Source organism: Platichthys flesus, chromosome 21 (genome assembly GCF_949316205.1).
Source record: "Platichthys flesus chromosome 21, fPlaFle2.1, whole genome shotgun sequence".
Taxonomy (NCBI): domain Eukaryota; kingdom Metazoa; phylum Chordata; class Actinopteri; order Pleuronectiformes; family Pleuronectidae; genus Platichthys; species Platichthys flesus.
Genome location: NC_084965.1, coordinates 12,333,602 through 12,449,154, shown reverse-complemented (window position 1 = coordinate 12,449,154; position 115,553 = coordinate 12,333,602). Strand labels below are relative to the sequence as shown.

At 43.3% G+C, this 115,553-nt stretch overlaps 4 protein-coding genes across 7 annotated transcripts; 1 reads left to right on the top strand and 3 right to left on the bottom strand.

The window, feature by feature from the left end:
- Positions 1 to 22,093: 22,093 nt before the first annotated feature.
- Positions 22,094 to 26,223, bottom strand: prdm14 (PR domain containing 14). Its single transcript, XM_062379013.1, has 8 exons — positions 25,572 to 26,223; positions 25,293 to 25,346; positions 25,044 to 25,204; positions 24,695 to 24,953; positions 24,405 to 24,607; positions 23,848 to 23,949; positions 22,651 to 22,870; positions 22,094 to 22,263 (listed from the first exon to the last, which is right to left on the bottom strand). The coding sequence occupies exons 1-8, from the start codon at positions 26,221 to 26,223 to the stop codon at positions 22,094 to 22,096; spliced, it is 1,821 nt and encodes a 606-aa protein (XP_062234997.1).
- A 2,021-nt stretch (positions 26,224 to 28,244) lies between these two features.
- On the bottom strand, positions 28,245 to 82,003 carry ncoa2 (nuclear receptor coactivator 2). 4 transcript variants are annotated; one of them, XM_062379110.1, is made up of 22 exons: positions 81,631 to 82,003; positions 66,941 to 67,023; positions 58,312 to 58,419; positions 57,200 to 57,372; positions 53,884 to 53,987; positions 50,882 to 51,059; positions 49,174 to 49,362; positions 47,328 to 47,429; positions 45,981 to 46,121; positions 45,661 to 45,808; positions 43,841 to 45,185; positions 38,319 to 38,520; positions 37,961 to 38,161; positions 37,000 to 37,206; positions 36,537 to 36,666; positions 36,246 to 36,420; positions 35,901 to 36,155; positions 35,204 to 35,281; positions 34,547 to 35,018; positions 33,601 to 33,778; positions 33,302 to 33,506; positions 28,245 to 31,682 (listed from the first exon to the last, which is right to left on the bottom strand). In XM_062379110.1, exons 3-22 carry the CDS (start codon positions 58,398 to 58,400, stop codon positions 31,671 to 31,673), a joined length of 4,584 nt encoding a protein of 1,527 aa, XP_062235094.1. In that variant the 5' UTR covers positions 58,401 to 58,419; positions 66,941 to 67,023; positions 81,631 to 82,003; the 3' UTR covers positions 28,245 to 31,670. The 4 variants fall into 4 exon arrangements, with proteins under 4 accessions (XP_062235094.1, XP_062235093.1, XP_062235096.1 ...); XM_062379109.1 differs by lacking the exon at positions 81,631 to 82,003 and adding an exon at positions 81,355 to 81,541; XM_062379112.1 differs by lacking the exon at positions 81,631 to 82,003 and adding an exon at positions 81,355 to 81,541 and having other exon boundaries at positions 34,787 to 35,018.
- Positions 82,004 to 83,285: 1,282 nt separating this feature from the next.
- Positions 83,286 to 90,066, bottom strand: tram1 (translocation associated membrane protein 1). Its single transcript, XM_062379384.1, has 11 exons — positions 89,757 to 90,066; positions 88,124 to 88,187; positions 86,936 to 87,057; positions 86,730 to 86,846; positions 86,573 to 86,631; positions 86,373 to 86,457; positions 86,084 to 86,154; positions 85,846 to 85,950; positions 85,618 to 85,761; positions 85,014 to 85,165; positions 83,286 to 84,409 (listed from the first exon to the last, which is right to left on the bottom strand). Exons 1-11 carry the CDS (start codon positions 89,877 to 89,879, stop codon positions 84,339 to 84,341), a joined length of 1,113 nt encoding a protein of 370 aa, XP_062235368.1. The 5' UTR covers positions 89,880 to 90,066; the 3' UTR covers positions 83,286 to 84,338.
- A 412-nt stretch (positions 90,067 to 90,478) lies between these two features.
- xkr9 (XK, Kell blood group complex subunit-related family, member 9) lies at positions 90,479 to 93,863 on the top strand. Its single transcript, XM_062379062.1, has 4 exons — positions 90,479 to 91,109; positions 91,725 to 92,155; positions 92,501 to 92,715; positions 92,796 to 93,863. Exons 2-4 carry the CDS (start codon positions 91,839 to 91,841, stop codon positions 93,416 to 93,418), a joined length of 1,155 nt encoding a protein of 384 aa, XP_062235046.1. The 5' UTR covers positions 90,479 to 91,109; positions 91,725 to 91,838; the 3' UTR covers positions 93,419 to 93,863.
- The last annotated feature ends 21,690 nt before the right edge of the window (positions 93,864 to 115,553 follow it).

Here is a 115,553-nt window from a genome sequence, read left to right as displayed (position 1 = left end):
GTGACACATACACAAGCAATGCTGAACCTTAAACTATGTCATCGTCCATGTGTTAAGCATAAACACAATTCTGCAGCTCTCTTTGTTTGTACTGTAGATGTTTATGTCAAGCACGATTATGATTATGCAACATTTTCTATATATTTATCGTCCACAGCAGCAGCCACATGCCATGAATTTGTGGGAGACCGGCAAGTTACACTGTTGGCCCGGAGCCATTCAGTTAGCCCATGACCTTTCTCAAGAGAGAGCGAGGGAGAGAGTGTGGAGACTTCACAACTCACAAGAGCAGCCTTTTCCAAAGGTTAATATGTTCATGTCTCCTCAGAAATAGTTTCAGGGGAGCGCGGTGCAAGTTCAGAGGAATTTGTCTTGGATGCCGTGCAGCCGTCAGAGGAACAAAAACGCGTCTGTGTTTGGTGCAGAACACTAACAGAAAGCTTCCCATGTGAAACGGGGTGAAGTAGAACAATAGAGGCCGGAGAAGCACGTCTGCTACAAAGCTTTCCTTCATGTCAAAAGGTTCCCACACACATTGTCGGTTGTTATTGTTATTGTTTACGGATCTCAGACGCTCAGCAATAAAATTCAGAGCATCTTACTAGAAAATGAAACGGCTTATTAATGGTCAGAAATAAAACCTATTTATTGTCACACACACATTGATAAATCCCCACTGAACTGGCAGACAGTGATGTTACAGTGTAATAGTCCCAGTAGAATAAACTGGGATCATTTAAATATGAGGTGTTGAGTTATTACATAAAGAAACTCTAATGGAACTGTAATTCAATAACAGCATTATTGGATTTATCTTTTATGACCTGATGGAGCAGTGCACTGAACCAAGCGCTAATTCCGTTAAGAAGAACGATACAACACCGCCCTCTGGTTAAGAAGAACGATACAACGCCGCCCTCTGGTTAAGAAGAACGACACAACACCGCCCTCTGGTGGATACATATTTACAATGAAGCCAGGACCTGCAGCAGGATTGTAATGTCCACATCTGGCCCATAGGTGACGCTGTGTGCTAAGGATTCTCAGCATCGCACAGAGGTTTGAGTGCCTCGTGTACAGGTTGATGTAATAAGACATTAAACATTTCTCCACCTATATGTGTGCATCATATCATCCCAAGCAAAGACGAGATCTACGTATAGAATAGAAGGATTGATATATCACTTCTGTTATATTACTTTTTGTCTATTTTCCGAAGGATCACCGTTTGTTTTTTTTTAAACCTGCTTTACAAGCTGTGGGAACGGAGCTGGACTGATGTGACTCCAGACAAAAGATGCTACTGAGAAGCATCATGGAAATATCTTTGCCTCTGCTGCATGGATTGTGTCCGATCTGTTCTTATAACATCTGACAAGTTTCTATGTTTTGTGAAAAAGTGTAACAACACACACAGACACACACAAAGACTGCGAAAAATGTATTTGTTCTTACTATGTCTTCATATTGAGTGGTCCAATCCTTAGTTTATTAGTGAAGCCTTCATAATTTTATTAGTACAGTTTTTATTTATTCTGCATATTAATCATCATCATCATCATCATCAACATCATCATCATCATCATCATCATCATCATCATCATCATCATCATCATCATCATCATCATCATCATCATCATCATCATCATCATCAACATCATGTTTTAAACAAAACTTTGAACGGTCCAAGGATATTTATTCATCTGTGGGACTATATATAATCCAACATCTGATTAAAGTCAGTATGTCACTGATGTTAGCTTTTTCATTCTTTTATTACAATTATCAGAGGCGGCTCCTGGTACGTCCCCTCATAGGCAAAATGCAGAGAGGGCAGCACAAGAGATTGATTTATCATGACGTGACACATGCATCCAGTGCATGACAAAAATAAACAAATATATGCAATGTAAATAAAACACAATATAAAAAGCCTATAGACTAAGTAGCAGGGGAAATGAGCTTTTAATAAATTAATTGATAAGTCGTGTACCAACTGTAGGCAAGCCAGCATCTAAAACATCCTCCTGGATGGCTCCCTGTGTGAACAGTCAGGTGGCGGCTTGCACAGAATTTGCGCTTCCGCCTCAGGTGTTTCCCTGACGTACACACTGCGGTGATGGACTGCGGTTAGAGTCAAAGATGAATCAAAAACAGATTAAATTATCAGGTGCACAATTCAGAAAGCACCACAAAGTAGAGGAGGAGAAAAAAGAACAATATAGAGGTAAGAATCAGCCCGATTGAGGACATCATTTATGTTTATTTTTGTCGACATGATATGAAATGCTATCAGTACAGCTGATTTCAGACAGTTTTTATATTTTTTATTATATATTTCAAATGTTTTATATAGCTTAAAATTTTGTCTGCCTGTGTGTGCATCTGTGTACAGTCCAAAAGTTCTTGGGGATGCATGACAGTTTGCGTGTGTATGTTGGGGGGGGGCGCCAATTTGAAATCTCGCCTAGGGCGCCAACATTGCCAGGACCGGCCCTGACAATTACCAGAATCACTCTTTGCCGTGTCTGGTAAAAGCGCTTCCTGTCAGCTGATAAGCGATGACATCATCATCATCTTCTTCAGCCTGGTCTGACACCTCCCGTGGCCTTGAGTCTGCCCCCCCCCCCTGCTCCATCCCACACTATTCCTGTTAACCATCCCACCTTTATTGACCTTACAGGAATCACTAATGAAACACTGTCTGTATCTCAGTGTCTGTTAAGGGAACCAAACTTACACAGATATGCGTGTTCGTAAATATACAGTGCACTCCCACCCCCCCACCCCCCCTACACACAGCAGCACGTAGCCTTGGCTATCGCGTCCACCAAGCAACATACGGGAAAAGACAATAATGGCAGACGCTGAGGTGTGTGCATGTGTAACTGGAAGTCAGGGGCAATGAATTCCAGGACCTCTCAAAATATGGGATACTTCATCTGAAAAATAATCCAAACTCCTGACTGGGCTCTTCACCTGGAGACCCCTTGACTCGTTGCTATTTGAGCATCAGTGAAGAGACGCAAAGGAAACGACCCGGTTGTCTGTGACTGTTGCGCGGCTTAATCAGCTAATGGCTTTACAGCAGCACTCAACAGATATAAGAGGACTCTATGCTTAAACTATAACCCTCCGTGGATCTGTTTTACCACACTCTGCTTCCGGGAAAAGGCTCCCTTTTAAATTAGTCATCCTCTCTTGGTCGGTATTCTTCTCCCTGGGCTTGTAGGCAGGACCCCTCCCCAAAATTAGTTTACCCATTCAGGAGGGACTTGCATCCGGAAACTTTGCAACCCAGAGAGCGACTGATGCATATCAATAAGACGAGCAGGTCAGGACAGAAGGGTGGTGTAGTAATTGTGTTAAAAAGTGCAAGGCTCCCCCCCCCAAATAAAGACCCCTAGTATAAGCCTGCAGAGGCCCCCTCACTGTGCAGAGCAATCCCAGCAGATTGGGGCCCATGCTTATGCAAAAGTCCTCTCCCCCCCTCACCTCTGAAAGCCTGACTGGAGGGCCAGGTCACCCAATGAGTGGATCTACACAGGTTACTCCATGACAAAGACCCGCTGAGTGTCTCTTTCCTAATAAATCACGGGGACAATAACAAATATGTGGCTTGCTATGAAAAGAGCACAACAGCTCCTTTTCCCTGATGGGATCTTTAACACTGATAACACACAGCTTCGATTAGCAAGAACAACCCGGGAATTCCTCCCTGCTGAGGGGGGAGCTGGAGAACATGGGACTGGTTCTCATTCAATCTGATCATTTGCTCCAACACTGCTTATTCCTGGATCAAGAAAAGTTCAAGTATTTGTTAAAGTTATTAAATATTTCTTAAAAGCAAAACAGTGGCACTTACTTCTTGTGATTTTCTAGTATGTTAATGAGAGTATTCATTCACAAAAAAACGGAAAAGTCACTTTAATTCAATGCATATAATCAAAATAAATTTAAATGAGTGTGTGTGTGTGTGTTTGTGTGTTTGTGTGTGTGTGTGCCTGCGTGCACGGAGATGTTATTACACGCAACTCTAATTTTCAATCACATCATTACTGTGAGCTGCTTCCCGATCAATGTTGCACTGAGCGGTGGATCAGTGGTAGCTCATCCGCACAGTCATTCACAATTAATGTGTAACTACTAAGTGAACTGATGCAACTTTGTAAAACTGGTGCATCAGACGCATAGACGTTAAGTGTCAGTGTCTCTCCAGATATGAGAAGGTATTTTTTTATTAGTCCCACAACAGGGAAGTGTGCTGTGATGTAGCATCAAACGGACAGTCAATGATCAGTTAAGTTATAAATAGGTAAAGATGCAGTATAAATACACAAATATAAATAGCACAGAAATGATATATTCAATGTAAACAGAATATACAGTAACAACTGCAAAACATGCAAGAAGTACTCTGGACACATGCTGGGCTGCTGCTATGAAATGGAAAAAGCTGCAGACCCTGAGTTTACTGTAAACATTAGGCTGTTTCAAGCCCACCTCAATTCCACTAACACATATGGAAATGGGCCGTACCTTCAGGGCTTTGTCCTCTTCCAAGAGCATCCACACAGCCCTCACAATGTTAAAGGAGGGACTGGCAAACATTTCATATTCATGGGACACAATTACCTCCATATGAATGGAATAATTGCTCTTTAGGGGCTTAAGCTACCAAGTGAAGTATGTGTGTATTTTTCGGGCCCCGGGGCCACAGTGATCCCCATCAACCGCCTGAAGCAGAGGGTCTTTCAAATGTTAGAGGGACGGAGGGTGTCAGGGCTGTGCCGGCAGCAGCGTGCAACATATGTAGGTCCCAGTATGATTTACAGGGTGCGGATGTGTGTGAATGTTCTGTGCATATAGCTGATCAGATAGTTTATCTGATTGCTTAACAGCTGAAAAGAAATGCAAAACTTTTTTACCACCTATTGTTTGTTTTTATTTTGAAAAGGAAGCAAAGTTGCCAGAGATAGCAATTAAAGAAGTTGATGCCCCCTCAGTGACCGACCACAAACAAGACACAGATACTCTTCAGATGGAAAACTTGGAAAAAGGTTTTAATCAGCAGGACTAATGCGTCATTGTTGTTTTGTTTCTGTTGTTATGGGAAAGAAAATATGTTTCTTTAAATACTGTCACATCAGATCATGACAACTGCAGCACAATTCTGGACCTAAATACAGTTATTGAGAAGGAACTAATTGTGATTTATTCATTGAATCAATGAGTTGTGGTGACTGTGACCTCTTGTCCCCTGAACTGGTTGCGTTATATCTAAAGGGAAATCCCGTCCTATTGTTGCCATACCACCCCAACACACACAGACACACACACACACACACACACACACACACACACACAGCTTCAGAAGCCAGAGGCACTTGAGAATGTGCCTCCTTAACCCCTGAAGAGGATCCTTCTGCCCAGCTCATCCCACTAATTACCTTCTAGCCATACTGTAAATGGGCCACTCCTGTTAATCAGCCTAAGCTGGGAGGAAAAGGCCGGATAGAGGAGCAGACAGAGGGAGGCCTGGGATGGATGGGGGGGGGGGGGGGGGGTTTGAAAGGATATAGGGGCTTTTCAATGAAACTGATTAGCCGGGGGCCAAAAGCCTCAGGTTGACAACTTGTAAAGTTTTGATGGCATCATCCGGATGGATACGCTGATTTAAGATCAATATCCACCTGGACAGCTGATTAGCTTCCACTCTTAAGTGTGTTTCCGCCTGCGGAGGTGGCCTGAAGACTACGGGTGTGAAGAAGAAGCGGGTTAGGGAGTTTGAACAGCAATGGAGAGTGAGGTTTGTTATACGGAAAACATTTGTGAGGTAAAGTATGCTGGAAAAGGAGAAAAAGGTATTTGAAGACGCATGGTATGTGTAATGTTTAAGCAACAACCTTTAATTCAAAATAACACAACTGTGTATTTGGGAGGCCTGAAGTGCACATGGTTTAGAGCGAAGGTTCCCAAACCAAAGGTCATGACACTGTGGAGGGGTCGTGAGTGAGAGGGTTGTGAGATGATATGATGATATGATTTCCAGAAACCAACGTTTAAAAAGTACTTGTTAAATTTGAAATCAAACCATAGAAATAACCATCATAGTCAATTACGGCAGATTGAGAGAGCATCATTTGCAGCCAGTCAGTTCACAGCATCATAGGAAACAAAGCACAGGGAGGAGATCTCATCACATCAGCAGCTGAAAGTCTTTGCAACAAAACCATGACAGACAGACCCTTTTTATCTGGGGGTACTTTATTCGCTGTAATGACCCCCCCACCCACACCCTCACCCAAAGCGATAATAACAAAAAAAAAGAGGAAACACAAAAGCTGCAAGTTCCTTGTTCTTCTTCCCTCTTCTACACCATCACCACACACACACACACACACACACACACACACACACACACACACACACACACACACACACACACACACACACACACACACACATCCTCCTTACAGTAATCAGGTTCTTGAGACACAGCTGCTAATAGAGCAATGCCTTCTGCCCCTGACCCACACGTCAGAACACACACTCACACACACACACACATACATACACACACACACACACACACACACACACACACACACACACGCACACACGCACAATGCAGCAGTGTTTGCACTGTAATTACTGCAACACTGTCTTTGTCTTGACCATAATCCGTGGAATCCATTGTCGGTCATACGTGCCTGCTCCTTCATTATAACCAGCACACCACCCTCCTGCTTCTCCCCCCCCCCCCTTCCCCCCCACACACAAGAGAAGTGTGCTGCGCGCCTCAAAGGGCCTTAAAAAAAGAGGCACAATTAGCCTTGTGGCAGTAAGCTCCCGCGTGGGCCAGGAAGCATGCCACACAAAGGGGCAAACTTTTATACGACACTTTAGTGCAAACACTGGAGTGTGCTGCCTCGTGCCTCGCTGTTTAGGGCCCGCGCCCCTCTCATCGCAGGCCTTTGTGGCGGAGAAACAAGTGGCCATTCATTTCATTTATTAGTTACCCATTAATTGTCGCCATTGAGTCCGCGAGGGAGGTTGTGTTAAACAGGGTGGATGAAAAAAAAAAGAAATAATCAGGGGGCTGAGCCTTTAATTGAATCCCATCATGGCTCTGTCAATGATTAGATGAGGATCAATACAGCGAAGGGGCAACTGTTGTGTGAGATGGGGCGAGCAGCCAGGGATTCCTACTGTAACCCGCTCCGATGGAAACCTGCAGAGCACCCAGCCCATAAAGTGAGAGAGGTCGGGTTTGCACTCTTCCTCTTGTAAAACCCTTCTGGTGATCTTTCCACACTTCCTGCCCTGCCCTTGTTTGTGCTGCTAATCTGTGTCGGATCACTTCAACAGGTCTCCACTCTCCGCCCTGCAGGACCCACATTAAAGATCGGCAGGCTTAAACAAACCCTCCGTGGTTGTTTCCCTATCGATCAGCTGATCTGACTATCAGATAAGCTAACAGATCTATGAGGGACTTGTGTTGTAATTGAGTTGCTCTCTGGGAGTGTGTATATGTGTGTGTGTGTGTGTGCGTGCCTCTCATGTGTGCATGTTTAGGATTATCAGCTCCCTTCAGCCACACAGAGTTGCTTTTTCTTTTCAAAGTGTCTTTCACGTTGGTGACCCAGAAGGGAGATGGGCTCCCTGTGCTAATTATGAGTTGTAAAGCAGGTTGTGATTGCGGTTGTTGGTTTGAGTCCCAGAGGAGGACCAGCATTCAGTGTCTCCACTGCGCTGTGTGATTAGAGAGACTGGGAGAGGGGAGGAGGCTTCAGTTCGGATTGAGATGTCGGACAAATTAATACAAAGGCAGAGACAGATGCAAGTAAATCCCTTCATGTGTATGTAAAACTGTCATTCCATTGTATTTGACTACATTCAAGGTAGTTTTATTTATCAAGCACGTTTTAGGCAAAGAGGCAGACACATACTAAGTAACACAGTGACAAAGTTTAAAAATTGAATGTATTAGTGAGACTTTTGTTTTCTTTTTTCATTGAGTTGCACAAGACCAAAGTAACTGCAAAAGTAAGCACCTGGCTAAACTTCTACTGTTTAGCAGCAGAAAATCTACAACAACAACAAAAGAATAGTGTAAAGATGACCATTCCTAAAACTTTAACTTTAATTGAAAAACTGACAAAATGTTTAAGAGTTAAAAATATAATAAAAGTCGGGAAAAGTTAATAGTTTGAACAAGTAACCTACTTGTTTAGGTAAGGTCTTAAAATGTAATATATTGTACATGTCTGAGAATGCCATGACTGTTTGTTCCATTTTATATTCGTATGATTGTCACATGTTATAACATAAATATGAAAACTCAATACAAATTGTAGAATTAAAAAAGAATATAAGAAATAAGAAACTATGTATTTTACTGCCACATTAATACAGTTTTTTTGGCAAAAGTGTTTAATAAAACACACTGACATGAACGTGATTAATGTGTATTGAGTTCAGAGGGGATACTAAAAAAGTAGGAGTGTAATAAACAGTATTTATGTGTGTGTAGGGGTATGTGTGTGTACCAGGCATGTGTGTGTGTGTGTGTGTGTGTGTGTGTGTGTGTGTGTGTGTGTGTGTGCGTGTGTGTGTGCGTGTGAGGGATGTTTCCTCTGTGGCCTTCCATGCTTCCGTGGTCACCTGTGATCCTAATGTTAACTGTCAGCTCCCTCACCACAGAGGCCATACTGGCGACATATACCGTCTAACTACCACATACACACACACACACACGTGCACACAATCATACTCACACACACACACACACAAGGCAGTTGCATCCAGCAGGAGATGGGATTCAGGACAACAACAGTCACAGTTAATGGACATTCAGTCTGGGAGTTGCCTTCATTAAGTGCGTGTGTGTGTATGTGTGTGTGTGTGTGTGTGTGTGTGTGTGTGTTTAACATGAGTTGGAGGAACAGTCTAATGGTCAGGTTTAAGGCTAATAGGCCACAGGGGGATACAAGCACCTGAGTAAGACCTGCAGCTTCCATATTGTTATAACCTCACTAATGTATAAACACATGGACTGTACAGTGGAGGCTGCACAAAAAAAGGAATAAAGAGACAAGGAAGCAGGAGACTTTTTCTGTTGGTCAGCTGAAGAGGAGAGGAAGTATAATATTCTCATTCAAAGCATCAGTCCCCATGCACATATGTAATTTAAAATAGTTAAATAAATCATTCTATGCATATACTGGCTGTGAAGTGAAGATTTGAATGTGAATTCTGCTAATGAGACCATAACCTCGGCCAAGGAAGTTACGGTTTCACTGCGGTTTGTCTGTTTGTTTGTTTGGATCATGTAAAAACTACTGAATGGATCTTTGACAAAACTTGGTGGAAGGATGGGACATGGTACATTGTGGGGTACTTTTTATTTGGTCGCATTCCTTATACTGGAATGGTTTCCTATGAAAAGAGGAATCATCACAAACAATAACAAATGTTTAAAGGTTCCTACATTATGTGTGATTAACTACATTGGTGACACAAACCTGAACCTGTCCTTTAAAACACCTTCCAAAGCAGGATGCCTATCACGAGTGACCCTGACCTCACGGAGCAGCTCCAGTATAACATCCCTCACACACTGTTACCTTTGTGGCAACAGCAAGGACCCACAGCCCCAGCCTCTAAATCAGGGCCTGCAGCACATCAAGAGTCCCCCCCCGGCCTTTCTCCTCCTTGGCTCCAGACACGACTGATGGCTTCTGTTTTTCCGAGAGGTTTCATCATCGCTCACGGCCAGCCGCTGTAAATCTGACAGGCATCCACCACTTGCCTAGAAAACCAAATGAGCTCACCCTTTGGGGCCTCGCTCTGCTACTGTGCTGGGATATCGAGGGTGATGAAGACTATGATCATTGGAGTGTGTCCCCAGGAGGGAGGAGTGTGCTGCTCTCCGTCCCTCGGTCCACAGCGGGATGAATCGTCTGTCCTCGGGTCACTGTTTGGATCACCTGGCTGATTGTATTTCAGCCACTGATTAACTAAGGCCAGATTAATGTGAGGGCTATATATGGCAAAAGGGCGAAAGAGTAACGACTCCACACTGTGTCCTTTGCAAAGATGGTGCCTTACAAATGGAGCACTAAAGTTCCCTATCTCTTTCCTCTCCTCTCCCCTCGTCTCCACGTTCCCTCTTCCTTTAATTACTGTGTTCATGCTTGACGGGCACTGATGACTTGATTAAGCCGGCTGCGTGCAGTTCCAGTCTCTACCCTGCTGATGAATGAGTCTAAAGCTTATTAACTTACTCATTCCGATCAATAAGGCGCTGGGCCCGAACACTGCAAGGACAGAGGGGGAGACCGGGAGAGAGCGGCCCCGCTCCGTGCTCGGCAGCTGGGATGGAGTCGGCGAACACATGACCGGCGTGTGTAACCAATCCCGCTGCTCTGTGGAGAGAGGAGGAGGAGGAGGAGGAGGAGGAGGAGGACAGGTGGATTGATTTTCAGGATTACTTTCAGTCGCAGAGGCTTTGGAGCTTTCCAGCCCTGACTTTCATGATGAGCGATTGTTGCTTTGGAAAAGTTGTGATTCCTTGGGTTTGAAATGATCAGAGACAATACAGGACATGACAGCAGTTAAATAAAAACAAAGGACTGCATTCATTTGAAGAAATGATAAAGTGTTGGTTATCAATCCATCCTTTTATGCAAACCTTAAGTTGAGGTTTCGGCAAAGTGTATCTCTAATTATGGCAGAAAAAACTGTTCTCACCTCTCTCTACTTGATGGAAGCTAAAAAACCCAAATATTGAGTAAGAGGAAGGAATGAGGCGGTTTGTGTCACAGAGATTAGAGAAAACCTTCAGTTGAAAACAAGAAAGCAAATTACTCCCAAGAAAAGTTCAGGATTTTACCCAAACAAAAAATACAGATGATAAAAAACTCAAATCATCCTATGTTCACTATAAAGGATTAAGAATACATTTAATTCATTGTGGACAACTCAGCTGACCCACGACCAAATGTGGATTAAGTGTCCAAAATCTCAGGCTTATTCAAATCTGTATCGTAGCATCCTCCACTTGTGATTGGATGGATGTTGATTCCTGGTCTGAGCGGTGACTTAGTGATGCTCAAACCATGAGCCTTCATTCCTTATTCTCTGGTGTTCTCTAAATCTTAGTCTCCACCAATTTATTGAATCTCAGCAGGCCCTCACACTGCACCCAGGAGGCCGAAGCAGATCCAAACCTTATTCCCCTGAGGAGCTTTCTGCTCCACCAGGCCCTTTAGAATGAAGACCCTCATCAATGGAGCTAATGTGAGCTCCAATGGAAGCAGTCAGCGCACGTGTCACCTACTGTATACACTTGTGAGAGAGATATCCTTTGAACGTGAGCTGTTAATCCATGGAACAGGATTCTCGCGGGCTTTCAATGGGCTGAGAGGAAAGGTTTTTGATTCATTTTTCACGTTGGTAGAAGAAGTTGCAGAGAAAAAGCAGACCCCCCCCCCCCACACACACACACACACACACACACACATCCCCCTCTGTTAGATAAGTTGCGCCCTCATGTCTGAGAAACATCTCTGGTTTTGTCAGGACCCTTAATGAGCAGGACTTTGTAATGTAAGCCTTAAACTGTTAGCAGGCCGGCTAGGCTAAACAAGACTGGGTCGCCTGTATTGACCTCTGTGTCTCCCCCTGTACTCGCTGCTGTGTTGGAGAGTGTGAGCAGGAAGGGTCTTCTGGGAAGAGCCTCTTTAAGATAATGTGTGCACCATTACTGTGACTGCAGGTCGGCTCCATTTCAGAGACATTGATCTGCTGCTGGAGCGTTCAGAGTGGAGGGGCAGCAGAGCTGATCTGGAACCTGAGAGAAAGAGCAGAGGTGGATGTGAAAATGTCGACTCGGGGGTTACGGATTTTGCTTGTTTGTCTGTTTTCTGTGAGTCCTTGTCAGTTTACTTTTAAGTCTATAAACTCAAAGTGAATCAAATAAGAAGAAAAAATATCTGCACCCCCGTTCACTTCCTTTCTGTGCGAATAAGAAGGGGGTCTAATTTAATATTCGCTTCCTGTGGTGAAGCAAATCGACAACATGGCTGCATGCGGAGTTTAACTCTGTCCGGACTCAACCAATAGCAACACCTTTTGTGGGGTTCATCCCCACTTTGTCATTATGCGTGTTACATCCTGCCCACATTCAGCCTATGATGATGATGATACATGATTATTTTAAGCCAATCTTTAGGCTGAATGTGCACATGTGGAACTGTGTCCTGAAATAAAAATGACAGTTGAACAGTTGAACAGACACTGGCTCAATGTGAACATGAATTCATGAATTATTATCTGATAACTTATCTCCCGGTGCTAAAGAAGAGGATCCAATAAAAATTTGATAGGTTCTTTCCTGGCCGAATCTGCATCTTCTCTCCAGGTTTCATTGTGATTCATTCAGCTGTTCTTACATAATCCTGCCAAATAAACATTTCTGTTGCATGCACTTTGGACGTCCCTTCAACCTCAGTGGTTGTTATGATGAAGTGTGGTAAAAGATATAGATATAAGGCATAAATGGGTTTTTGCTGCTTTTAGAATGGATGTTGATAAGAATTGCGTCTTTATAGAATAATGTGTTTTTTTTAATCGATAAAGCAGCCAGGGTGGAGTTTAGAACCGGAATCCAGCCACTCCACCGGCACCATGTCCGCACCAGAAAATAGATCCTAAAGTGAGTAAAATTCTTGCCGAGCTTTGCAGTTTTCCTCTGATGAATGTACATTATCAGAGATATAGACTGACTCCACTATCCTGACTGTGAGCCATCCTCTGTGACTTCTATTACCTTAGTCAATAAGAGCACTGTCAATAATGTAGTCTGGGATGTATAGTTTGTATTAAGTAAAGCTTTGTGATTTTTCTTTTTAAGTATCGAACAAAACAAACTAAGGTTTATTTAATAAACAGTATTTATTTAATATTTTATGAATAAAATAATGACGATGCTGTGATAACGACTGACGACAAAATGCAGCAATGATTGCCACCACTAATTAATTGTCCTGTTGTTACCAGATGAATCAATGACCATCAGAAGATTGTCTGCGGCCGAGATGAATCTCATGTGTTGGAGATTGTTAAAAAAAGCATAAACAAATCAATGGAGTTGCACTTTATAGGCCTGGATATGGCTTAGATATCCGTTCTGCTTGATGGTGGAGTGTGTGTGTGGGGCCGATGGTCCGCCCGGTAACCAGAGCCGTAACACAAGCCCATTTAGCATATGGCATTTTTACCACGGAGAGGTAAACACAGTGGGGAGGCCAGAAGAGTAGTAAAACACACTGCTCAGACCAGATCTCCCTGTGGACCCACACAGGGTGGACACACACAGAGGACACAGTGTCCAGATCTAATGACAAGCTGAGGTCATTCAGCGCCACACAGGAAGCTCTTCTTTTGCATCTTTTCCTTTTATTTGATTTCTGTCTTCTGACTCTCGCGATGTCCCATCATGCATCTGAACTCACTTTTACCCAGCTCGCTCATGCACAGACCGACCCAGTACCCAATTCCAGCCTTTTTTCAGGGCGGCGGGGCGGAGGGGTCAAAGGGCATTTAAAACTGTCACAACACTAACTGATGTTGATATCAGCTGTTAAACTTTAAACCCTAATGGGGCCTTTTTTCTTTTTAAAGTGACAATCTTAACAGATCAATGCAGACTTCCGTGGGAGTCACATTTCAAAATCTGTCAATGACCACACGCAGGGACACAGAATGACAAAGTCTGAACTGCCCCAAAAGAACACCAGCACAACCAGCAACCTGCAGCTGCCTTACAGAGGACTTACTCCACCAAACTGCTGAACGGACGTAAAGAGGACCAGTGGCGGCAGGGTGATAAGAAGTTAGATGCCGGGAAGCAGCACTAAGGTGGTGCTAGGCTATGGAGAGAAGCTATAAAGGCCTGTTAGGGTACATTAGGTGGAGGAGAGGGTCATAAGGCTTCATGAATGTTTCAGCAGGACGGGGGGGGGGCGTTTGTCTTCCAGCTCTACTGTCAAAAAGCAATCATGACTCAGAGCTGCAAGGGGGTGGGTGGGTGGGTGACTTTGGCTCCGGGGCGGGGGGGGGGGGCCAAGACACTCTATTTCCCTGTGGCACGCGTGGACAGAAAATGCACCGCGGAACACACACACTGCACGACGCACCACACACACTCTTAGCTGCGGTAGTGCACTGAGTGCCCAACTCATCCTTCACCGTCTCCATCACTGTCAGCCCACGGCCTGTTGAATCATTGCCCCCCCGTCTCTCGGATGAGCAGGTTTAAGACCTTCCAGCCTCACGCGCGCTAATGTTTGGCACCGCCGCGGAGCATCAGGTGCTTAAACAGTCATCGAAGCCTCAAGGTGGCTGCTAAACGTCCACACCCCGGGGCCTGTCAGGCTCCTCTCCCCTTTGACCCCGCAGACCTCTGGGAGCTGCCACGGGTCAGGGCCAATTGTCCCGTGAACAACAGAAGTGTGGTTGTGTTCATAACAGAGACTACATGAGCTTGAGTGGTGAACTGATTTTGTAAAAGGCAGAGGAAGGAAAGAGAAAGAGAATATTTACCCTGGAGTCAGTGTCAGATCCTCTGATGCGTCTCGTTGCAGGCTAGTTCCAGTCGGATTAATGAACACCACATGTGAATTTGCATGATCTCGCTCCCACGACAAAGTCAAACTCAATTTGAACCCCGTCCAAACAGTGCAGCTGCCTCATCCTGGTTCAATTGAGAGGAGCTAACCAAGACATTTGAATGCACACACCTCTGTTGGACAGTGTGTCTCATCCTGCTCAGGGGAGGATGCAGGGGAGTCACGCACAAACTAAAAAGGTATAATACAACCAGAAACCTATTAAACAAGATGACAAGGTAGTGATGGAAAACACAATAGGCAGAGCTGCAATAGTGTGTAAATGCAATTATACAAGTTAACCATATATTCACTTATCTGGGCAGGGAGAATTCCCATACTTACTGAAATATAGCTGGTGCACACCTTGCAGACTTGAGGCTCATACAGGTTTGTATATTAATATGGAGATTTGTTCCCTGATGTCAGTCCCTTAGGGCAGTATGACATGAGATCCCTGTTATATCTGCCCAGAGCTTGAGGAGAAGCAGAATGAAAAACACAGGGAACAAATGACGCATGTCCTGATGTTCCATAACCTGCCAGTGCCAACAATATGATGATGGATATGAAACAATTACACCAATGATAGGAAGGAGATGGAAAGACAAGAATCCCCACAAGGGGGGACTGGCAAGAAGATTTCCAGAAACTTTCCCAGAGGAACTGATATTTGTCATGTGCAGCCTCTTCAGAAAATGTTAGGGAGATGTCCAAACTCCCCAACCTCCCACATGACACCACAGGTCAGGTAGGAGGCAACTTAGGAACAAAAAGAACAACAGGCCACAACTCCAGGTTTGAACAGATAACGGCATTAACACGCCACCCAGTTATTCATCCTTTACAGCCGCGCACACTCAAAAAATCCCTTCAGCTGTGGCACCAGTGTTACGATGATTAGAGAGGGCGAGGCGAGGTAGAGGAGGTGATGAGACCAGGAGAGGACTAACCAGCTGATAAAGCCGTTGTCCTCCCTTGTCTCTGTGCCGCTATCTTTGGTAAATGTGACTGACAGCTATTGATGAGTGTGTAGCTGATCCCTCCCCCCCTTCTGTCCATCACTTCACGTGGGTGTGAGTGTGTGTGTGTGTGTGCGCAAACCCCTTGTTGTGCATGTGCAGATTGGTTTTTGTGTGCATTTCATGTCATGCATACACAATTCAGCCCCATGCACGTGAGAGTGTGGAGTTGACAGCTTGGTTTGCAGGGGTTATAATATTCTGTGCTGCCCACTCTTTGTACTTGCTCCCGTGATGGCCCAGGGGGAATCAATCATGGGCTGTCCTGAGCGGCCGGTGACAGCACATTGAGAAGAGGTGAGGACAAGAGTGCTCATTAGCTAATCCACTTCAAGAGGTTTCAAATCACCCACTTCCTTCGCTCGCTCCTGCTTTTCACTCGCAAACACACAATACACGGGTTAAAAAAAATCTGTTTTCCATCATACACTGTCCTCCATCATGCGCCGCTCGCCTCCCCCTCTCAGACAGTAACAGAGAAGAGGGCAAACATCGCCACAGTGACAGGGTCGATGGCTGCCATACACCAGCGCTGCCTTCTAAGTGTTCATCTGAATGGACAGCTTAGTTCGGATTAGTTGGACTAACAGCAAACATCTTTGGAGGCAGGGAGGTCACCTCGCCCGAGCATGGATGCGCATGTGGTTGGAGTACAGTGTCCATATGTTGTAAATCCCTCAGGGACAACGCACGCTGTCCTTCTTCTTTTTAAGCCAGGACAGAGTAAATATTCTGGTGCTTTTCAAATCCCAGTCCTTGTATCGGAAAACCTTCAGCTCCTTGGAGAAAGTTGTACCACTTGGATCTGAGAAATGTAAAGATTCGCTGTAATGGGCCAAACTGTAATGTCAATGGGTTCAGGCAGCAGGAGAAGCAGTGTGTGTCTTTCCTGTGGTCAACAGTGTCCCAGCCACATGAGGTCCCACTGTCCTAAAGTATCAGTTTAATACGTCCCCGTGCCTTTCGACACCTCCGCCCCACCGAGAGGAACATTCGCCTGAGAATAGAGCCCGGCACAACAGGGGCAGGCCGAGCAACATGAGGCAACTGTCACATGGGAATTACACGCTCGCATTCTATCAGAGCCTCACACAATGCAGCGGAAAGAGGAAAACCAGGCCGTCGGGTCGGTTCATGGAGAAAAGCTCTGGGGCTGGAGAGGGAGCGAGAAACAATGCAGAGGCAGAAGTGTGTGTTACAGATAGAGAGAGAAAGAGAGAGAGAGAGAGAGAGAGAGAGAGAGAGAGAGAGAGAGAGTGAGGGATGGATGGAGGAAGGCAGGGGGTTCTGTAACAGTAGGCCCTCTCCTCACTACCCTATCGGCGGCTTCATCACCCACAGGAATAACAGTTGGGTACACACAATGGCCTTGCGCATAAAGACACCCAAATAACACCCTGGGAACCATTGTAAAGCGCAACGCACGGTGAGAAGAAGCCGACGACACTTTCTAACATCACGCATGACAATGACACATGTCAAGATACAAGCATCTTTACCCTTTTCACCGGAACTGCATATGAATCGGCCTGAGTGAAGAACTCTGCAGTCTATCAGGGTGAAATAGTTCAAACAGATACTGGAGATGGATGGATAGATGATGGATAGATAGATTGATAGATAGATAGATAGATAGATAGATAGATAGATAGATAGATAGATAGATAGATAGATAGATAGATAGATAGATAGATAGATAGATAGATAGATAGATAGACAGATAAATAGATAGATAGATAGATAGATAGATAGATAGATAGATAGATAGATAGATAGATAGATAGATAGATAGATAGATAGATAGATAGATAGATAGATAGATAGATAGACAGATAGAAAGATGTTTTAGGAGTTGATGTGGGATATGGAGGTGTTGAATAGATGGACAATGGATGGATGGATGGATAGACAGATAGATAGACAGATAGAAAGATAGATGTTTAAGGGGTTGATGGGGGATATTGAGGTGTGTGTTTAAGGGATGGGGGGGGGGGGGGTGGAGGCCAAAATATGCTGCCCCTCGGGACCACAGTGGAACCTCACACCAGCCCCCAACAGAAAAGGATAAGGCCATCTGCCCTCCTCGAGCATCAATCCCACCTAGAAGACACACACACTCACACACACACACACACACACACACACACACTGAGTGCTGGGCAGCAATATGTGGAGGCTTTACGGACAGTGTTTGCCTTTCATCTGGCCGGCAGCATGCAGGCCGCTGAGCCTCTGTGTGTGTGTGTGTGTGTGTGTGTGTGTGTGTGTGTGTGTGTGTGTGTGTGTCTCCTGCTGTACTGTCCACCGTCCCAGTGGAAATCACCGGCCGATAACAGCAGCTCAAACCTGAGGCTTGAATGGCAGAACACAAGCTGATCCGCCTCATCTCTCAACTGAACGAACAGGAGAGGGGGGGGGGGGGGGGGGGGGGGGGAGTTAAAGTTCAGAGGATCCACTGAAACTAAATCACTCAACTGAGATGTTTCTGCAGACGTCGCACAGATTTACTGACAGAAACACACAGGAAAACTAAATGTAGTTAGCAATAATAAGTTGTCTGAGTACTTTAATGGAGCAGTGCAGATATGAATGAGTCAAAGGAGCAGGGGACAGCAGAGTTTTACATGTAGAAATATGAGATCACTGCTTTAATATCCTGTTCATGCAAAGATACGAATGAAAAAAATTGTTCTGACGAGAATGTCCCTCAAAATCCATGGAGAACTAGAATGTCCCTCAGTAGATCTCAAACTTCTGCCAGTCCCCTTCAATTCAATCTAGCTGCATCAAAACTTCACTTCACTCAGTCCTCTAGATTGTATTTGCACCAACGTTTTCTGGGTTCTCTCCGGACTCACATCCTTCAATTAAGTTTTGTCATAATTGTGCAGTAGTTTTTGTGTAATCCTGCTACCAAACAAACTAAAGTGGCACTGACTAATGTGCATTCCTCCGCCAAGGCCAAACAGTCCCTAATGAAATCAGATTTAAATTCACTACATCTACAGCTTTTATTTTAAAGTGCACCAAATTGCACAAACTCATAAATATCAGTCCCCTGCACGGCTGTTTTTTTTCATCAAGATCCATGAATTATTATCTGAGAAATTGAGGAAAATGTTGAAAAACGCCCACAATGTGAAAGAAAGCATCCTTCCTCAAAGTTCAGTGTTAATTCCTGTAGTATAGTTTTGCCAACAAACAAACATGTTATTTGGCTGTTTTCATAATTCTTGAAGAGATAAAAAGTTGATTCTTTGAATTGTTTCTTGTGTAATGAAAGGAAACGGGTGTGGATCCAATCTCTGCACTCAGGTCAACTGAGTTAGAAAGCCACAAAGAGATGTGTGTGTGTGTGTTTGAGGGTATATACAGATACAGAGAGAGGAGAGGCCATCAGGACTAATGGAGAGAGATTATGGAGAGTCTTTATGTACAAAAACCAAAAAGTGAGAAGTTTGAAAATTCTCCTTCATCATCACTGAGTTTCATGTGGTCTGAAGCAGACAGAGGCTCCGATCGACAAAGAGCTGCTGTGGTCATCGTTTATGAGGCAACTCAGCTCAGCCCCCCCCCACACACACACGCACGCACACATGCATGCAACACTGCCCTGGATAGCTATTAAGCAATCAATAGAAGAGTAGAGTATTTTACCCCTCAGCTCAGAAGAGAAGAGAAGAGAAGAGAAGAGAAGAGAAGAGAAGAGAAGAGAAGAGAAGAGAAGAGAAGAGAAGAGAAGAGAAGAGAAGAGAAGAGAAGAGAAGAGAAGAGAAGAGAAAAGAAGAGAAAAGAAAAGAAGAGAAGGAAAGGAAAGGAAAGGAAAGGAAAGGAAAGGAATAGAAAGGAACGTTAAGGGAAGGAAAGGAAAGGAAGAGAAAGAAGATCTCTTTTATAAAGAAGGTTCAGTGGCTTAAAATGTCACAATGTCCCTGCAGCAGCAATAAATATATATATATACATTTTTATATATAAATATACTCTTTATATCACAAAACCTTGTGTCTTAACATATAAATCAGACACTGGATTAAGTTTAAGGTCGAGTTTATGAGCTGGGGTCCTGGTCAAACATTGTTTTGAGTTATGGCCGCCTGCTTCAGCCTCGCAGGGAGTTAACCTCTGCCAAGCTGAGTCATAAAACTGCAGCGCTCCTATCATTAATATCACATTAATACAGAGATTCATCTGATGGATCGTCCTCCAGAGGCGCTGTTAACTTGGCGGGAGGTTAAGTGTGAAATCAATCTGTATAAACAAGCCACATACAAATTATGCCATGCTAGAGAGAGAGAGAGAGAGAGAGAGAGAGAGAGAGCGAGAGGGTCTTAAATCAGCCAATCACAGAGTCGCCAGTAAAATCAGTCTTGTAGCACCGCTCGCTAACTATCTCACTATTTCGGCTCTGGCAGCTCATTCTCCTCTTTCTCTCCTACTGTCTGTCTCTTTTTGTCTTTGTTCCCGGTGCCATCCCTCTCCACCCCTCCGCTCCTGCAGGGGCACAAAGGGGCGTATCCTCGCCATTCACCGCAGGCCCCATCATGGAGGCTGAGGGGCTGTTTACGAGGGAGGGGCAGGCCCAATGGAGGTTGATCCACACTTGTTCAAGCCTCCATATTTAGGCTATTTGAGGGGAGAGGGAGGCTGTTAGACATTCAGTAAGGAGGTGACCCCTGACCCCGAAGCCTGTCGTCCATCCGTTACAGAAAACAAGCAGGAGAGGCGGCGTGATGACTTTACGGCTCCTCTCCCTGCAGAATGAAAACCTTAAGGCTGAGCTTCAGTACAGAAATCAGTCAGGCCGCCAAAAAACACTCTTATCTTTGATGCATTATGGGAAAAATCCTCATGACCTTTATATCTAGGGCCCTTGCAGCAACAGACTACTTGGATCGCTCTGATGGTTATTTTTTTTAGTTATCTTCGCTGTGCTTCTCTGCTCCCGCTGCTTGAATGTGTGTTTTAGCGCCTGAGCTCGGTCGCTGTGTTGTAATATGCGTCTCCGTGTCCCCATCGTGACGTATGGTGACCCACAGGTTAAAGGTGACATAACAGAGCATTGAACACAAAGGCTGGACACTGTGTCGTCTGTCAGACCCCATGCTGCCGCCACCACCGCAGAGCCAATTGGTGCTTTCCTCAAATTAACGCTGACACACTGATAGACTTATATAGGTAGCCATGTTTCTTTGTTGATTATGTATCAATGGATCTATCTCTGAATCTATCTATTCATGTATGGATCTATCTATCTGTGGATCTATCTATCTATCTGGAGAAGAGCATGTGGTCCAGTTGGTGAAAGTGTGAGGGCAGATGTCAGTCATGGGGAGCTTCTTTGTCACTGGAGCAATAGACCACCTCACTGCCGCACTCCATTGTCATTCATTGGCTCCACTGGGGTTTGTTCATTTTTTTTTTACTGTGAGCATGCAGCCTGTGATCCATCACATGGTTAAAACACAGCCGACAAACAGAGGGGACATGTGCACAGACTGTTGCACTGATGGGACTATATGGTGCACAAGTGAAGAGTGGACAACAAGACGCACAAATGCAACACAATGCAACTGGGCAATTGTTCCAACTGTGCGAACACAGGTGCATGATTTAAGTAATTTAACAACTTTATATTCTCTTTAGTTAGGTAGCTGGTGCACCCACAACTAAATCTATAATGTATGATGTAAAGTAATTTAAATGATTTACTTAAACCGTCTGCAAAATTAAGATTTTCTTGTTCAATCTAAAATAAAAATCATTGTTTTTTTATATTCAGGTTTTTTTTTGTTTGGCATTTATTCGTTCTCTGTGATTTTAAAGGCAATTTAGAAATAAACCAGAAACAACAATCTCATTTCCATGCTCAGATTTTATTTCATTTATTCATGAAAAAGCGAACGCTCAAAAGGAACAAAGACATTTTGCTTTCTGAAGCCTTTCATTACAGTAAAAAATAGGGTTTTTTTTATAAATTAAGACAGGATATAACATTTATTTCTATACACAAATGGGCTCAAACCCACATTCATACAAAATAGCTTTGCTAGCAAATAATAATAACAATAATAATGATAACAATTATAATTAACGTTGTATTTGTTTTTGCAGGAATCACACTGAGTTCACAAAAGCATTGCAGAGTGAAAGCTTTAAGCCACAAAAAGATACACAACATATTTTAACATATAAATACATTTTAAATTATGATCTATTTAGATGAACATTTTATTTTGTCTTCAGCAGCATTTAAAGAAGACGTTATGAGGTCCCACCTTATTGTAGAACTATGTATTTATTTCCCCACCATGCTCCTGTATAGATGTTGTAATAGTCATATATCACAGTGGATTAGAGAGGTGGTCATTGTGGGTTTATAGTTAAAATGAGAACAGACTAGTTCCAGGGCCGGTATTCCTGATTTAAAACGGTTAAACCAGTGTAAGGGAAGTTTTGTCCGGCTTTGGTGTGAGCTGTTGGGGTGTCCTTCCCCGGGATGACGGCGTCCTCCTGGACTCCACTGCCCGGAGTGGACGGAAGGACTGTGGTGTCCAACATCTGTCTGTCTGCGGAGAAACAACCACATCAATAAACAATAAATTCAAAGATGGAATATTACGGCTTATAATATTTATTTTGTAATCGAAAATAACTTTATTTAAATAACTTGTACAAAGAAATAAACAGAAGATCCTAGAACCGGTGCTTTAAAACGATATTTGTTTAAGGTATTACGATTTTCAAAAATGAAATTCCCCCATTAAGGGTAATACATTTATTATCTTATTATGGGATAGTAAAGAACGATTTCATTTTGACTACATATTTTCGATAAATAATTTCGGTTTCAATAAACAAAATGAAAAAGACAGAAAGGGTCAAATAAAAATAAAAGAAGGAACACTAAGGTAAACAGGTAAATCAGTTTATAATAAAAATAAAGAATGTCTTACTCTTGTGAGTTTTGATGTGGTTTTTGAGCTCCAGGTCCTCCTGGAACGAGGCCCCGCACAGGTCGCAGGGGAACGGCTTGTCCCTGGCGTGGGTCCGCCGGACGTGGCTGTCGTGGGCGGCGTGCGAGGCGAAGGCCTTCCCGCAGTGCTTGCATTTGAAGGGCCGCTCTCCGGAGTGCTGGCGGATGTGAGTGCGCAGAATACTGGAGGCAGTGAAGGCCTGGAACACAGGGATTAGAAATACAAATAAATATAGACATATATTTAGCATGTTTATATTTTTTTGTTTTCAAAAGTTTAGTTTGGATAAATATGGCAGGACACAGGAAATAATTTGATTCTGAGGTTAATCCAAACATCTGTATTTTTATTTCGGTTTATTTTCTCTCATTAAAGCTGCTTAATAACAAATGTCACTTTATCAACGAAATCATGTCAAGATTTTTATTCAGTCATTACATTTGTATTGTTTTTTAAGCCTCCTGGTCAGGCCTCGTGCGGCCTCGGGTCTCGCGGCGCAGTGTGTAAAGGAGAAAGAGGATTAAGTGAAACAAAAGGTTTCTCCTGTGCGTAAAACAGAGGCAGGACACCCAGAACAAAGAACTGGGAACTTGGTGCTCATCGCAGGGGCCGTAAATAAAAAGTGTTATGTGCGCAGACAAAGGCGTGGGTGTACATCTGGCCATAATTAGCATGTAAGTGTGTCCGCGGAGCGTGCCCGTGGTGAGACAACAATGACGAGGGGCGCGCGTCAAATGCGGCTTGAAACGAGGTGAAGCGCTAAATGGAGTCGCAACACTGCGGCTTTTAAAACACAGAAAAGGTGCGTGGACGAGGGGAAGCGAGGAGGAGCAGCGGAAGTGACTGGAGACACTTCCAGAAACTGAGGACTGAAACACAATATAAGACTTAAAAACTTTTATTGGAAAGTCAATGAGAATGATGCTGAAGGTTTCTCCTCATTTTACGTGATTTTATTTATTGTTATTTACGTTTATTTAAGATATGACGATTAAAACAATACAACAATCTCAAATTCAAATTTTAGGCCTAATATCTGACTATAAACGGTGTCAACTTAGTCACCAGTTTATGATAATTGTAGTATTAATAACTACATATTTTATATAATATAAACTTATATATTATACATTTGCTTTTAATAGATTAAAAATAAATACGGAAATAGCTTCTTACCTTATTACAATAGACACACTTGTACGGCCTTTCTCCAGAGTGCACACGCATGTGTTTGTTGAGGCTGGACGACTGGGAGAAACTCTTTCCACACACTGAACACTGTGGGTCAGACGAGAAAGTGTTATTTATTCATTTCAAATCATTACCGTCATACTTTCACATCTTTTAATATTCCTATATACTGACCAAAAATCACTCACATTTTAGTGCAGGCTTCAAAACCAAATTGAAATATTTTTTGGAAGGCTCACACAGAGAAAATAAAAGATTCTGAATTTCACATATCGCATATCACAGGGCTGCATTGACATTGAAATAAACTGCAAAGTACAACGTCTCAGTCCATTTTGGACTTTCTTTGGAAAGATACAAATTTGTTGATTTTTTTTATTTTATTTGTTTTATAAATCGTTTTGTCCACGTGGTTTCTTCGTGATTCTTAAGGCAGAATGTCAAACACCAGTGTTTCCCCTTCAGAATAAGACCTTAAATAAAGAGTATCCTGCGGGGAGCTTTCCTTTCAGCACCACGCACACGCATTTTTGACCTCGTACCTTGTGAGGCCTGTGTTTCTCGTGCACGTGTAAGATGTGGATCCTCAGTCTGTCCCTCTTCTCGAAGGATCTGGTGCACAGGTGACAGGGGAACTTCCGGTCGCCCTGGTCCACGCAGCGTGTGTACTTGAGGTGCTTGTCTCTGTAGTACTTGTAGGCGAACACTTTCCCGCACCTGTCGCACTTGAAGCCCTCTCCGTTATCTGGAGAAGAGGACACACAGCATGTTTAACATCCACAACGTTATGAGAGGGGATACATAAGCAGCAGATGCCGGGTTCGGGTCTTACCTTCGGCGGGGGGTCCCTCCATGGATCCCTTCAGGGTGAGAGGGATGCCCAGGAACTGCATGTAGCAGTCTCCATACCACACCAGCAGCTCCTGTCCCGGCCTCACCTCCTTGCAGGCCTCGTAGAAGATCTGACCCTGCACCTGCATCGCGATCAGGTTCTGCTCCTCCGGGAACCGGGCGCACTTCACCAGGGACATCCAGTTCCCGGAGCCTGCTCTGCCGTCCACGAAATGACTCAACCTGCCGTTCTCGAACACCTGGACACAGTCGCACCATTAGATCAGACTGGAAATGGGAATAATACTTATAGGAGCAGGTTCTTTGTGGAGGATGAAGTCAACACACACCTCCCACATCAGGGTGTTGTCGTCGTATGTCTTGATCTCGCTGGTGTTGACGAGTTTTCCCTGGAAAGGTCCGAACCGGGTCCCCTTGGCGATGCTGCTCTTGTCCGTGAAGACCCCACAGTGGGACACGTTTTCCCACGCAGCCTGGAGGACCGTTAACCCTGCAGGACATGAGACAGGACAGCGTGAGACAGACATCTTCAACAGGACGACATGCAACCGAGAGAGAAAGGAGATGTGGGTTCGTACCTTCTGGAAGTTCAAGTGTCTGTTTGTCCAGCGGGAGGATGTGAGACTCAGAAACTGAAGATGGAGAAATGAGGGAATTAGATTAATATGGGAATTAAAAAGATGATTCTGATTAACCAAAAGATGTACATGTATTTTTTTGACATTTCTCCTACAACAAACGAAACGTTCTACTACTTCTACCTCAAACAGGCCACACTGTGCACTTTCTATATATTTTTATTATAAACTAAATGAACCCCCAATCATGTTATTTCTATATGAGCTTCTTGTTCTCACCTGAGTTTTCCAACAGAGCCACTCCAGATAGAGCGTGACCCATGCGCTCCTGGCTGCCAGAATAACCATAAAGCACCATAAACAAGTCATCCTGGCTGAAATTATAAGATGTGCGCGTCTTTGGAGGCGCCAAGTCCGCGCCCCGGTACCGGAGCAAAGCCTCCTTGGGGTGTGATGTGTTCAGGGAGGAAGAGGAGGCCGAGGAAGACCTGTCACTGGACGGGTTGTTGAAGTCCGAGGACAGCGGGCCGGCGGCGTGCTCCGTCACCACCGCGGCCATCTCCTCGGGCTTTGCGCACAGAGGGTGTCCGGAGGGCAGCATCTGGCTCAGGTAGGGGATCCCGGAGCCGCTCAGCATGTGTTCGTGCAGCAGCGAGACGTGGTGGCCGCCCTGGCCGCCAAGGAACGCCGGCACCCCGGCTTGCAGGTCGAGCGGCACGGATGCCTGGGTGTCCGACACCAGGCGGCCGAGCTGTTTGAGCGGGTGATGCAGGAGGCCGTGCGTCGGGTGCGGGAAGAAGTCCATGTAGTGAGGCGGGGGGCCGGGGAGCGGAGCGTGGTAGAAGCCCCGAGCCGGGGGGGCCTTGAGCATGCCGGCGTGGAAGCGCTTCTCCTTCAGCACGACGGGGATGGTGGAGAGGGACACCGACATGGGAGCACCGAGGTGCCGGGGAGAAGGCGGCTGATCCTTCAGTGGATGAAGGGAGAGACGGAGGAGAGCACAGGGGGAGGGAAGGGAGAGAGGGTGAGTTATAAATGTTTAATGTAAGAAAACTAAAAAAGGAAACTTGACATCACCAGAAGAGGTCGACCACACCTGGATTGATTCTTTTAATTCTAGCGAGCTCTTATTTCAGCACTTCAACAAACCCAGCTCCCTAATCAACAGAGATAAGAGAATAAAACACTTCCATTTGCTAATTAGAATGAAAATATCCCAGAAAACTACAAATCCCAAAAGGAAACCGAGATACAAAAGTACCAGTAAGAGATTAACAGGCTATGACCTGACAAATGAGACTATTAATACGGTTATGACAATTACATTTTTTTCATTTATCTACAATTAACCCAGATAAAGGGGGGATAACCAACCCTTCAAAACAAAAGCACAGATTCACATGAGGATACACTGACTAACACACATGAATTGCCAGATAAGTAAAAGCAGCCTACAGTGAAATTGAACAGCCGATTTTGCAATATTTCCAGCTGAGAGGACCCACAACAGCAGAAACACACACACACACACACACCAAATGAACATGCAGAGTCTGTGGGTGTGCATGTTTTTTTTTAAGGAACCGTTTACCAATCAGCCAGTAAATAGAGGCACAAACCAGGGTCATGACACCAATTACAGGAGCAGCCAGCCCGAGCAGAGGTCAACATTAATGAAGCCGTTGATGGACCATACAATTACACTACAGTCATTACACAGAAGACACTGGCAGGGCAGCAAAATATAGGATTATTATTATTATATCAATTAAATAACTAAAAATAAACTTAGAGATGTACAAATAATTTATATAATAGCCTATACATTGAAGAATGAGCCCCAGTAACAAACATTGTAATTTCTTCTGTACATAAACAACAGACGGTTGTGCAGGGATTTAAAAATCAGGAAAGTCCTCTTACCTTTATCAAAATAAAGAAATCAGTTCACAGTGGAATCCTCTCCTCTGTCATGTCCTCAGGCTTCACTTTCAGAAAAAAACCTCCAGATAAACAAATCTTCCACTTCTGCCAACTTCAGAATGTGAGAGCTGCTGCAGGACCCTCTCTCTCTCTCTCTGTGTGTGTGTGTGTTTTGTGTGTGTCTGTGGTCATCTGAGGGCATCTGTACTGTATACAGTCAGGTCCTGCACGGGAGGCACCTCCTCCTTCCTATTGGTCAGCCCGACCTCATGTATCTCAATGACCCCCCCCAACCACCACAGGGATAAGCCCACATCTTCTCAGGGACAACCCATTCCAACCCATTATCTTTAGAGCACCCCCCAGTGCAAGTTGTTATGAGTTGGATGTGGGGAATTCATGAGTTCAAATTAGACTAGAAATTTTAGTCAGAAAACACATTATAGGAGCTTTCTCACTTAATCACATAACATTATTAGCTGTTTGGCACCGATTTGCAGGAGTTATGTTTAAATTGATTGGCTGTAGTTTGAATGCATATTTATATAATGGCTCCTGCATAAGCCAAGATATAAAGCTTAAAACTAAATGCTGCTCCACATTGAAAAATAAGCTTTAGCCCTTCGGTTATTCATTTCTTTAGAAACGTAATTGGTATTTCAAATAATTTATAATAGATTTTTTATAATGACTCCAAAATTAAAAGTTGATAAAAACAATTCCTGAAGAAATTTGTTGCAATTTTTTTGTGATTTCCATAGATAGTCATTTTATTCAGTTCTAATTTTTAATCTACATTTTACTTTAATATATGGAGATTATTTAATAGCTCTTCTTTCTATAAAACATAAAAGAGTTGACCATGAAACAAATGCATTTTCTAGTAGTTTCTAACAATTTTAGTCAATATAAAGTTAAAAGTATGGCTTATTATATTGTTATGTGTTGGAAAACACTGAGGGTGGATGGATGGAGGCCTTCGATGGTGTTTCCCTTCACTTTCATCTCTGGGAAATAAGAGTCACTTGATTAAATATTGCAATAACAGAATTCTTTATTTACAAGGCAAATAGCATCAGCGAAGCCATATTAGTTCACAACTTGCATAACTGTGGTTTTAACTTCTCTTGTATATCTAATTTTGCATAAAACGCTCACACACTAGGGGTACGAAGGTGGATGCGGGTGTACAGTGTGATTCCTGTGAACGATGCAGAAAAAGAAAAATATCCCAGGGGGGAAAACACAGCAGTAAGCATTCTTCAGTAAAGTCCATATAGTATATTACATATTGCTTCAATATCCCTATGTTTTATCTTCTCCATACAAACAGTGCGGAGGGAGGGAAGGAGCGAGGGAGGAGGGGGCAGAAATGAAATCAACAGAGTCTTCAACCCAAAGCCGAACAGAGAGCGATGATGAGGGACATTTCAACCTAGAGAATGATGCACCCATTCAATATTGTACACAGTCATTATACAAATTTATACAGACAGCGGTGTAATGTACAAGAACAAAAACGGACGAAATCTAAGGCATTATGCTAGGGTTCTTAGCATTTCAAGGTTGCATCTTAGCTCTAAGAAATTTGCAGACAATACAAAAGGGCATTTAAAGTTCTTCAAAACCATAAGTTAAAAGAGAGAAACAAAGTATTTTCGTTTAGTGGGTCCAAGCCTGGATATTGGTAAAGGGGCAAAAAATCATCTCTTTGCACCCGTCCTCATTATAAATGCTAAAAAATGCATTGCTACCACATGGCTTTTAAGTTTTCAAAATCTCGACAATCTTTGGAAATTTGCAAAGGGCTCTGAATCATTCTTTTAAAATGGCTCAAAAAGGCTTGTTCTGCACGACTGTATTTTACAATCAAAACAGCTTTTGTCAAAGAAGCGTGATCTCCTGTGGGCCTGCGGCGAAAAAACACCTGCGTGACATCAGCGGCGAGGACGGACAGGACACGAAAGCAGACGTCCTCCGTCCCAAAGTTGACTTGCTACAGCTTCAAATTTCACAAAGAACGCTTTCAGAAAGAATATGCAACGATGGGCGACTTCCTGTGTAAATGCTGAGAGATTCATGGTGTGACTGCTCAACACCTGCGTTGTCAACATGTTGACAAGGAACACCGTCAGTCACATCCATAGGCCGCTAATGACAATACATTCAGAATGATTCTTCGTCGTGTTTTATGCGGCAATAACATTTTACATTAGACCCTGTTAAGTGACATCATCGTGTGTGTTTGTCGTTTGGGCCTCTGTCAGAGCGCGAGCCGACAGGTCGTCTCTCGCTGTGGAAATAAAAGCTGGTAGAATTCGGAAAATCCAATTGAGGTGGCTGAGGATTTTTTTGGCTTTGCTCCATGTCTGTCCTGGGTTTAATATAGTCGATATAAAAAAGGTTTGTCTCTTTGAGGAAAAATGTACGTTTTGAGGTTAGAGAAGATGACTCGCTTCAGATCTAGTGAAGGTCAAACCAAACCCCTACTGGGGCCACAAAAATAGCATGTCATTACTGAACACTTTACAGTTAGACTAACCGCCTGAGGTCATAAAATATGGCTAAGTGTCTGTCAGAGCAGGTCTCGTGAACCGTGCAGTCTTAACTCTGACCTCTGCTATAGACGAATGGCTGGAGGCAGAGAGAGCAGGTGTCATCATGGGGGCGGTGGATCACGGACATGCCTCTCTCTCTCTCTCTCTCTGGGCCCCCCCGAGCCAGTGCTGCATAATCTAATAGGAACGCTGTGTGTGGATGTAGACTTTCTTGGTACAAACTGCAATAAAAAAAACGTTGTTTAATACTGCATCCAAACATGGAGCAAAAGTGTGTCCGTTTTTTCTGCTTCTTCTTCATCTTCTTCTTCAGGAAACTGTACAAAAATTACAAAAACAAAAACACAAAAAAAAAAAAAAATAACCAAGAGATTCTCAAGTAAACGTTATTGCTTGTTTACATCACACCAGAACAGTTTGCACCTAGCAGCTTGTATGAAGCAGTTTCACTCCAGACAACATAGAAAGCACACTTCTGTTATTTTATTTTTTTGAGTTATCGTATGGCTGTGTTGAATTTGTCCTGTATTTTTCTTTTTTTACTTCCTTTTTGTGTTCTATGCTAAAGGCAGAGAAGCAAGCGATAATCTGTACACTGTATACACAGCACACCCCCGTATAACCCGTCCCTACTTCCCACCCTCTCCCCTGTCTGCATCGTACCAGCACTTCAGAGCGTGAAGGCTCCCACTCCACTTCCAAAAAACAACAGAGGACACAAAAAACAAAAATTCAGGAATAAAAATAAAACAAAATCTTGCTCTGCTTCAAGAGGCAGTTGTGACCGGACAGGAGGAACACGAATCCATAAGGAATAAAATAAATAGGAAAGAAAATGTCTTACTTATTGGTATGTACAATCTCTGTAATTCATTTTTAAACCATAATTGACTTTGACATCTTCTTCTGAAACTACAGGACCAAAGCATAATCCATGACTCAGGTTAAAAGAAGAATCTGATCAGAAAGAATACAACCATTACTGTTAAAATTATATAAAAAAAAGTGCCTGGTTCACACTTTTAGAAATATCTTTTCTCATTGCTACTAGGATAAAGAATCATCTACAATAATTAAAATGAATCTATACAGAAAAATAAAACTTAATTTAATACACTATAGAAACCTCTGGACTAAATTAGTCTAATCATACAAATCACAATTCCACTCAAACCATTATTCTGCAGTGTTTTTCAAGATCAGTTTTTTCAACCATATCTTCAATCTACATCTTATTTCTCACAGGAAAAAAAACAAAAAAAAATAAAAATCATAGTAATAAAATAAAGAACAGCAAAAAGGCAAAACCGGCTAAGTGTTCGAGCTCCATCCATAATTCTGAACATAACTCGGAGTCTTTGCTGCCATTTTGGAACTATGTGGAAATGTCACAAATGTGTGAGAGAAGAAAAGAATAGAAAAGAAAAAAATCAGTGTATGTCGTTTTTGAGATGAGATTGTAAATGGCCGCTGTCCACTGAGAGGAATACATTCATCAGAACGAGGGATCTCACCCACTGCTGCCCCCTAAAGTCAGTGTCCCCCACCAGGAGGCCTACAGTAAGTCACACTACGGTGAATGAAGCCGGACAGGCAGACAGACTGGCTCCTCCAGGAGGGTGAGGCGTGTTGGGACAAGGATCCACGATCCTTCACCCCAAGCCCTCTCCGCGCTCCTGCGTCTGTTCGGGGCCGGGCTCCTCTGTGGGGCTGCTGAGGCGGCCCAGCCGGGACACACAGCAAAAATTTTGGCTGGGGGAGACGGGGTCGGGGAACGGCCTGGCTGGTTCAAGGGACGGTCGGTTGGTTTTACATGTTTGTACAATTTTTCAAAAGGGGCCGACGCTCTCCTTGCACCAGCTGATCACTGAGGTTCAGGTTGAGAACTCCATGAGGGTCAACAGTACTTCTGCAGAGAGAGAGGAGACACGTTATTACCTTTTTTTAAACTGTCTGAACAAAACTCAGCAGTTACACTCGTTACTAGAGCTAGAAGATATGATCACACCTGTTTTTATCGTTTTAACACGGGATCCCTGTTTGTTTTAAGAGAGATTTAAATTTTTCATTGATTTCATGGACTTCATGGCCTGGCCCCAGGTTATATCTGATCTTTTCTTTTCCTCTATACCTCTGTGCAGCTGGTGATATTCAGGCAAGGTCTTGCTGCCACTTCCTGAAACTAGGCTAAAAGTGTGTGCCATCAGGGCCCCAGGGCTGTGGAATGAATTGCCTGAGGAAATAACGGTGCATGAGATGTGTCTTATTTTAAGTCTCAGCTAAAATCAGACTTTTTGCGAGAGGCGCATTTCTGGGGGGTCAGGTTATTATTGTTCATGTATCTCTATTATTATTATTATAATGTACTTCTTTCATATTTTAAACCGTTTGTTTCCTTCTTGTGCAGCACTGTGTGTTTGGTTTTGAAAAGTTCTCTATAATTATATTGTTTTTAATATTGTTATTATAATTATTGAGTCCCAACTCAACTGCGCACGTAATTCTTAACAGGAGTATAAACATTGAGAACCCATCTTAGAACATCAAGTCTTAAACAAGTCAGTAAATCACGGAAGCACTAATGGCTGAATGGTAAATAATTGAAAAAATCTAAGTGCCAATATATTTTCTATAATCCTGGAAGGGGGATAAATCAAGTGACAGATATACTGGTATGTTACAACTGTCTGAAGTGCAGACAATCAAACAGCAGCACCTTGGTTAAATATTCATAGCCCTTTATTGGGCTTAAAAGCATCACGGAGAACAGCAGTGCATTCCACATACTGAGCTTCCAACACCATGGAGACAAGGGAGGAGAGTTCACATTAAATGATTGAAAATCTCAAGAATATCAACGCAGATAAAGTCAAAGAGTTAAATGTTTAGAGCTTCTCAGTGTGCATCATCTCGCTTTATCTACTTTTGTGCAGCTTGTGTGAGTGTGAAGAGAAAGATCACAGATTTGGCCTGAGTCATGTCGATGACCACAAGTTTTCTGTTTGAGGCAAATCAGCTGATGTAACCACAGTCCAGACTTTGAACATCGCACGGTAACGTCCACCTCGTCTAAATTGTCTGGCCCTAAAGTGCCCGCTGCTAATTACATCATTGTCCTCTAAGTTCAAGTCAAGCCCCAGAACTCTGGCTCGAGGAGTTACGTAAACTACCGAGTAAATTATTCACTAGCACAGTTGTTCAATAAGTGTACCCAAACACTTAGGGTCTTACGATAAGACAAACACATACGTGTGCAGCCGCAAGTGGGCAGACGGAAAGATGGAGCTTTTAGTTTTTCCTGGTCCCCTGATTACTGTGTAAAACTGTGAGGAGTAAAGGGATATCCTGAGGATATTATCCTGCTGTGTAAAAACCTCTAATTGGTCAGGCCATTGTTTATAATGGCGCACGGCTGAAATTTTTATTTCTCTAAAACTAAAGTTTGGTTAATGAATTTTTCTTCCAGGTCTCAAAAGATTTAAAGCTTTTAAAAGATTTATCTGTCAGGACTGGCCCGGCAGTATTTACCTGTTCTTGCCCAATGGAGGGCAAACTGGGTGAGGGACCTGAGGCCATGGACGTGACGCTCATCTGTCCGGCCATCTGGCCCATGCTGCTCGTTGCCATGTTGTTGGCCATGGAGACATTGTTGAGGTTCAAACCGTTGCCATTGTACATGTTGCTGTTACTCTGCTGGGTGAACTGTGGAGATGCCTGCTGCTGTGAGAACATACTGGAGAGAGGGGAAGAGGATAACAGATGTATAAGCGGACAGGGGAGCTCAAACGTTTCAAATATAGAGAGAGGGAATCTCAAGCCACATTTACCTGTTCCCTCCCATGTTACCCTGTGGCCAGCCGTTCATGTCAGGAGACCCCTGGAAAGCAGCATTTCCTTGTCCCTGCTGCATCATGGGGGACTGCGTGTGGGCCATGCGAGGAGAAAGCAGCTGGCTCTGTGGCGTGCCGGGGCCCCCGAAGCCTCCGTCTGCTTGTTGGCTCATACCTGTGGTACAGCAAAAAAGGTCAACCACACAGGACCTGCTTAGACTCGACTTCTAAGGGATGTACTGAGAGTAGATCTCGTCGTCATAGTCAAAATTCACTTTGACCGGAAATAGCAGAGGATGAGCAAATGGGATGTAAGCATGAAGGTCGCATTAGGGATTGACAGGCAGTTAATACTTTCTACATGCATGTATGGAAGGAGCGAAAGGACAAGCAAATACGAAGGAAGGGATCAAGGAGGAGGTTAAGGAGAGAAGTGGAAAGAGAGAGCATCTTTGAGCTGAGGTTTTTACTCTGTATGAACCTCTGGGCCAGAATCAGACTTTAGAGTGGAGGATAAATCAAACATGTCATTACACAAATCAGATGACGAGATCAGACTGACAGGCACAGGCCAGGTTGTTGTTCTGCCTGAGTCAGCTGCCAGTGCTCTGATCAGTGTGTTGGTGCCCTCTGGTGGAGAAAGAGTGTATAGGCAGGACACCATTTTGGACAGTGCACAGAATGATGAGATAATGAGATTGAAGAAAGAACTTACTCATAACTGCTCATTAGTTATAAGAGTAAAATAAACAGTATGATTTGGATCATTCATTAACGGCTGATTAACGCAGTCACCAGTGCGTAATATTACAAATCAGATGATTGCCCCAATTAAAAAGCATGTGATGCTGTGCGTCACGTAAAGACACAACAATGGTACACACACAAACACACTGAGGTGGTCAGGTAAAGTGGGTGTTAGGCTGGGTTGTCGAGGCAGTACCTGAGTTGGGAAACTGAAAGGCACTGTGCTGCATTTGGGGGCTGAGTACGGCCCCGTACTGTCCGCCCATCATGCTTGTGTTTCCCATCATCATCTGGGAGGAGGAGGAGGTGGAGGAAGAGGAGGAGGTGCCATGCATGTGGAGCTGGGGGTTGGGGGGGAGAGAGGGCAGGCTGGGAGAGAGAGGGGAGGAAAAGGGACTGGTAGAAGGAGGTGGCGAGGCCAGGCCTGTACTGGTACCGTAGCTGGGCGGGTAGGGGAACTGCTGGGGGTTGGCCTGGGGAATCCGGGGATTACTCATTCCTCCGGCAGCCATGTTGGGAGGCAAGTTGAGGCCCGGCCCCCTCATGGCCATGCTCCTTTGCTGCTGGACCTGCTGGGCCTGTTGGACCTGCTGCTGCTGCCTCTGTCGCAGGTGATTACTCAGCAACTCCCGCTGACGCTGCGCCAGCATCTGAGCATTGATGGTCCCCTGGAAGTGAGAGTGGAAGGAGGAGTATGAATATACAGGAAAATTATAACAGCAGTACATTAGGTTTATCTTAAGTCTGTGTCCAAATCATTAAAAAAAATGAAATTCCAAACTTAAATTTACTGTGAGTCAACAATAAACACCACATACAGTTGCAGAAACATGTCTGTGCAGTGGTGACGTACCTGGTTTGGAGCACTGACTCTGAGAGGTAAGTTCACATTTGACACACTACTCATCTGAGTCATTATGGGCTGACGGTTCTACAGGGAGACAAAGGAAGAGGTAAAAAATACACCAACGTCCTATAATGAATTGAAATTGATTCCCTTTCCCTGATTTCGTCACATTATATTTTTACTTTTCAAGTCCAGCTTATATATAGTCAAAGGACACCAACAAATACACGATTCAAACAGATTTGAATGATAGTACAGATGATTTAACAATTATTAGATAAATTAATCCAAATCATATATAAATATATTCAGTGGCAGAATTTTACTGCAACAGAAATATTATTCAAGTAATTACATTAACAAGTGGCAAAATATCCCAAATGTTTATTGTGCAGACAGAAGATCTGCCAAAATGTCAAACTCAGGGATAAATACACACAACTCCTGCTTGTTAAATCACACAGCTGCTGATCAAACAGTGTGGTTACGACACAAAGTGTGAACAATCGATGGTCAGAAACCCTTCCAGCAGTGTCAGGACAGTCTGGATCAGGAGTGGGGAAACTCAGCTTAATGTGGGCCATGAGATAATTAATAAATACAAATCTCATGATACAAGGATCGAATCACTGTCTTTACCAACCATGCACAGCACAGGTGAGGAGTTGTTGTAGTAAGTTGTTTTGGCTGGATACAAGCGTACCTGCTGTGACTGTAGCCGGTGCTGAAGCTGCAGCCTTAATGTGTTGGGTTGGCTAGGGACCCCCGTGGGCCTTAGTCCTGGGCGCGTCTGCATCCTCATCATGGGATAACTCGGCCTTGGACCCATCTGACCAGACATGGGGTGGAAGCCTGGTTCTTGCAAGGGAGCACCAGGGTAGCCCCTTTGAGCCATGTGGGATGGTGGTGGACCAAATTGCTGGTTGTACATGGGGGGCTCCGGCTCAAGGGATTGGTTCTGGAACAGGCAGGCACAGATGAAAAACATTGCAAAGCCATGATAGGTGAATCAAAAATAAACCAACAAAACTGTGACTGATGGTGTCACCTGTTCTACCAGAGTAGGGATCCCCAGGGCACGGTCGAGCTCCTCCAAGCCATCAAAATCTTTAAGTGCCGTGTAGAGTTGGGACATCAGGGCCCCCTCGTCAACTCCACTGCCCTCACCAGAGCTGAGCCCCGTACTGCACAGCAAGTCATCCTGGGGCGCCGAGTGCACCGGCCTGCCGGAGAGGAATCAGAGAAGTTTAAATTAATGACTGAAACACTTTCGCCCGGGATAAACATGATCAGCATAGAGAGATTGGTCTGAATCATTAATCAATTTGCAAGTTAGTACCTGTTCTGGTTAACAAACGCTGTCTGGTCGATGGGCATCATGCTGTCCGGCCATGGGGCGGTCTGATTGGGTGGAGCTTGTTGCTGGGTGAAATGGTGGCTGACCATACCAATTTCCATTTCAGGTTGGGCTGAACAGGGAAACATACAAAAAGACAGTTTACCTCCAGCAGTAGAAGGTTAGTAATAGCAAAGCTGGAAAAAAAAACTTTTCTACAATCCAAGAACAGGACATATGCAAGTGCTTGGTTTTCTATTGTATCGCATGTAATATTATGGTGAACCACAAGGTGGCAGCAGTATAAATTCAGATAGGAAGTTAATTTGTATGCACAAGTGTTGAGGTCCCCCCTGCACCACAGGTGCTGCAAGTGCTGACACATATTACCCCCCCATCTAAAAACGACTGTATCCTAAATAATGTATTTGAAAAAATAATAGTAATAACTAAACCGTCCTCTCACCGTTGGCAATCATCGCAGACTGGAGCATCTGCCGCGGCCCTGGTTGGCTGTTGGGCCTCATGGGTACACCGTTTGGCCCCATCCGGCCCTGCATGGCTCCTGGCTGCCCAGGCCCGGAGGCTCCCAGAGGAGGGGCAGAGGCTGAACCCACCCAGCCCTCCTGCTGCTGCTGAATGCCCGGTCGTGGACCACCGGGAGCCAGGAGTCCTGGAGCACAGAGGGAGACAAGAAACACAGAGGGAGGCCTCAGAACAGAGCTCACTGGATGTTCTCCTTTACCATGATGCAATGGGGCAATATGTAAGAATAAGCCACCCGTGTGGTGGCATGGGGATGTTTGAGGACTGTGAATATGAGGGAGAGACTTTGTGCCAGTGCGGCTGACTGACTGTTTCCTGTCACAGGAAGTGAGTCAATATGTCTTTACATGACTTATCATAGGCTGAGAGTGACAGACACAGGGGGGAAGAGCTTCTTCCTCAGCATTTGGAAAGCAGCTACATGTGTTCATGCAAATAATCCAACTGTGCTTCATTTACAATAATCACTGAGAGACTGAAGGAGTTAAAAATGTAAATTTGACAGTGAGGGAAACCTGGAAAAGGCCCATTAAGCCCTTTTCCTTAGCGTGTGTTATAATCACTTGATACAAGCGTTCCACCCATTATAGCATGATGTCATTGTAAATTTTCTTTTGTGTATGAAGTCTGTTAATCTATACAAGTCAGACTATGTCCTGGGAGCTGAATGACACAACATGTGAGACGGCTAAAGAAGTTGTTAATTTATATTTAAGTTAAACAACCAGATAAGAGGAGGTATCACTGATAGAACAGAAACTGGTTTAAACCTTATCTTTTTTCCTATTAAATCAAGGCATACTAAGCAACAATGACAGCAACATATTCAGTGTGAATAACATCATGAACCGTCAACACCAAGGCCCGACTCTAACGCCTACCTGTGTTCACCATACCGGCCTGGTTAGCCATCATGCTGTGATTTCCCACCATACTTTGCTGCTGTTGCTGCTGCATAAGGGTGTATGGACTTGTGGCCCTTATGGGATACTGTAACGAGGGCTGCTGGGGGGACATTTCCAGAGACACACTCCTCACAGGCAGACCCCTGGTTGGCTGGCCTGGTCGGACACCCCCGAAGTCTGAAGACAGGAACACATGGGTTTTTAGCCAATCGCACTTTGTGGAGTTGTACTTACAAAATGTAATATTTAAAACATTATGATTGTATGATTGAAGAATTTTGTTTTAATAGAGAAACATTTGGGCAAATTTTCCAAGTCCAAGTGTGAGACTCACTAGTTGGTGCCATGCCAGGGCCGATGCCCCGGTGCTGCTGCTGCTGTGCCACCATGGCGGGATTGTTCTCGGACATTTGCAGGATGTCATTGATGATGTTCTGTTTGTCCATGGGACTGGGCAACGAAACGGGCCGCGGCTCACAGAAGAGCTGTGGCTGTGCATTCTGCAGGTCGTTCAGGATGTCATCCAGCTCCGACGACTAGAGAGGACACGAGACAAAAAAGGTGATGATTTAGACGTTCCATTTAGAAACCAATTGCTGCTTTACCTGCTAAATAAAATACAGACTGAAAGAGCAAAAAAGGGGAATAAACACAACAACAAACGCATAATGAGTCTGTATCTGTGAGATGAGGATAGCAGGCTTTGCCTTGTTTATAATAACAGCAGTAACCTCAGGATAAAATTTACCATTTCAATCAAATCCAGGCCACACTTAACTTTAACTTAGCAGACACAAGTCCTTGCTTACACTACAGCTCCTGCCTTTTTTATACTCCACAATTTGTAAGCACATAATTAGGAATGCGATTAGACATTTTATTTAAAGATGGTGAACAAGGCTACCGAGGCTTATTTCTGCTGAGTAGCATGGTAAAGCAACACGAGGAGTTTGGTCCGGGCCCAAGTTTGATCAGCTCTCTCTCCCCCTTCTGTAAACAGCTGGACTGAGCCAGCCCCACACAGCCCTGGGCTGTGTTCATATACAGAAAGGCTTCGGCTGATCTGCACTGTTTTTGTTTAGTTTTGCACACAACCACCTTAAACAAAGACAAAGCCATGCTGGGGTCTGGTTTCACTTGCTGAACTGAAGAATCGCTATAACTACGAAAGGTGAACTTCTCGGAATACAGGGGTTTGTTTTAGGACACTGGAGTTGTCTCTTCTGTATTTCTATCCATTTGTATGATACACAGGGGGTGGACAAAATAACAGGAACGCCTGAACAATGCAGCAAATCCAACAACATAAAAAGTATCAGTGTCCATGAACACAACTCTGATATAGCCAAACATAAACAACTTTACAAAAGGTAACACAAACTACAGCATACTTACGTTTAATGCTAATTAAAACACCAAAAAAAGTAGGTTATAGTCAATACTGAACTGAAATATCAACATAGGCGATCAGTGTGCTTCCTACACAGGCCTGAGGGACTGAAGGTAAATAAGTTGCACTGTCTAAAAGTGGCCACCAGAGTGCAGCACACTTGGAATTACTGACAACCGATCGTGACACACTGTACAGCAGGAAAACAGCACAGCAGCCACAGTTTCAATGTTGCACTCCCCTGTTCTTGGCAATGACATATATCTGAGGTATGTAAAATGCTACCAGTGATAAGATAAACTGCAGACAAGACCTTTATCTGCGTCAGCCAAGGACTAAAGCTCTGGTCCTGCTGACAAACACGTTTCACTGTTGGATCTTTTTTATCTTCCACCTTGGAGGAGGCTCCTGTTATGAAAATGTACGCAGAGGAAAACACGCAGCCTCACACTGTACAGGGCAGCAAAATACAGGATATGAGGGAGAGAGCACCAGAGTGAGGGGTGGCGGCGGTGGGAGAGAGAGAAGCCCTAATGAGGTCAGGAATGATGTAATGCTCCTGTACGCTCGCGGTTTGCTCTCTTCCTCCTCCTCCTCCTCCTCTCCATTTCTCTCCATTTCTCTCCCCTCCCACTTTCTATTCTCTCGACTTCTCTTGTTGCTTTTACCCTTAATGGGTCCTATTTCCATCAATCCCTGTTACTCTCTGCGTGCAATGCATGTGTGTGCATGTAATGCAATCCAAGTCCTTCTCACGTGCTTATCCGGCTGCCATACTGTATTTTCGTACTACAGCAAAGATTTGTGAGGCCAAATTACCATTATTAAATATTCATTTTTAAGCCATATCCCCTTTTAAGAAGACAATTTCACATCTTGAATCCAGAACTGTACTCAATCTGGACAAGCGGCTAAGGACAAATACAAGAGGCAGTTTGTTAGAAGGTTCAGATGCCTATTTAAAAATCCTCTATGGTTTTTGCCTCGGGCACCATCTGCTTATTTACCTCCACACCCAACACACAAATAAGCAGCTCGATTGAAATGCAGGGTGGAGACAGAAGTGAAGGAAGAAAAATTCACATTTAACCTTACTCTTATGAGCACACTTAAATTTAATTTACATGAAACTGCAGAAATTAACTGTACTGAGCAAAACAAATGATGACACACCGTGCAGTTCAAGCATGTCTGATAGAGAAGGCACTGTTGCGTGCTAAGCAACAGCAGAGGCTGATTCTCTCACAGCAGGGTGGCAAGGAGGCACTGCCAAATGTGGATTCTTCCAATTTGACTTGTGTCCGTCTGGAACACGGCTTAAACTAAAGTCACATCTGTAAACAAGCAGGTTTTCAATCCGGTCATTTTGGAAAGGTATACATTTCAAGTACGGCATTTGTGCCTCGACGTCACTTCGGGGTAATAGAACGAGACTTGAGTCTTTCTGACCTACATTCGTGTTATTTTATGGGAAAGGGAAGTGAGAAACAGGGTTGGTACAGCAGAAGTACCGGTGTCAAGTGAGGCAAAAGTAAAAGTTGTTTCAGCCCAGATCTGTGTATTTATAAAAGAATTCGACAAAAACAACTTATCGAAATGTTATCGCTGTCTCTCAGAGCTGAAATTACAGTTTTAAAGTGTGGATGCAACATAACTTGCATTTGCAAGGTCAACTGTCGTGCTGGGATTGTTACTAGTTCGTACTTTTTGTCTTTAAATTAGAAACTGTCAGATAAAAAGGGGAAGTTAAACAGTGAAACAGTACTAGTTTCAAGAATATTAATGATATTGAATAACTCTTCCTCGTCCTTAAGGCGTATATTGGCTCAGCAGTTTTGAAAATCCTACTGTATAAACAGAACTGCATGACTGGTGTAGAGTGTATTTACCTGTGAGTGCACAACGATAGAAATGACCTGTTTTGGCACGCACTCTGACATATTCTTTCTTATTTTGAAAGTGAAACAGAGGTAGGGGGTTGAGCAGGAACTACTGATATCCTATTTAAACGTAATAGTAGACTGTATTGGCTCAGAACTAAGTCATTTGTTTACCTGCTTACTCATATCTAGAGACAGTGAGGGGGTTTTGTTATTGTACAACTTAAAACAAATTAAAACTTACTAAACACTGGAATTAACAACTCATGCAACCACAGTGCAACCTAGGTTCTCTTCTATGACATTCATGTTAAATTGTATTATTTATAGCGTGGAGTAAAGAGAAACTGAATCCTGGGCTAAATTAATTACATGGAATATATGGATATTCCTTCAGTGTGAGCTTGGGACAAGATGTTTTTTAATAGACCTGGGAACGAACACACACACACACAAACACATATGCGCACGCAGATAATCCCTGCCTCCCATAAGCTCGTGGGACTAGTCAACCATACCTATAGTTCCTTCAGCCATCAGCTAAGCCACTGCTGCTGCTCTGCTCTGATTTCTCATTTAGCTCTGCTCCAGCCATCAATAATTCAGCCCTCAAACAATCATGAGGAAGAGAGCGGCAGAGAGAGAGAAAACAGTGAGCGAGGTCAGGAGAGAGAAGGTTGAGAGGACTTTTTGACTAGTACAGTCGGCTTTCACACATGACCAGGCAGCCATTCACAAGCAAAGAAGAGAAACCCACTTCCAGAAGAAAAGGCACTAATGAAGCCGTGGCTTAGTTCACGTCAAACAAATTACTCTTTTTTAATATATATATATAGATAGATGGTTAGTGGAATATGTTAAAGTCAAATGAACCATCACCATCACTGTTCACAACCTAAGTGTGATTCCCAGAATTCACCTGTTTCATTCTTATTGCCAACACAAGGCAGAAATTAATTTTTTTTTCAGTTTTGCAGCCACTTCGAGAGAATAATACTCTCAGCATCATACATATTAAATCTCTTTCTCTCAATTTTAGATTTGTTATTGTATGTTGCTCGCTCTACAAACACACCACTCCCTTTCCCCTCTATCTCCATGGTAGCAGAGAGGACATGCAGGAGCATATGGCTCATCATTTTCACTCTGCCTGCCGACGCTGGGCTCTCCTGGGGGTATCTACACCTCTCTCATCTCTCCTTCTTTGTTCGGTTCAACAGCAGCTCTTATTATCCATCCAATCACCTTTTTTTCCTTGTCTTCTTCGTGTGCACCCAAGTGGCTGAGCACATACTGTACATACACGGCTAGCAGGCATAGCTAGCTGACATTATGTACCACTGTCCTTCTCTCTGTGTGAGTGCGAAAACAACATGGTTTCTGCAGAATGTGCCACGAAGGAGGAGGAGGAGGAGGATAATTAGGGAGCGACTAAGTCTTTAAAAGGTTTTTTCCTAATATCCTGGTCAAACCTATACTGGTGCACATTTCCAATGCATCCATCAATACTCTTAAATAGGATCACGATCAGTTTGGACGCTGCACTAGTTCCATTTTCATGACATTTTAAGAGCATCTTTGCGTCTCTGATTACCCGACTGGTTTAAGAGGAAGGCACTGAGAGAAAAGCGGGAGAAGAGACAGCAAAGAGCATTCATGTAATTTTTTTTATTTCTATGTAGTTCTGTGGTTTATTTTCCCGCAGCACAGAATTCAAAAACTTAAGCCTCCTGATCCACAGAACTGGTGAATTTCACAAGCAACACTCTCCCTGCTCACTCCCCTCTTTACTCTTTTTCTCCTCGTCTGTCTTGGGTGCCAGGTCGGACCGGCACTCTGTGCCAAACCTGAGGGTTCTGGCCAAACGCAAACAGGATCAAATGGCTGGAGAACCACAGGGGCTCCTTCCAAATGTCACAGTTGTTTGAAGCTGGCGAAACGCTTCCCTCAGCATGTGCTGCCAACACATACGCAGTCAAAAGGACCAGATGTGTTTATATACGGGAGTAAAAAAAACATGCAGGATGTCTTGTGTGTATATGAAAAGACTAAATATGAATTTTGACTGTAGATAGGTCACAAATCCTGTTTGGTCTTTACACTACCAGAACATCTGTGTGGTTAGCTCTAACATCATGTGTGAAAATGGCACTTGGAGAAGCAAACATCTGCTACCTAACCCAGATTAATGCTCAGACACAGAGCTGAAGAGATAAGTAGAGCAGCACAAGGCAGAAAGTTTGGGTTTGTGCAATGAGCTAACGAGTCCAGTCTGCACGTTGGAGTGTCCTTGGACACTGAACCCCAAATAGCCTCTGATGGCTGTGCGGTCAGTGTGTGAGTGATCAGAGTGCTGTTCGAAAGAATGGATGAATGCGACGCAGTTTAAAGTGCTTTGAGTCACTAAGACTAGAAAAATGTTAGATAAATGAAACATTTTACTAATCACTTAAGACAACTCCGGTACCTTTTACCCTTGTATAATTTCCAACATCAAAATGCTTTATATAATTTACTGTTTTATCAAAATCAATAGCAAATTTTTTATGTGCACACAGTCAGAGTGAGGTAAAGTAAGAAACTAACCTGCTCAGCCCGGTCGTATCCGGAGTCTTGTTTCTCCTGCTTAACATGGGTGTTTTTGCCACCTTCAACTTTCACCTCCCCAGGCTCCAGTTTAGGGAGCTTGTCCTTCAGTGCATTATCATCCTTGTCCAGTAGGTAGCGTAGCAAGGCATTGTCCTTCTTCTTAGGGCTCAGTGGCTCCTGCTTTGGAGCAATGTCTGCCCCAGTAGCTGTACTACCAGCACCCTGGGTTTGGTCTTGGCCCAGCTCTTTGCCTGTGGCCTCTGCAGTGAGTTTGGCCAGGTCTACAGGAGACGTACTGTTCTGCAGCAGCTGGTGGAGGATTTTGTGTTTTTCTTTGAGGGATGTGGCATGAGTGTTTCCTCCCGTGGGGCCACCTCTGCCCCCTGTCCCAGACTGGTCTTTACCCTCACCTCCTGCGCCAGGGGACAGGGGTGTCTCTAGAGGCTCTGGCTTGGTGGTGAGAAGTTGTAGTAGCTTGGTGTGGCCCTTGTTGTCATGAAGACGGTTGTGAGCGTCATGGCACTCAGGTGCCCCTTCCCTCTCCTCCTTGGCCTCACCTAGGTTGCCCTCTGTCTGACCCTGTGTGTTGCCCTGACCCACTTCTGTGTGAGGGCCAAATGAGTCTCCAATGCCACCTGCAGCTCCACAGCCTCCTCCCATTTTTGACATCAAATGAGATCCCTGTGTGACCCCTGCTGGGGAGCCCATCTTCCGGTCTGGAGACCCAAGTGTGTGTGCGTGAGGGGGCCCGTGCCCGTGTCCTACACCATGACACTCACTTAGGGCCTGCAGAGCTGACAGAGAACTGCTAGTGTAGCTGTTAGCATGGGCACTAGTGGTGCTACTACCGGCTGCTGATCCCGGTCCTCCGCCACACATCCCCACTGGGGATGGTGAGTGCAGGCCTCCTGCTACACGAGGGCTGCCTGCCCCCCCGGGACTACCTCGGTGCCTGGGTGACAGCATTGAGTTCTGTTGAGGCGGATGTGGCCCTCCGGCTGGGCTTGGGCTCGCGCGAGAGGGGCTGTTCATTCTCCAGTTTGGGCTCTGCTGTGGTGGCTGCATGCCACCAGTGTGGTTGTGTGGTGGGGGGCAGCCAAAACGGTAGCCCTGCATATGGCCCATGGCTGCTGGTTCTCTGGGTCCAGCGGGCCCTGGGGGTGAAAAAGGCGTGCTGTTGCTGCTAAAGGTAATGTCTTGGCCCTGAGGCCCCGAACCTGGCAAACTGCCTGGGGTTGGAGGAGTCATGGAGGGAGTAGAGGAGTTCATCGGTTTTGGAGCCATCCCTGTGGCCTGACTGCCAGGACCCATGTCCTGGCCCATTCCACATACTGTCTGCTCCCTAGATGTGGAAAAACACAAAGATGATTCAGCTGATGAATTCAAATTTGAGCAGAATTTGACACAACTGAAAAGGCTAAAATAGAGAATTTTGCAGGGTCTTGGTGTTTGTCTTGGAGAGATTGCTGTAGCGTTTTCAAACAGGATTTTACTCTCGTTTTAGCACAACAAATGAAGACTGTTTTTTTTTAACTAACCATAGTTAAATACAACCACAAACTATCTACATATTTCGACCGGGACAAAGGTAGACAAATAAATTATATTTTTCTGATTTCACTGCGACATTATACCCACAAGACCAAGACCATTGGAAAACATGAACTTTCTACATATTATCTCATCCACACAGAACACAAGGAGCCATCAGCATGGTTATGCTGCAGGCTATTAACAGGCTAAAACATGTAAAAGAAAGTTCAAGCTGCAGAATTGTCTTTCTGGTTCTGACACAGCCGTAGACTACTGAGACATACCTCTGTAAAATGTGCAGGGACATGTAAAGCTGGGGTTCGTTGGTGGCGGCCGAGCGCACGAGTTTGCTCTTGGTGTGGGCTGACACAATGGTTCCGTCCGAGAGGGAGAACCGGTAGATGGGGCTGAACGCTTGGCCATGTCGGAGCACTGAGGACACATGTGCACATACATCAGTAGATGCCAACAAGAAATATTAACGCAACTTATAAATTATTAACATTATATGCTTGTGCAGTAGCTTGACAATGCCAGACTAAAAGGAGTAACTAACAAAAGCTGAGGATTGAACAGTATTCTCCTTAGCAGTTTACACTTTTACCTTCCTGCTGATGTCTCTTGGCAAAAGACATCTCTCCATCATTCTGTAGGTGGAACCTCTGGATGCAGCGCCTCACCAGATCTTCCCAGCCTGGTTTCATGGACGCCCGCAGCAGACTGGTGTCCAGGGACGTAATCTTACCTAAACACAGAGGACCGGATTAGGAAGGCCTTACTCACACATGGACACACCAACTGAGCTGATGGAGATTTAAAGTCTCTGTCAAACATAAACATGCAGAGCAGCTTGTTGACCAGAAGTCAAGAAGAGTTTTTCAAAAGCTTCAGCAAGAAATGTCTGCTGTGGTGTTGACCTGGTGACGTACACAGGCAACAAGGTTGCATATGTTGATTTCTGAAGACAGTTGATGCCTTGTCAACCCTGGGGATTTTTTTAATTGATCCTTTAAACTATTGTTTTATGGATCTAAATGTTAGATGTTAGCTAAATGTCACACATAATGTGTAGTTTTCTCATGTTTATTCTCATGTATTATTTTGTTGTCTTCTCTTCATCAACGGTCTTCAGAAATCAACAAATGCAACCTTGCTGCCTGTGTACAGACAAACACATCAACACACCACACACTAGTAGCAGTGTAAAAGTTGCCCCTCACCAGATTGAAATTTAAATGGAGGCAGTGATGCATTTTAAGGGATAACAAGCAGACTGCTGAAAGACTTGTCACACAGAAAATCAAAGCGATAGCTTTTAACAACTGTACACTACATTCAGCAAGCTCCCTCAGGCAGAGGAGGATTGTAGATGACATTTTAATAACCATGGGAGAAAAATTGTAACTCTTAATCTTGAATAAGACATATTAAAATATCTAGAACTGCTCTAACAGACACAAAGCCAAACATTCATACTAACTGACGTATGGGTGTGAAACTACTGTGACAAATTATTATGTGTGTAATGGATGTTGTGTATGTGTGTACGCATGCAACACACAGATATTCTGATCACATCAAATGCCAGGTCAAACACCGACAACGGTCTGCATCTCTAAGCCGTCGTTCAGAAAGGTATTTTACCTCCCTTAGTGCAGACAGAGGTGTTCAACTCACAGGCTCGATGATAAAGAACTTTACCAAAGATGTAATAATTTTCAAATAGCTTAACTGAGTAGTGGGAGGTGATTTATAGGCTGTTGACATGGAATGAGGTTGTCGGGGGTGGTGCCTCATGTGAAGCACTATATTATTTTTCATAGACATTTTATTTTTGCTCCTCACTTAGTGCTAGTTTTGGTAGCCTCCCATCCGTTTAGAAAAAAATTGGTTTGCTGAGTTTTGTTTATAATAGTTTAGTAGCTTCTGGATGGGTGACAGGAGTGTGTACCTTGCAGGTCCTGGCGCGTGGTGAAGCTCTCAGGCGTGGGATGCACGGGTCTTTCCTTCATGGGCACCCTGCGAGCCACACAGATCAGGCACGACTGGAAGTCTGAATTCACGAGAGGGGAAGAGAGGGGATAGAGAGGAGAGGAGAGAAGAATTGTGCGTAGCAAAGAAAAAAAAAAGATGATGTAGAGGATGTAACAAAGAGGACAGGACGGAGACATAAGGGATGAAGGGGGATGGGAGAGGGGAGGATAGGGATGTAAATGATAGAGAGAGGGAGGGAAAGAAAATTAAATGCATGTTATTTCCAGGCAGCATAATTAATACAGTTATTAATGAGCACGGGGATCAGAGTCCCATTTCTTTCATGAGGAGGAGCAGCCATTGCTGGCAAGGGAAATGATGAAGTGAGACCTTTGAAGGTGCGCGTCTGTGTGCGAGTGCATGCGTGTGTATGTGTGTGAACGTATCTCTGGCTGGTCTCACCTACAGTGACCACTTAGAATCTCACACTGATGACACCTCCCCTGGCCCAACATTAAATGTTGCCATCGCTCAATCACGACAGTCGCCTCTAACAGGCGCACAGATGACAACGCTAAGTCCATAGCTGGGGTGACCCCAAAAAGTCCACCGTCTAACTTCCCTGTGCCAGCAATACCCACAATACCACACGTTTCTGGCTAAGAAATGCCTGCCAGGACTAGCAGTGACACACACACACACCTCATTTCAACTTGTAAACACTGCATCTTGGGTGGTCCAGCTGATTGGTCTAAGAATTATCTTACTTGCTTTCCTTCCTTCCTTCTCTGTCGATAGCTGGACAATTTCCTGCAACCACAACTACCCCCCCCCCCCCCCCCCCAATAGTTTATCTATTTGCCAAAGTATGGCTGGCAAGCTGCTGGTGCACAAAGGTGGTGAAAGATGGGATAAGACAGGTTAAGACTAAACTTGGAGTCTTTCATATTGTTTTAATAAACAAACAAACAAGTTATAGTTTGGCCATGGGGAGTTCTGGAGTCATCAAAGCCCAAGAGCAAAAAAGATTCAGTTAGTTAAGATGTTGAATATTTAACTTTGCATGTTTGAACTTGTCAGTTTTAGTGGCTCTCAAACTCTGGAGTAGTGTGGACGCCAGGCTCATCTGTACCAGGGCTGATGCTTTTTCAAACGGAAGAGTAGTTATGTGGATGTAGCCTGAACATTGGCAGAGATCAGAGACAACATACCACTTCCTAGGAAAGAGGCGCAGATGTTAACACTTAAGAGCAGCTTCTTTCCTTCCCTTCTTCCATATTCTTCTCTTCAATGAAGCTGTTGTCCTATTTGAGGGTTATCAGAAGTCCGGTCTCCTGATGCAACACACACGATTAAAGCCCATCCTTGCCTCATAAGCTCTGATTTGTGAGGAATGTAAATGAATTATAGATGGGCTTTAATGACAGCTGCCCAGCCTCTCTTCTCTCTCGTGTCACTTAACTTTTCATGGGTATAAGCTGACTAGCATCAGCACGGCTCTTCATCAGTTGCTTATCGTTGCCCCTATTTGCTTACAATTCCATTCAAAAAGCTAAATTGACATCATCCTGAAGTATTATTCCGTTCCACTGTACAGCAAAGACACACAATCAGTCAGATGTTACATGAGGTAGAGACGCTTTTGAATTTGTCCTCTGACTTTGTCATTGGTCTTTAGCTTCGAGACTACTTTATTTTTCCTGTTTATTATATTCTCAGTTTTCAAAGACTATTCTTGTTTTTCTGGATAATTGATTTGACTCATTCAATTTGAAAGCTCTGAGATCATACTCAGACATTTTTTTAACTCTCTCCTTTCGTACCATCTCCTTCCTCCTTGATGGACTTGGGCTCCGAAACGGCAAAACACTGCATGGTCTCGTATTTCTGCTGTTGAGGCTCGTGCTCGTGCGTCTCATCCTGGCTCTCGCTGAGGGGGTTGACCAGCATTCGGCAGTTGAACGTGTGACTGTTCCTCCTCGGACCGTCGCTGGACCACGGGACGCCATTCACTGGAAGGGAGCAAGAAGGGGACAGAGAGCTTTTCAGTGAGGCTTTCTCAGGGATTTTATTTGACATATTTTACTGCAGCCAAAACTGAACAACAAAAGACAAATCAGGAGCAGCGATTAGCTTGCCATGAGAGGCTAAGACACTGTGAGTTCAACACATAATGACGGCAAGATAGAATGAATGAAGGTGGAAAGAGTGTAAAATGGAGGGAGCAGTTAATGGATGGAGCCCTGTGTCATCTATCAACAGCCTTGCAAGGCTTCCATATGCATGTCCCTTAAAGCACCAATCTTCCTTCTTCTTTCCAACACCTTTACAGGCATGAGCAAATATGCATGTACAAACATGTGTAGGCAGATATGCACACACATGCACTAAGAAACTAATAAGAGACTGATACAGTCACACACACAACTCATTTCACTCCATCACACTCCATCTGGTTCGTGATCTCCTTCAGTGCATTGATAATCTCCCAGTATCTGGGACACCGCCCACTGATCATTTCCAGGGTACTCTGCTCTGTGCAGCTTTGCCACCCAGATGGCTGGGCACTCAGACCTCAATCTGAAGCACCAGGAGAGGGGAGCAATCGCAGGAAGGACTTAAAATGAGCTCCTAATGGGGCGCTGTGACATACATTACCATCACCTCTTGAGGGGAGGCAATGTAGATGTGGGATATTAAATAGACGTGGGTATAGAAGGCAAGAAAGAAGAAAATGGAGAGGAAAAGGGCAAAACTAAAAGACAGGAAGAAAAAAGGTAAACGTCTGCCACACAAAAATAAATGGCCTGTTTTCCGAAGATGAGTAATGCTAGAATGAAGACAATGGTTCCTATGGCAGTAAGGCTAGATAATGTGAAAGTGAGAACATAAAAATGGGAACTTGGTAAGGGTGTGTAGTAGAAAGAGAAAGAAAAATAACACACAACATTAAGAGAAGGGGGAAGGAAGGGCACGAGATGAGAATATAGGGAGCGATACTGCTGACAGGGGAGACAAGCCAAAAAAGGAAGTTAATTAGGTGAAAAGAGAGGGAGGAAGAAGAGAAGAGGAAGAGCAAATGTCTGGGCTGAGCATCAGCAATAGAGAAAATGAAGAACATATATGTATTATGCACAGTGACATCCTTGCATATAAAGCTTATATAACGCTTTTTATTAGCTGGGTTTCCCACATCCTCACTGCAGCCGCTCTAACCCGGAACATTTAAGTGTTTTAATTAAACACCACTATCAAACAGCCTCCTACACCATACCTGTCTGAACAGGGTGATGAAGAGACATGATGGTGTTAGGATACAGAGAAAGAACACTGTTTGTAAAGCACTAGAGCTGCGGCCAGTGTGTAAATGAGGAGAGGTGGAAGTGATGCAACACAGAGGACACTCATGCGATGTCAGGCAAGAGAGAGATGTATGGAACATAAGTGAAGCAGCGAGACCAACACTGACAGGTAGGAAAAAGCAAGAGAGCAAAGCTAAGAGCTGGCAGGGGAAATAAGCTTGAGGCTCACCGAGGGATTTGGGCAGCAGGTTCTTGATGAACTCTGCATGATCACCGACATGCAGCACGCTGTAGACGCTGGTGTTCATCAGCTCCTCCTGGTTGTAGCGCAGGTACTGGGTCACGTTCTCCGACACGAACACGATGTTGCCCTCCATGTTCACCACGAAGAAGAAGCCGTCCAGGGCCTGAGAGGGGAGAGAGTTCAGAGCGTTTGTTTATCCCTATTTTTCCCACTGATGCAGGATAATTCTCTGACAGCGAAGTGGAAGCAGAAAGAAGACATTAAAATATGTTTGAGCACATTTATCTCCCACTGCTAATACAAATAATACTGCAGCGGAGTATGCTATTAAAAGCCTACCTACCCTTATGTGCTTTTCCCTACTTATAGATTATTAGGGTCATTTTACTGTGCTGGTCTGAAACTCTCACATTCAACAGCAGAATTTAAATTTGGTTTATGAGCAGGATTTTAAAGGCTCTGCACAGAAGCAGAGTAAGCTGAGAGCTCGACAGAGTATTAATCTTTGTGTATGTCTGCTTTTCTATAGTCAACAATAGCAAATTATACACAAAAATTAGGACAAAACTACTCAAGCTTCTCATCTGCATAGTGTCTAAAAAGAGGTGATTAGTTCTCAGTGTGCCGGTTACATCCATCCACCCCTGCAGATGCTCGACATCAGTGTGGCTGAAAGAATGCAGGATAAAAGCATGTGCCTGCAGAGGTTGGAGGATGTGTAGTAGGAGGAGCACTTAATTGAAATAATACAGCCCCAGGTCAACAATTACACACAGGATCGTGTCAATTAGGCCATCAATTCACCAGGAGCCTTTAAAGAGGAATCCTGATGGTTGTTAAGCTGTAAAAGCTGGTGTCAAGATAAGAGATGAGACTCCTGCCAAGGTGTCTGCCCTTCACCTCTGCATAGATAACCATTACACACACACACTCACACCCCCACACATTAGGTATTTATAACAAACAATATGCAGAGTTTAATATATATATATATATATACATGCTGTAAGGCTTGTTGACTCAGGTTTGTTTATCTCCCTTCCCCTGATACAGAACCCTGTCTGATAATCAACGACATGTTCTTATACCTACACTGCATAACACATGGAAATTAACCAACAAGGTAATTTTAGGGTGAGACAGTCACAAACGTAACAGATTACATATGATCTCACGGGGGACAGTCATGTATTCGCCAAGCCTGCATGAACACAGCTTAAAATAGACTTTAAAAAAAGGATCTTGTCTCAGGCTGCATGATGGAAAGGGTAGCCACTTGCAACATGGTTGTGCAAGTCCATGCTGTATGAGGAAAAGGCTGTGTGCTGGACAAGTAGGGCAAAAAGAAACAGAGCAAACACTCTCTAGTGCCAACCATTGCTTTCTTCCAGACACTCTTGCATAATGCTGCTAGCCTGTAACTTAATTTACAATGCCCTGTTTAAATATGCACTGTAGAGATGACTAAAGCCTTTATAAATGAACACACTCTAAATAAATATACTATGAGCCGCCACAATCTATGTGCACCTGTTTCCTTTTGCACTGAGCGCGTTGTTTTGATATATGACCCTATATTGCTCATTTTCCTAGAGCAAAACACAGCAGATAGGGAATTGTTGTGGAGAGGACAGTCGGGGTCTCCTCTCCTCCTCACATACATTTGTGTAAAACATGATATATCTTCAGCATGACAAAACTTTGCTATCTTGCTGAAAACAAGTCAAAGTGGTCTCTAGCGGGGCCCAAGAATAGAAATATGAAACTTTTTTAAGTACCGACCTAAATTTGTATGAAGCACAGACTATAAAAAAAAACTGGCAGGTACCAGAATCTGGCACTGAAGGTCTGGTTGGCCAACATGCTTGTTTTAAAATCAGATATTCATTAATTTACAACACAAATTTGTGTTTTAGGCAAAAGTTCTTGCAACTTTTGATTCTTTTGTTAAATTTAAAAAAGGGTTTGAATTTGATTACCAGACTTTTCAAATTTCAAAATTATAGAATTATGAAATGGATGCTTAAATTCCGGTATTGTAGCTTTAAAAATTCAAAACAATCTCAGACCTCTAATGATGTCATCAAACCACAGCACCATATGTGGGAGTGTCACAGGAATGCAAACTGTGTGTTACAACAGTCATGAGACAGAACAAGACTTGCTCCCAGAAGTTTATAACAACAGCCCATTAATGTTTCTCCCAGCCGTGATTGTCTCTCTGTGCCTGTGTCGGTGGGCAGCCGAGAGCCTTGAGGAGGGTCACGGGGCACAAGGGTGCATTTCCACCAGACAGCCATTCTCCTCAGAGCATCAAGTAATGAGCCTGTGCTGGCGGAGAGGACGGGGGGGGGGGGGGGGGGTGGCTTGATCAAAGCCGGGTGTAGATGGCCGATCACTGTGTTTTGGGGCTGCTGACAGATGGGAGAGCATGCAGGCTGCAGTGGGCTATATTTAGCCACAAGTTAGCATGTCGATTCAGTGACGCTGGACCAGGAGAGCTATAAATATTCCATGACAGGACAGATCTAGAGGTGACGTTAAGGAGGGAGGGAGTGAGGGAGGGAGAAAAAAATAACTGAAAAAGTAAGAGAGAGAGAGAAAGGGAGGGAGGAAGTGAGTGAGGGGACAGGCTCAATGGACTGATTCATTCGCCAGGCTGTTGCTTTCTTCCTATTATACGTAAGCACTTCAGTGGCCCTCCGTGGGACAACGAGGCCATTGCTCTGCTCCGTGATTTACAGCCAATCCAAGGCAGATACAAGATGCTGTCAGCTTTCACTTCACACTGCTGCACAACCACTACAGCCCCATCTGTGATTGTTCTCTGCAGATAGCACTCTTCATTATATACCAATCATGAGGAGTGTATATCCTATGCAAGTGTTAAGTATGAGTGTGGAGGTGGAGCACTTCAGTTTGAGTGTTCAGTGTTTTCTGTCCCAGATATGACACTATGATTAAGCAAGAGAAGGCGCTGTACCCACCTCCAGCATCATTGGTCCCAAGGCTTCTTTGTCAATCAAACTTTGGCCTGTTGATGACACATCGGCCTTCTGCACCTCCTCCTCATTTGCTGCAGCAGCTTTTTCTGTAGATGGGGAAATCAGTGACAAAGGTTTACAGACAAACAACAACAAAATGTATTGAACTGATTCATGGAGCTTCATTTTATGAATTTAATGCAAGGTATTCTCTTCTTTCTTCTCAATCGACCCACCAAGTTAGACTGTGGAGAGTTCACTTGTTAAACGTTTTCTTATATATGTAATATATTTCTGGTTACAAAGCAAACAAATAGAAAAAACTTGTTGCCAATGCTGAAACCAGTGCATAGAGCAGCCAGCAGAGTGAAAGGTTATTGTAAATGATAGTATGAGGACATGCAGCTGCCAGGCTGGTGACAGCCACTGGATGGATTGCATTGTCATGCACAGAAAAAAGGCTATTATGGAAACCCAGTGACAGTGTGTAAACAACTCTTGTTCCAAATAGAGAAGCAAGTTGTTCAAACATGGTCAGGCAGCAAAGGCAGAACTAAGAACCTTTAATTTATTTTTAAAACAGACTATGAATATTCTCTCATTTTAATTAAGACAAAATTAATAAGTGCCATTGTGGTGATCTGTTCCCATAACTACTCTTTAGCCAGGTGCTGTCTATCTTTTCAAATGGGCTGCCTTTTTCAAATTCCTTAACTGCATCATTGCTTTGTGATGTATAATCACAAAGCAATGACAGATACTAACTAGTGCATAACAAAACACGAAATAATTTGTTAAAAGTTAAAAATCATAAATAAAGCACCTTTGACTCCATTGCTACTTATCTTGAAATGTAAAGGTTATTTGATTGGTTTAATTGGTGAAAGATTTTATTATCCTTTGAGTTCCTGTACCTGCACTATGGTGCTATGTGTTTGTACATGAGTGAGTGGGTTAATAACCATGCAGAGAAGCCTTATGTTCAGAGTGTAGGCTGCCCTACTTTTAAAGATGATGATGAGAGGCAGAATATAAGTGGGCTGCTGGGGGGACACATTTAACTGTCACACCGTGCCAAGAAGCAGGCTGACCATATGGTGAGAAAACACTGTCGCAAAAAGCAAACAAAAATCACATCCTTCCTTTGTGTGTATGTGTGTGTGAAAGCAATCGCCCCTGCTCTTTGGGCTCGTGCAACAACACACAGACCCACATTCATCTCTTTCAGCATTAATGATGTGTGCATCAGCAGGACCTCTCCAGGCCCAGCGGGGCCCAGTATACCAGCACAGCTGCCCTCAGTACAGACCCATCACTCAATGTCAGTGCGGCCTTCACTGGCTTTCTGTCTGTCTGCAGAACTGTGTCACAGACAGACAGAGGGATCAATCACTTACAGTATAAGGACTGTATATGGTATAATAAATGTATTAATAAATACATAATCTGTAAATGGCAAGACATTTCTCGTTTCGTCCCTTCTAATTTAAATATTTCATGTGGTGCATTTATGCTAAATGGATTCAAATAAAATACCAAACAATGTACTGGCTGTAGCTTAGAAGCTATATTGTATGACCCAGCCACCAGCCAATGAGAGCTGGGCTTTTACTGCGTTGGCAAGAGTGAGCACAAGAGTGTAAAGGAAGTTGTAAAACACTTGGGTACACCATTAATTTATAGGCTCTTTAAAGATATTATTACTCAACATATTTTCTGTTAGGATGCAGCTAAATGGAAACAGACTGAAAGGCAAACATGTGCTAAGCATACAACTGCACGTAATTTCAAGTAGGAGCAACATGCAGACGACAAGATTGAAATAAACCAGGATAAATTAAAAGCTTTTCATAGTGGACCAGTTCTCTGCAGGGCTGTGACACCAATCAGTTAGAGTTATCAAGTCCAATTAGTGTAATTTAATATATTAAATAATGTCACCATAAAATGGGAATATCTTTTACACTGTAACGATGCTGTCAGGGGGGAAATAATCCTGGGCCTACAGAAAGAAAGGACACTATAAACAATCCTGTACAGTCCTGGAACATAACACTAAAACAGAAGATAGATGAGGTGCGATGACAAGAAGAAACGGCGGCGGTAAAATGATATAACATCTACTCCGAGCATAAAGACATCTAAATGAGCATCTAGTGCTTCCCTGGTTCGACTGTATCCCTGAACTCAGCCAGATGAGGTGAAGTAGTTTTATATATACAGGATTTTTTTCTAGGTGGCTATAGAGGTCTGGAGGACAAAGCAGAAAAGGAAAACACTGTGAGGCCCTTCCCTCAGTGGTAGCATTTTGTGTTGTTAGTTGAACACAGCATGATAAAAAAAATTAAACAGAATAAGAAGAGGAAGGGTCAGCAGGAGAGAGGGAGAGAGGGAGAGGGAATTATGGAATAAGACAGCAGAGTGGGGGAGGAATGGACAGACGGTAGCCGGAGTTTATGTGTGATTTTTGCATCACATTGCTCATCATTACATAACGCATGAGTCACAAACAACATGACATCATCTGCTGGTTTGATTCATGTACACCTTAAGGGGGGCACTCTGTGTCTATCAGTCACACAGCTGCTTTTCATGTACACAAATTCCAATCGTATTCTTTATTTAGCATTTACCTTGATGTTTACCTTATAGCAAAAAAATTTAAATAAGAAAATAAGGGATTTTAATGATCTCAGGCTGGTAGATCCAATATGAAAAAGTGATTGCTGAACACTAGGAGACAGGAGAGGCTGGCAAGTACAACCAAGCACACTGATCCATTCGCCTGATGTTCTGGCTCAGAATTAAAGTGGGAAAGATCGGCTGCCAACATTAAACTGCTCTGGTTCATGCAACTTATATGATGAAGTGGTGGAGGGGAACATCAAATCAATTGGGCTGCTCTTTAATAACAACATCAATTACCGGGTGTGGAGCAGATCCCAAACCATAATATTTATACTGTCCCATCAAATCTGAGGTTTCTGCCAACACAGTGCCACCTGTGGCTCTGTTGGTTGCATCAGAGCCTTATGATCCTGCGCATATTCATGATATAGAAGCACCTTATATGCAGGATTAGGAACTACAAATCAAACCACTGTTAAATCCAGCTGTAAGTATTCATTTAGCTCGGTATAGAACTACGCAGCATGTTGTAAAAAGTGAACAGAAAAGCCTCTAGTTGAATAGATGCGTCTTATTTAGAAAAAGCAGCTCAGTATTCTTGTTACAGTTGTGCTTGGGGAGCCATCATCTTTATCTACTTATGTTAAATACAATGAAGTGGAAAAAAAACATGGCATGTTGCCACTTGTACCTTGCTCCTTTATTTGTCTGATTTGTTTCACAGTTTCCTTCAGGATTGCACATTTGTCAGGCTTGACATTGAAGTTGTCGATGTCGTTGAAGTTGGCAAAGATCAGCTCGGCGAGCTCTTCGATGTATTTGTTCTCGTGCTCGCGGTTGCGCTTCTCGTTGCTTCGCTTGGGACTGCAGAGACAAAGAGAGAACACCGGGGTGAGAAAATGCAGGGAAGAAGATTGTAACGGCAGGGGAGATAAAGAGGTATGGTTAAAAAGGTTTGACTGCTTGTAAATGTTGGTGTAGCAATTACAATTCTAACACAATAAAACAAATGAATAGGCAGTAGGAAAGCACACAGAGCCGGGGAAGGAGACAACATCCATCTACAAAACTACCGCACGCACGCACGCACGCCCCTCTCATTTTCATAGCTGCCAAATGACAGTGCACAACGACTACTGTAAACCTGGGCATGGAGGAGAGGAAGCAGAGGAATAAGTTTCGGGTCAATTATGCTGCATATGGCATGAAATATATCTCTAGGCCTCTTCATTGTGCAAACACAGAACTACATCAATAAGGGAAACCTACATTCTCGGCTGCTTGTCTACAGATAAATTATGCAAATTTATAGTGCAGAATCCAACAGTGCTCCATGTTTGGCTGCCACAATAGAATAATGCTGTTGTTTGTAACTACTGGGTTGCTACTGTACATGTAATAAAAGTTGGGATTTGAGTTGTACAATCTTGCAGTTGGTAAGAAGCTGTGAAAGAGGTTCTGAGCCCTCCTTGGGCTGCATAGTGGGGCAGTCGTGAGAACTGTCCCCTTAGAGCAAGGAGGCGTCTGGATTTCGAGTCTGCATGTTCTCCTTCTGACTTTGTGGGTTTTCTCTGGATACTCGCATCCTCCCACAAGCCGAAGGCTCAATAGTCGGCTCAGTTGCACCCTAAATTGTCTGTAGGTTTAACTGTGAATTATTGTCTTTATGTCCCTGGTACAGCTAATGAAAGAGTGGCCAAAGCTGCACACAACTGCCTTGTGATGGAGTAGAAATGTCAAGACTACGTTCCTTAGGAGGATTTTTTGGGGAGTGTATCATTGTGGACAGGAGAAAAATCTTACCTTGGTCCTAAAAGTTCAGCAGGACATTCTTTGCGTTTTCTTGACTCTGCCCTGGCAGGGTCAGATGGGTTTTCACCAACTCCACTCATCCTCAATGCATATCAGCTTCTGGAAAATAAACACACAGAAACAAATACAGTTTAACATATGCAACAATTGATGGATTGATTACAAACAACCACTATACTAAGTGATAGCCAACCATAGAGGTGTGTGAGCCAACAAGGACATAAGCATACAACACACACACACACTCACACACATAGTTCTGCGCCAGGGGCACAGGTTGATCCAATCAACCTGGAGAAATGAGTGAAAATGGAGCGGAGAAAGAGATTCAATCATTTCTCTCTGATGGTGCACTTCTCTCCAGAGAGACTGAAATGAGAGCACGGCACTTTTGCCCACAGCACCAGACTGCGCGCTCAGCCATGTACCAAGAAAAACCCATTTGTTACAGGAAAAACCAGGCAAAGCCAACTCACGGTGGCTCCCCCATCACAACATGTGTCTGTGTTAACCAAGGGCCACAGCGAATGCTTTCGTGTATCAGCTTGTAAAATACACATTAGAAAAAAGAATCACGGACATCTTGTCTATTTTTTTATACCGAGGTACAGAGTTTAAGATCTTAGTAAGGATTTATGTTGTGACCGTTTCGTGCTATCCAAAGTGAGTGTTTGCCATTTCTGTTACTAGGAACCTACATATTGCATCTTCGGTTTGTCTGCAATCTAAGATTAAATTCAATAATGGGATATTTTCTTTTTGTTATCTCCATTTAAACAGCTCGGAGCCATTAGTGAGTCCAGAGACTTCAGAGACTTGCTTGCCCCTCTGCTATGTAAAAAGTCTTCCAAACAGACGTACATTTCATGCTTCTCCTCCTCTTACCCTGCAAGCCAGCATGGGCTGAACTTCATGCTTCTAAATGAAAGACGATCAATAATTGATCAAAGTAATGTCTTATTAATTACCACCATCATCTGCACCAAAAACTGATGACGGCTAATGGCCTTGGATTTTAGAAGGAGCTCTGCTGCATAGAGGATGTGAACACTTCCAAAACAAATCGTGACATTTAGAAAGAGGGGTGATCTGCAGTCCTTTGCTTTAAGAGGGTGATAGATGGAGGGCAAGGACATACCCAGTGAAAGAAAATATGTCTCTCCCCAGCCCAGTGCACGAGGTTGGGGCATGCTGTGTTGTGATACACTCTCAGCCACTCTAACCATGGAAACAGCTATGACACACACTGCTCACTGATCAGCCATTACATAAGGCAGCACGGAGTACAGCACAGTAACATAGAGCGGTTTGGAGGAGTGTAGCTCTCAGCAGGAGCAGGCTATACTGAAAAGGGAGCCAGTGACCATGCAAACTTGATTCGGGCTCACCCCTGGTCTGGAGTGACCTACTTAAAGCTAATGGTAGGGTCTGCTCTCGAACGGTAAAAGTAAACGCAGCGGCTACTTGCCAGACAGGCAGAGGAGACTTTGAAGGGTAAAACACATTTACACCACTCTGTTGACAAGTGACTTTAGTGCTATTGTTGGCTCGGACGGCATATGATCAGATAATGGTACACAAATGTCATCAAGCGTGTGTCCTTGCATTATTCTCTTTGGAGCGTGTCTTTACGCGGCTGCACTGTCCACCGAAATGAAAACGGTAGCGGAACTTATGTGCTTTTATTAATGACAACAGAAACAGGCCATTAAACACTCGTAGCTAAATGGCACTCTCTGTTCCTATTGGCCATGCCTGGGCTTTCCAGCGCAAGTTACCATGGGGATTCTAGACCTGATTGGTTGTGCATGTCCCGTTGGGCCGGATATGATTGGATGCCTTCGTCTCCTTGACATGGCAGTAATGATGGGTCATTGTACGTTGAGACAAATAAGAGAGACTGCCAGTACCAGGCACGTTTCAATGACAGCAACACAGACAGCCTGGCCACCGGGCTGGCAGGCCATTTTTGTTGCTGGGGGTCCGGTCTTCACATAGGCAGAGTAGCAACGGATTTCTAATCCCATACAATTCCCTGAATCCCTGGACAGCTGTTGGCACTTCCTGTGCAGAGCTTTGTCACTGAGATAACTATCAAAATCGGCCACTAGGGGAGTGTTCCTCTCTGAACGAATCTGAAACCTTTTTAGCAAAGACTCTCATGACTCAGTATGTCGGGGAAGACGTGAAAGCTAACATTTTTTTCCCCCCAATGTCATTATTTTTTAGTGCCCAAACTCATTTAGTTTCATTCGACACATTTTTCCTCTTTTACTCCTTTATGATCATCAAAATTGAATATTTTGATGATCTAATTACACCATAAAAGAACATATCTTGTAAAAATAGACCTGATTAGTTTTAGGACTTGACATATTTTTACAAGGAGAAAATCTGTACTTGACATTTTATCAAGTAGCAGTCAGATACACATTCGAATGCAAAACATTTTCATCACAGAAGTAGCAGTAGGGATCTTCAGGATGATTATAATGGAGCCGTCCATGACAACGCAAGCTATCGTGTTCATGGCTCTGAATGCAAGCTGAGCTCGGAGCTGAGTCCATGATTCGGCCGACCAATCTACATTAGTATGACACATGCATATCAATTATTCACTTGCACTTCAATCTCTAAATGGAACGTCTTTAAACTGTAATTTAAAGGGATACCAGAAGCAACACATAGCAAAAAAGCAAAACGACTGATACGATGTGAAGACAACAGAACCCTGTTTATTAGTCGGAAAAATATATAAACCCATTTATAGGTTACGATCTTATATGTTTTTATTTACTGTTAGCTACACTGCAATATAAAAAAACTGTGCTCAGGGGGAAATCACCAATTAACTGAAAAACTTTTTCCAGAAGAATTATATTTTCTGATAACTCAAGACTGAATTAGCATTAGCTAGCCTGCAACTATCTCATTGGCATGTTTAAGTGTGTTGGAACAGCTGTCGTGATATGGCCGAGCATCACATTGGAACAAGTGCTATGTGCAGACACTGTATCATTTACCACACAGCAACACTGGGTACAGTAACTATACCTCGTTATGTATAGCACTGACCGGCATATTCTGGAAGGCATCTGCCAAATCTACAGTTCATCAAGCTGTCAGCTCATTCGCTTTATTAGTCCTGCAAGTTGAGACACACAGTCCATCAGGTACTAACTTGTGGTCATAGATGTTGTGAAATCAGTGTGAGGCTAATAAGGGATTACCAAGATTCCCAGAGACGAGATGAATGAAACAGATAAGCTTTGAAAAAGGATATTATTTATCACTTATAACCAGGGGACTGAAGGAAAGTACTTCAGCTGGTCATGTTATATTAACATTAGGATCGTAAAAAGGTTGAGGAAACATGCGTGTTATAGAGCAGAGTTTCAGACCAAGGCTGAAAAGAATGTGCTGCAGCAATGGACTGAGATGTTTTCTGAACATTAGAGCATGTACAAATTTAAGTGATAATACATTGCTTTTCAAGTTACTTCCCGTGTGAACATAGGTAAGACCTTCCTGAAAGAAAAGAAAGAGACAAATATCCCAATCCTACTGACAAACATCACCCAATGTGCTTTTGAGGAAAACAGATCTATAAATGGATGCCATACAGAAAAAAAGAGACATATTTCACGCTTTAACTATGAACTGCTATTTACAGTGAGTTTGGCAAACTGCGTGCTGTTGTTGGCAAAGCCCTGGCATGCCGACGGTCACTCGAAAAGTACAAACTCCAGATCTGACCTGAGATGGTGCTTGGCTCATCAGGCTTATAGGAGCATATACTGTTCTATGCTGTTGTTTTGCAACTGAACTCAAGATTCCACTTACGTAAGTGTAGTAAACACCTCAACCCAGCCTCCCCTCTTCCCATCTCTCTCTGACACATACACACCTATTAGACGGCAAACATAATTGTATATTTGTGTGCTGACAGGTCAGCCCTGCCAGTGTGAACTCAACACTTCTCACTTCATTACAGGTTTTCATCTTCATCATCTGTGTGTCTGACTCTACAGGGCTAAATGAGGGGTTAGGTTACCAAACCACTGCAACAGCCACAACACTGTCTCAGCAACACAACGCTGATGATTTTTTCAAATATCTGTATATGTTTATCAAATACCAGGACAACATAATGTTTTAAGATAAATAAAGAGGTAATTATATATTCTTTGAACTGAGTAAAGCTGCATGTTAAGGAACTAATTAACAGGTGATATAACTAAACAAAATAGAGTACACAAAGATAAACTACCCAGCAAAAGTTTTCAAAAAAATCAATCGACTTTGAAAGCAGCGGGTGCACTTGAGGGAGGGGATCACAGGTGTGTGTCATTGCTTATATCTTAGGTGTCACAAGAGTAGACTCTGGGACTGAGCTGGAGCCAACCAGTCTGGCCTGGGCTAACTGCAGAGTCAACAAGGGGCTGCTGCTGCAGACGACAACACCCCTCCTGAAAAACTCAGCTGGTATCACACAACCTTTACACGACACGGTGTATCACAATAAACACCTCAAAGACTCGACAAAATGAACCTTAAACTACACTGAGTTTGTGAGATTGACATGGCGTGATACACAAACACAGGAAACATGGTGCTAGGGAAGTTTACATCTGGGCTTGACAGTGACGCTACAATGCTCAGACTTGATGTAGTGCTGTAGGTTGCATGCACAGTGAAAACCCGTCAGGAGGTCAGTAAGTCCAAATACCGCACTTATCATATCCAGTGGTAGTTCTCCACGGTCTGTTTTGGTTTGTGCATGATGCCATGTGTTGCTATGTCATCTCCTGTTTGTCAGTTTCACAGTGTGCGTGACAGAGACGTTAAACCTGAGAACATTTAGGTATTTTGGTAGAAAGAGGGAAACAGCTGCTGAGGATTAAGTTTGTAACAGTCTTAAACAGAGTAAATGCCAATTAATATCTGCACTATTTCACAATATTGTGATAAGTAAATTAAATTAATATTCTAGCCTATCTACGCTAATTCTTGTGTCCCAATTAGATGCAAATCAAAGCGATGAGGATAAAGGTCTTTATTTAACATATTTAATCAATAATACAATAATGTTTTATAAAAAGCTGCCATAACCACACAACGTGAGCTGGGCTGTGGGCACATCTCTGGAGGGGGGATAGTTCAAAAAGCATTGAATCATCAATTCCAGTCATAGTATATTGGAGGGAAAACATGAATGCAATGGGGGGGTGGAAATCAGTGTCTGATTGCCAGGGGGAGAGGGCTTGTGCCAGTGTGCCATTCCTGTAATCATGTGGGTTAGCAGGGGTTTGATTATAGAGACACACCCAGGGCCTCTGGAGCTCAGCGAGCGTTGGGTATGACTGTGCATTTAACTGCATCAAAAGCTATTGGAGAAGTGTTTGAAGTCTCCTGCACTATAATAATGAGGGCCCTTCTGGAAAGTGCAAAACCACTGTGGGGCACTGAACAATGTCTCGCTGGTGTGTAATCTGTCCTCACATGACTTCTTGGCAATACAGGCCCAGAGAGAGACATGGAGAACAAGAGCGCTACCAATAAAGAGAGCTTCTGGAGGGCTGCAACATGGGCCATTTATTTCCCCACAAACTGAGGAGAGAATCACGACGGTGAAGGGGCCCGGAGGACTGGCGTCCTCTCACTTTACGTCTCAATATTTGCCAGGGTGAGAAAATGTTCTGAAAGAGCCAAAAAACACAGACACATGTTGAAATCATGTCAGATGTATTAAAGACCAACATGTATTTAAAAACAATATCGATTTCAACAGAACGCCACTTGGGTGGGGGTCTGCAGTGAACTTTCACCTTGCTGACAGCTGCCGTTACCTTGAACCAGATGTTGTGATATTAGGTTTGGGTCAAGGGAGAGGCAGAGGGAGGTGGGAGGAGAGATGTGTTGATGGACGGAAAGAGATTAGGAGAAGTTGAAACCTTGAATCTGGGTGACTTTAACGAGATCTGAGTAATGGGCGTGTCACTCTGAACATACAGAAGAATCAGATCAGAGATGGAGAACGGGCTTGGGAGAAAACCGAGTGTGCACACAGAGACAGAAGATGTGGAGACAAAGGGAACAAAAATAGGTCACGGGCCTTTTTTACAGAAAAGGTTCACTGAGTGTGTGATGTGTTCACTAAATCATCAGCGTCAATGTTTAGATGCTCCAATCTGTCATCACACGTCTTTAGAATAATATTATTTGAGTGCATTAAGTTAACCTTCCGTTCTCTCCTCAAGCTCGGTCGCAATCGTTCGCCCAATTATGTGCACTGTGCAGTTTTCAGAGTCATTTAAATTGCATTCAATCATTGTATATTTTTGGTATGCTTGGTAAAAAAAAAAAGCATGAAGTTTACAAAAACATCTGGCCAAACACACATACAAGCTGCTGCTGTTTAGCACACACAGTGGTGTGCACCTTGCTACCAAGTCCCTCTCAAGTGCTTGCCCACTGTTGAATCACTGCAAGGTAATGGCTCTAAAGTGCCGGAGAGCTACCAAGAGCCAGGCTCCCCCATTTACTGAAAGCTGATCACGCTCATGAATCTTTAACACAGGCAGTCACTTCAGGATGTCGCAGGAGGGGAAAAGGAAGGGGGAGGGCTTTCTGTAAAATAAGCACAGAACAGAGATCTGCATGGGGCAAATTTGTTAAACTCACACCTGAAAAGCTTGGTACACGAGCCGCAGTGGTACCTCAAATTATATATAAGTAAAATCCGGACCAGAGCCAGAACGTTGATAACTACATAGACACTCACTTTAAAAGTTGTTCAGATTGTATTTCATCAGGGCTCAGTCACATGATGACTGGACTGACGTCATCTGCAGTTTAGCTGAGGTACTGTGCCAGCACTTGATCAGTGATCATCCACTTGTAGTCGATGTAATGCAAAGTGACAAGAGGATAACCAATTTGCCCTGTTTATTATGCACAATAAAAATATAATCATGGCAGCTAACTAGGCTTGGAAAAATTATATTTAAATCAAATGGTTTCATTCTGATTTGTTTATCTTCTCTGCATGTAGCTCATTTTTACGAATGACCATAACTGTTAATTAATGTGATTATATTTCTGTATCCGTTACACATAATCTTTCTGGGTTACCAGTGCAGGACTCTGGCACGGTATGCTGGGCTATGGCTGTCAAAAGAGAGAAACCATGAGGGGAGATGAGAACTGGAATCAAGAGGGGGGGAAGGGACACAAGGACTCACTAGGAAAATTGATTAACTGGTATAAATAAGCACCTCTCCACAGCAATCTAGTCAACAGTTCATCTGTGGCTGAGAGGGCTGCCTGAGGGGAGATTCAGATGTCACTGAGAAAATCAGATTATTGTATAAGGTGAAATGTAGGGACATCCTGAGCCGATCCCTCAGGGTCATTTGTTTTAATTGATCGTGACAGCGATATCCATCTATGATCCTTTTTATACTGTAACCCATTGTGAAACACCATGTTTAAACACTGGATATTAATTCACTGTGCCACTGTGGAGCAGCACAAACAAGTAGGGAACAGTTTCAATAAAATGATACGGACATATTGACAGAGCATAGCTGCTTTAAGCAAATAAATACGTTTGCATTTACTACAAAGTGCTCCCGTTGGCATACAAATGCATTGAAACACTCACCACTCAGCAAATAAATTAAAAACTGCAGGAAACTGATAGATTGACTTAGCTTTACCTTCTTAATGTATGTTGACTTTAAGTTGTGTGTGCACTGCATCAGTAATATAACATGAATATGTAAACGCTACATTGAGAAACCCTGAATACATAATATTTGATGACTCATACTGACACAAAGGTAAACATTTTCTGATAAAGCGCTAACTAAAAGCAAACAATGCAAACCAAGTCTTTACATTATGGTAAATGTTGTTGTAAGAACTGCTGGCGATACATTAATCCTAACAGACACATTCTGGCCGCCACCGTCCAAGCTGTACAGTCACACAACCTTGCAGAGAGAATGATGGTTTCAACAGTGATCTTGTTTCCCCCACACAAGACAGAAAAGACGGGGACTATTGGATGCCTCATAATACAATACTTTTACACAATCATCTGGATCAGGACACCGAAAAGGCCCATAGAAAAAGGTTCAACTGTGTTGAAATGAAGGAACAAAACGGAATTTAGCAGGCCTCCATCTCACGGCATTAGCACAGGGACACTATTAATTAGATCATGGCATAAACCTCCCCACAAAAGCTCAAAGTTCTAACTGTGCTGCTCATCTGATAGCAGTGGAAAAATGCCTGGAGATTTTCATAAAAACACCATCAATGGTCTTCCCTTATAACCAGAGAAATCAGCTAACAAGCAGCTCAGAGTTCAAAGCAAGCACTGACATTTATCCCATTCAATACTGTGGGGAAACATAAGTGGGGAAACATGCCGATAAACAAACGTTGGAGCACATGTGAGACACCGACACTACTGCGACTGAGTCTAATCTAAATAATCATAATAATAAGAATTAAGTTAATCTACTTTGCATCATTTGTGCAATTTTTCATTTTGAGTTCAGGCGGGACTATCTTCACAGTAGAGTTTTGCAATTTGAGGAGAGCTTCTTACCTTGGTTGTAGTCCAGAGAGTCCCTCAGGCCATTGCTGCAGGGCAGTAATGCTATGAAACTGTTAAGCATCATCCACTTCTCCCTGTTGAAAGAAATAACAGGAAATCATGAATTTGCAGTACATAGTGTGAATCAGCACAAAGGCACAACGATGTATAATGAGGGACTGCCCGAAGATTGTAACTGTACTGTGCTTTGTTTGTACTGCAATATTTACATGTTGACAAGTGGAAACATAGTAGCATATAAGGGGATGCAGCAAAGATTGTCGTCAATGAAAAATCTACTGATTACTATCTCAAAGAATCAATAAATTATTTGGTCTATGAAATGTCCCAGAGGAAAATGTGAAATCACCTTTTGTTAATTTAAGTTCAAACTCAGGACAGGGACCCCCGGAAATTGAATTTGAAGAACCAAGATAAAACCTTGAATGAACTACTCGGAGAAGGATACAAAATTAGATGTGTTGTGGTGACCTGGTTTGGTAAAACACCTTTTACTATCCATGTTTAAGCGTTGATAAAAATCCAGTTTCTGTAAGCTCCTACAAAGAAAAGCATCATGACAAAAACAAATCCTACACTTCAACATATAACATGTCATACTGCAAACTCGTAGAGCCATTCCCACTGAGTAATGTTTACTGACCCATCGGTTTCAAACCACAGCTGAAAAAATGTAGGGACATTTGTATTGTACGTGTATTATGATGGTGTGGGCAATCAGTCGACAGAATGCAAAAGGTCAAGTCGTGTCTCAACAAGCTCACTTCTGTAACTTAACAGTCAATGTCACAAACTCACAACTCATCTTATCTAGCATTAACCCTTTCTGTGAAGTTAGCGCAGAGGTGCAAGTTAAATGTCCACAGGGTGTGTTCATGTCCTTAGGGACCTCAAAGCCTATTACATTGTGGAACACAATGTTCCCTATTAATCGTGGCCCACAATTAATTAGACAGGAGAAAAGTTTCAATTTTGAATCATATTCCCATTTGGATAATTATAAAATGAAAATTTTAACTAATAACAAAAGGGAGACTCTGTGAGGCTATTTGGCCAGGCTGAAAAAACAACAAGAATGAATTGTTTCTGGGGACAAACTCGTTTTGTACTACAAGTTGCCTGATGCAGAGAGTGGCGGGCAGCCCTGGCCTGGGTGATTTCTCCAAAATACCTGCCAAGTGAGCCAGCTGAGGAATGCATTCAGGTGATGTCATGTGCTGACATAACAAGAGAAAACCCTTTTGAACCCTGCACAAGTCCATAGCTGGAAGCCATGAAGGAAGGTGATATTTTGTATCCTGAACTGCAGCACACGACAGGGAAACAGCCCAAATCGGTGATGAGTCACCGCTGAAAACAGAAGGCAACAGCATGTACAGTTTAAACACAAAGTCCTCTGCTTCTGCACACAGCCTAGCATCAAATATAGTCCAGCCATAAATAGTCACGGATAGTCACAAATGCTACAGTCAATCTCATCTGTTTTATGTAATTTCATAACTCTGAATTTCTCGACTCCACCTTCCTCTATTCCTTTTTCCATTTCCTTCCCTTAGTTCTCATCCTCTGGAGGAATTTCCTCTGGGCTTTAATGCTGTCACATGCTCAGTCACAGTCCAGGCCTTAATCTGTGGACTGAGTGACAGAATAAGGCGGAGTGTGAAAACACTCCAGTGAACTAGTTTAACAGAATCATATTTTTTTGAAATGGTCAGACTGGACCAAAATATAACTTGAATGACAGTGAGATGAGTCTGTTCTTTGTTTACTCAAGTCAATCACTCAGAAAATCCATGATCACAGTGGATTCCTCTCAGACAATCTATTAGAAGCTACAATAGGAAGAAATTAATCAGAGAGAGAAAATACTGACGAGAGTATCTTTAGATCCAGGTACAATACTTTAACTAGTATTCACTAGATCACACTCACTGAACTTTTTTTTAATTAAGATCCATGAATTATTCTGAGAAAATGCTGAAAAACGCCCAAATCTTGCAACGGTAAAGATATGGATCCATCCCCTGCCCCAACCCTCCGGAAAATTAGTATAAGAGTCGTTTTGCGTAATCTTGCATAACAAACAGACAAAAAATGCTGGCATCCCAGATCCTAGGTATGGTAGCCTGTGCCTAAACTAAAATAACTAAATAAATATATGTTTTAATATGAGTTTAATGCACCATGTGAACCAGTGTGGGAAATGACTGCACCAAACCACCCCTCCCATTTTAGAGCAGCTGAGTCAGACCAAAGCTTTCTGTAACATCAGTGCTAAAGACCCACTGGTGACAGTAGTGGAGTGATCCAAGTCATACTGGCAAGAAGTACACATGCAAAGAAAACCCGGCTGAAGATCTAATCAGGAATAGACTGTTTCTCTCAGGCAACGCTCTATCCTTTAAGAGCTATTGTGCTTGGCACAATAGCTCTTGAATGACACATGGTGTAACAAACAAACACAAATCACTCTGCCAAGCCTGTTGCTTTAATTGGGTTTCATGTTACCCCTGAATACTTGCATTACACAATCAAGTAAAGCTACTTGTAAGTGAAAAGTAAGGGCCTGTTATAAAATAATAGAAATAACAAACACAAATATGCAAAGTCACAAAGATCGATGAAGCCAGAGAAATAGACGTAAATCCTGATATTGTATAATGCAAGACTCTGATTTGGCAAATACACTTGGAGTTAAACCATCTGTTGGTATTGAAAGGGAGGTCGAAGATCCTCGGTTAAAAGTTCAAGCCCTTCTTAAACCAGGGGTGGGGGCCATGCACGGTGTGGCAAGTGGAAATGGTAAGGGCTGAAACACTGTGCATTATCCCAGTCTGCCAAAACAAAAGCTTAGTAGTACATCTGAATATGCAGGTGAGTTGCAAAAAGTTCCTTTGGGCATTTGGAGGAAGTTTTCAGGAAATGAAAAGAAAGCAAAAGGAACTGGACATGTTTGCTATGTTTAATGTAGAATCAGCTGATGGGCGTGACAACCTACAACACGGAACCACTGAACTGCAAAATATCGATGGGCTAAAATTTAAGTTCAACATATGCTGTCGTAATGTCTTCAGTGTCTTCTACGTGCTCCTCACTGGGAGAAATTTGTTTAATTTTGTTTTTATAATTTTTGCTTCTGTCATGCGTCAGAAGCGTTATCAACCCCCCATGATTGCCGTGGATCCAGCGTGGGATTCTCTGCTGTGTTCACACATCGAATTCTCCTGAATTCCACTCACTTTATGCTAGAGTCAGCAGAACTGCCGAGCCACACACTTGCCTTCACACTTGCACCTCCCCTAGAGAAAGTCCGGAGGATCCGCGGAATTGAATGAAAGAAGATCGAGTGAAAGGTTTCGTCACCCAAGCTTGGCTAACAATGCTAATGAGCTGGCTAATCAGGTTCAGACAGGACAACGGGGAGAGAGTAAATGTGCTAGAAATTGACCAAAACGACCAGGTCACAGAGAGGCTAAACACCAATGGAGCCTCTACTGGGTGCCCTCACAACAGCCCACTGATGGCCTCCAATTTAATAAGAATCAAGGCTGATGTCTAATGCCCTAATGAAAACACTTAGCCTCATGGCTCTAGTCGCACCAAGGTCTGGTCAAGATTGCCCTCCTAACCAATAATCAATAGACGTTTGTTATGGGGGCTGGGTTTGGGTGGTGCGTGGTAAATAACACCATTAGATTAATCAACCAAGAAAATAATTCCACATGTGTAATCTGGAACTAGGTAACCAAAAATATATGTTTCACCAACAATGGAGCTTGTGACGGATTAAAGGTTGAGAAGTGGTTTATAAGAGGCTGGTTTAAATCCATGAACTGGCAATGGGGGTCACCACCATATTGTGGTTGTATGGAGTTTCTACAAGGAGATGTTAAATGCATGGCTTAAAATGACAACATATCCGGAAAGCAGCACATTAAGGCATAGACAGGATCTATAGACGGGCTCTTGTCTATAATTTCTGTCTGAAAATCCCAGACATTAAAGAACACAAATACAACTTGCAACACGTTAAGTAACTAAATCAATGTTTAAGTAGCAAGACAACCTAGAAGAGCATATTGGTAGGACTCCAAGCATACAGAAGGGAATGGTTTAGGGAATTATGATGAGTATCAGGGCAGTATCTATTTATTTTTCATTAAGGTTTCATTCTCCTCCAGCTTTGATGACTACAAATTGTTTAATGCGTTTGAGTGGAATCTAAGGTTTAATGTAACTTTTAAAATGCGCTTATTATTAAATGCATTTATGTTTTTAATTGATTGTAGACCCTCAGAATACTAGCTTTGCTTTAGGGCACAGCTAATGGGGATGCTAACAATTTTGCCTTTAATTCTTGAAAATCTTCATCGCCTTCTTTAACTTACAAAATGAAAGTATCATAACCACTTTGAGGGTTAGGGGTTAGGGTTAAAATTAAGAACTGATTAACCATTGACAAGTTTGAACCAAGTTGTTAAAATATTATAAAAAGGTGGATATAAAATATTTATATTTTTATTTACACAGTTTTGGGTATATTTGATGCATGCAAACAAATAAGAAAATACCAACTGAAACAGTGTTTTACTATTAGTGTTACATTTTGCATAAATAGTTACAAAATATATTAAATTTCCAAGTTAATACACTATACCACACTCACGGTTCAAGAGGACAATATTGAAAACAATTTAATGAGTGCATTAAAGAACTGAAGCGCATGCTGTTGTGAGCTCAAGCAGACCATTTGTCTTGGTGAGATCAGTGTACACAGAGATCCTCACATAAAACCCTATTACTTATTACACTTTGAAACCCTGCCAGCAGATTTCAATGGGCTTCTCTGAAGCAGTTGCAACCCAGTGCCAGGTGCCCCTGCATCTGTTGCTCCAGTAGCGACAGCTAGCTCCGTCAGCTGTGACCTCAGGGACAGTAAACACCAACGTGTAAGAGGCATAATGAGACTGATAAGACTCAGCGTCATAAAGAGGTGAGTCATCACGACAAGAGAAACCGAATGTGTGTGGAAACCGAAACAGTCCTGTAATGCAGAACACAAGTGTGAGAGAGGCTGTGGGCAGGAAGAACAATTTGTATGCACAGCTGATTGCAGCGTGTTTTTGAGAAAATGTGGAGCTTGTCTTGTGACTGGCCTGCATGTTAACTGCGTCTCCATTGTGCCTGTGTGTGTCCACCATCTTTTATTGCATGTCACAGTTTGTAAGGAATTAGTTCCCGTGGAGCCCAGAGGCTATACAGTGGAAGCAGACTAAGGAGCAGGAGCTGCCTTGTTATAAAGGACGGTAGAGGAATAGGAGATCAGCTGACACAACTATGTCACTATCAGCCAAAGACTGAAACAATGTGACAGGCCGACGCTAGGGCTCACAGAAAAGTCAAAACACTAAAGTCAGACAAATATGAAAGAAATAATTCTATTTAGATTTAAATTAGGGGGGGGGGGGTCCTCAGTGGTTTTCTGGAACACTGATCATATAGAGGGATGACTTTAAACCCCAGTGCTGCGCCTCTGACAGTAGAACATGTAATTGGAGCAGAGAGAGCATAGAGAAAAAAGTGAAGCAGTCTTCTCTTCCTGCCTCCCTCCCTCTCTCTGTGATTCTCTCTATTTCAACAGTCCCCTGGTGAAACACTCAGTGAGAGTCAGGTCAGGTAGACCCTGCAACTATTTAACCTCTATTTAGAAAAAGCAGGTCACTGACAGTCACTAAAAGGAGCTAAATTGTGTTTCTTTACCAATTTTATCACCGACACATATTTAAATGAAATCTGGTAGGATGTAGTTCCATTGTAAAATGTGATATTAAACAACAAAAATGTTTGTCACCTCCTTAGGTGAAGATCACAAGTATGAGCAATTTGTTAAGAATTACCAACATGATATCCATCTGCAAATACCACATGGATGCGAATGATTATTTTGCACAAACAACAATTGAACTCCTCCATTTACATCAGAAAGAGCTACAGATGAAACACTGCCATGTCAAACCGGACTCTGGTCTTCTCAGGTCTATTTCAGGCACAGGTAGAATCAATCGCTTTTGTGATAAAATAAGAAAATGCTGGGGGTTAATTATCTAAACAGGGTTTCCCTACTATGATAACTTTTGTAGGATGGAAAATTAAATGAATGGAAACTGTATGTACATATATAGATAGTTACTTTTTTAAGAATGCAAATAGTAACAGTGTAGGTTTGGTCTATTACAGAGAGTCGAATTCAGGCTTGTTTGTAGCCTTAATATTGCTCAGCTTGCAGGTGTTATTTGGTTAGTCTATTGTGTGTATTTCAGAGTTAATCAGCCTTGAAGTTCAACCTGCAGGAGCTTCTGAAGTTAATAATGCAAGATGATTTGCTGCCTCAAAAGAAATTAATTAATGGCGATGGAAAATTAGTTCTTAGTCATCCGGCAGAAATTAAACCAAAAATCTCTCAAATTTCTGTCACAGATCGGCTCAAGCGGACAGATGTCTAAAACAAAACTTAACTGTGAGAAAATAGCTGAAGGAATGTGACACGACTCAAGGCGCGTCAGTGACATCACTGGGTTATGACTTCTACTGCTACTGAGGTAAACTCAGCTGTCTACAAGAGCAAAACTTTTGTCAAGTGGCCAAATTAGGATTAGGAATATTGTGAGATGGACATGATAGAAGGAGAACATTTCAGTTCAAAACGTTCACACTAAATCAACTCATTTGTTGGTGCACAACGTGATCACACACAAAAATGTATGCGTGTGTATCCGTAAACCCCCCAGAAACCCAAGGAAGCCACTGCAAAGTATTTTGTGTGGATGGTTTGCGGGTTGATGATGAGAAGATGAAGAACATGGTGACTTCTAACATTGTAATTCTTCACCTCCTGCCTTCAAATCCATGTCGGGGGAAAGATCTCCGCCCCCACCATGTGTTTTCAAACTAAGACTGTCTTCAGTGGGCTCCTGTAGCGGAAGTATCAGTGAAACATCATGGGTTGACTCTCTTATGCAATTACATGTCCAATGAGTGCCTTTGTTTTGTACTGCAGTGGCAGATGTGAAGGGAAGCGGTTTTGTTTTGACAGCCCACATCTTCAGGTGCCAAAACCACAAATCTCTGGAGCACAGACATGAATAGCAGCACACTAACAGTCTATTAGGTACAAATATAGGTTATTTAGCTGTTGAGGGGATAATGCAATTACTTTATGTAGCAATTCATTACTTGCATATACAAGTTCTAAACGATAATATAGAAGTAAGTTAACAATGCCACTACTATAGCAAATAGACAGGATTTTTTAATTCAGAATATTTAAGCACTAGAAAAGTTTCACCCTGTTATTAAACCTCTGGTCCTGAAGCATTTTAGCCTGTTTTTGCTCATGTGACTTTTTTTTACACAGGGTCCATGTTTTACTGCACCAGTACAAGAGAGTACAAAATGTTTTTGTGCAGTATTAAGTTGTTATGCCATAAATAAATCTTTTTTTTAATTATTATTATTTATTTCCCCAAAATTATGAAAAAGCAGAATCTGTTCTTATGAAAACATTTTATTTTGGCAAAGAGAATAACGGGATTTTTATTTAATATCACAACTTTAAAGATATATTTGGTAATTTTCCTGCTATTTATCTTTTAACTTACTAACAGGGTGTTGGGATGGATTCAGATCATATTGATTTTTAAACATTGTCTTAAAGTGTAAACAGGAACAGTGGAGAAAGAGAATCCTTCCTTTACTGCCCTATTAAAAAAATACATGATCTGCCTTTTCATCCTAATACTATCAACATCAAAACGAAACCGTGATAAAAAAATAGAAAACATCTTAAACAAAGTCTGGGTGAAATAAATGGATTACGTACAAAGTTAAATGTGATTTCGTATTTTAAAAGATTGTGATAAGGATTTGGGGGAGGACTGACTAATGTCACATCAGTCAAAATAATCTTGTGATGTTTGAATTATGCTTCCATGACTATCAATGTGCTCTGGCTCTTATATGTTGTGCAAGTACGTAGTTAGATAGTTAGTGTTTTCGTAGTTAGTGTTGTAACTTGTGACACTTTCTGCCCGATCATAACATAACAAAAACTCAGTGATCTAATCAGCACTATCTATTCCACAATCAATTTCAAAAGATCTTTATATTTTCATATAGTAATTTATCATTTAAATCATATCATTTGCTGATTGAATCTTCTATGAGAAATTAATTTGTACAATCTGCCCCATGTTATTGTACATTGATAACTTGTGCAACAAATGTCAGACACAGGACGTAATTTTTTCCCTCAATAAGAGTCTGTAATTGTATGGACTATTGCTAGATTACATAATGTAGAATAACCTGTTGGTTACGGCTGCATATCCTGCAGGTAACTTAATGAGGAGCTCATTTACATGCACATCGCGCTCTCCACATTTATGGTTCATTGTGGGAGTTAACGGGGCATGATACGAGCCTCATGAACCTGAACAACATTTTACGTTCTGCGATTAATAAAGGAAAACAAGTGCTTCACCTGATGGGTTGGTGCTTAATCTGGTCATAATATTAATCTACTGTATGTCCCACTGTAGCAGAAAAACACAGGTCACTTTCGGAGATCCCCTTCCCCCACTGAAAGCATTAAAGATAAAGTGAGCAGAACCATGTTATAGGTCACAGAAGGAACACTGCTGAGTCAGCAGGGAGCGGGTGACGGAGAGAGAGAGAGATGGAGAAGGAAAGAGAAATCACGCCGGTCAGAATTTGACCCTCACAATGTGTACAGAACTGAAAAGCCTGAAACTGAATTCTTACATTCCTCTGGCTTTATGACAAGCAAGTGAGAAATGCTGCTTCCCTGCAAGTCATTCCATACTACCGTACAGCCCAGCAGGTGCCTGTGGTGGAGGTGGGGAGCGGATGTCATTTACCTCTGCTCCACCGTATAAGACAGTATTCTACATTTTCCCCAGGACAGATTCACACTGCATATTTTTGGACCACCCACCCGACTCCAGCAGGCAGCTTGCTCAATCCAAGTTTTCGCTCCCTCCCTCTGTGCCAAGGATTCCACCCTGGGCAGTGGGAAAGGTGCCAACCACATGCTAGCACCCTCGCTAGCACCCTCTGCCACAGACACATTGTGGCAGAGGGAAAAGGCAATTCAACCACTCACACTCGATAACCTTTATCCACAACTGCATCCAGTCGTGAATCAATTTAGAAAATACCATCTCATCTATTTATCATCAACTTCTGTTCTTCTTGAGGTTTGCCTTTACGTAAAGCTCGATATCCACTCTATTAAAATATGTGCTACTTAAGTAGATCATTATTATTTTCATGTCTTGTATCATTACACATTAGGCGACTGTGGAACGAGCAGAGAGCTCAGCTCGTCTTAATAAAACTGTGCTGCTTACGTGTTCAAAATAGTAACAGTTATTGCATGCACCATATTGTACAGATAAGCAGCGCCAGCCTCATAACATGAGGAAAAAATAGCTGCAGAGGCATTGTCACACAATCATGTGACCTCTGTTGTCTCCTCTGTCCAAGCCAACTGTCTAAGGGCACCTTCTTAGCATTGAGCAGTAGACACCACAATATCATTTAGCTTGGGAGATCAATATGCACTTTGCTGTGGCTGACCTACATCTGTAGAGGAGTGTGGCCTGTCGAAATCATTGGATTGCCTGTGAGACTCAAGATCCTTGGAGCCCTGCTGGACTCTCCATGGGGGCAGAGGATGGGTCAGCCAATGATGCGATGTTACAAATCTCAGTTTAAAAGAATACTACATATTTAAATAATCCTCAAATGGCGAGCCATAACACAAACTGCCTGCTATGGGTTATAACCCTGCCAGGAAAATGATCGCAGACAAGTCAAGGACACTTCTATAGTGCATTTGTTTGCCAATTTATAGAAGCGCCTGAATGTTCTTACATATTACTTTTGAGGGGGGGACTCCACCAAGGCTATTCATCATAGATTAGACTTATTGAGGGGGAAAAAACTGAGTATGTAAACTACAGGTGAATGTTATTCCAAGAGCAAACTTGGGCTTAATATTATCATAAAACAACTGCACTGTCACAGGCCACTGAAAGTCTTATTTTAGTTTTTTACATTTTGCGATCAGTGCTCGCTGTGAATTTTTCAGACATTTTAAGGATATTTTAGCGGGGGGGCATCTGCACGATGAAGTTTTTGAAAATGTACACAGCAACCGACATTAACGTTTCCACAAAACTTCAGGAAAATGTCCAGAGTTCATTGCATCTCTGAAAGCGACTGTAGGGTCAGTTAAAGATCCTGTGCAAACTGCTGTGAACAACACCGGATCTTCTCTGGGCACTGATAGATGGGATGCCTGATTTGAGGTCAGCTAAACAAGACAATGACAACATGCCTCGAAGCGAAGAGGGAGTAAATACTCTCTGCTCCTCCGCTTCCATGTCAGAGCCCTCTCAGCTTTCCATCAAACATCCCGGCCTCAGACCTCTCAAACAGACCTCTCTCTCCGCTGACTTCCCCCCACCCTCATCTCTGCCTCTGCTGTATAAACCTGGCCATTACCCCACAGCTCATCCCTCACGCCTACCCAGGATCTGTCACAGTGCTGTTTCCATGACAACGCAAACGCAGAAACAGCAGGGTGAGATGCCCAGCGAGACAAGGCGACTATATCAGGGGGAGGGCTGCACCATGTCAAGGATCTACGGTGGACATTACACAGCATGTGATGGACGGATAACGCAAAGTCGCCCGGTACCAACCCAACACAAGTGAGAGCCACATGTTTTCTGAGGAGTCGTCTTTTCTTATCTTACTGCATCTTTAAGTCTGGGCTCAATAACTGAATGTAATTTATGAAATTTAAAAAAAGAAGAAATGTTAATAATTCCAAAGCTCAACTATTTGTCTTGAATGCGTCCGACCAGAGTCGAAAGAAAAGCATTAACTCCCTGAAAGGAATGTGCAGATTTTAGTAGGGGCAGTTATACTGTGCAACATCCTTACGAGCGCCCAGATTCCTGCCAGCCTCTCAGCGCTGGACGTGGTAATTTGACACTGCTTTTTTAAACCAGGAGTGCACGTTTAAAAAAGAGCCCGTGTTCGACTGAGGAGCGTGGTGGTGTTCAGGAGGTGGACATGCTCAGCAGTAGAGACTGAGCTGTCATTTTCCCGCCTGGTTCAAATGACTCAACCGAATGTTGTTATCAAAGAAGAGTGGAAACAAGAGGAGCATTGTACTAACTGGTAAAACAAGACATCTTCAAAATGGGATTCATGTCATAATTTTAACAGAAGCATTTCTTACTGCTTTAAAGTGATAGAGAATTTGATGATTCTTAATGTTAACTTTTGACATCCCAAATCAGCTTTTTGTTTAAAAGTCCGGTAATGAGTCTAAAGCACAGAGCGGAGTGTGAATACATTCATTCTTTTCAAATTTATTGATTTGAATGGAGCCTTCTTTACTAACCTGAACCAAGTTTGGCTACTTAAAAAACATTATTACTCTTAAAGGACTATAATTACCTAGGGACCGCATGAGATTAGGATCTCACTTTCACAATATGTGCCATACAATACATTCACATGGATTTGCGCAAAAATTATGAATCCCGCTTACTCTGAAAAGGGGACTAAAATTATTTCAAAGAATTGAGAGCACAGTCGACCTCTGCCATCATTATCTCGGGACGGCCCCAGATTTTGGCTCAAGCTGTTGTTTTGTTGTTTTGTTGGACCAACAGACAAAAAAACAACATGCACAACCAAGAGGACAAAATGTGATGGGTGCTAGTTTAACAAAATATCACTGAAAAAAATAATCTGTACAGAAGCTCCCTGTAAAGGATTTCTTTGATGATTTGAGCGCGACCATCAGTCCCTGACCTCAACACTTAATTTAATTCAAAGTTTTGTAATCATAGAGGCCAAATGAAACCACCAAATATTCACAGTGGAGAGCCTGGAATCAACAACTTTACAGAAAATGTATGTGTTAACTATTTGCACAAGATCCAAAGGATAAAAATTATATTGAATTTTACATTCTAGCGGTCTTAAGTACATAAAACTAAATCAGTGGCAGCGTATGCAGCAGAACAAGGTTCAAATGATTACAGTATCACTCAGGTGACGCAACTAAACAGCTTAATCACAGGGCAAAGGCCAGGGATCACCAGATGACAAGTCTGAATTACTGAACGTACTAGTTTGTTTCATGGAAATGGGAACATGGAACGAACATGGAGTGACATTGAAGTTGTGTGAAGGAAACTACCGAGCAACGACCAGTTTGCATGAGATGAATGCAGAGGAGTGGTTTCCATATGAAGTGACAAGCTGGACCTTGCTCGTCACAAACTTGTTGCTGCAGTAGCTGTAGTTTATGGTGCGGAGAAATACAGGTAATACACGTCGTATAAACTGTACCAGGCCAATGCGATAAAAAAAAAAACAGCCTCCAATCGGTTATCCTTGTATAAACATCAATAAACACGCTCCAATGAATCCCTGGCTGTCTTGATCCCGACAGTCTTTCTCTGCACAGTTATGTCAAAACGATAAAACTAAACTTTCCAACACAATCTCTCCAGTTACATGTTTCTCAAAAGCACTGTGGTAAGTTTCTACCTTGAAAATTAAACAATCAAAATTTGAGGGTGCAATATAACTATTTACTCATATGAACACATGTTCATGTAGACCAAACTATTCTGTCATGTTTCCATTGAGAATTATAAATCATTTTAGAAGGATCATATATTTCTCCGCTTGCCCTTTATTCTAATGACAGACAGTTTAATCTCCTGCTGTTCTCAAAAGAAAATCATTCAGTGAGTTCTGTTACACTGCACATTCAAAAGTCAATAACTTCAGGCACCATGCCCTTGAGATAACAAGCTTCTCAGGCTGGCACAGGCACACTGGATTTTAAAAGACAGCAACGCTATTTTTAAATGCTCCAGCCCTATTTAACAGTTTAAGACAAAAAGAAAAAAAAACGTGTGATCCTCTTTTAAATATCTTCCTACCGGGGAGATCTGCCTGAAATCCAGCACATTCCATCCTCACTGGAGGTGGAGGGGGGCCCGGCCAAACCGCAGCTGAACAGCACGTCGCGTTAAATCCCATATGAGCGGCGATGTGACCGTGCACCATCAGGTGGGCAGGGTGACGCAACAGACACCGCTCAACTGGTTCCACGGGCTGCGTTCCTCCAGCGTCGCCGAGGAGGAGGAGGACCGCTGAAATGGCGCAAGCTGTCTGCCTGTATAGTCCCGGAGCAGTCAAGCAAGAGAGGCGTCAGGGAGCAGGGCAGTGCGCTCCCAAACACACCGGGCCACCCCCACTGAGCTGCATTCCTCCATACTGCATCAGCACCTTGCGTCTATCGCCCGCCAGCCAATGCATTGGGTCCATTCAAAATGTCCACAGCGATGCATGCATGCGTGCATTGCCACATGATTAATTCAAATGTGAATTTAAGACACATGCAGGGTCTTGGAAGATGCAAATGCAACAACAAGCTGCAAGCACCCTGCAGACCTCCTCCTCCCCCCCCCCCCCGACTCTGAGCGCACAACCCCGGACAACTTTCTGAGCACTTTCCCCAAATGTTTTGAAAACTGCTGGTTCGAGTGCTGCAAGCTCCTCCGCTGACTATCACAGCAGCGGGGCAAACATGGAGCCCCGCACAGTAAACAACCAGAGCACCACTAGTTCGGCAGGAAAGAAAAAGCGAGCGTGCTCCCTGCATCCTGAGCGACTACGCAGACATTCGGTCAACTTACCCCGGGGTTCGCAGCTTGAGGAGGGGAGGCGGCCACGAAGCACAACACGCAGGGGTGAACATCCAGCTCGCGCACACACACCGCGGAGGGAGAAGTGTCCCCGGGTCCTGACTCACTCCTACAGCCCTGACAACCACGCTCACACGGCCACATTAGCCCGCAGCTACACGGCTAGCATGCTAAAGACGCCCCCCCTCCTCCTCCTCTTCTGCCGCTGCTACACTGGCGAACTTCGCCCGGTGTTGTGCGCACCGTCCCCCGCTCACTCAGCACACAATAAAACACACTGACATGGGGAAGTACCGCGGCGCACTGTTGCTCTCCGTACCTGGGGGTAAATAACAATAAAAAGTGTCCGTAAACATCGCTGTCCGAGCGGAGTTTGCCGCAGAAAACACCGCTGACACAGGCTTAGCCGAGGGAAGCTAGCGGTTGCTAACGAGCTAGCGCCGAGGCGAGCGAGAGGAGCCCCGTGCCAGACGAGACTCACAGCCGAGATTGAGGAGCTCGCAGGCGGATTCCACCACCAAAACAGGCCGGCCCCCGTGTCCCTCCCACAGCGTCTCGCCGCAGCGGGTGGCTACTCACCTTTTAATACTGTCGGCCCGTGTCCTCGCGGTTTAAATCCCCTCTACCCGACGTGGCTCTGACCTTCGCGGCGGCTGAGCAACATTTCTGCTGGCTAACTGCGCCGCCATGTTTCTGTCCCTGCGCTGCAAACCCAAGACTGAGTGTGTGTTTATCTGGCTGCTGCTATCCTCCCCCACACCAAACCACATCACGGGGCTCCGGCAGCGGCGCTATCAGCTCACTCACCGCCGGGGCTTCCGTGAGCAAACCCACCCCCTCCCCGCGGCGATTTACCTGTCAGGAGCCCGCGGACCCGACTCCGCAGCACCGGGGGTTTCATCCGTGTTTACTGCTGACAGCCTCCGGATCAGCCGCTTCAGAAACACCGCTGTGTCCACGAGTGGCTGCGATGGGGTTTAAACGCGTGTTGTGGTTTTTAAAATGTGGTCAAACTGTGGCACCCCCTCCCTCTGTCCTTTCTGAACATATTCAAAAACATGTCAAGTGCTGGATCAACACGTCTGCAACAGTGGGATCTCACACATGTGTGAATCTAAGGTAATAAATAACATGTGCAATAAACATTGAATATTTAAATATATCATTTTGCGTCTTTTTTTATTTGAATTGTTTTTATCCCTTTATGGTTTAGGATTTTATCGTTTTATTCAATTTATTCCAATTTATTTGCTGCTTTTGCTTGTTTTTAGATTCTGGTGTTGTGTTTCATTGCTACTTCTTAGTAGAATTAGCTCCTAATGTGTCGGAATGACAACAAATCTTCTTGAATCTTGAATCTTGAATATAAAACAATGACTACAAATAGAAAAGGCTGTTGTGGTGAATGAACTTCCTTTTATCACACCACTTAAATTGCATTGCAATCTAGATAACTTGCTGCAACATTTACTGTTCAGATTAAGTGAGATATAATTGTTTTACTCAAATACCTAAATTCATGTTATGTGTTGCTGTTTCATAATAAAAATTATTGACAAACTTTGTAAATAAAACAAACAACTGAGTTCCACTTTATTCTGGTCAAAACGTCAACCAGCAGCAAATCCTGTGCAACTCTACCATCGTGTGGCTGAAACGTGAAACATCAACCCTGTGCTTTTTTTAAAGTGATCCTTTCTGATCTGTCATTTCAGATTGGATCACAGTAAAATTGATCACAGTCAAATATGGACTGTCCCTCTCAAAACAGAGAGCTTTTTTTGTATTCTGCATTATGCCTCAAGGATATTTAAACATTCAGAATGAGATTCACAGTTTGTGTATTTGTATAAGCTTATTTCAATATTTTTTGACTTCCTCAAAGTCCTATTTTAAAGAATTGATTTATCCTTCCTCCCCTGCATGAGCTTGTTACTGAACAGTGTACTTTTTTTTTTATGTCTGTTAAGATTTGTAAACCTGTTTCTTGGAAAATTACTGTAAAAATCAAGACTAGTCAGGTTATAGTTTTTCTGTTAAAATCTGATTGACAATGGTTAGTAGTGTGCAGGAGGAACTATTGATCCTCCATTAAGCCTTCTTCTCGTCTTTGCAGCCATCTCTGGTAGCACTAGCAATGCCAGGTCACATTATCACTATTATTCTCTTTTTTCATGACAATCATTTTAAATGAATGCGATACTACAAAATATTTGACATGTAAAATACATTCAATACCCCAAAAAAGCCAAATAAGGACGCTGATCTATTTTTTCTTCGATAAAACCATTTATTCCTCTGAAGGAGAGACAAACCCCCAGGACATTTACTAAAAGCAGTACATGGGTTTATTCTTTAGAATAAGCCGGCGTTACCTAGGTGATTGATTCTTACAATACAGCTGCGCTCCATAAATCCATTTTATGGCATGTGAAGTAAAAAGGCATTTGTCAACAGTCAACCAGGCTCATTTGGCACAGTCCAAAGAAGAGCAGGGTAAGAGCCAAACATCCCAGTCCACATCTTTTATTTTAAACAAATCATTCTAATTCAATAAGGTCAAAGAAAAACAAGAAACCCATTTTCACTTACACGACATATGAGGAGGGACATACAAGGTTCAATCACACTGACAAAAGGGATGTTTGCCTGATTTTGTCTTTTCAATCTCAACCAAAATGATCTTATTTCACTCAAACAGCTAAGACATGAGGTGAGTTTATTCACAAACAGCATCAAGGAGGGACTGTGATAGATTCAGCTTCTTTTCATGACTACAAAAAACTGTTCCATACTCCAATTATTTAACACTGCGTCAACTCGGGAGTATTACAGGTCAATGTCTCCGCTTTTCCTATTCATGAGGATATTCTACCTCGGTTTCCATATAAAGTGTGTTGGTGACTGACAAGTGAAAACACTGTTAAAAATGCCTCGCTGAGTGGGTTTGAACAGTCTGAGGTGTGAAGGCTTTTGTATCCTAGAGATCATAACACGACTGTTTACAACCTCCTGTCATAAAAAAAGAAAGGCAAAAAAGAAAGGAAAATAAGAAGGAATTTCCTAAACTGCAAAAGCATGATTTGGTGAAAAATAAGAGGAGCTGAGCTAGAAAATACAAATGTGTGGACAAACAGAAATAAAGCACAAGCTGCAATACATGGCATTTAGGGAAAGCATGGTCTGACCCGGGAGGAACACGAAACACTGAAGTCATCATTCCTGAACTTTTTTAAATTTACACACCCTTTACAACACAATCTGTATCAATAGGCACTTCTTAAATAACGGTCTTTTTTTTTTTCCATAGTTTATTTTTTTGAAATTAGTTTTCTTCTCATTGGAAATGGCACAGCAGAGCAATGATTCTCAAAATCAAGGCGTGCTGGACGACTGGCGGCGAGCAAAGCGAGATGCATTCGGGCCCTTGGAAGTCCAGCTGGGAGGGCAGACCCCGCGTGGGAGCAGAAAAACGCGAATGATGGCGGAGGAGTGGACGATCCGCCGGTTGGCCAAAGAGACAGAGGCACGGGGAGAGATGGGAATAGCTGAGAGGAATGCGTTTATGAAGACTTCTCTTTTCTTGCTCTTGGTGAATCAGCTGCATGGGAGTTCACTCCATTTACTCCATTGGCTGAAAACAAAGAAGACGTATAGGTAGGTCCAATGTAAAGAGTGGGTAACAGTGAACATTATGCATTCAAATTGGTGTTTCACGAGAAGAGGAGAAAGTATGGATTGTATTCTTCTTGTGTTTTCCCCTGTCTGTTTGTTTGTTAGCAGAATTACACAAAAACCTCTTAACAGATTTGCACAAAACTGGGTAGAGAAATGCATTATGGGTCAGGGAAGAACCTATTAACTTTTGGAGCAGATGAGGATCCAGGATTTTTTTTCACCCTCTTCCAACATTGCAAAAATGTGTTTGACATTTCGCCATTTCCGAGGGAATAATTCATGGATCTAGATGAAAATGTCTGATATTTAGAGTGTGTGCAATTTGCTGCAGCTTGATGGCCCGTGCTCCACTGAGTGCCAATCTAGTTATGTCATATTTTAAGTGTTTGAATATTTGGTGGTATCTGCAGTTTTTTAAATCTCATGTCTTTTTTTTTTGTCCATTTCATTGAAGCAGTATGTGTGTGTGTGTGTGTGTGTGTGTGTGTGTGTGTGTGTGTCAGTGTTTCTTATTATTCAAGAAAGACGAGGAATCTTCATAAAGACGTTAACTGCCTCACCTTTGTCTTTCTTTGATTTGCTCTTGGCTGGAACTGGTTTCTTTTTCAAGGTCTGAACCTGAGCGTTGTCTCTCCACCGGCGCAGCTGGAAGTTGATAAATTTCCACATCATGAAGGCCTGAGTGAGGCAGATGCCAGCCAGCACAGTTATCCTAGTACAGAGAGGAAACAGTAAGTCATAGGGTCATCAAAAGCATGTGTAGGTCCCACTCTCGCTCAATTAGTTCATTATGGAGTGATACAGTTTAGTGGAGTGTTTGTTGTCAAGTGTCGTTTGGTTGATTTCTTACCCTAAATTATTTGTAGAAACAATTTTCTCACATCTCTTTCACAAGAGGTGATATATTGCTTCTCATCTAATTTACCAAAACTTGTGTTGGTTAACAACTGTCTTCCTCTTCTGTAAGGAAGTTATTTCTGTATGTTGGACCTCAGGGCTATGTGAAGTGTTGAGATAAGCTGTTCCATTATTCTACAGTAAGCTGCAAACCAGATAATCTTGATAATGCTATAACGGCAATGGAGCAATTTTTCAGACTACAAACATCCACATAAGTTTTTTTTTGCAAAAAGAGTTTCGTATTCTCTTCTCAGACACACTCACCGCACAAAGACAACATTGAAGTTTCCCGCTGCGAAATCGAAGCCCTGATTCTCGGCGTTGCCGAGGCCGAAGCCCACGGTGAGGACGGTCAGGGTCAGGGTGAGCAGCCGCGCGAGGACAAAGAGCACGGCCCACATGGTGAAACTGGAAGATGAGAGGTGATGCAATCAGGACTTCTAACTATCGGTCAACCTTAACAGTTATAAAACAAACAATCTGTGGACTTACCCCAGTTGTCTGTTCTCGTTGCTGAAGTAGATCAAGCGGGAGATGTGGAAGAGCAGCTCCACACAGTAGTGCAACACCAGCAGGACGAGGCACAGGCGGTTCAGACTGAAAGACGCGAGAAGACACTTTATTACAACAGACAGGGAGACATGGCTGGAGAGCTACTTTCCCCTGAATGGCAGAAATTAAACATGTTACACACACGTAATGACAGGCGTTCTGTAACAGCAGCTCTTACTTCAGAATGTAGGCGACTGCAATGTGGACCAAGTACAGGAAGATGTACACAAGCTGGCGCGGAATATCCTCCTAAACGGTAAACACAGAGGAAGTCAGGGCTAAATATTTACAGCAGCGCGGCTGGACACGTGGAATTAGGCGAAAGGAGTTTGAGTCACTGAAACAATACAACATAATCAAGGAAGTCCAACGGGAAGTCCCCTCAGGGTCCACATAGAAGCTGCAGTAATGTCAGGCTATTCAAAAATGATACATACACAAACGCAGACACACAAACAGACACTTACCTTCTTTGTCTTTTGGAAGTAAAGTTCAGGCAGAGAGTGTAGCCAGTAACCCAGCTGACAGATAAAGTAGAATTTCATCTGGAATCTAAATAAATCAAATCAAAAGTAAATAAGAAACAGTCAAACATGAAGTTCTTGAAAAATGGTCAACAACATAACAAGCTAAAACGCGGCCGGTCTCAGAGAATATTCCTACTTACGGCATCAGTGTGTGGGGATATCCCTCCCACAGGCTGACTGGACTGGACAGGAAGTTTTCCTGAGAACAAACAGGCATTTCATTTTCAATTTATCCACAGTTTCAGGTCTCATTTCATTTGCATATAAAAGCAATGGCCACGTAGCTCCTGTACATACAGAGAGGAGGATGCTCATGCCCCAGCCGAAGGAGACAAAGTAGAAGGCGCTGAGCTGGCCCGATTCATTGAACTTGCTGTGCTTGGTTTTGGAGAAGTGCTTCTTCCTGTTGAGTTTCTGCAAAGATGAACGAAATGAAACAATGCATGAACTGTTCCATGAGATTAAAAAGCAGGGCATTAAAGTGTGTGTCTGTCCGGACTTACATCCAGCACATACTCCTGGATGATGGCGTGCATAATGATGGCCACGAGCATGTAGAAGAAGATGGTGGCCAAGTCCTTGATGCCATGGTGGAAGTGGTTCACGGCCGTCTCCTCTAGGCCCTCTGAGGAGACACACAAAGTACATAAGTAATGCAAAGTCATCATGATAAACAATACTGCCGCTGGGTTTGGCAGGATTAAGCAAAAACCTTTAGACAGATAACCACGAAACTTGGTGGAAGGAGACATTACATTTTGGTGCAGATCAAAATCAGGGGTGGATCCAGGAAAGCTTTTGGATCTTGATGAAAGGGAACTGTTGGTCAAGGGTGGAGATGGTTTGGAGATGCGTTCCCCTCACATCATAAAATCCAATTTATCCATTCCATGCAAATTCCTGACTCACTATCTGTCTTGCCACTTTAATTCAACTGAATCAAGTGATTCAGAAGTTTAATCATCTGAAACCCTGAGATCATCTGTGTTTGGACAAAAAGTCTTGACTGCGCAGCATCCAACCAACAAACAGAAACGTGCTCTGTTGCAAACCTGCAATTTCATATCAGTGAAACCCTGAATGATGGGATTATTTGTGGCACAGACGTAGAAGATACGTGAGCGAATAGCTTGAGCGAAGGTTGGAGGCTGGAGCTTTATAGAACCGCATGAAGAAATCAATTCAATCAATTTGAAAAAGTCAGCACAGATAAAGAAAAAGACGCAGCAGCAGTAGATTTTTTTCACAGATGAGAGATTTAGCTGCTGTTAGTTATTTGTTCTATTAGATACAGGTTGTAAATAAATTACAGAGCCAGGTGAGTGGCAAGGTCCCTCAGATAAGAACCGTATCACCAGCTTGCAGCTCTCAGAGCTCCAGCCTCCAAAGAAATGTATAACCTTGAAATAAGAAGGACTTGAATCAAGAGCCCTATATTACACCTTTGCCCAAATTTGCCCGGCTCAACCTTGCCACAAGAGAACTTTATAAATCAGGCGGACTAAATTTAGCTCTAGAGGGAAAAAAGGAGCTCTCAAATGGGTTTGTGTAAGGCCACGCAAGTACCGCTCTAGAATCCAAATGAGAGGCTGCCAACAGGAAGCGGTGACAAAACGCTGCGTGATGTGTTGAAGCCAAAACCTTGAACCAAATCCAACAACATCCAAGTCTCCATTTAACCTTTAACTTACCGGTTGTTGATATGGTGACATTGTACTGGACAGTTATGAACAGCACGGCAAACTTCGAGGTGACCTGTGGATGAAAAAAAAAAAAAAAAAAGTTGAACATTCAACATACAGGTTCATTTTATTTACATGCACTAAGGCAACATATTGATTTTAAACTTCTAATTGATTTTAAAGTGACAGACCATTCTCTTTTAGCATCTTTAATAATTTGCTGGTATTGAACAAATAAATCACCCAAAACAGAGACCTTGTGGGAATATTATATTAACAGAAAAATGCATTAAAATACTGAAACAGAATAAATTTTTAATTTTGAAAGAATAGCTACTTGAATTCACTATAAGGACATTGGTGATACATTAATTAGTACTGATAAAATGCACAAACAGGTTTCCAGGGTTACTTTGCTTAAAATGCACTCAAACAACGGGCATGGGTTTCATTTGCATATAATGGGACCCACAATGGTGTAACAGAATGTTTTTTTTCTTTTCAGCTATGAAACCAATTAATCAGTGTTAAAGTAATGGTATGCTGTATTTCAGCAATACGCCATTATTATTTTGTGCTGAAAATGCACTTTAAACATCCAAAAACTGGCATTGAACTGCAATAAGGGGATAAACTCACTTTTTAATTCGGGTTTTGTGCATTAAATGTGGAACTGCTTTTCTAAAGAAATTGCATTTAGTATTTGAACTAATCAATATAATTATGTAGGGAGTATTATAATAGAGGTGCGTGGAGAAGAGATAACATAGGGCCACGTGGCTCAGATACACGGTCTTTAAATCAATCCAGAAACGGCTGGTTGAGTAAATAAACGGCCCTTTTGCGACGAGAAACGAAACAACGGGAGTTTTAATGTGGAGAAGAAAAACAGGAAGCAGTTGTAGCTACGTGCGCCTTGACACTAATGGCGCTGCTTTCCATTGACGACACCAGGGACCAAACATGGAACAACTCCCGAGAGAAAGTGGACCGGAGCGCAGAGACCGGTCCGGCCGGGTGGCAGGGTGTCGAACCGGGGGATAGAGATGTGTTGAAGCCGCTCTCGGTCCCCGGGGACAACTTTGAGATGAGGATGAGGAAGATGATGATAGCCCCCACTCTCACTCTCTCTCTCCTCTCTCGCTCGCTCACTCGTTGTGTGATTGCCACGTAACCCATCGACGCGAAAACTAGAACCAAGTTCAGGCTGTTTGTTGCACAATAATGGAACCCAGCGGGATCGACACCTTGTGCCGACCTGCCAAATAGTGACCCTGTTGCACAGAAGCAACTTTTTTCGGGTTTGATCGAACCCGGCGGAGCGGAGAAATACCGAATTCAGCGCGGGCTGCAGTCAGGTGGAGAGAGGACCCAACTTCCCACAATGCTCCGGTCCCAGCTCAGACACCCCGGGCTCCACTACAGGCTGCAGGGACATGGGGGGGAAACGAGGGGGAGACAGACAAACTTTCGATGCCCGGGAGGAAGTAGTGCGGAATAGACCAGACAGCCATGTCAGCCACCATATGGGTTTGTGACCGGGAGCCAGCCGAGCTCCAGCGGCCAAGCCCCCAACCTCCCCCGCCACCGTACACGGTTCAAACCCCCCGTCCCTTGATCTACATGTGTCCGGGGGACTTACCTCAAACATGAGCCCGAGGAGGAACACCATAGCAACGCAGGAAACAATGTCTGCGTGGTTCTGGATGACAAACTCATGGCTCAGCACCGGCGGGCTCTTGTTCGCCTTCTTTCGGATCGCCATGACGCGCACGATGCGGCTCAACTTTTCTGTTGTGCGGGGTTTAACGCAGCAGCCGCGCCGAGGTGGTTGCTTTCTGTCAGATTGGTGTTTATTGTTATCCGCGCGTTCGAGATCGCTCAGAGCTCCCTCCCGAGTCCGTCGAGCGTAGGGCCAGGCGAGCGATTGAATGGCGTGTCACTCTTCGCGAGTGGGAGGGTCCAAGGAGAGGGAGACTCGACCCAACGACGCTGCTTTACGCACAGGACGGGTGCAGCTGCTACCCTCGGTCGCCCCCTACAGGTCCGGAAGAGCCTGTGATACTAGAAATTAAGCTCAAAGTGCTTTACATACACTACACAGTAGATACAAATAAAAACATGTGAATAAAAATAAAACAGGACAACATGATAGATAGATGGATAGATTATTAGGGCCCGAGCACTGACAGGCACTGACAGACAGTGAGGCCCTATTAAAATTTTAAGGGATATTATTATTATTCAGGCTAATGAATTGGCTTTTTGAGGGCTTTAACATGCTCAAATTCTTGCAAAAATTTGCAGAAAATTTGAAAGTGGTGAAAATGTACGTATTCTGGAGAAATTTTCAATGGGCATCACAAAGTGGCTCAACGGTGCCCCCCGAGACCCCCGAAACATGTTCACATTGACCAATCTTCACGAAAATCGACACACATGTATCGATTGACCAGGCAAACAAAAAAGTCTATAGGTGCAATTTGCAAAACGCATCAGGAAGCCTGCTATTTTGCATTTAGTGGCCATTTTGGACATATTCCACATTTTCCACACGTGATCACCAGTGGCACAATATACATGCATTAACTTATGATTTTTTTTCATTTTACACAATATTTGTCATTTGATAATAATCAGGTGCAGTCAAAGTTTCCTGATCTGAGATAAACCTGTTCCAACACTTACTGTAAATACTTTAATTACAGGGAAACCCTGCGCAAGGTGTCACGTGATGCCTCCCACCCTCTGTGTACACAGCAAGCGTGTATTCATGTTTCGTTTCACGGAATGAAGCAACAAAAGAACGCATTTTTACATTCATACCTACAAGGTAGATTGTGTAATTGCGTCTTTCCGGTATGACTATCTTGGCTCAGAGTCACTGAGGTGGAGCCTGTCACAAGTTTCAAGCAAATAGAAAGCAAACAGCTGATTGCAGACGAGTTTCCCTGTGTGACTCTACACAGCTGTCTACCACGGGGAAAAGATACTGGTAAGTGTATTGGTGTGAATATCTTTATAGGACATAATTTTTGTGTGTAATTCAAAGTAGTAGGTGTCTAGGTTCTAGTTCTGATTCATTTATAAAGAAACTTTATAAAAATACAATAATTGGACATGAAACATGCTTATTTAATAAAATTGGGCAAAAAATGAATGTAATTTTGAAAGTGTGATGTCTTGAATTTGCCTTAAAATATGTCTCTTAGAAACTCTCTTTAACGTAACACTTATATTGCAGCCAGATATGCTCAGGAGACCTCACATGTAGTTATTGTGTAAGAAGTTACAGGGCAAATACTAAATCATTTATGTAAGGGTTCAGAATGGGCAGGGCAAGATTTAGGGCAGAGCAATTAACAATGATTATTTTTCTATTGCACACGAACAGTAAGTGTGTAAAGTATCAGGACTCCGTATAATAAAGTGTTATTACATTAGGTCAAAGGGCAGTAGAATGTGACACAGCAGCAGCTGACTGCAGTCACGCTACATTTTAAAACGTCAACTGTCTTTCCGCAAACTTTTGCTTCACCTTGTTGTAAATCTGCATGAGAGGTTTGTGAGTGGTATTTACAGATACTTATCCTGTGTGTTGCTTCTTCAGGTCGACTGAAATGGCACCTGAACTCCCAGAGTCTAGCAAGAAACAGTCCTCAGAAGCTTGTCTCACGAGACCTCAGAGTTAAATCTCTGGTTGATCTTGCATAGTGACAGCGAAATGCTTGACTCTGACAGTCAGTACACACAACTGCGATGGCTACTAACCATTGCTGGATTTGTCCTCTATGTGGTGGACATTGGGACAGACGTGGCACTGGCTCTGAGATATGTTGGTGAGAAACAATATGTCGGGGCTGGACTGACTCTCCTGTTTGTTCTGGCTGGATTGCTGGTGAGCCAGATCTTCAGCTTTGCCTGGTACAGGGACGACATGAAGGATGGGCTGACAAACCCAGACGGCAGAGGAACCGTGGCAGGCATTTCAACTGGTGTACTTATTGTCCTGCACGTATTTGGCATGGGAGTTGTCTCCAGGTATGAAATGATGACACTGACTGTGATAAGAGCGCTGCAGCCTCAGAAGGCCCTGATCCCCCCTGTTATATCTACATAGTACCACAAACTGATCCTTTAGGCTGGAAGATGAAATGTCTGCACATGGTGACTCAAAAGGTTCGGCCTGCCACTCCTGCCCAATGGCTTGGTATTGCAGTATGTGGAAACTGGAATAACCACATTCCAGCTGCGTTCCATCACATTAGGAGAAAGCCTTGCAAATACATCCTAGTTGCACAGGCAAATGATGAACGAATGACAAATACAATGTGTAGTTATGCAGAATCTTGTTTGACTGTGTTTTCACTGTGTCTATGTTGCTAGGTATTACCACCTCCTGAAAAGGGGCTTTAAAGTAACTAGTATGACGCCAAAGTGCAGCACGGCGGAGGAGAGGAGAGAGGAGCACTACTTTCTGTTTTGCCTGGCTGCTGATCTGAGCATGCTCAAACTGTTTGAGGCTTTCCTGGAGAGTGCCCCGCAGCTCCTTCTACAGCTCTACATAGTGCTGGATCACAAAGAAGGCTCTCTAATGCAGTGTAAGTGAGTTACAATCAAGTCTTTGCATATTCATGAATTTACATCGTCGTTATTCACACCACATGTCCCTTACTTTCAGATTTATCTATGGTCTTTTCCTTCTTCAATATCGCCTGGGCCCTGGTGGACTATCGGCGCTGCCTGCGCAGATCCCTCCCCCTTATCAAGGAGATGCCCTCAGGCCTCCCCACAGCGATCTACCTCTTGTACAAACTTTGCACCATCACCAGCCACATCCTCAGCTACAGCCTCCTCCTCATACTGAGCTCTTACAGCTCGGTGGCCCTCGTCCTCCTCTGGCTGCTCATGACAACCTTCACACACCTGCTTCACACCAACTTCTGCTCATCCAAAGGCCTCGAGCTCATCTACCAGGCCGTCGTGGGAGTCATCCTCACCTTCACTTTTTTCAATGTTAAAGGACAGGACACAAAAGTGCTCATGACCATCTACTACATTTTCAACTTTCTCATAAACGTTACGGCTCCGGTCTTGCTGGCTCTGTTGAAGCCAGAACAGCAGACATTACTGCTGGTAGTTGGTTGTTTGATTGGTGGAGGGTCAGTGCTGGGCCTGGGGAGCCTCATCCTGTACTACCTCTACCTGCATCCCAGGGAGAAGTCGTGCGAGGCAGATGAGGTGGACGGTATGGGGAAGGAAACAAAGAGCATGAGAAGAATGAGGATCTTTTTACAACCCTGAAAAAGTACTTTCATTCAAAGTTGTACAGAGGATAGATATGCACTTACTGTAAATGTGTACCTCTGACAGAAAGGAACTAGAATATCATCTCCATATTGTGCTTATATTTATTAGATATTCACATAGTCAACACTATCCTCACCCACCATTATCCCCTCTGGGATTTAGTTAGCGTTTTTATTACCAGTACAAAAAGCTAGCAATTTATTTAAGTTATTAGTATTTAATAGTCAGTTGTTCTAATTTATATAGAGAGAGATTTATTTAATCCTGCTTGCATGAAATATATGTCAACAACATTTGTTGGGGGTGACTAGAATAGTCACCTTATATTATAGACCTTATATTATACTTAAATATATCACATGGAAATGTGACACAACATTTCATTAATATAACATTGGAAGAGAAAATTTACAAAATGGCTAAAATTTGTTTTCTCATTTTTGTGTTATATAAATTATTTGTGATGTACAAAAAAGATAAAGATAAATTATTTTGTATTTTTATGTGTTGTTCATATTTTACTATCTTTCTTAATTGACACACCTTTTACAACTCATTGACGCAGCACTTGTTCTCTGATTTCATGTCTCAGCTGAAAGTTATTTTGTGGTTAAGGACTAAAATGCTCCTGCAACACAGTGTTAAGCAGTGTGTTAAACACAGGGTGGCGTCATTGTCTAGGTTGTCTTCTCTTAGTGAGGTCCAGCACTGCTCTGGGCCAACATGAACAAATCATGGAGAGTATATAGTTATAAAGATATATAAACGTAAAAAATATGTTCTCTCTTATATTGCGTTATGTTAATATATATTATTTTTATACATTATATTTTGATATAATCCCATCACAATTTGCACTTTAATCTTAAATTCTAGCTATGATTGTACGATTGATGTGGTTCCTTTAATTTTCAGTCTACTGTTTGAATTTGGGATGCACGTTCATTGTGTTTGACCCAAAACAATAGAAGTTCTTTCTCTTTTTCTGCTGCCTTTCAACTATTGTTTCTATGTCTCTTTATCCTAATGCCCCAGAATATCTCCTGTTCAAAGTGGATGTCTTATCACCACCGATCCTGAATCATAAATCCTGCTTCTACACCTCTAACCCCTAGAAACTCCAAGGTGGCAACTAAACATTTCCCGCTCGATCTCAGAAATGGTAAACACAGGGGCCACGGCTGAGCTAACTAGTAACAACAAACCAGTGCGAATTTTGTTTTGACTACCAGCTAAATATTGTGTGAGTCAGCCCCTCGAGCTGAGGACGCTGTTCCTTCCAGGGACATCAGTTGTGTGGGTGGGAGGCTTTGGACACGGTCGCCATGGCCCAGTGTGAGCTCACCTGGGAGGAACGCTGACAAACCGCAGGATCCAAAGAGCAACGATGCTTCTCGGCTCCCAAATAAATCCCAGCCATTTCCCCAACCTCCCTTCCTTTCTTTCTGGAGCTTTCTGACTTGTTTACTCCGATGGGGCCACTTTAACTCTCATCTGTCAGTTGTGCTCCGTCAGAGGCACCCCATAACGTGACAAATGTAAGTGGGGAGCTTGTGTCAGAGAGGAAATGAATCACTGAATTCAGTTTACTGTGGACGGACTCTAACTCTTTGTGTATTTAAAGTACGCAGATAGTTGTTCTATAAAAATGGCTATAAATAGACACACAACTTGGACTCAATCCCACAGTGATGCTGATAGTTCTCATTGACTGGAGGATATTGCACCTGTAGTTGGGACTTGTCTTTAAGGATAACATTTAATGACGTCATCCCCTCTACTGTATATTTCCTTCAGCTCAGTGGACTAATGTGGTGTAAACCTGCCAAAGAGACTTTTTATTGTGAGAAGACGCATGTGTCCTGGGCAGAGTCTCTCCCCCTCGGTCTTCTTCATGCTTTTGTGGAGCTACACATACCTCACGCTGTGACTCACCTCCGACAGAGCTGCCAGGGCCCATGTCACAAGCCATTGGGATGAAATGTTTTGAGTTAAGCATTACCTCGCTCTCTCTCTACAGGAGAAAAAAAGCAGAGGGAGAACTCTGGCGTTGACAGGCTCTCTGTAATTTCCACTTCTGGCCCTGAGAGCTTATAATACCCAGTAATCTCTGTCTCTGATCTTACTGCAATGCACCTCCAGAAGGGCCGGTGAGCACGGTGAGAATCTGACAAATAGTAAATCAAAGACGATGATGTGTGACACTGCAAGAGGAATCTCTGGAGCACGAGGGGGCCATGAAAATCGTATCACACACACACAGACCAGAGAGGACAAATGTGCACGCACAAAGCCACGTGCACTCACCCTGCCGTCACTGTCAGCAGCTCGCTCGTTTCTGATTGAATGGCGTTCTGCGTCTACGTAAACAACCCTGACCGCTGACCTCTCTGTAACCAGCACTAGACCTTTCACCAAATCTTATCTTTTTGTTTTCCATCAAGACTTCCTGTAACAGCTATAGTCATGGGGGTTGTGTGTGGGGAGTGGGGGGGGGGCTGCAGTCCTGGCGTACGCCGTCCCCACAATTTGTACAGACACAATAAACCCGGAGAGGCAGGCTGTTTTTCATTAGGGCTTCAAAGTCCATATAAACCATGATTAATGAAGCCCTGAGATGCTGTATGTCTTTAATTATTATGACTTGACTGCTGCACCAGCGCCGCAGATGCATTAGCAATGTTGGCGATCTGTACACGTCTGCCTGGCTCGTTCTGACATGGCAGCTTCGCCTCATTCCTGGAGAATTCCCCCAATGTGGAGGAGGGCGGGGCGGGGGAGTGATAGAAGCCCCCTCTTTGCAGTGGCGCAGAAGTTTCTTTAATCACCGCGTACATGCACACGTACAAATGAGTCTGGGCAGTGACAGATTGGCGAGCGGGCCGAGGATAATTACATGCAGTGGGCTGGTGCGTGTGTGATCAGAGCGTGGCATTGCGTTACCCAGAGGGTTCTGTAAATAGAGTCCACATGCAATGAATGAGGATATTGTGGACAAAGTGCATTATGGGCACAATAGCCATACCATTGTTACCATATGAATCTTGGTGTTGTGTGACAATTACTGTAACAAGGATGTCAATCTACGCTAAAGCCGTAAATACTGTAGATGAGGTCAGTTGTTACCATAAATCTGATGTAACCGCACCATTACCTGCAGTATCTAGTCATAAAGAGTAAATAATTAACTTTAGTAGAATACATCGCTGCTCCCCGGGGGCAATGTGAGGGAAATATATGTTTTTTAACTTTATTTAAAAGTGTTGCTTTGAAAAAAATACTTGAGTATCAAAATACTGGGTGATTTTTATAACATTCAGGTTAATGAAGTGCCTGATTAACACAGGGAAGCTGATATTGTTGTACAGTCCTTTGTCAGTCTCAGCTGTCAATCATCTCCAGCCTTATTATAACATCAAATAAGTAATTCAAACCAAACTTTTCAGCAAATGAGCACTTTGATACAACTATGTGAGGAAAACCTACAGATTGACAGACACAATCTGGTCCAAGTCCCAGCCTTTAACATGGAGGAGGTTCGGTTTATGGCCTACACTGCAGCCGGGGGTAATCCTGATGATTTGGCAACACTTTTGGGGAGGCTTCATCTCATCGAACGTTTTCAGGCCACCATCTTGTTTTTTTGTGTGTTAACAGGCCTAGACACTTAAGACAAAGTAAGTTGCAGTCTGCAAAAATAAGAATATTTATCTTATAATTGATCCACTTTGTTTTCTGGACTGACTGAACAAGAGGGAGTTGTCCCCAGAGATACTTAAGAGCGGCTAAAAGTGATAAATACACATTTTACTGGGATGCAGCAGTGATGCACCACATGTACACAGTTCTTTTTAACGTGAATATTTATCACCCTTAAACTGAATTAACCGAAAATTTCACACCTGCCTGAAACCATCATTGAGCAGCTCCATCGCAGCAGTCAGTTCCAGCACTGTTTGGGAATTCAATGCTGCCTGCTGAGGAAGGAAAAAGTCTGGTAGCTAATCACCTGCTGTTTCCAGATTCCCCACGTCCAGGGACAAAGTTTGAAACTCACAGGTCAATTTCAATATTTTTTGTTTAGTGTCCATATTAATTTGCAAAGGCTAAATTCTAAAACAGAATGGAAACCAACTGTATCCCCCAAGATGGCCGTTTTAAATATCACGAGCCTTTCTCAAAGGAGGAGGACTTCAAAGAATTATGGGGGTACATGAAACAAAGTGCGCTCTCCCTTTGCTGCGTCTTCTTCCGGCAGTTGGACATGGAGAGAGAGAAAAAAAAGAAGCCCAGCACAGAGGAAGCTCATTTGTATAATCTTCATTTAGTGCCGGCGGTTTATGTTTCACAGTCATGGACAATCAGTGAGCACTAACATAATAGCGCTACCCATCCTAGCCCTCACACAGTCTCCCTCACACAGATAGAGAACAGGAGCCATGTTTGTGTTGGGCACACTCCCACAGCCCACAGGATGATGGATTATACTGGGGTGCTGTTTATTTATGCTATGCTGCATGGGTAGAGGAACCTCATGCATACAGCCCGTGTATGGCAAATACAATCAGCCGTAAAATAAGATTGCATATTATGAATGAGCAATGCGTCCGCACACATACATGAAAAGAGCTTGACTGCAATCAACCCCCCCCCACGCCGCAGAAACACACACATACACACACATGTCTTTTTGCGAGGGAAGCTTGTCTTGATTAACCTGGCCGGGGGAACCCGACATGTTTTTCCTTTTACGTCATGGTCTGTTCCCTGAGTGGCTCAGTGGAAGCCATCAATTCTAGTTTGTCTGCAGTTTGTCTGTTTGAATTTTTGGCTAATCTGTATTATTCATTGATGTCCTGTTGGCCGTGCGCAGGAAGTGCTGAGTGAAGACTGTGGCGGTGTTTTTTTTTTCTTCCCAACTCGGGACATCATACATCATGCTTTCCTTTTCTTTTACGAAAAATTGCATCACTCAGCCGGACCACCTTCCGTCTGCCCTGCGCCCCTGAGAAATGAAGGTTTCTGGTATGTTGAAGTTGAAGGGTTTTTTTTTTACATGAGAAGAAGACAAGGATTATCAGCATGATCCGTTAAAAACAAGTGAGGACCATGAGGGACAATCGGTCTCCTCTCATACAGATATTCTCGGGGCTACAGCTGATCACGGCTTTGACAACTTTTTAGTTTCTCTGAGCATCACAAGGCCCACACATCAATTTCAAGGAAAAGATGCCATGCTTGATTATAACAAGAGGTCATGTCTTTGATGCTGGTACGGTGAAATTTGTTATACGTTAAGCCAGTGCCAATGTGATTATGGACATTGATCCATTAAATCTACTGTAAAATGCAACCCGCATCAGTTTTGAACCCGATACTGAGCAGAAACGTGAGAAGTACTGAGAAACATTAAAGACGCTTTGATGTACTATTTAACCCATCTGCAGCGAAAAGGGGAGGGGTGTCCATAAAACGCATTTTGGGTCGGAGCGAGAGAAATGAGATGTGTGATTTTTTCTCCCCAGCCTCTCGTGGTGCCGTCAGAGTTTGGGCATGGGAAGGGGGCAACTGCCTGCCATGATTACCCCGAGGGACGTTTTATCAGGGCAATAAAATCAGGCTCTTTGTGGCTCGATTACACCGTGGAACTCAGCCGCCTTCAAGTAGTCCCAGCCTGTCACCTCACTCCTCTTCCACCGTGGACAATCAGGATAAAGATTTACCCCGAGTATGGCCTACAAACGTAAGAGTAGTGAAGCAGTGAAGGAAGCGTTTTAAGTTTTAGACAGCGTATTTGATTTTATGCCTCCTCAGTCCGATAACTCTGCTATTAGGGAAAATCTAGTAACTGCAACAAGATACAAATCTGATTCTGTTCTTCACTCAACTTTGACCAAGAAGCATTTTGTGGGTCTTGTACCCTCGGATCCATGGCAGCAAAGCGATTGTGCGCTAAAGTCATCACTTTTGAGGACGGAGCGCGTAGCTGACGACTTCAACTTCCATCTCTTTACCAGACCACGAGGAAATGACTTAATTCAATTGTGGCTTAGCAATAATTTCTAAGGGGGTAATCCTACTTTTTATTTTACAAAGTGTGTCTTTCTCATTTTTGTAATCACAATTTGTCCAGTACATTGGATCTGTTAACTTATACTGCATGAGGCCACCACAAAGGCTCTGTATGAGGTAGTGTTTGGCTTTATCTGATTAAGTGAGTCTGCCATGAGCAGTTAATGCGGTTCAACTGACTATAATGTTGCACTAACAATGTCGCGTTGTCTGTGATCAAACATCTGATGATTTATTTAGGATTAACCGGATTTCAGATCAGCACTTTTCAAAACCTAACTGATTCTCCTCTATCCTTGAAGACAGAAAGACAAACCTGGCACTCGGGCAGTGGTGGAAGAAGTACTCTGCAAGTAAAGTTTAAATAAATAGACACAGATATACTCAAGTTAAAGTAAAAGGACCACATTAGGTTTTCTATTTGAGTAAAAGTCAGTAAGTACATCCCTTTAAATATGTTTAAAGTATTGAAAGTACCTGCAGAGTGTAGCCTATTCTCTAGGTCTACTATATCATCATGGATTTACACCAAAACAAGCAGGTATACGCAGGTTTTTCAAAATGTAGGTAAACCTGCTTAAAAAGGGTGATTGACCTTTCTCCCACTGCCAGTGGAGGAGTTTGCTTTTCAGTTGTTTTCACATGTTCCACATCACGAACAAAAGCCAAAAGCTGAGGAGCTCTCCCTCCTCACTGTCTTGCCTGTGTTGCATTTTGCACATGAAAAATTGCTGTTGCATGTTGTTCTCAAGATGTAAAAAACAATATGTTCACGAATGTTCAAGGGTATTTACGCACATGGAAGGTCACTGCGCAGGATAACGTCACACAGAGAAACTGCCGCATCAGCAACTAGACTGTCAAAAGTCAGCAGTAGAAAGTAAAGATATTTGCTGATTTATGTAGTGGAGTAAAATTTAAAAGTGCCTGAAAATACAGCGAATACAGATAAATGATCAGTTTTATCTAGGTGTCAAAAGGTCTTCATCATTTCGTCTGACTGAGACGTCCACAGCTTGTGGCTTTTCCCTCTAATGTAACAAAGGTGTGGTGACTGAGTAATCTCCTCAAACAGGCTTCCTGGCAAAGTCATAGATTCACTCCCGGGCCCCAACTACAACTCCCCCCTAAGATTCCAACCCTGATAAAGCGCTGATGACATCACCGTCTCCCCCCATCCCGCCGGTCCTCCCTTATTAGCATGTGCAGTGTAGCAGGCAGCAGGAATAATAAGGCGTTCTCCCTATCACGCCGGCAGAACTATTCAGGCTGTGACCACAGAGGCCTCGGCAGCAGCCAAGCTAAATAACAGCGAGGGGGAAGATGGTCAAAGCATCTCAATTAGAGGCAGTTTATTTTGTATTCTGCGTATGCCAGAGGGAGTGCAGACTATAATTTGCGCCAAAGATGTTGGAGAGTTTACGCTGATGGAGGAATCTGTGGAAAGTTTGTGAGGGCTTGAGATAGAGGAAGGCGGTCAGAGGTGATGCTGAGGGAGAGCTGACCAGTAACGTGGAAATGATACCAACGCTGTTTTGGTGGAAACATCAACTCGAGCTGGACGCGATTCAGACGAGTTTGTGCAAAGTTCAAGGAACATACAACCGAGCAAGAATGAATGAAGTGCCTTGTTCGTAAAAGGTGCAGCAGGGACCTCAGACAAACACTCCCCCCCGTCTCCCCCCGTCCCAATATTCCGCAATTGGAGCTGTAACTTTGACTTATGATTATTATTGATCAGTTTAGTTTTTATGAACCGCGTCGGGAAAAAGTCAAGTTTATGCCACACAAGGGTCCTGTCCAGGCCCGGCTCGACCATATACAGCCAGAGAGGGCTCTGAGTTCAGTCAGGTACACTCGGGATATTCCCCCCCCCTCAGACAGTTTCAGCATTATTATAAATGCTATGTTGGGTTTTTTGGCTTCTGTACAATATGTTGCCTGTGAGGACCACTGCTGCGTTCCGTGACTCGCACTGGGTGAGTCGTTGCCGTCGGGGCAGATTACAGACGCAGAAGTGAAAGTTTGATTTGCTGAGATTCTGGTCGAGCAGACAGTTCCAAACGGACCCCTCAGATTCACTGTGAAAGAATTCCTGCCTCCATACATTCTGCATTTTTTCCCCCCTCGGGTCAGAAACAGAACATAGATTTATTAACACACTTTACTCTTTTGTTACGTGAACAGTGATTGAAGATCACGTTGGAAAAGCGTTAAATCTCCTATTATTCAGTTGGAGAAAATTATTCAGTGGACACAGGGATAGATTTGTATACATATATGTACAACAGGGCCGGCCCTGGCAATGTTGGCGCCCTAGGCGAGATTTCAAATTGGCACCCCCCAACATACACACGCAAACTGTCATGCATCCCCAAGAACTTTTGGACTGTATATGCCCACACAGGCAGACCAATTTGTAAGCAATAAAAAACAATAAAAATATATAATAAAAAATATAAAAAGAGTCCTGTACTGATAGCATATCATGTCGTGTCGACACAAATAAACATCAATGATGTCCACAATCGGGCTGATTCTTACCTCTATATTGTTCTTTCTTCTCCTTCTCTACTTTGCGGTGCTTTCTGAATTGCGTACCTAGTAATTTAATCTTTTTTTGATTCATCTTTGACTCTAACCGCAGTCCATCACTGCAGCGTGTACGTCAGGGACACACCTGAGGCGGAAGTTCAAATTCTGTGCGAGCCGCCACCTGACACAGGGAGCCATCCAGGAGGATGTTTTAAATGCTGGCTTGCCTGTCCACGGAGCCACGGGTGGTGACATCAGCAAATGTCCCTACTATGCTGCCAAAATCAGTAGGTTTTTATACTTCTCTTTGTATGTATCATGCTGCTATGAGGAACTGTTGTGAGGTGAAATGAAACTCCCTTCTTTAATTTCTGTTCATGCTGAAATAAAGTGGATTCACTTGGTCTGACGTTTCCGATCACATCTTTATAAAACACCTCTTTAGCTTCACACTACAAACCCTATGGGGAGGAAATGTTTTTTGAGAGAAGATTCCAGATTCATTCACTAGACTGGCACTCAGTAGAGCACAACAGAGCCGTATAGGTTCATCTCTGATCCATGCAGCTTCCTTCTACCAAGTTGTGTGGTTATTGGTCCAGTAGTTTATTACATTAACCTGTTGACTGACAAATCAGAGGGGAAAGCATAACCTCCTTAGCAGATGTAATAAAACCTCCACCCATTAATCAAGGAAATGTCACCAACATTAATAATAATTAGAAACACAAAAGGAAATTAAAAGTAGAAATGTTTCTAGAATATCTAAATAGTTGACGGGTAATTTTCTGTTGGTCGACTTATCAATTAATTTATTTAAAGCTAATTTCCCCCTGCTACTTAGTTTATAGGGTTTGTATATTGTGTTTTATTTACATTGTATATATTGGTTTATTTTTGTCGTGCACTGGTTGCTGGTTGTACTTCAAATTGCCCTTGAAGGATATTAAAGATTTTCTTTTATGGACAACTTTAATTAATCACAATCTGCACAAACCATATTGGAGCGGCAGAGGAACCCAGCAGCCAGCAGGGGGCCGCCTCAGGGGAGAGCCAGCAGGGGGCAGCCTCAGGACATCACATGGAAACGAGCAGCAGCAGACTCTTGTAAGGTTGGAAAGTACTGGGTTATTCTCTAACAATTGGCTTTTAAAGCATATTAAATCATCAAGTTTCTAAAATCCAAAAATATGTAAAAATATAAGTAACTTTTAAATAAGGCTGTCAAATATATGTAGTAAAGTAGAAAATATTTTCTCTATATCAAAAGCAGCATGGAAATACACAAACACACACACACAATAATTTGTCCATCTTCTTAGAGTGCTTGTTTCCTCATGAAAATCATCAGGTGGTGTGGCCTAGTTGGTCGCAGGATGTGCGCAATGGGCTTCTGCGCAGGATGTGCGCAGTGGGCTTCTGGGCATGAAGTGCGCAGTGGGCTTCTGCGCAGGATGTGCAGGATTTTTTCTTCCTCCATTTAAATTTTTTTTAAATTAAATTAAATTATGATATTTAATTCAGTTCTATTCAATTCAATTCAATTCATTTTAATAAGATTACATTTTTTTATATTTCATTTTATGTTTCATTTTTTTAAATATTTAATTTGTCATCATCATCATCATTTCTCCGTGCTGGTTCAGGGGTAAGTGATGCTGCTCTTCACAGGTGACTGACCAGGAGATGATGTACTTGTGTGTGCGTGTTCTTCCCGGCACTACGCTGCCAGTGCGAACAGCACAAGTATTTAACATAGGTGAGGAAAGGAGGCGGACCGGTTTTAGCGGCGCTTCTACCTCCGGTTCGTCCCGGGGTTAGAGGATGATGGTGTGACGTTAAAGTATTGTTTTACATTGCATGTGTCACGTCATGATAGATCAGTCTCTTGTACCGCCCTCTCGGCATTTTGCGCACTAGGCAACCGCCTATGTCGCCTGTACCAGGAGAAGCCCCTGAGATAGACTAAATAATTGGAATTACTCCCCTTTAAGTATCCGCCCAAAACAAAAACATTAACATCTTGTCCCAAAGTCTCCACATTGTGTTATAAAAAGAAGCATTATCTCCATTTGAAACAGTTGGAAAACTTAACTGTGTAAAAGTGGAAAAAAGCTGAGTGCTGGAGGAGCTGGAAAGTGCAACTGAACACCCAGCCAGAAACCATAAAATGTTAAATGGGCTGTATTTAATGTAGTGCTCTTCTGGTCTTATCAACCACTCAAAGTCACATTCACACACACATTCATAAAGTGCTACTATGTGCTGCACTTTTTCGATCACACACCATTCACATGCTGCTGGCACGTCCTTCAGGGGCAAACTGAGGTTCAGTATCTCGCCCGTGTGGAGTGGAGGAGCCGGGGATCGAACCATCATGCTTCTGGTTAGTGGACGATCCGCTCAACCTCCTTGGCAACAAACTAGAGGTGATTGTTCTAGAGCTCATACATGTACAGTATATGTACACATTAACACATTTCACCTTATTATATCTTAACTTATCTTCTACTATGCATATATACTTCAGCAATCTTTATAGATATATTATTATGATGACATTTTTTTCTCTTTTTAAAACGCTTTCTCTTTTATTCTGTTACCTGTTTTTGTTTTCCTATCTTTTGTTATTGCCTTGGCATGTATATATATCTCTATTCCTGGCTGGAGAATCTTAACTCTGATTCTATATATGTAAAAAATGTATACGAGTATATGTATGTACGAGTATAAGTATGAATATGTACGCTCAGTCTTTCATCATCATCATCATTGTCAGTATTAACACAAATATATTTGAGGCATAAAGTATTGACTGTATAAATACAGACAATCCTGAACATGTTCCCAGGCACAGTAGCCATGTTTCATTTTACATTTTTATAAAACATGAGACTGCTGTCACCTGCTTGCTACTGCCTCATCTGGGCCCAGTAGATGGCGCTATAAGTACACGGAAGTGCTCCGCCATCCAGGAGCGGGCCTTCGGCCTTCCAGCGGCTCGGCTGCCGCTCCCCGAGCAGAGGCCAGCGGTCAGAGACAGACACCTGATCCGGCCTCATTCCCCTCATCAGCGCCCTTAATTAGCCGAGAGAACAACGCTTCAGTTGGGTTAAAGCAAACTGTCCTCTGCTTGAGGAAGTTTTTAATGGAAACCACTGCTCTAAGACAATAAACCTCCAACTCCTCCGTTACTGCAAAGGACAGTCACATTTTAAAATATCCTTCTAATTCTTCACTTTTTTATAGTGAAGGTCAGAATAAAATGAATTGATTATTAATTGTATAAACATTTCAATCGGCTACATACAAAATTATAAATAAAACTTGAACAACAATTTGAAACATTGAAAATTAAAAAGATGAATAATAATAATAATATGAAAACAAATTTGATAATAATAAATATGTGGTTAAATATATAATTTAATTAAGATTGCCTTTAAAGGTAATTTGCAATCATTACTTGCAATATCTGAAGCTGCAAAATAGAAAGGCCTATATAATAGTATAATAATACATTAAATCTGAATTAGCGTGATTAAAAAGTACCTCATAATTAGAGTTATAAAATAATGTGTTGCTGTTATAACAACCTGGATGCATAATAGGGTAAAATTTAAAATTTATGAAGCATCCGTCTATATAACTGTGATATACACAAATTGCTATTTAACAATGTACATAAATAGTTTGGTTTTTTATTATTATTATTAGCGTTTTTATTCTTGTTCAACAGTTTATGAAAAGATCAATCCGCAAAAAAATTAATTACTATTAAACTGTAAATTGGAGAATAGATTATTATTATTATGATAATTGTTATTTAGATATTACATTGTCGGCTTGTCGAAGTGGCTGAATAAGTTACCACAATGTTACCCATCGATCGAGTGAAGAGAAAAGAGGCTCTCCGGTGTGCAGCGTTATGGGCCACAGTAAATGTCTCACTCACAGCAGCCAGTGATCAATAACCCCGGCGGTTTGGGACAGTGAGGGCACGTCACGTGACGGCGGATTCCATGAGACAGGCAGCAGGACAGGGCCAACCTTGACACTAAAAGGACTATTGAGTTTCAAGACAGCGAGAAGTTCAGGTTTCATACCTAAAATGAAGTGGCCACACTTAATGAAACCGGAAAATCACCGTTGGTAGACGATAACTAATCAAAGCTGGCCCCTGTGTTCTTTTAATTGTAAAGTTATTTTTTTTACAAGCTGTCATTTAAAAACAATTCGCAGTCATAATGAAGCAAGGGGTAAAAAAGATGTTCTCAGTTGAAACCGAAAGCTCCACAAAGCTTGAATGAAATGTAAAACCGTGACGGGCTGAAAATGACTTTTCACTTTTCATTCAGATCTGACACCAATGGGCTGTTGCCCGGCCTTCAATAATGTTCCCACCTGTCCTGGAAAGTGATAAAGCTCTTCATCTCGCTCGCATGCTTTGCCAGGAAGTGACGGCCTAGTGCTCCTACTTAATGATTTCCACAGGATAGGTTGTGCATGACAGACGCCAGAGAATCAGGCCCTTGACACACACACACACACACACACACACATGCACATACACTGACACACACCAATATCTATTGGAGGGACACTACACTTGGTCCAGAAGGTCTCAGTCCTGCTTGTGTTTGTATAAGCTTGATTTTCACAACTGGAAAGTAATAGCCATCTGCCCAAGCAGGCTGGAGGGGTATCATGTGTGAGCAGGTAACGGATGGCTATTAAAATCACACACACACTTGGTCCGTGACTCCTCTCACTTTCTTCCCCTCTCTCTCTCTCTCTCTCTCTCTCTCTCTATCAAACGACGAGTTGCTTCAAGACACAAAAGGAGAAGGGGAGAGAGGAAGAGAGACAGATGAAATATAGTTCAGGCGCCAGTCTGTGTGAGACTCTGACACTGGCTGGACATACCAGGCCAAGGAGCATGGCGTTGATGATGTGGAGGATTTATAGGTGGAGCAGGGCTTTTGATAAAACCTTCTGAGCAGAAGTATAGATGCCGAAATTAAGGCCAAACTGTATTGACCTTTATTTATTTAGTGATAATAGGAAGAAATAGAAAGAAGAAGGCCAAATGCTTCAATTTCAGAACAGACAAAGAGTCAGCCAGACTGGCATGACAACATAAATCCAGGAGGCTGCTGCTTATGACCGGAACGACAGGTGAGCGGAGTCAGTCAGGTCCAGGTTATGGCTGCATTCCCAGGCCCCCCCCCCCCCCCCCCGCCGCCACCGTCGCCCCAGGTATAGTGTGGGAAGGCGAACCCCCCCGCCCTCTACCGCCCCTCGGCCGCCCCTGCTCAAAGGGCGTGTGCGACCCCGTGATGACATATGACCTCTTCAATGGCCCTCCAGAGCCGCATCTGTCATTTCCCACAATCCTGCTCCCCATTTTCATTTCAGGGTAAGCTGGAAATTACAGGAAAGGAACAGTGGACACTTCCCCCTGACTATGGCACCAAGTCGATTTCAACAGTCTTTTCTTGATAAATGCAGGCATACCAGTTTGTATGTTTGTAAGTTGACCATTTTTAAAGATTATTGTAAACCAACATGTTTTGAAAAAACAAAGTTTTTCTCAATTTTCGCATTTTGTGCTTTTGTGCAGAACCTTTTACATTAAATATTTTCTGTGAAGAAAAGGGAACATTCCTCTATGCATTACTAATTGAAAAAAAAAAAAAGTGGCTGCACATTTAAACATCTCATTCATTCAGAAGACACAGGGAGCGCTCATTTATTCCCTCGGCTATCTGTAATGGTCTAATTACCCTCTAAAAGCTTCTCCGCTGGCGTCTGTGTAATGAGGCCCCCGTAGAATACAGGTTGACATGAGACTGCCTTCAGCCCGCCCCCCGTGCTCTCACCCCAGCTCCGCGGTGCATCCAGCCTCGAGGGCCTGCATCGGACGGACCAGCGGCGGTCCATCTGCACAGGACAGGCGGAGCACAGACGGAAGCCATTGAGGTGGAAAATCCAGGAGAGGTCCTGACAAGATAAAGATATCAGGAGCAGACAAGGGCAAAGGAACATATTGATGGAGAGGGCCTCTCTCAGGGCACGCTGACACCAGATACCTGCTATTTAAAACAGTGGTTTCGCTTGCTCATGGATTTGTCCATGCTGCAGTGCCATAACCTAACTGGGAGGGCCGTGAACTCTCTCTTCCTCTATCTCCCTTTCTCTCTGCACACTCCTCCCCCTTTCATATCTTTATGGTCTCTGCGCCTTAACCCTCTTTTACACAGTGTCATGCAGACGAACACAGTCACCCCCATAACTGCCAATGCTGCCGACATAAGGCTCCATCTTTAGCCTCTAATGAAACCGGAATATGTGTTATGGAGTTCCAAACTGGATCATATTAAAATTATCCTCTCGTCCCTCTCCTCCATTCAGAGTTAACCATTAGTGCTACTCCAGTCTTTCAGTGCGACAGGGGCCCCGGCCCTGGCCTGTCTGGCTGAGGGCCAGTGCCCCTCCGAGGACGGATGCTGAGATCCTGTCTATCCATTGGCCATGCATTTTGTGTGTGTGTGGATGTGTGTGTGTGTGGATCCAAGTGACAGTGAGTCTTTGGCAACAGCTGAAAGGCGCTGGCAGTTTGAATCTATATGGGGGAGGGTTCAGTCTGGTGTGAGTTCGGCCTAAATCTCACAAAAATGGAAAATTAGTTGCCGTCCACAGAAAGATTTTTTATTTGGGATCCTTGCCTACAAAATATTGAGATTCGTTTTTTCTTTTATGTTTTTCCAGTTTTCTCAGCAAAAGTAAATGTTGACACTAAACTCAGGTTTTCTCTTTCATAGAAATATATGCTTTTATTCACCAGGGTGTTTTGACTCAGTTATATAACCAATACATTTCTGATGGCGCAAATGACTAATGGTGATGAAAATTAATACTTTACGATACATTATTCAGAGAAATCGGTCCCATTTTACCAGCTATGGCTTCCTAATGAGCAACGTCTTCTTCCGATCTGAGTTGCATCGTGAACATGAAAAAGTGTGAGCAGTTCAAACTAAAACTTTAATCTCCAAGAAGATGAGATAAACTCTACAGATCCCTCACCGGAGGAAAGGCAAGACAAGACAAGCGAACATGTGAAAGTGTAAAATTGAATGAAACAGAAAAAAGTTAAAAGTCAATTTGAATTCTGCGCCCCCCCCCCCCCCCCCACACACACACAGACACACACTCACACACACACCCTTCCACAAAACCTATTTCATCCAGCAGCCAGACACCCCTCCCTCTCTCCCAGCCCATTACCCCTCTCCATCCTTCTACAGTACACCGGCCTTTCCTTCCCCTTTGCCACCCCACCCTGGCCCCTCCCATGTCCCAAAGCCCATTACAGGCCCTCAGTCCCTTTACCCCTCCACCCCCCCATCTCATAGTCCTCGCTCCTGCCCCCCCTCCTGTCACATACCCCTGCCCCTGCCTTGTCACACCCCTGCACTGATGGATGGTCGGGGTCAGTGGTTCAGCTGTGGAGTTCAAGCCTGCAGGCTCCACGGAGTCCCCCCAACCCCACCCCTTCCACCTTTTACTACTCCTGCTCTCCCCTCCCTCTCGCATGAAAACAATGTCAGAAACTTAAAGCTTGGCGCTCAGCTGAGAAAACTCATAACTCTCCCCTCAGCGCTCAACCTTCCCCAACACCCACTGTTAACACTTTCATTCCTCACTGGGCACTCAAACAGACCCCGGCTTACTGGGGCCACATAAATCAATGGGAGGGTCAGGCTGGGCCTAGAGTCAGGCACTCACCTCATGTTGAATGGACAGGAGCAGGTCATTCACTGTCACTGCACTTTGACTTATCTCTATATAATGACGCCTTTCGGCTGTCTCTGAATGTGTGTGAGCACGTGTGTATGTGTGTGTGTGGGAAAACGTTTTTTTTGGAAAGCACTTCTCCACTTTAATTTGGCCACTGAGTCACATCAGCACAACTGTTTCAGCTACTCTTGGCTGAGCTCTGCATTAGCTCACCATGCTCCTTGTGGTGCTGTTTACTGTCTGATTGCTCGGCCTCAACATGTGGAGCTCAGGCCTTGTAGCGCCTGATCAACCCTGTCCTAACGACTCCATAACAGGGGTATCTGGAGAGTCTCAGAACACAGGCCTGAATCTATACTGACACACACTCTGCTCTTATGCTAATCACAATCTATCGGAGCATTGAACCGACAAGGGGGTCGGGACAGGGCCAGACGGAGTTGGGTGGGAGGCCCGACAAATTCCAGTAGTTTTGAAACGTGGCAATTATCAGTATTAGCCTGCACTCCCGACCCAAACAGCCAAAGTGAGCGGAAATGGCAGCAATCAGGCCCGATTTCCCTCGGAGATGCTGGATGGGCTGGACACACATATCCCAGAGACATGGACCCTGGTTTCTGGGAGGGAGAGCAGAACCAAGGCCCTGAGAGCCCCATGACAGATGGGAGCCGCGCGGGGCAAGTCCTGGGGCTGACAGCAATGTTGCCAGAATTGCTCTCGGATTGACTAACAATTAAGATATCAGAAGAGATCACGGCAGCTCACTGACAGCTGCGTCAATTGTTTGCACCTGCTCCTCTGGTGCTCTGCACATGTCTGGCATGGATTAGGGCCGACTCATGCTGGCCACATTTCACCTTTCCACAAGCGATTTACTCCGGAATCATCCTCCCGACTCGCTCGCTTGTCGAACACGCCCCGTAGCTGCTCTCCCATTAGGAGGAGGGTGGGAAGGAAGGAGGGAGGGCGGGCGGACAGGGTAATGGCACCATTATCATTCTCACCGTCATTAGCCGCATTGCTATACGTCTCTCATCTCTTCTTTTATTGTGTAGCTGCTGCAGTAGTGCGTTTCCGTTTGAAAATGCATCAACTCTTCAACAGATAAACCTGTCGTCCACACTACTCAAGTGTTTTAGAGGTTCTACAATGGAGAGGTTGGGAAAGTTTGAAAGACCAGTGGCTGCATTTTATTCTGACGGGCCGAACCAAATATATTTGGATGTAGACTCACAACAACTTGCTGATTGTTTTTTTCAGTCACAACTTAATCTTTGCTGATTCCTCAGGCTCCCACCACACAACCTGGGAAGAAACCAGCGGGAGCTGAGGTTACCAGTGTAGAAGACAATATGGCTAATAAATTACAAGCGTTGCTGACCCTGTTGTCGCTGCTTACAACTGTTGACCAGTTAAATTCAGCATTTTTACAATTTGTACAATGATACAACTAATAACTTGTTCTGTATTCAGCCATTTTTCGAGCATGTGTATGCCTTCCTGTTTACACTGGCATGCACATGCCCAGTGGACATGAGTGGCCACTTGATATATTTTTTTGTTTTTCAGATGAAAACGCAGTAGTATGGATGTAGCCTATGCTCCTGAAAGACATGATACATTATAAGGACATGAACTTGATGTGCTGCTTCTATGTGCCACTTTTCTGTCTGTTATTTACACATCCCATCTACCTCAAATGTAACACATGTGTGTGGGTGGTTTGGGAAATCCACACAGTCTACCTCATAAGTAGATGTGTTTTTCCCATTGCTTTTCAGCACGCCTGCAGAAGATCTTGATAAGCTTGTGAAAACTGAACTCTGCCGGGTCTGAAGCCCTGTTGTGATAAAGAAACTCTTTGTGTGGTGCAGTCCTGCCCTGCGGTCCACAATCCTTCCATCCCTCTGTTAGGGACCGATGGGTATAGGGGGAAAACAGGTAAATCAATGTAGAACCTGCCAAGCTCACCAGACCTGTTCCTGCTGTCCCTTGCAGGTGAATAGAGTTTGGTGAACAGGCAGCAACATATTTGGGCAGAGCAAACTGAGGTGCTGCTGTGATTGGTCGAGGAGAGGTGTGGGTTATACTGTCTCTTTCCCTGGTGAGCATCCCCGCCCTTTGTCCTCAGACGTGTGTTTGTAGAGAGAAGCAGCTGCTGGTTAAATGGCGAGGAGCACCTGTGAGGAACAGTGCTGCCGGGAGAGAATCACACACATACCCAGCATGCATGTAAACACAGCTTGTATTTGTCTCTATCTGTGTGGATATATGGTTATAATGCAGGTTGTTAAAACATGGCAACCTATTATCTTTCCATGAGCTTTAGGCATCTTTAAACCTGTCCTCCTTTCTGCACAATAACAGTAGTATTCTATCTATCTGTGTGCTGTCATTGCCCAGGCCCATAAGGCATGGTTGCCCTTTTTTTTCTTCCTTACCTGCCAGAAAGCTTCCTCTACATGTGGCTGCATATGCGTGTGCCAGTGTATTTCAACAGTCTTGCTTCTGGACTTGTAGACAAACCAATTACCTAAGTATGCCCCCCCAAAAAAAACACAGAACAGGAAGGAAGGATGTAGAGGTGGAAGCTGGTATACTCCTACCACTGCCATTCTTATACGCCAGCGTGCACACACACACATACACTCCTCCCCATGTCTGGCAGGAGGAGACAAGGCCAGTTGTACCCAGTGCCAACCCCTCTGGAGCCAGGCCAGTCCCGCTGGACCCTCTGGATCGTATTCTGGTCTGGGCCGTTGTGGCTGGTTGGTCCCGCTGTGTAACTCTAGCTTGGCCCCTGACACAGTACAGGTATGTCCCCTGTGGCCCAGATTACCAGGGGACTGTGTAAACAGCCCTGCTAATCTGAGGAAGTATCCTGTTGGCATATTTCTGAAGGCTGCCCCAGCGACAGGTTTGGTATTTCATTTGGAGAGCAACCATAAGACTGATGGTGGAGGAAGGATTCAATATGTACATCTTAATTACAATTTTTTAATATCCTTTGGATATAGAAAAGTTGACATAAATGTCACATGAGAAAAAAACGAAGATCTTCTCATTTTCATTACCTCCTTCAAAGAGGTTGTATGTCTGCGTTTGTTTATTTATCTGTTAGTTCCCTGGATTATGCAAAAACTACTGGATGAAACTTGGTGGAAGGATGTGGCATCGGTCAGGAAAGAAGCAATTAAATCATGGTGAGGATTTGCATCAGGGTAGGATCCAAGAATCTTTTCCCACTCATTATGGGAAAGGGCTTTTTTTCCCCCATCATTTATATTGATTTCGTCAAGGATCTTGATCAAATTTTTTTTAGGAGGCTGATATTTATGAGTGGGTGCAATTTGGTACAGATCCAAATAAGGATCTGGATCTAGTGCATCTTAATGTGGTTTCCTAAATGGACTGTTGGGCCTTGGCGGAGGATTGAGACATTTTAGTTCCACATTCGCACATGACTTTAACTTTCCACAATGAAATCTCATCGGATTTCTAGTGGAGATATTGTAAAGGTGGATAAATAACTTTTCACTCCTGAAATTTTTTCAAATCCAGACTGAAATCTGATAAAACTAATAAAAAGCTACTTATAAACCCCTTTTTCATATATGGTTTGGTTCTGGAAGGAATCACCAAATTGAGTGGATGAATGTCATCGCCGGAAATTCAAATCCGTAGTGTTTGTATGTCTGTGGCATAAATGACTCACCACCCTTCAAACGACCTCAACAAAATCTCTATCACCTGCTTTGCCTTTGTCATGCAGAATTCAGGCCCCTGCATCTTTAAGTCACTTTAATCTGCTAACAGCTTGGACTTGGGCCACTCGCTCATTTCTTTGGCCCTCTTTCCATTGTCCTATATGTCATCTCCAGGCAGACACTGTTTAGATATTAATGGCTGCATGATGAGATGGCCTCCTTACAAGGCTGCCCTTCCTGGATAATTGATCATGCAGTGAATGACATGATGTGGTTCAGGTTTAGGTCTAGCTGCTTCGCCGGGGAGACGCCATCAACATTTTTCCTTTTGCGGCACACCTTATTCTTCGAGGCGACAACTTCACGGTGTCAGGTGGACGGATAAAACATTTTACGAGGTTTGATAAAAATTCAAGGGGAATCACGTTTACACCCAATGTACAGAACAGAGAGAGGGGAGAGGGGTCGAGCCAAAAGAGGGAAAAAACAGGGAAACAGAAGTCCGTGGAAAATTCTAAGAGACATAAATCACACATTTACATAATAATTCTAACTGTGTAATACAAACATGTTTAAGGAATCTCAGTGTGGTTTCTTTGATGACTTTTCTATTGCAGTAACTAATCCTATGGCCAAATGAGAGAAGTAATGAGCATTCTTTTCTGACATGAGTGTGTTTATAAGAGTGCAACTCTAGCATGTAAAGAGAGATGCATGGAACCACTTCTCTTTCTTGGAATAAAGTAATTAAGGATCTCCCTCCCTCTTTTTTCTTCTACCGCTCACAGCCAAAGAACGTAGCTTTCTTGATGTCAGTCGATCATCGCCGCAACTTGACATCCTGACCCGCGTGTTTAATTTATTGATCTTCATTTTATTCGGATGTAAGGGCCCTTTGCTCTTTTAAATTAATCCAGGTTAATTTAGCCGGGCCCCCGATCCCACCCAGCATGAATGGGCCCTCTGTCGGGGCAGAGCTGGCCCTGGCCACCCAGTTTTATGGGAATCTGCAATGAATTAGAAAATCTGTCAATGCGAGAGGAGCTGCACTGTGCGGATATGCCGTGTCACTCCACCTGTAAAAGAACTGCTCTTTGTCCATTATCTCCCAGGCTTACCTGAGGAGAGTTAACCTTGAGGTCAATAACATCTCCATGGTGTTTCATGACTGGCTGGGCCTGGGCCGGGGGGTCTGAGGAGAGCCATTGTTAACACGGGGGCTGCAGACCCACACTTCCTCCCTCTTTGGCTCTCCCATCAAATACCTCTGGGAAACAGATCTGTAAAGAGCAGTGACGGGAGCCATAAAGATGTGATCACTTTCACAGGAAAGAGAAGCCACTCCACCGGTTTGTCTTCATTGTGGTTAATATAAACGGGACATTTCTGTAAATGAAGTTACAGCATCAGGGCATTTATTCCTGCAGGATGTATAAATCCTGCAGAGTTTTTACCCGGCAACCGTTTAAATTCAGCCTCATAATTACACATAATGTCCAACTAGACTGATACACCATCCATGAACCATGCCGTACCCCTGAAACCAAGGATGTGGAACTTTTGGCTGAACGCTCTCTTCCTCTTATTTCCCCCTTTAATATGAGTCATGCTCCTCTGTAGCTCGGTCTTTGCAGTTAAGCATGCTGGTATTCAAATCTAAGCATCCCAGATTGGACTATAATTTGCCTGTGCATATCTGTTGCTCTGCCCGTAATCATCCCAATGGTACAAATAATTATAAGATTGTAGGAAAGTTTGAGGTCGCTTGCCAGACAAATAAAAAGTATTTTGTCACAGCAGTGCAGCTTTATTTCTCTCAATCCCACCCCGCTGTGAGTAATAGGGAAGATATTTTTGTTTACTGTTGCCAGATATAGATTTAGGATGATCAAGAAATACTCCCTAGTGAATTAATTTTAAGAAAATATGTATTTCATTATAAATTCTAGGCCTCTATTGGCATTAAAACAATTAAAGATTGATGTCTGCAGCATTATTTTTGATTATTTTCG

Bases quoted from the DNA above. Each gene is read 5' to 3' on its own strand.
- xkr9 (XM_062379062.1), top strand. From the start codon at position 91,839: ATGCTTGACTCTGACAGTCAGTACACACAACTGCGATGGCTACTAACC. The intron at 92,156-92,500 runs GTATGAAATGAT...CTATGTTGCTAG, and splicing joins GGCATGGGAGTTGTCTCCAG to GTATTACCACCTCCTGAAAA. The intron at 92,716-92,795 runs GTAAGTGAGTTA...CCTTACTTTCAG, and splicing joins AGAAGGCTCTCTAATGCAGT to ATTTATCTATGGTCTTTTCC.
- ncoa2 (XM_062379110.1), bottom strand. From the start codon at position 58,400: ATGAGTGGAGTTGGTGAAAACCCATCTGACCCTGCCAGGGCAGAGTCA. The intron at 57,373-58,311 runs GTAAGATTTTTC...TTGTCTCTGCAG, and splicing joins GCTGAACTTTTAGGACCAAG to TCCCAAGCGAAGCAACGAGA. The intron at 36,156-36,245 runs GTGACACCATCA...TGCCTGTTCCAG, and splicing joins TCCCTACTCTGGTAGAACAG to AACCAATCCCTTGAGCCGGA.
- prdm14 (XM_062379013.1), bottom strand. From the start codon at position 26,223: ATGTCGGTGTCCCTCTCCACCATCCCCGTCGTGCTGAAGGAGAAGCGC. The intron at 24,954-25,043 runs GTGTGTGTTGAC...GACTGTGTCCAG, and splicing joins ACAACACCCTGATGTGGGAG to GTGTTCGAGAACGGCAGGTT. The intron at 22,871-23,847 runs GTAAGAAGCTAT...CCTGTGTTCCAG, and splicing joins AGTGTGTCTATTGTAATAAG to GCCTTCACTGCCTCCAGTAT.
- tram1 (XM_062379384.1), bottom strand. From the start codon at position 89,879: ATGGCGATCCGAAAGAAGGCGAACAAGAGCCCGCCGGTGCTGAGCCAT. The intron at 86,458-86,572 runs GTAAGTAGGAAT...TGATTTATTTAG, and splicing joins TATCCCCACACACTGATGCC to ATTCCAGATGAAATTCTACT. The intron at 85,762-85,845 runs GTAAGTCCACAG...CTCATCTTCCAG, and splicing joins AACGAGAACAGACAACTGGG to TTTCACCATGTGGGCCGTGC.